The sequence below is a fragment of the Lissotriton helveticus genome, chromosome 3_2, assembly GCF_964261635.1.
Source record: "Lissotriton helveticus chromosome 3_2, aLisHel1.1, whole genome shotgun sequence".
NCBI classification, from domain to species: Eukaryota; Metazoa; Chordata; class Amphibia; order Caudata; family Salamandridae; genus Lissotriton; species Lissotriton helveticus.
Genome location: NC_136062.1, coordinates 188,790,695 through 188,934,873, shown reverse-complemented (window position 1 = coordinate 188,934,873; position 144,179 = coordinate 188,790,695). Strand labels below are relative to the sequence as shown.

General features: G+C 45.3%; 1 protein-coding gene across 2 annotated transcripts; it reads left to right on the top strand.

The window, feature by feature from the left end:
- Nucleotides 1-29,082: 29,082 nt before the first annotated feature.
- Nucleotides 29,083-96,998, top strand: PKM (pyruvate kinase M1/2). Of its 2 annotated transcripts, none has more exons than XM_078685020.1 (11): nucleotides 29,083-29,280; nucleotides 46,008-46,183; nucleotides 46,302-46,393; nucleotides 49,812-49,943; nucleotides 50,021-50,207; nucleotides 52,131-52,401; nucleotides 60,998-61,148; nucleotides 76,693-76,845; nucleotides 82,976-83,142; nucleotides 94,062-94,243; nucleotides 95,929-96,998. In XM_078685020.1, the coding sequence occupies exons 2-11, from the start codon at nucleotides 46,027-46,029 to the stop codon at nucleotides 96,033-96,035; spliced, it is 1,599 nt and encodes a 532-aa protein (XP_078541146.1). In that variant the 5' UTR covers nucleotides 29,083-29,280; nucleotides 46,008-46,026; the 3' UTR covers nucleotides 96,036-96,998. The 2 variants fall into 2 exon arrangements, with proteins under 2 accessions (XP_078541146.1, XP_078541147.1); XM_078685021.1 differs by lacking the exon at nucleotides 82,976-83,142 and adding an exon at nucleotides 82,343-82,509 and having other exon boundaries at nucleotides 29,148-29,280.
- Nucleotides 96,999-144,179: the final 47,181 nt, after the last annotated feature.

Here is a 144,179-nt window from a genome sequence, read left to right as displayed (position 1 = left end):
CAAACAGACGCTCAAGCATGTAGAAGGTTGAGTTCCAACGTGTTGCCGCCTCCTGGTTGAGTCCTCTGACTGGCACTCTACGGACACGTTGAATGATTCTCAGCTGCTTCCGGGCCTTAAAAGAATGGCTGAAATGTGTGCAGATTCTTCGGCAGGTGGTCAGTAACTTGCTGACTGTGTTTTCCTTTTTCAAGAAATCTTGAACAACAATGTTAATACTGTGCGCCAAACACAGCCCTCTGAAATAGCCACCATCAGTCATGGCCCTAACTATATTACTGCCATTTTCCGTGGAAACATTACCAATCATGCGCTTTCTTGGATGCAGCCATTCAAAGACCTTGCTGTTAAACTCCTCCAAAATGTTTACTGCAGTATGAGATTTCTCCATGGCAAACATGGCTACTGTTGCATGTTTCCGAGTAGCTTGAAAAATTGTGGCACTGTGACCACCTGCAGCTATCTTGTCTCTAACCCCCGCAAACGAGACCCAGTGTGCAGTGATGCACATGTAATCAACGGCTTGGCAACTGTTCCACATGTCTGTTGTCAGGTGGATAGTGTGAACAGCACTCTTCTGCAAAGCTGCCCCAATCACCTCCAGCACATCTTGATGAAGTGCTGGAACCACAACTCTGGCAAAATAGGAACGGCTAGGAACCTTCCATTTAGGGCAGACTGTTGCCACAAATTCTAGAAAACCCACCCCTTCCACGAAAGAAAAAGGGAGAAGGTCCAGCGCTAACATTTTAGCCAGCATTGCTTTATAAAGACGTGTCGTTGGGTGGTTGCGTTCCAATGGCGCCTCTGACCAAAACATGCTTTTAATGGTGGTCTGGACCGTTTACAAAGGTGATGAGGATCCAGACCTCTTCAACCCAGTGAGGCTCATTGATGTACGTTTTCGCATTGGTGTCTCTACCAGACTACTGTGCCTCCTTGATGTTGCTGCGGTAGAGGAGGGTGTGGGCACTACCACTGCAGTGCTGCTGCCAGGGGTACTGTGTGTACCAGAAAAAATGTCTCTCTGTTGTTCACCTCCCCCCTGCACAATCAGCTCCTCCTCGTCATCAGATGCAATATCAACGTCTACATTTGGATTTGTACTTTTGGCTTTCCGGATGTTACTTAGGTGCGCCTCCCACTGGATAATGTGGGGTTTTTCGAGATGACCTCTCAGGCCTTCGGTACCATAGTTGGTACCAAGCTTACCCCGACTAACTACTTGTTTACAAATCGAACAAATGACTAGGTTTTCCGCCTTTTTGCTAATACTAAAGAAGTCTCAAACTGGGGAGTTGAGATTCTGGTGGTGTTGGAGGTGCTACTTTCAATGCCAGATGAAGTGGAGGATGGGCGTGGCTGAATTTAACTCTGTTGTGCACTTACAGCACCACTACTTGAGGTAATGGAGGTCAAGCTAGATGGAGGTCCCTGCCGGCCCTTCTGACGAGAAAATATGGAAGCTGTAGGTCGTGTTGGTGTAGTAGTTATCTGTGTTAGTGGTGGTACCACCAGTGGTACCACGCCACACACATCCTGCGAAGCAGCATTTTTGGATAGGGTAAAAATGTCTGTCTGATGCATGCTCGCTGGGGTTGGAGTGACGACTGTGATGACTGGGTCGTCATCGTCAGACTGTTCATCAGCAGCAGAATACACCACTTCTACTTCTTCTTCGTCATCACCCATAAGTGAAAGCCTTGCGGGAACCTTCCTTTTAGCTAGCTTTGCCGGCTCATGGCATGCCTCCCTCTCAGACTGCATTGGTGGGTGCCAATCAAGATCTAGATCATCAGAAGGAAGGGGGTTTGAAGAAGAACTTGTACTAGCCCTCCTTGACCTTTTTCTTGCTGGGGATCTGGAAGTCACTGGATCATTAGGAGGAGTGGCTTGCTCGGATGATACCTCCGCTTGAATCTCGATTTCCTGATGTGCCCCTACTTCTGGAGGAACAAGCATTGTGGGCAGTTGTGCCTCTCCATGCGCCTCTACTTGCGCCTCTCCTTGCGCCACTCCTTGCGCCACTCCTTGCGCCACTCATTGTGCCACTCCTTGCGCCACTCGTAGTGCCACTCCTTGCGCCTCTCCTAGTGCCAGTCCTTGCGCCTCTACTGGTGCCACTCCTTGCGCCTCTCCTTGCGCCTCTCCTTGCGCCTCTCCTTGCGCCTCTCCTTGTTGCACCTGTGGTTGTCGTTGCGGCTGTGGTTGAACACTCGTCAGATGAGTTACACCCTGTGTTGATTGGATGCTACTTTGCGATGAGTCAACGCCAACATCACTGGTCGATGGTGAAAGAGCAATTAAAGAGGCTGCCTCTGCGGCACTCATGGGCTTGGGCCTAACTTGGCGTGGTGGCACTGAGACCAATGAAGCGGAGTTTTTTTCCCCAAAAAAAGTGTCGGCACATCAGTCTCCTTGGTAAGTGGCGCTCACTTGCTCCTTCTGCTCCTTCTTACAGGCAGTGGCACTGGCAACTTTCTTGGTAGAGGAGCTACGGCCTCCTTTCTTTGGGCCCATCTTCTTCAGATGTCAGAACAGCAGGACGCAGTTGCACGAGTTGCAGAGTTGTCTGTGGCCACCACACGTGGCGTCACGTGACGTTGTGTACACACCGCAGCAGGACTTCTTCCTGGCACTACAACAAGTGATGATGATGAGGATGATTCCTAGTTGTCAGTCTTTGTGCACCTAAAGCAAAGGAAGCCAGAGGAACATCAGTTAAATAAATGTTGCATATGTTGTGCTTCAAATAATATTTGCAACTAGGCATTTATTATTATTAACACAACACACCCAAAAATGGAAAGACCCAAAAATAAAAATTGCAATTCGAATCCAAAATGGATGTTTAAATTAATAGAAGAGAGACCACACAGAGTGAGATGTTTCATGCACCACTGACTACCCCTGGGATGATAATGGATGAAAGCAAGGCAGACTGGGTGCAGGCCTATGGCACAAAGCACACTGCCTGGCTTCAAAATGGCCCCTAGACCCCCACCCACATGGCCAGGCCCTGGACCAGGCCTCAAAATGGCCCCCACCCACATGGCCAGGCCCTGGACCAGGCCCCAACACCAAAAAAATCGAAATACACACAAAAATCACCCCACTCCAATGGCATCCATGCCCTAAATGATGTTTAAAATCAAGAGAACACACCGAAAGACTTGGCCCATACACCACTGACTGCCCCTGGGCATGATAATGGATGAAAGCAAGGCAGACTGGGTGCACGCCTGTGGCACAAAGCACACTGCCTGGCTTCAAAATGGCCCCTAGACCCTCACCCACATGACCAGGCCCGGACCAGGCCTCAAAATGGCCCCCAACCACATGGCCAGGCCCTGGACCAGGCCCCAACACCCAAAAAATCGAAATACACACAAAAATCACCCCAATCCAATGGCATCCATGCCCTAAATGATGTTTAAAATCAAGAGAACACACAGAAAGACTTGGCCCATGCACCACTGACTGTCCCTGGGCATGATAATGGATGAAAGCAAGGCAGACTGGGTGCAGGCCTATGGCACAAAGCACACTGCCTGGCTTCAAAATGGCCCCTAGACCCCCACCCACATGGCCAGGCCCTGGACCAGGCCTCAAAATGGCCCCCACACACATGGCCAGGCCCTGGACCAGGCCCCACCAGCACCCCAAAAATCAAAATACACAGAAAAATCACCCCAATTCAGTGGCATCCATGCCCTCAATGATGTTTAAAATCAAGAGAACACACAGAAAGACTTGGCACATGCACCACTGACTGCCCATAGGGATACTGGATGAAAGCAAGGCAGACTGGGTGCAGGCCTATGGCACAAAGCACACTGCCTGGCTTCAAAATGGCCCCTAGACCCCCACCCACATGGCCAGGCCCTGGACCAGGCCTCCAAATGGCCCCCACCCACATGGCCAGACCCTGGACCAGGCCCCAACAACACCCAAAAAATCGAAATACACACAAAAATCACCCCAATCCAATGGCATCCATGACCTAAATGATGTTTAAAATCAAGAGAACACACAGAAAGACTTGGCCCATGCACCACTGACTGCCCCTGGTCATGAAAATGGATGAAAGCAAGCCAGACTGGGTGCACGCCTATGGCACAAAGCACACTGCCTGGCTTCAAAATGGCCCCTAGACCCCCACCCACATGACCAGTCCCGGACCAGGCCTCAAAATGGCCCCCACCCACATGGCCAGGCCCTGGACCAGGCCCCAACAACACCCAAAAAATCGAAATACACACAAAAATCACCCCAATCCAATGGCATCCATGCCCTAAATGATGTTTAAAATCAATAGAACACACAGAAAGACTTGGCCCATGCACCACTGACTGTCCCAGGGCAGTATAATGGATGAAAGCAAGGCAGACTGGGTGCAGGCCTATGGCACAAAGCACACTGCCTGGCTTCAAAATGGCCCCTAGACCCTCACCCACTTGGCCAGGCCCTGGACCAGGCCTCCAAATGGCCCCCACCCACATGGCCAGACCCTGGACCAGGCCCCAACAACACCCAAAAAATCGAAATACACACAAAAATCACCCCAATCCAATGGCATCCATGACCTAAATGATGTTTAAAATCAAGAGAACACACAGAAAGACTTGGTCCATGCACCACTGACTGCCCCTGGGCATGAAAATGGATGAAAGCAAGCCAGACTGGGTGCAGGCCTATGGCACAAAGCACACTGCCTAGCTTCAAAATGGCCCCTAGACCCCCACCCACATGGCCAGGCCCTGGACAGGGCCTCAAAATGGCCCCCACCCACATGGCCAGGCCCAGGACCAGGCCCCAACAACACCCAAAAAATCGAAATACACACAAAAATCACCCCAATCCAATGGCATCCAAGCCCTAAATGATGTTTAAAATCAAGAGAACACAAAGAAAGACTTGGCACATGCACCACTGACAGCCCCTGGGCATAATGGGTAAAAGCAAGGCAGACTGGGTGCAGGCCTATGGCACAAAGCACACTACCTGGCTTCAAAATGGCCCCTAGACCCCCACCCACATGGCCAGGCCCTGGACCAGGCCTCAAAATGGCCCCCACCCACATGGCCAGGCCCTGGACCAGGCCCCAACAACACCCAAAAAATTGGAATACACACAAAAATCACCCCAATCCAATGGCATCCATGACCTAAATGATGTTTAAAATCAAGAGAACACACAGAAAGACTTGGCCCATGCACCACTGACTGCCCCTGGGCATGATAATGGATGAAAGCAAGGCAGACTGGGTGCAGGCCTATGGCACAAAGCACACTGCCTGGCTTCAAAATGGCCCCTAGACCCCCACCCACATGGCCAGACCCTGGACCAGGCCTCAAAAAGGCCCGCACCCACATGGCCAGGCCCTGGACCAGGCCCCAACAACACCCAAAAAATCTAAATACACACAGAAATCACCCCAATCCAATGCCATCCATGCCCTAAATGATGTTTAAATTCAAGAGACCCCACAGAAAGACATGGCCCATGCACCACTGACCACCCCTGGGCCGACTGGCTTGTGTGGCTTTAACACGCACCCCAAAATTACAAAAACATCCACATAGATATAATAGCAGTGAGCTATTCAATTCAATGCCATAAATGATATTTAAGTTCAACAAAACTCACAGAAACAGTTGTATTGTGCCCCCATGACTAACCCTGGGCCTACTAGATACTATGACTACCCACAATATATTTTTTTTAAAGTTGTGGAAAAGTTTATAAATTGTAGTTGCAGCCACTGCAATGCCCCAAACAAACAACACCAACTTACTTGTGAAATCTCAACTCCAAAAGTGATCCAAACAAAAAGTCCTCAAATACAAATATCCAGCAGCAACCAAAGAGTAATCCTTCAAGCTCCAGATCCAAATGAAAAGTGACCAGGACATGGACAAAGCACTGGGAGGAGCCTGCTGGACAGGAACAGGAAGTTGGAGACTCTGGGGTACTTCTTTCCGCCCAACCCCCCAAAAATGTACTCCTTGCACAAAAAAGTGCAGCCAAATGTCAATCTGAGGAGTTATTCTGATCCAAATCATCAATTTCAGAAGGTTTATGCTGCCAGCGTTAGATTTCTTGTGCAGAATTGCAATTTTTGCTATTTCGGGAAAGCGAGCTGTTCAAATCTCCCGCCGGATGTCAGCTGCGCGGCGCATCTACGTGTTAAAAATTGTTTACTCTCGCGATGCGTGATCGCGGGCCCTTGACATATTCGCGTTCTGAAAGTCTCCCAGTGCAAGATGGCGAGACGCTATGACGTACTCGGGGTCGAAAAGTCTCGCGCGATCAAGCCATGACGTACTCTTGGTCGAAAAGTCTCGCGCGATCACGCAGCAAGATCGAAAATGGCGCAGCATACGCAAACCGGGAGGAAAACACCTCGGCAAACTCAGAATCACAAAAAGTCAACGCCGAGCTCGCAAGATTGTATTTTTGAAGCGCGACCAAGCAAAAAAAATCCACCAACTCGCGAATTGTGAATTCTTTGACAATTTCGCGTGATTTGCGGACTGCAAAATTGCCAAAAATTTGCATATTCCGCGAGCTGAACGGATTTTCAGCCCACACTTAATTATTTATTACATTTTGGGGCTGTTTGCGGTAACTTTTTACCCGGCCTGGTGTTTAACTGCACCATCATAACTCAAAGATCCAATAAATAGCTAAAATAGTAGTGCTCTCTCACTTCCCCAGTTGTAAGGGATTATCTTTGCTGTGTGTGAACAGTTTCAGTTGGACCATAATGGCATTTTTATTTCATGTTTGTCTCTCTTTTGCATATGCAGCAATGGACTTCCCCATTGCATTTACAAGACCATATTTTTTTGCGGGCATCACAGGTCTCATTTCCTGACCTCATTTCCACAACCATAAAGGTATTTTAAATAAATGTTTTTAAAACCCCACACATATACCTTATTAGCACACATAAGTTTACATTTATTTTCACGTATAAAATATTCCCTTAACTAATCATTGTTACTATCTCTACAACATCCATTTGTTGTCTATTTACGTAGCCATCCTTGAGCAATCTACACAACTAACTAGTTTCACAAAAAACTACAATACAAGGTACTTTTCACACCTAGCTGACCTTCGCTTAATTCACGTTTATTTGGACCGTTGGTCCTCAAACATTACATATATTTTTTAACATACATCTAAAATTACACATCCTTAAATACATTAAAACACATCTTAAAACACACATTGTTATAAAACCCTCCATCAGTTATATCAGGGTGCGTTATTATGCTAAAACTCATTAAAAAAAAAGAAGGAAAAAATGCCTCCACTCTTTGCATAAATTTACCAATGGCTATGGCAATATCTAAATGGCTCATTTCAGTCACCAAAATTACTGCCTAGGTCCTATTTTTTGTCTCATATTTCCTAAATATCGGTCTTAAAAACATAATTCGAATATCAAGAGACTTCTGGCAATCCATTAAGAAATGTAACAGGTCACATGAGGGGCCCAAAGTGCAAATACAACTTCCGTCTAATAGATCATTGAGCGTTTTACCACATTATTTACATAACAAGGGTTCACCCCAATTCTTATCCTTAAAACTTTTCTTCGTAAATGACAATTGAGTAACCTGTCAACGTAGGGGAAGCACTATTCATTTTTATATGCAGCAGTCATAAAATTTACTGAGATTTTGTTTGAAAGGTAGTTTTGGTCCTGTACCTGCGATATTTATTTCCCCTGCGTCCTAAGTACCTTCTTATCAATATTAATCATGTAAATAATGGGGCACAATTTAACCTTCATCAGACAACACAGCTTTGTCATGATAGCTCGAGTCTCTCTCGCCCATTTTAATTCGCTACTCTGAATTTTGTTTTTCCACCATTGTGATATTTTGAAGTTCTCACCTGCTCCTAGGTGTTGCCAGGAACAAAGTGGGGCCATACCTGCTAAACTGCTCCATGAGGTCAGTCCCAATTTAAGTCTTACGGCCTGGAACATTGCCGACCGAGGGAGTGCGAATAGTTTTTTTTAATTTTTACCTTCCTCAACAACCCAACCCTCTTTGCCGCTCAGGTATAACAATTCCGCACCATATAGAAATTGCTGGGGGACCATGGCCGAATAAGCTTTTAAAACTGGTCTATCTGACATCACACCATAAGCTTTATTGAACAGTTTCAGTCCTCTAATCGATGCTGATGTTCTTAATTTTTGCGCATCTAGGTGGGTATGTCATTACAAACATCTTTCAAGCCACGTTCCCAGATACCTATATTCTGTAACCGTTTCTACTTCCTCAGCCCCCAAAAACCATGTGATCCCAACTTTCCTCCGGCCAAAGATCAAGGTTTTAGTCTTGTCCATATTAACAACAAGTTTTTTCTTGCAGCAATAATCATTAAATATATTTAGTTTCCTCTGCAGGCCAATTTCGGTTTGATCCATAATCACAAGATCGTCCGCATAGAGCAAGCATGCAATATGCCTACCATCTTGTTATTTACGTTCCCTGTGGTCAACGGGAAATCTGCTAAAAACAGAGAAAACAGCAGGGGGGGCAATACGCATCCCTGCCGCAGCCCGGTCCCAATCTCAATCTTCCCAGATAAACTTCCATCTGTGTCTAAGATTATCTGGGCCCAGTTCTTTGTATGGAGAATTTGTATCAGGCTTAGCAAATCCTTTGGGATACCATATCTAATTAGGGTCTCCCACAACAGCTACCGGTCCACTAAATCGAAGGCTGCGCGGAAGTCCACAAAACAACAGAACAAGCTTCCCCTCTGTTCGATCGACTTCCGCGCTATGGACCAGAGAGCAAAGCAATGATCAATTGTGGAGTGGCCTGCTTTAAAAAAACCCTGTTCCAGGGGTATAATCTGATTTTCCTCCGCCCAGTCTTTAAGTAATCCCAAAATGGCTTTCGCAAAGACTTTTTCCCCTATATCCAGGAGATTTATTAACCTATAGTTCTTTGGTGGTTTTAGTTCACCCTTCTTATGAATTGATCTTATAATTGCACCCCTCCAGCTTTCTGGTACAATCCCTGTCCCCAAGATCACTTGGAACATTTTTGCGAAAAACTCTGCCCACCACTCGGGTCTAGTTTTTATTATCACTGCCAGAAGATTATCTGGGCCTGCGGCACGAGTAAGGTTCAAACTTGCTATCATTTTCTTTACATATCTAGAACTAAAATATTCTTTTATGTCTTCCCTCAGCCGTGACCAAACTAACGTCCTTGCCTCCTCTTGTATTGACCATTTACCATATATTTATCCCAGGTAACCCACCCAGTCATCTTCAGGGACCATGCAGTCTAGGGATCCTACTTTTCTGCCTGCACTTTCTTGGACCAATTTCCAAAATCCTTTGACATTTCTAGTTTCAATTACCTCCAACATGTTTGCCCAGCAGTTATCTTTATAAATTCTTTTTTTATTCTTTATTAACGTTTTATATTTTATCCTTGATGACTGGAGGAACTGAGATAATTCCACATTAAAACTTACCCTTAATCTTCTCTCCTTCTGCCTGATTTGTGCCTTGGCTAACGGCATTCTTCGTCAAACCAGGCATGCACATTTTTATTGACTCTGTGACCTTCAAGCCCTGACTTTCTTGATTTAAATTGTATTTTTAGGGTATCCACCAACTCGCTTGTGGTGGTTTCAAACTAGGTGCTTCCCTTTCCAGATGGGATTTCTTCTAAGGGGATAGCCAGCTGGGTTTGCTTTAGCTTCTCAATATGTACTTCTGTTATACTAGTTGACAGCCATTTAGGGTACTACACATGTACCTGTAGAACCCTTTCTCTATTTTTGCTACTTGATAAATATAATTCTGTCCACAATGGGTAATGATCGCTGCCTTTCATTTTTACCACCTCAAAAATTTTGATTAGCCCAAAATACCAGGCATGGGAAAACACATAATCTATTAGGCAAGGTTGCTAGCCCTTCATAAAAGTGTGTCTCGCTGGCCGATTCGACTGCATTCTCCCATTTACACATTCCATGCTTAATGAGCCCATCAACTGTGTAAAAGTCACATCCTGTGGCGAAGTCTCTCCTCTAGGGAAGTTGGCCACTTCAATATTATAAGATGTTAGTAATTCCTTGTGCCAGCTATCCACCCTTCGGGGGATCCAATCTATGGTTAAAATCACCTAGCACCAATAATGCACCCTTCTGATAATTTACACTTACAGACGCTATATCCTCTTTCAGCTTTCCCAGGTTCTCCTTATATTCATGGTCCTTTCCCTTTTGTATATATACATTTATAATACATATTCCATCATAACAGGGATCCGACTTCTGTAGCAGAACCCTACAGCCTAGTGGCCGTTCACAATGCAGCTTCACATTTTCAACCTTCCTGGCTATCAGTGTGGAGATCAACGTTAGTTGCTCCCTGATGACCTCTCCAAGGTGTTTTTCTTTGCTGCTTTAGAGTGTTGGACAAATCCTTCTGTAACTTGGGTTGCTAGGGTATCGTCACACAGCCTGGTCTCCTGCAGGCACACAATAACGTTACTCCGAATGAATTTATCAAAATTCTCTTGAATCGATATTTTCTTGTAGCCGTTTATATTCCATGATAGGATTGATAGGCTGTGTGGCAACCCATGCTCCTAGTCGATTTCCCTTAGGTACCCCTCCTCTCCGTACTCCACAAATTCTGGGGATGCTAGGACATTAATCTTGTTTCCAGCAAGTATATCTCTTTCGTATCTTGCAGTTTCGTTATCAGTTATGGTTATCGCAAGCTCCTTCTTCTTATTCCAACATGAGTTGATTAATCTTATCTGCCGTAACCCTAGACCAGCATGGTTCATAAGGAAGTACTGCCCCCTGCCTCCCTTCTTACCAATCTAATCCCCTCCTTTTGCAGCTCATTTTTAGCTTTTTCCACTGCGGATTTCACCAAGACAGAGTAGAAAAGAACCTTGGTTACTTCACCCCCTTTACTACTTGTGACAAACCCTACTTCTCTAAGGTCCTCTGTGCCAATGCTGCAGAGGCTTACACATTTTGACAGGGAGAATAGAAATTGTAATCGATTTAGTGGGTTTAATTTCCTAGCTTTTTTCGCGCCTTTACTCTGGCCGGAAGGTTCTAGGAAAACCAATAGGTCAGAGGAACATTCGTGCCTTACACCATGGGAGCCCCCCATTAATCCAGCTACCCTTCTGGAGGAGTGTGGCTCACTGATTAGAGCGGCAGACCCTGATGCAGAGGTCTAGCCCGGAACCAGGGTTCAATTCCCGACGCGGCAGGGTACTGAGCCCAAAATGTCCACTGACTCGACAATTCTTGCCTCGGTGCCTATTCTAATCATGGGGTCCCACGCTGCAACTCTGGGCAATAGCTTGCTTAATCTCCACTACAGCGGCCCACCCCGCTGCGGGATGCCTGGCTTTCACCTTGGGGATGCCCAGTATGGGTTATCCCACAGGGAAAAAGCCAGGACGGGTTCCCAAGGCAAGCGCCTTGATGCCTTCGGGTGATACGTGCGCTATATAAATCGCAAAACATTTACATAACATAACATTCTCTTGGTTGGTATATCCCCTTTATCTTTTTTCATAAGGGCCTTACTACAGCTAGGACTTCTAGGTCCCGGTTGTGCGATTATACTCTTTTCTGTGACTTTCCCCTCCTTCACTCTCTGAGTTATCATCAGATTGCTTTTGCTATTCTTTGATCTATCTAGCTGATTCCAGTATCCTTCTTGTTCAGCTAGGGGCTTTACCTTATTCTCCTTTGACCTTTGCGCCACTTTCCTTACTGGGGCTTCATGTTCATTCCTTACTCCTTTTCCTCTTCTCACCTTCCTTACAGGTTGTCTTATAGGTTGTCTATTTCTAGGGGTGACCTCCTCCCGCCAGACCACGGGAAGCCCTTCATTTAATATCTCCTTTCACCCCAGTTCCTTATAATCATTGGCTGTCGGGATATATAAACACTTGGTTCCTCTTTCTGTGAGTTGGGAGCCCTTAACACAACTTCCTCTTTACTACCTAGCCCGTCCTGATCTTCACTAACCGGTCTAACTAATGCCGGAATTAACCCGTTAATTTGTGTCAACTCTCCTAACATTGCTTTAAACTGCTCCCCTTGTGTTTTTAAGAATTCATTACTCAATACAGATACCTCTAACAGGCCTTGCAAGCTTTTTTGGAGGATCCACATAACCTCAAGCATAGATGCACTCGAGGTTCCTGTGACCTCCAGCCCCTGCAATGGAGAGCACATCAATTCACTCCCTGTACCAAAAGAGCACTCTGTGCCAGCATTCTCATTGGTTTGGGCAGTTGTTCCATTACTGCCTTTTATACTCAGTTCCTTGCTACTTGGCATTTCATCTTCATCCTTCATCCTCAATTTCGTGCTCAAGTGACCGCTGGAACATTCTTGGTGAAGACGACAACTGTGGGTTCAAAGATACCCCAGAGATATTAAAGATGCTCTGATTTGGAGAGACTAAGTCCGACTGGCTTAAGGACTCCAAGGTTGGGTATGCCATGGCGCTTGACTCCTTATCCGTCATGTCCTTCCCCTTGAAATGTCATCCCAAAAAATCTTTCATTCAATTTGACACTGATGAGCAACTTTTTGTTGTCTTTGATTTTGCTAACTGCGGTGTTAGCATCAGGGATTGTGTATTTCTTGTTGCTTGTTTTTTCCTTCCGGTTGGTTCACTTTGCGCCTTTTTTTAAATACAAATTTTGTTCATTCGCCTGCCGCCAGAGCGTTTGTCTCATTTGTTTCCCCATTTTTTAAACCTTTACGGGCTTTTGCTTTGGCAGGTTCCATTTTTTAATCACTTTCTTCGTCACTCGCCCTCAGGTCTCCAGTCCTATATCTTATTAGAATACTTCCTCCTATTTACAATCCTCCACAGGGCTTCCAGAGCCCCTTTTAACAACTCAATGTCTTGTATCTGCAACAGTCGCTTTTAGGTTAGATTTGATGTCCTTAGTTATTTCAAAAACATCCCTTCCACAGTTTAAACTTTATGCAAAGCCAGCTGCTCCTCACTTACCTCTATTCCACGGTTGCCGCTGCACCCTTCGCTCTTCTAGCCCCTAGCTGAAGTCCCGTTGACGAGGTGCTGCCGCCAACTCTGGTTCTGCTGCTGCTAGCCGCACACCTTGGAGCCCGCGTTTTTTGGACTTTCACCGGTGCCAGGCTTCAGGCTTCACAGCTGATCTCCAAATACCGCTACAGCGGCGGCGGCCACCACTCGGACCTCGGCTGCAGTTCGCGGCCTATGCCTCCAGCTGGATACCTCGGGCTTCCGTACGTTCGGCGTTCAGCGGGTGCGGTTTCAGCAGGTGCACGCATGCACGAGTGCGAGTGTACTTGGACGTGAAACGTCAGGCGTCCGACGCGTCTGATGCGTCCGATGCGTCCAATGCGACCTCTGGGGCGAGAACAGATGAGAGCTGTGCGTGCAGTCAGTCAACCGGGAAGAGGTTCTCCCTATTCATTCACCTAGCTGACCTACTTTACACATCTTACCAAATCACCAGACGTCTCCATCCAGTCTGCGCATTACATACGTCTCCATCCTGTCTCCGCATTTAAAAAAAACAAGGATACATTCTTCTTTATTAATTACATTCAGTTTACTTTCTTGCTTAGTCTACCTGCACCTTCCTTCTGTCATCTCTTACTTCAATTTTGCCACTCATTCTTTCTTCATCTACCTTATCTATTAATCACATAATCCTTTTCCACTAGCCAACCTCCCACATAATTTCACTACACAAATACAATACACAACTAACAAATACAAAACACACTTAATTCCACAACACATACATACATGTATAAAACATTACCATTTATAACGCCAACAGCTATAACTCTAAAAAATAAAAAACCTATTGCATTGCAAATGCTTGTTTTTAGTGTGTACACAATGAAGTGCATTTTTAACTGCACCCCTATGTTATTCTGGTATGCATTTTAATTGAGGGCAAGTTATATTTTGCAAACCAATTTAGTCCATGTGTGCTGTTTGTGTGGTCTGGTTCTCTAGTGTGCTTTCAGTGTTCCTGTATGCCCTCCTTATATGAACTTTTAACTATTACATTATTAATTTTAACTCTGCCACTTTTCCCATTTTATCTATCTACCCTAGCAAATCCATATGTCTGTCCATCTCACTTTGCAACTCGGCCTGTCTGTCCATCTACCTTTGCAACACCATCCATTTATCTGACTGCCTGTGCATTCACCTTTGCAACCCTATCTCTCTTTGCATCTCTATCTGGCAATTCTGTCTGTTTATGCAAGTCTCTCTGTCTGTCGTGTGCAACGCTTCTGTCTATGCAAGCCTCTCTCTGTTTGTGCAAGTATCTGTCTGTCTGTGCAAGCCTGTCTGCCTGTGGAAACCTCTATGACTGTTTGTTTGTCTTTCTGTGCAAGCCTCTGTCTGTCTGCTAAGTCTCTCTTTCTGTCTGCCTGTGCAAGCCTCTTTGTCCGCCTGTTCTGCGCAAGCCTGTTGGTACGTGCAAGCATCTGTTTATCTGTCTATGCAAGCTTCTTTGTCAGTCTATAACAAAGTTTCACAAAAATATTGCAAATAAGCATTAGCAAAGGCAAGTGGCTGTTAGCCAATGGCAAACCAATTGGGTTTTTAGCTCTGGGGTTAGCTAAGGCCTTTTGATTTTTCTACAGATATGCGTATAACAAAGGTACTTATAGGAGTTTTCGGCCAGACTTCGTCCATTAGTCTGTTGTTATGTCATTCACTGTTGTTTGTCAGCTACTAAAGTATGCATCATCGGACAATGGCTTAGCACACCTCAAGCACTGGCTGATTTCACTATCACTTACAGCATACTGCCCTTTCTCAAGAAAGCATACAATAAAGTGATGGATGGAATGCTTGAATTAATTGCAGCCACTGGTAATTGTGCAGGGCTTCATCCCAGGTCATCATTATTCTGCACAACAAGCCACTTCAGTTTGGTCCCAACCTTATGCAAACTAGTCTTGAACCTGCGTCATTGAGAACAGCCCTGCCCAAACTGTCAAGTCCTCCCTGAAACGGAACACAAGCAACCCAGGGCCAGTTTCACCTAGTTAGGTTCATCAGCAAGGTAAAGCTTTCACAGGGAGCACATCCACACACAAAGAAGTCCTCTTGTGCTTCAGGGACTTCTACAGTAAAGTGTTCTTTTTTTAAACCCCCCCACCCCCCAATTTTTGGGCTGCAGCTACTATATATATATATTTTCGTCACTCGATGTTGGCCACCCTGTGAAGAAGCAGGGTGAGCTGCGAAACGCATCAGTACTTCTTTATGAACAGCTGCAATGCGTGGCTTTATTTGAATAAAAGATTTGTAATCGACTTCCTCATGGTGTGCCGTCTCTGAAGTATCGGGGCACTTGGAGGGATATATATAAATATATTCACTGAAAAAACCATAGGTTTCATACACGTTATAGTTAGAAATTAGGATTTAAAAAACCTTGCAAATTCATTGAAAAAACCATAGGTTTCACACACGTTATAGTTAGGAATTAGCATTGAAAAAAGCTTTGAAAATCATTGAAAAAACCATAGGTTTCACATGTTATAGTTAGCTAAACATTTCTCTCATACAAAACCTTTGAAATTCCTCCGTTATAGTTAGCTCAGCTAACTATAACTTGCGCGCCCGCAATGCACTGCTGATGACGTCACATATTACATCACTCATGATATGGTCAGTGACATCACTCATGACATCACTGATGACATCTCAAATGACATCCCTGATGACATCACTCATGACATCATCCAGCGAATGTATGTCTTTCTGAAAAAGAAATATTTTTTATATATGTATATCTAAACGTTGATGGAAGAATAAATGGGTAAATAAGTATCTAAATGGATGGTTTTTTTTGTAAAATTGATTGTATAACTGACTTATTAAGTATAATTAAGTGAATAGGTGTATTAGCGAGTAATCTTTAATTATTTAAATATCTGTATCAGTGTCTCACTTTGTATATAAGTGGCTGCATGGGTTGGTGTGTAGCTACATCAGTGTGTATATGGGTTATTAGTTGCTTTTTGAGTACCAAAATGAGTGTCTGTATGGTTCGGTGGGGAGTATTACATAGCGCACAGATGCATGAATGACTGACTCACTGTTTGTATGTGTTTTGAAGACAGCATGTGTGCAGGACTGTATGGGTGGATGAGTGTGTGTATGGTTGTGTTAGTGAGTGAATGACTGTCTCAATAGTATCTTTATGAGTAACTACATATGTTTTAAACTAGTATATGAGTATTGATGTATATAAGTGAGTATATGTCAGAGCGAGAGATTCTAAGACTTCCTGTATAAATAAGTATGAGCTTCTATAAGTGATTGTTTAAGAGAGTAAGTATGTGTACGAATCTGTAGAAGTTAGTGTAGTGGTGGGTGTATAGCTGTATATGCAAGGAAATGGATATTTGATAGTTTATTTGCATGTGTGAGTATGTGTGTGAGTAACTATAGATGAGTGTCGGTGTATAACAGGATGTATAGGTGTATGAGTACATATGATAAGTGAGTACATGTATGAGTGACTATATAGAATTGTTGGTGAATGAGTGGATGTGTATGTAGATTTTGGAATTACTGAATAGGTTATTCTAACTGGAATTGGTATCTCTATTTTTTTGAACATTTTAGTTTCTATTTTTGATCGTGTGTATCAAAGGCTATATTACAGTGAGAGGAGGTCTGCCACATGGATGATTTCATCAGTGATGTCATCAGGGATGTCATTTAAGATGTCATCAGTGATGTCATGAATGATGTCACTGACCATGTCATGAGTGATGTAATATGTGACGTCATCAGCAGTGCATTGCGGGCGCGCAAGTTATAGTTAGCTGAGCTAACTATAACGGAGGAATTTCAAAGGTTTGTATGAGAGAAATGTTTAGCTAACTATAACGTGTGAAACCTATGGTTTTTTCAATGAATTTCTAAGCTTTTTTAAATGCTAATTCCTAACTATAACGTGTGAAACCTAGGTTTTTTTCAATGAATTTGCAAGGTTTTTTAAATGCTAATTTCTAATTATAACGTGTGTGAAACCTATGGTTTTTCCAGTGAATTTCAAAGGTTTTGTAAATGAAAATTTTATAAAGGTATTAATTATTATGTCTTTCTTTTTATACTAATTTCTTATATTTTTAATATAAATATTTATATTTATTTTATTTTTTAGATTATATTTCATATTCTTATAAAATAATAACAAAACTAAATTGCAAAGGAATTTTTGGATTAATAATTGCTTGACGTCGGTTGCAAGTATAACACAGCTCCACCAATGCTCTTGGGGCCCTATGCTCACAATGCTGTATCAATCCTTACACCTGCTTCAAGCATGTGCAAGGTTTTGACACACCATAAGCTCAAAAGTGACTGAATGAAATGTTATACATTTCACGCCCTCACTTTTAGGAGGCGTTGCTGCACCCCCTTCTGCACAAGAAAGCCTCCTCTGGCGCAGCGCTTTACAATGTAATACACCCTCCAGATGCGTCACATTGTTAGTAGCACACACCATGGCACATCTTCTGCACCACCGCTGTGTCATAAAAGTGACGCAACGGCTGTGTAAAAGAGGCACAAGGGGATTGTAAATCCGCCCCTAACACATACAAATTCACCCAGGCAGTTTCACCAGCAGCGCAAATTGAAGCATAGACTTGTAACATATTTATGTACATTTGTTACATTCAAGTGCTTCGGACATACTACAGTATACTATAGATAAACACCTTATAGATTTATGCTGTAGCACTTCCTTATAGTTCTGCACTTTCACATTCTCCATACACTAGTAAGATATTCATTCATTCATTTATGAACTACACATTCATTCTGACAAACTTTTACAAACTAACATAGAAATATAGTTCTTTCTTTGACCAGTGAAGGTAGTTCCAAAAAGAAATGTTTTTTTTTGTTTTTTTGTTTTTTTTGGGTTTTCTCAACAAATTCCAAGCGGAACAAAAGAATGAAAAAAAAACAACTAATGTCGAGGACAGCAATGATCCTGCATCCTGCGTTTCATCAGGTCTATAGACTGTTCCCCATAACACAAAAGTTTATTGCAATAAATGCATAGAATTTTAACTTTAGCAAAGTCAGAATCAATATGTGGGTGTGGACTGCTTGCTGAAAATGCTGTTACCGCAGTTGATGTGCTTGGTGTGGCAGCAGGTGGATTCTCGTGCAACCTCCGTCTTGCAGCTCGAGCAAACTTTTGGGGTGCAAGTTCTTCACGTGTCGCACCATATTTGCTGTGCCAAAGGAGTATTTTTTAGATGGATCACCCCTTGAAAGAGTTGTTTGGCAGATTTCACAGGTTACTTTTGGAGCATTAACCTTTTTTTGTCCTTCTGGAAAAGTAAAAAACTTCCAAATTAAAGCTTCTTTCCTCTTCTTTGGACGTTCTTCAGGAATTAAACCTCCCTCTGAAGAACTGCTGGAAGATGACTCCATTGCTCTTATTATTGTGATCTTCCTTCTATTTGAGAAGATTCTCAGAAGAAATGCTTCTTCTTAGAAACTCAAAGTCGAATAATGATAATGGGACGGAACTTTCAACAGTCGCAATAGGAAAAGTTATGAACCAATCAAATCTCTACTTTTAAAGTCACATGCCCTTGCGTATGCTTATGATGCGCTTACGCAGCTATTTCGATACCAGAACTCATGATGTTCTACCGCGTTTTGTGTAATTGTTTTTAAAAGTAATATATGATTATTACAAGTATTAAAAAAAAATTCATAGGTATCCCAAATGTCTGCCCTTAGTATGTAAATTAAATACATAAATAAATGTTTTAAACCAAGTAGGAACATTGCCCCCTTTTGCGTACATAACGCCATACATGACGTCACACGGAAGCTTTAATGTGACGCGTAACGTCAAAGCATATTCGTACCGTATGCGCGGGTACACGCTGAGTATGATAAGCAGAACAAACTATGGTGCGATCACCCTCTCAGTGACAAATCAGAGCTCAGGGCGCTCTAAGGAGAATGATTAGAAGTGGTCACTCATTGCAGATCCGATTCTGGGCCTGCCTCTGCACACATTATAACACCGCCCCCATCTCTCTCTGTTGTTAATTGTTAGTGCACACACTCATACTTGCACATACGCGGTGCACGCCCGCCCACACTACCCATATGCCACCACCTAACATGCTTGCTATCACTAAGCTTGGAAACCAATACATTACCCAATGGGATGTCCCCCAGGGCCATCATTCTTGCAGACCGCGAAAACGCTACCAATGACGGACCTGGGCTTGGTTTGGTCAGCCCCCGCGGTTCCCATATAATGCGGGGATTGACGTGAGCATGCTCTCTTTTGCCTGCCTGTGCTGCGGTGACAGACAGGCTGTTGAAAACACCCCAGACTCAGCGAAACTGCAGCCTTTGAAGACACGACAAAAGATGACAGAAGCAAAGGTAAGAGAAGACGTCACAACATCAGCCTCCACTGTAAATTGTATATGCATAATGCTATTTTTTTCTCCTTCATATGGCTTTCCTACCCCTCAATGGTTTTAAATTGTGCTTACATAATTGAAATATTTCTTTATAAGTCACAAGGTCCTATACAACTCTAATTTTAAAAATTGTGCGTGCATACATTTCTGTGTCGTATTTCTGTACTACGCCACGTGCTTAGGCCTCTATTATTATTAATTGTGCGTCCATGATAGTATTTTTTTTTTGCGTCACGAGGCCGTCCCAGGCCTGTATTAAGTTATTGATCTTCCTTTGTTTGCTGAAGCTGCAACAGTCTAACTACGGAATATTAAGAACCCACATTAAAATTCACTTTTGATAGTAGTTACGCAACTCAGTTTACAATGACTAATCAAAATATCCTTTTGTTTCCTTCACCAAACATCGTTCATAAGCAACCACGGCCTATCGAGCAACAGCAATGGAATTGTCTCCAACGTATTGAATATACTTTGACGTATAGAAGCAAAGTTCAAGTCGAGTGGTGAACTCCGGTGGCCGCACTGTTTATACAAGGTAAGCACAGCAGCCTAGATCTACAAAGCCTTCATAGCAATGCATTAGAAATAAGTCGGCATAACGGGCGTTAGTAACGCAGTATGTACTTCCATATAGACACCACTTGAACGCCACACTATAACAACTGAAATGTACCAGTTGTACTGCAACTCGTAAAACTGTAGTGTTAGCTTTATTTGTGAAACGAGAGAGGGCCATATTATCAAGCATTGGCGACAAAATTATCGCCACTTTATCTGCAGCAAAGTACCGCTAAAGTGACGATAATGGGTTTGATAAAATGCTCTATGCAATTCCAATCGAAGCTCATGTTAGATGTGAAGGACATCTAACATGAGCTTCGATTGGAATTCCATAGAGCATATTATCAAACCCATTATCGCCACTTTAGCGAAACTTTCCTGCCGATAAAGTGGCGATAATTTTGTCGCCTAGGCTTGATATTATGGACCAGAGTGCATATTGTACAGCAGCTTCTCTGTAAAATCTATAATTACCTCCGAGCAGTGACAACAGATAGGTTACAACAGTCTGACAAACAGATCCACAACCTTATTACGCCACTTTTGAGTCACTTTTAACATGGGTAAAGTGATGCAAGGAGCTAGTAAATCTACGTCTGACATTTCAAGAAAAAATCTCAACTCCAGACCCTACCACACAGTTTTAATGTTGTTTTCTCTCTTTCTCTCTCTCTCACTCTCTGTGACATCATTTCTCTTTCTCTCTTAAACTTATAGACACTGCTGTCTGCTTGGACGTGTAGAAGATTTGTTCAAATCAAGTTGTGAACTCCACTTTCTTATGTGTTTGGCCACAAGGCTTATACAACGGTAAGCACAGAGGCCTAGATCTACAAATCCTTCATAGCAATGCATTAGAAATAAGTCGGCATAACGTGCGTCAGTAACGCAGTAGGCACTTCCATATAGACACCACATGAACGCGGCACTATAACAAGTGAAATGTACCAGGTACACTGCACTCGCAAAACTGTAGTGTAACCTTTATTTGTGAAATGAGAGAGGGCCATATTATCAAGCCTTGGCAACAAAATTATCGCCATTTTATCGGCAGCAAAGTGCCGCTAAAGTGGCGATAATGGGTTTGATAATATGCTCTATTGAATTCCAATCGAAGCACATGTTAGATGTGAAGGACATCTAACATGAGCTTCGATTGGAATTCTATAGAGCATATTATCAAACCCATTAACTCCACTTTAGCGACACTTTCTTTCCGATAAAGTGGCGATAATTTTGTCGCCCAGGCTTGATATTATGGCCGAGAGTGCGTAGTGTACAGCAGCTTCTCTGTAAAATCTATAATTACCTCCGAGCAGTGACAACAGATAGGTTACAACAGTCTGACAAACAGATCCACAACCTTATTACGCCACTTTTGAGTCACTTTTAACATGGGTAAAGTGATGCAAGGAGCTAGTAAATCTACGTCTAACTTTTCAAAAAAAAATCTCAACTCCAGACTCTGCGACACAGTTTTAATGTTGTTTTCTCTCTCTTTTTCTCTCTCACTCTCTGTAACAACATTTCTCTTCCTCTCTTAAACTTATAGACACTGCTGTCTGCTTGGACGTGTAGAAGAATTGTTCAATAGAAGTTGTGAACTCTTCTTTCTTATGTGTTTGGCCGCAAGGTTTATACAATGGTTGGCACAGAGGCCTAGATCCACAAATTCTTCATAGAAATGCATTAGAAATAAGTCGGCATAACGGGTGTCAGTAACGCAGTAGGCACTTCCATAGAGACACCACTTGAACGCGGCACTATACCAAGTGAAATGTACCAGGTACACTGCACTCGTAAAACTGTAGTATAACCTTTATATGTGAAAGGAGAGAGGGCCATATTATCAAGCCTTGGCAACAAAATGATCGCCACTTTATCGGCAGCAAAGTGCCGCTAAAGTGGCAATAATGGGTTTGATAATATGCTCTACGGAATTCCAATCGAAGCTCATGTTAGATGTGAAGGACATCTAACATGAGCTTCGATTGGAATTCCATAGAGCATATTTCAAACCCATTATCGCCACTTTAGCGACACTTTCCTTCCGATAAAGTGGCGATAATTTTGTCGCCCAGGCTTGATATTATGGCCCAGAGTGCGTCGTGTACAGCAGCTTCTCTGTAAAATCTATAATTACCTCTGAGCAGTGACAACAGATAGGTTACAACAGTCTGACAAACAGATCCACAACCTTATTACGGCACTTTTGAGTCATTTTTAACATGGGTAAAGTGATGCAAGGAGCTAGTAAATCTACGTCTGACTTTTCAAGAAAAAATCTCAACTCCAGACTGTGTGACACAGTTTTAATGTTGTTTTCTCTCTCTTTCTCTCTCTCACTCTCTGTGACATCATTTCTCTTTCTCTCTTAAACTTAGACACTGCTGTCTGCTTGGACGTGTATAAGAATTGTTGAAAACAAGTGGTGACATCCACTGCCTGAAATGTTTAGCCGCAAGGTTTATACAACGGTAAGAACTGAGGCCTAGATCTACAAAGCCTTCATAGCAATGCATTAGAAATAAGTCGGCATAACGGGCGTCAGTAACGCAATAGGCACTTCCATATAGACACCACTTGAACGCGGCACTATAACAGAACTGGAATGTACAAGTCACACTGCACACGTAAAACCGTAGAGTTACCAAAACTTGTAGGGGCATATTATCAAGAACGGCGATAAAATTATCGCCGTTTCAGTGGCAGGAAAATGCCGCTAAAGCGGCGATAATTGGCTTGATAATATGCCCTTGTGAATTCCCATAGTAGCCCAGGTTAACACCAGAACCTGGGCTGCTATAGGAATTCACAAGAGCATATTATCAAGCACATTATCGCCGCTTTAGCTGCAGTTTCCTACCGCTAAAACGGCGATCATTTTATCGCCATTCTTGATAATATGCCCCGTAATGCTTTAGCTCATTTACTCACATCTACATAATTCTAAACTCTAATTTTCTTTTTTCTTTTGCAGATTACCAATCGGACACCTTTTGGAATCCATTTCACAATTTGTTTATAACATTGTTTGTTAAAGTTATTTTTCTAGTTCTAATACAGTTATAATTGAGTTTTGTCTATATTTATTGTTTAAGAAAAGTTAATAAAAAAAACTACATACCTCTTTTATTTTGTGTGGGAGGGGTATGACGGTCCACAATAAAAATAATGTTGAAATACTATAGTAAGATATTCAAGACTAGGATTGAAAATTACTGAGTTCTAACTAACAGATATAATAAAAACAACTGTGAAAAACTACTAAAATGGCGGTGGACGGAGTACGTAATCAACGTCTGGCGCCTCGGCACTACCTTTCAACTAAATATAGAAAAAATATGATTATTAATACTGTACAAAAGTACAGCAGCGGATGACACACACGTGCCGGGAAAAGAAAGCGACAGATTTACTACCTGAAATAAAGAAAGGTTTGCTTGTTGAACTTGAAGAAAATTAAAACGTGGGCTTCGAAACGACGCTGCGCATGCGTAGAGAGTACAACTGCTACACAAACAAAAGGAAAGCCTTACATACTATCATAAAAATGAAGGAGCATATTATCAACAAAAGGCGATACATTAACTGCCGAATTTGTATCAATTCATGATATGTGCAAAATACGCAAGTAATGCAATTTACGTGCAAACTACGCATATATCTTTGTACATGTGCAAAATATGCATAAAAATGTAAACATAACAGTATTACACTAGTGCAAAATTGGCATTCTGTCCATTACAAGGATATGGAAAGCAGTTGTTGATATTTAAATTAACCTGGTAGTTGAACCACAGTCAATGTCCTAGTAGCTTCAATGCTGATTGTTTCCTAAAAGCTAAAAGGTATTTCTTATGGCGATATATAAGGAGACTGACCAATTATAGTATGTACCTTGCCTCAAAGAAGCATGTGTAACTGTGTTACCTGATTGAATGTAAATGCTGCAGTAAAATTAGCAAATCACGCTTAAATTAAACTTAAAAAATCCCAAATAAAGACTCTGTAAGAGAAAACGGTGTTGTAAAGACTAAAGTAAAAAAAAAAGGAAAGACAATAAGCGACGCGGCAGGGAAGCTGCCTTATCTTGATTCATCCTGGTCAATTAAATGTTGCTCTCATAATATAAATATTTATAAAAAGTGGTATAAATCTTCTGTAGTGTTAAGCCCATATATATATATATATATATATTTATATGCCCTGGCTGCGTATCCAACAATAAGTTTTTTTTTTTACAAATTATGACAGAACACAAACATTTCTAAAGCCAAGTGGGTGGCAACTGCCAGACCTATTGGCTTTGCCAATGCTTGCTCTCTATGGTTTGCTCCTTAGAATGTTAGAGCAACGAACTTCTAGGGTTGACAGTTTAACGGTATTATCAGTGATAGAAGTGGGCGGGGACGGAAGGGCACGGCGTGCCCCTACTTCTAAAAAATTGTTCAGTCCGTTCCCCTACTTCTTGCTTTCAAAAAAGGGACGGCACGAATAGTCCAACTTTAAAATGATAACTTTTTTCTTTCCGCTTCCAGGGGCTGCTCGCACTTCTCTGTTGAAGTCCAGAGGCTGCAGCAGCCCCCGCCCCCCTGAGCTCGCGCAGGCCGAGGGCAGGCCATTGTCATTCCGATTGAGGAAGATTAGCCCCTTTAGAATGACAATGCGCCCGCCCGCTGCCTTTAACATATCAAGTGCCCCTGAGATCGCAGTTGATTAGTGAGGAGCTTTCCCCAAGCAGAGTACTGTGGGACACTTGACACCTTGGTCAATGTTGTACACGGAGTGAAGTGAACTGGGCAGGAGCAGTGACCACAGTGACCGGACAGAAGAGGCGACAGGAAAGGAGAGGTACTAGGGCAGGAGAGGTGTCAGGGCAGTAGAATTGACAGGGCAGGAGAGGTGACGTGGCACCGGAGGTGACGGGGCAGGGGAGGTGACGGGGCAGGGGAGGTGACGGGGCAGGGGAGGTGACGGGCAGGAGAGGTGACGGGGCAGGGGAGGTGACGGGGCAGGGGAGGTGACGGGGCAGGAGAGGTGACGGGGCAGGGGAGGTGACGGGCACGAGAGGTGACGGGGCAGGAGAGGTGACGGGGCAGGAGAGGTGACGGGGCAGGAGAGGTGACGGGGCAAGAGAGGTGACGGGGCAGGAGAGGTGACGGGGCAGGAGAGGTGACGGGGCAGGAGAGGTGACGGGTCAGGGGAGGTGACGGGCAGGAGAGGTGACGGGCAGGAGAGGTGACGGGCACAAGAGGTGACGGGGCAGGAGAGGTGACGGGGCAGGGGAGGTGACGGGGCAGGAGAGGTGACGGGGCAGGGGAGGTGACGGGGCAGGGGAGGTGACGGGGCAGGGGAGGTGACGGGGCAGGGGAGGTGACGGGGCAGGGGAGGTGACGGGGCAGGAGAGGTGACGGGTCAGGGGAGGTGACCGGGCAGGGGAGGTGACGGGCACGAGAGGTGACGGGCACGAGAGGTGACGGGGCAGGAGAGGTGACGGGGCAGGGGAGGTGACGGGGCAGGGGAGGTGACGGGGCAGGAGAGGTGACGGGGCACGGGAGGTGACGGGGCAGGGGAGGTGACGGGGCAGGGGAGGTGATGGGGCAGGGGAGGTAACAAGGCAGGGGAGGTGACGGGGCATGAGCTAGAGCGGTGAAAGGACAGGAGCGGTGAAAGGACCAGGAGCGTTGAAAGGACCAGGAGCGGTGAAAGGACCAGGAGCGGTGAAAGGACCAGGAGCGGTGAAAGGACCAGGAGCGGTGAACGGGGCAGAAGCAGAGAACAGGACAGGAGCAGAGAACAGGACAGGAGCAGGGAACAGGACAGGAGCAGGGAACAGGACAGGAGCAGGGGACAGGAGCAGGGAACAGGACAGGAGCAGGGAACGGGACAGGAGCAGGGAACGGGACAGGAGCAGGGAACGGGACAGGAGCAGGGAACGGGACAGGAGCAGGGAAGGGACAGGAGCAGGGAACGGGGCAGGAAACGGGGCAGGAGCAGTGAACGGGGCAGGAGCAGTGAACGGGGCAGGAGCAGTGAACGGGGCAGGAGCAGTGAACGGGGCAGGAGCAGTGAACGGGGCAGGAGCAGTGACTGGGCAGGAGCAGTGACTGGGCAGGAGCAGCGACTGGGCAGGAGCAGCGACTGGGCAAGAGAAGCGACTGGGCAGGAGAAGCGACGGGACAGGAGAAGCGACGGGACAGGAGAGGCGACGGGCAGGAGAGGCGACGGGGCAGGAGAGGAGACGGGGCAGGAGAGGTGACGGGGCAGGAGCAGTGAACGGGGCAGGAGCAGTGAACGGGGCAGGAGCAGTGAACGGGGCAGGAGCAGTGAACGGGGCAGGAGCAGTGAACGGGGCAGGAGCAGTGAACGGGGCAGGAGCAGTGACTGGGCAGGAGCAGTGACTGGGCAGGAGCAGTGACTGGGCAGGAGCAGCGACTGGGCAAGAGAAGCGACTGGGCAGGAGAAGCGACGGGACAGGAGAGGCGATGGGGCAGGAGAGGCGACGGGGCAGGAGAGACGACGGGGCAGGAGAGGAGACGGGGCAGGAGAGGTGACGGGGCAGGAGCAGTGAACGGGGCAGGAGCAGTGAACGGGGCAGGAGCAGTGAATGGGGCAGGAGCAGTGAACGGGGCAGGAGCAGTGAACGAGGCAGGAGGAGTGACGGGGCAGGGGAGGTGACGGGGCAGGAGAGGTGACGGGGCAGGGGAGGTGACGGGGCAGAGGAGGTGACGGTGCAGGGGAGGTGATGGGGCAGGGGAGGTGACGGGGCAGGAGAAGGAGAAATGACGGGACAGGAGAAGGAGAAATGACGGGACAGGAGAAGTGACGGGACAGGAGAAGGAGAAGTGACGGGACAGGAGAAGGAGAAATGACAGGACAGGAGAAGGAGAAGTGATGGGACAGGAGAAGTGACGGGACAGGAGAAGTGACGGGACAGGAGAAGGAGAAGTGATGGGGTAGGAGAAGTGACGGGGCAGGAGAAGTGAAGGGACAGGAGAAGTGAAGGGACAGGAGAAGTGAAGGGACAGGAGAAGGAGAAGTGAAGGGATCAGGAGAAGGAGAAGTGAAGGCACCAGCAGAAGGAGAAGTGACGGGACAGTAGAAGGAGAAGTGACGGGACAGGAGAAGGAGAAGTGATGGGACAGGAGAAGTGACGGGACAGGAGAAGTGACGGGACAGGAGAAGAAGTGACGGGACAGGAGAAGGAGAAGTGACGGGGCAGGAGAAGTGACGGGGCAGGAGAAGTGACGGGGCAGGAGAAGTGACGGGGCAGGAGAAGTGGCGGGACAGGAGAAGTGAAGGGACAGGAGAAGTGAAGGGACAGGAGAAGGAGCAGTGAAGGGGACAGGAGAAGTGACGGGGACAGGAGAAGTGATGGGACAGAAGCAGGGCTGGACTGGCTACTGGGCAGTTAGGAATGCTGCTGAGCTGGGGGGTGATTTCGATAATGGGGACCTGCGTGAGCTAAACGAAATTCGTTTTGCTTTCAGGATTTCGCAGCACACGCAGGTCTCCATGGACGAAATCCGCCTCCACTGCAGTAAAATCAGGCAGCAGCTCGGCAGCATTCCTAACTGCCCGGTAGCCAGTCCGGCCCTGGACAGGAGAAGTGAAGGGACAGGAGAAGTGACGGGGGCAGGAGAAGTGACGGGGGCAGGAGAAGTGACGGGGGAGGAGAAGTGACGGGGGCAGGAGCGGTGACGGGGGCAGGACTGTTCCTATTGGGTGCAGAATCTAGACTGATTTGCATATGGCTGGGTCCAAACTGGAATGGCATGGTGAGCAAAGAAACAATGGATTTAGGCCCAGATCTCTGTACTGGGGTGAATGTATGATATTGTTCTGCATTCAGTTCTTTTTGCTATATTATGATTGAGCAGCTAGCTGGCGACATGAATATGAAGGAGCCTTTGTGGGTTTCCGTGAGTATAGATTCTCCTGAAGAGTTCCTTTCTCTTCTGAGCCCTGCATAACACGTGTACAGGAGGAGCCCTGTATTCATGACCTCAATGTTTGAGACAAAAAATAATCATGGATTTCAGAACATTGAGTAAAAGCATTAAGGTAACATGTTGTTCCTGGTTAGTGTTTGCTTTTTCCTGAATTAAACCTCAAACATGTTTATCCATTGTTTTAATTAAATAACGTTATAAGCTGTAACTGGTCAGTGAAATGCTAAACGTACTAAAAATTGGTATGTTTTGCTATTTCTAGCCACGCCCCTGACTCCGCCCACTGATTCAATCTTCGGTTATTCCCGCCCCCTGATTCTCCACCCACAGTTCCCCTACTTTTTTTTCCCCACTTCGACCACTGGGTATTATAGTGTTGTTGCTGCTGTGCTCGCGTCAGAATGCTCTGTATAAAAGAATGTTGGTATTATTACAATCGTCTCTACCTTTTTTTATTTTGGAAACCTTGTCTTCCTACCTGAACTCTGTGAGACACGAAATGCACACAATAACGCCAATAATTCATAGACGCTGTTAACAAATGGTCGCCTGTACTTAGTGATATATCGGTGCCCTGATTTCGACTTGTGGATGGTAGCCAATAATGGTAGACGAGAAATACAGCATTCCAATATGGCCACCTCCTTCAGATATAGGAATTGAAGAAGTTCGTCTTGTTCCTCTTTATCGACCTATGCGTTTGTGACTATCGTTCAGGCGTACTTCAGATGACATCGTAAAGAGATGCTCAAAGACCCATAGTCCGCAATGCAGACCCGCGCATGCGTGAATCCTGAAATGTCACACCGCGGCCATGCGCAAAACACCTCGACAAACCCAGAGGACCGCTAGCCTTAACGGGTTGAAGCTGCATGAGTCTGTCGTGGGCCTTTAATGCCTGCCTCCTGATTGGTTAGTGTATTTTAGCGTCAAGCTCAATTACTGATCCATCCGCTAGGAAATGTAGTCCACCGTGAGGGGGTGGGGAGAGGGGCTCTTTTCGTCTGACGCGCGCAGCCACGCCTTCCACAGGGGACGGAAGAGGTAAGGAAATTCAAGGAGTGCGGACCTTCAGGCTCTTCTGGGCGGGTCCTTGAAGAGCGGGTACTAAAGTGGCGGAGGGATTCGCAGTGCTGCGCCAATAGTTCACCTTGGGGAGGAGAAGCCAGAAGCCGGCAGACGAGCCGACAGAAAGCAGCAGAGTAGGAAGCAGGTGAGTATGTGGGAGGTGCTGTAGAAAAGCCAATGGTTCCCTCGCGGAGCCTTCAGGAGGGAGGATATTAATCATTATATGCATTCTAGACGTGAGACTGTTGATTGAGGCTGAGGGTTGCAATTGATGGACCGGGACATCTCTCCAAATTTAAATAAAGGACAGGGGTAGAGATACCAGATAGAACTAGGTGTGGTTGGTCTGTGGACCGGGGTATTTGATGGGGGCGTCCGGAAGAACTGGTCGCGGGGCAGCATATAAAAAGGTTGGATAACGCCTGGGAGAAAAACTGTAGTGAAGGGAAGCCGCTCCTAATAGAATGTGAGGGCAAATACAGCTTTGGTAGAATGGCGGTTGAGGAGCAGGTTCACTCGTCTTGCGAGCGGGGGTGGCGGATAAGGAGCAGGTGCACTCGTTTTCGGGGCTGAGGGGGACAAGCGAAGATTTGCTGACTGTTCTAGTACGAGAGTGCCTACCCATTCGGGTAATGACGGTTGTGGATGGTCACCCCTCTTACGAATAAATGGAGGCAATGGTACTGACTCCCCCTTCGGGAAACTGGTCTATCTGATGTTAACCCGTTAATGGTTCCAGGGGCGTGTTGATTAATCGTGAGTAACGAGGGCAGGGTGAGTCACCCTATGTAGAGGAGGGTGACCATCGAACTCGCTCTCTTTCAGGAGAGTCGAATGGGACCTGACCAATTCCAAAGACTAAAGGGAGGATGAGGTACGGGAGCATATCATTCTAAGGAGGCGAGGGGAAGGGTGTGTGCAGCTCATCCTGTGGATGAAGGAAATGTGCTGATCCGAAGGAGCGAGGAGGTTTTTTTGCGAGAGGGTTAGACCTTATCCATACTAGAATAATTGGATTCTTTGAACCCCCTTACAAAGAATGTTTGTGTGCTGCTGACACATCCTAACAAAAGCTGGTGCTGGTATTGTAAAAAAAAAAAATGGGAACATGCTGACCTATTGTGAACCGAACTGGCACTGACTCAACCAACCTCGGTTTTGAGCTGGAATGTATTAACCCCATTGGGGCGAAGAGATGGGAGGATTTGAGAAAATTGGGTCAGATAGTGGTGCTGCTCCATGTCTAATCTTGAAGGGATGGGTATAGATTTGAAACTTGGAAAGGTGGTGACTTCTTCCCCTCTACGCAGTGGTGGGAGGAGGTATTCTACAGAATTGAGAACGGGAAAGGTGTTCACTTCCCCTCTACGCAGAGGTGGGAGGGGATATTTTGCAGAATTACCGGGAAAGGTGGGGACTTCTTCCCCTCTACGCAGAGGTGGAAGAGAGTATTCTGCAGAGTTGACAACGAGAAAGGTGGAAACTTCTTCCTCTTTATGCAGAGGTGGAAGGAGACTTGTGTGACCTACCCTGAAGTAGTAACAACGGGGCCTGATCTATTGGTGATAAACCTAAAGAACAAATGAGTTGTCGCTGCTCTAGCTTGTCTAAGATAAACTGATGGTGTGTACATAGCTGAACCATTCTAATGGAGTAGTAAGTGCTAGCAACTCCGTCTTCATGTGTAGGAGGCCAGGTTGGCTTCTGGGTGATCACTGCTTCTACTGAGGGAAAACTGGAGAACACATACCCATGAACAGCAGGTGGTGAGGGACTGAACAATCCCACGTGTAGTATGGTGTCCAGCCTTCATGTTCAGATTTTTTTTTCATTCAACCTGAACGCTTTTTTGTATAGTGTCCACTGCAATTTTTCACTCAACTGTTCTGCCATTCGTTTTCTCCTCTATGGAAGAATGTGTACGCTTCAGAGTGCGGCTACTTGTGTGGGAGCAAGAATTATTACTCACAGGGACATGTGCGTGATGAGTGGCCAGAATTATCCTAAGTAAGGCCTTCATGGGGCTTTGAGAGGTCTGTACTTTACTTTGATGTCAGGGAAGGGTTATGGTTATTTCAGGACTCCTCGCTTTGCCTGTTGAGCTTCAGACTGCAATAGGACAGATGAGGTATGCTAAGTGTAGTGTGGGTTTGTGCTCAGAGTTCAATACTACCACTTAGTCAACGAGCTGTGAGGTCGGTGTTCCAGCTGAAGTGCTCAGAGGCCTGGTCAGTCGTACAGACACCTGGATGAGCAGTAAGTGGTCCAGGTGTGTCTTTGGCTCGTGAATGATCTCTCAAAAATCTGGCATTCATAGGTCCCTGAATGAATGGTCTGAGGTGACCTGTGACCCGCGCCTCTGAATGGGCTGTCTGGGGCTTGTTTCACGGGCCAGTTTGTCTGGTGCAGGTTGGCTTCTGTGTATACGAGACTTTTGGCAGGGTGATGGCTGGTAAAATGTTTTTCCTGATGCCCCCAAACATGTCCTTGCTTCTCTTGGTCAACAAATGACCTGTTCGGGCTTGGCTGGTTGGTTACCAGGGAGGTCACCGATTCTTATGTTCTCCTAACTGCGTTGAACGCGCATCGGCATCATAATGCTGCATAAAAAGTGCACGTTACTGGAAGTGAGCAATCGCCCTCTCGAAGCTGAGTCATGGTCTTCGGCAATAGTGGTGGATTGAAGTGCGCGATTTCTGGTACTCCTGGAAAGCTGCATGACGTTTGGTCTGTGGTTGAATCACGCAGGATCTATTGTAACATCTGCCTTTTTTTTTATAAAAGGTGTCTGCGAGATGTAAATTACGATAACGGGTGGCTCTGGCTCTGTGAAGGTCCCTTGGTCGGTTATCGTAGAGTAGTAGCTCCCAGCCTTCTGCAGTGTCCCTGGATGTCGGGTTTTTACACTACAAACAATACCTATTAATATCTACAGCCAATATGTACGCATACGTAACAATAAAAAAGCCGAGGGCTTCTGCTGCGTAAAATGTGCACGTTACTGAAGGTCACCAATCGCCCTGACTAAGCTGAGTCATGGTCTTCGACAGGAGTGGCTGATATTAAGGGCGCTTTCCTGGGAAGATGCAGGATTTTTTCTCTTGTTGAATCACGCAGGATATATCGTAACGTCTGCATTTTTTTTATCTCGTTCTGCGTATCTGTGCGGTCACTTCGTCACCTAAGAGTGTAGGTCTCATGGGGCCTTCTACAGAGTTTCCAGCATACCTGGATGCCGGGCTTTTAAACTGCAGTATCTTTTATTTGTTACTGCCAGTATGTATGATTGTGTAATCCAAGTTAGTGCTGCATATGCACCAATCCTGTTGGCTTTTTACTGCATCTGTACAGTTACCAACTGCAAGCCTGGTACAGTACTTGTACAGATATAGAAGCCTTTATTCCTCATCCACGTCACGATGCCGCCCTGGGCGGGCTGTCTTTGAGCACCCCTGGATAGTCTATTTTAGAACGTCATTGGGCTACGTTAGCGCGCCTCAGCGCGGTCCTTGCAGAACGACCTCCAAGCTCTCCTGTGACCTTCAAACCCCTTTACCAGTGAACCTCTTTAATACCCGCCCTTCACGCATGGTTGAATGCCGATACGTGCCCTGCACGATGAACAATATCAACCCCCCACCCCCTCGTTCAAATAATGCCTTGTATGTGACGTGTTAACGGAGCGTGCCAGGCTTCGGATCTGTTATTTCTGTGATGCGCCATTGCCAGGGCTCTGAGGAGAGGCCGTGCTGCCGTGACCTTCACACTGATGCTCTGTCCGGACCTTGCCTTTTCAGAGCTGGTCCCTGCTCTGAAACGTTGCCCACTGCTCTGCGTTTTCTTTTATCTTCCTGCTTTGTTGTGCTTTGCCTTTCTTCCCCATCTGGCATATTCTGTCACCCGAGCACTCCCGCCGGTCTCCTGTTGCATGTGCGTTGGTGACTCAGCCCTCCTGTACGAGAGCAGCTGCACGTACAGAGCTTTATGCGGGCCTGCAGAGGAGGAGCCCATGGAGGCTGTGGTGGTGGGGTGGGGGTTGGGGGGGGGGGGGGGATTAGTGGTCTCAGGCTCACACCACTGTTCCTCGGGGTGGCCCGAGGAGAAGCTGCAGTCGTGAATCAGGATCGTTCCTAGATCCTACCATATCCCGACAGAATATTGCACCTACCCATGAATTTTAAAGTGTCTATGGGATGCTGGTTATTTGAAATGCCTTTCCAGCATTCGAGGGTAGCGTACATTTGCAGTGAGACAGATCTGACCCAATTCTTTATTATTCGAATAAAGCACTCACGAAAGGAGATGGGAGGAATGATTGCATTTTCTTTTGCACACCATGCCACCTAATCTTGGTCCCAGCCATATGCTAACCAGTCTTGATCCTGCTTCAATAGAAACAGTCCAGCACAAACTGCCTGGGCAGACCCCCCCCCCCCCCTCCAATCATCTGAACCGGAATACAAGCAACCAAAGTTGGATGTAGCTTGGTTCCAGTAGCGCAGTGACAACAGGGCCCTCAACTGGTGTACAAAAGATCAATGGGTTGGAATTCTACCCTGAGCGAATGCCAATGGTTAGACTTATTGCTTACATTCTCCCATGGCCTTTTATGTGTTTGAACATACTACCAGTACAGTATTTATCCTTGACTCGCGTCGGACTGGCAGTCATTGGTCGGTAGACCTAGAGACCTTTCAGGTTTTGCTTTGAAGTCTTCTTGAGTTCTGCATTACCGCCTTCTTGTAGTCTTCAGTTCATGCAAAACTGTTTTGGGCTAATGGTGTGTAGATTGTACGTTCTCTGAACTGTACCATTTGTTTTATACTTGACCACCTTATGAATTCCATTTTATGGACCGCTTATGGATGATGGCAATTTAGTATGTGGTTTGAAGCTAACTATTGAGACCTGTATAGCTGGTTTACAACATCTGCACATCATTTAATCTGTTCAAGTGTGTATGGTTTCTGGTGCCAAAAGATGCTTGCCACTGAATCCAATTTACTTTCTTTTAAAACCTTTATTTATGATGCAGACCCTACTGTATCTAAGTGTGACCACGGGCTTTTGAATTCAGTTGTCATTTTGTTTTTTGCTTGTGCCATTTATTGCTTCACTCATGGAATTAGTTAACTAATGCCCCCTCCTTAGCTCAAATCGCTGCTGTTGCCTAGTAATATAAAACTCAAGTGTAGGAGATACGAATTTGAGAGCTCTTGTGTGTAAAAAAATAAATAAAAAAAATGTAACTGTTTTGTTTTATTTCTTTTGGACTAAAATATTTCCTCTGGACGACTTTTGTGCCAGGGAGAAGTGCAACTAATGAAGTAAATTTGTCTCCATTCATGAAATGCTTACTTGATAACGCGCTGGAAGGAAAAGATAAAGTAAGATTTCATTGATTGCAGGGGCAACCTATTTGCCCAGTTTAGAACCAATCTAATAACTTGTGCTCCTTTAATGAGCATCAGTTAAGACTATGGCACAAGGCCTACTCCCCTTAAAAGAACTCAGTTAAGCACATTTTGGTATTTGCAGAAGATTGCAAATACACCATGGCTGTATTCATTTGTGGCACCTCAAAATTACTGGCTTGCAGATAAAACAGTTTAGTGAAGGTTAAAATTCTTTCCTTAACCTGGCTGTGTTCGCAAATGAGGAATTTATTATTCGGACAGTTTTTGAAATATTTAACCTGAACGTAGAGTAAACCTTTTATGTTAATAGTAAACTCCGTTATGTATTTGTTAGCTAGAAAGATACCGTTATCACAAGTCCACTTTATGGAGAAAGCTTTAGCAGTCCTCAGGTGATGCAAAGGTGACAGCTCAAACTTGTACATTACACCATCTCAAAAGTTAATGTATTGCATGCTACTTGCCAAGAAATATCATTTAGAGTTAAAGAAGAATGAAAATGAGACTCAAAATATCCACCCCCATTTCTCTTCTCCAATTCATGTGCAATGACAGACAAACATTGGCACATCCAATAGGTCTCGCCTATGCGAGAGCTATATTGGCTTTGCTAATGTCATATGGCCATGTTGTATAGCAATGCAGATTGGTCTTAATATGAAGTGTCACCCAGGTAAGTATTTGTACCTCCAACTATGTAGTAATTTACCACATGAGTATTTTTTCTATAACACCTTTTTATATAAGTTTTTGTTGTGATTTTAGTGTTGGGGATGGGCAAAGGTAAAAGGAGGTAATCAGTGATTTCAGGGATCACTGACAGGTAAGGGTGAAACAAACCCTTTGAAAACAGTTTGATAAAAACATCCTCCTAAATTATTAAGTCATAACCAACAAATAGGTAAATATGATGCAGCGTGAAACGTTATTTCAGTGTATGGTGACAGTCCTAAACAAAGATGGTATATTTACAGCTTCATCAGTTGAAGCGAAAGCTAGCCAAATGTACGCTTTAGATATTGGTCTCATTCAACAGTTTCATTATTGCTTGTTTGTATTAAGCTCTTCGAAATACCGGGAAGTTTAAGCTTAAACTATTGTGGTTTCAACCTGTCTTGCACGCAAAAAAAATGGAAAAAAGTACGATTTGAGCACAAGCAGAGCGAGAACACAAATCCATCTGTATGTGATCCATGCTTCAGGAAACACACAAAGTGAGGGCCACAGCACTCACCGATGAAAAGGAAAAAAATTGGTGGCACCGCCAATCAATGGTAATGGAATGAGCGAGCGGGCAAAACACATTTTTTTTTATTGCTTGGTTGATAAGATTCACAAGTGACACTGAAAATGGAGATTAACCGCCTTAAGAGGTTGGCAGTGCGGGGCTGCATTGCCAAACCAGTTTAGTCCATGCGGATACTGGTGTGCATGCACACTAGGGGTCACCATGTGCATCTACATGGCATGAGGCATAAGGGGGCCCTGTAGGTCCCCTTTTGTTTATTCACTGCCACACATTTTATGCAGTCACACCGCCTTGAAGTATGGCGGTGAGTGTACTCTTAATGTGCTTGGGGCTGCAGCAGCCCCGCCAAGCATATATTGAGGCCTCAGGACTGCAGCACAACCATGCATATGGTGGTCCCAGGGCAGACCGACCTAGTAGTTATAGGGCGGTCAGGAGACTGCCACCGTGAGTCTGTCTGTGGACCGCCAGGCACGTATGATACTTAATTTGCAAAAATTAAGTGAAGGTCCTCTCCAGTTCTGGAAATAGACTCCCAGAGCCTTCTACCAATTATGTTTCTTCATTCAAACTCAACACTTTAGCCTCCTTAAAGTGTATTCAATACTGTTCCAGATATTTCTCAGAGCAATTCAAAATGTAGTCTCCAATATGAGCCTATGTAATTTTTAATACTTCAATAAATGTTAGATGAGCATTAGGTGCTGACGGAAGTATCTCATACGTTAGTCCGGTTCCACATAACTTACTGCTGCCACACCCTTGGTCACCAAGGTCTTGGTTACAGTAACCTAGGTTAGCAGCTCTCCTGAACATTCTGGTTGATGTGAAATAGATCTTCCTCCTCTGGCTTAATGTTGAAATGACCTTATCTGAACGCAAGTGCTTGTTCTGAAGCTCCAACAAAGCTGGCTCGACCAGCTCCCTGAATAAACTTAACCTGCACCAACTTGTGCACATACTACTTGCCAGACCTGCCTGGACTCGTAGACTCGTTCTTTCCACTTTGGAAATGCGCTGTATCCGGAAACAATTAAGAGTACGGTTCTGCACTTCAGTGTGGTGGGTGTGATTTGTTAAAGTTTTGTTAATCGGCCAAGGTTGTACCTACTTTAAATCATGAACGCGTGCATGCCCTGTTGGAGCTTCAGGTCCGACCATGCACTTTACAAGCTGCTTGTTGGTTGTAACCACATGCACTGGGATGAAGTGTCAGAGGGTTGAGCTTGTGCTACATGAGTGCTTGTGATGTTGCTTTTTTCAGATTCAGAAGTTATTGGTCTTTACTTGTAACTGTGTTGTACCTCCTGGCGCATGACAAGCTGTTTCCAACCCACTAATAGCTAAAGTAGGATGAAATCATCAGCCCTTTACTAACTGGTTTAATAACCAAAGGTTAAAACTAGTTTATACTCAACTGTGATTGCTTTAAAAACGCTTTTGAGGTGTACTGGAGCGAATGGCTGTGCTGCACATTGGGCAAAGCAGGGCACACATTGAAATTGGCCTACACATACCTGGGTGACTCATGAAAAAGAATGTGGAAGGCTGGCACTGGGTACTTCATTATTATTTTTTTAATCTCAAATGCATTAAAAGAAATTTGCAGACTGCTTTATTAAAAATAGTTTTATTGCATAGTATTGTATACAAATGCAGAAAAAAGTTAAAAAACCCAACCATTTTATACATTAACGACTGCAGTTTCCATAAATAAGGATGACATTACATGACTAATCGCGGGCAGAGCACAGTGTAAGAACCCAGTGCATAGGGTAACGCAACAGACTTCGATTGTTTTTGCAAGAGTGGGACTGTCAATACACCCCGACCAAATACCAGTGGGAGGGAACGACATGTACGTCCGTCTCAAATATTAGGAAACCAATGTCCTGTGGCCCCTTGGGACACAACGGGATGAGCCACCCGATAATACCAGTCCCAGTGGGCATAATTAGGAGCTCGTTAATCAACCCTGTAGTGATACTCTACCCTGGTACATTTGATACCTTCCCTGCTAAATAGTTTTGATCTAATCCCCAAGTCTTTGGGATGGTTCTGAAGTGAGAGCAAGTCGCTATATAGATCTGTTTGTGTTACAAAAAAGCATGTAATTCGACCATTCTGCAAGACTAGGGGCCGGCCTGCGTGACCAACTCATTGCTGTTCTACTCTTTGCGATCAACAACCCCATATCTATCAAACGACAGATGTCTGTCTTAATCCGTTTTAAGTACCCAAGAAGGGCCAATAAGGAAGCGGGGATATTGATGTCTCTATCCCCAATAATAGGCTATATCCGGGCATAACCAGGCAACATGTAGGAAATCCCCTGGTTAGCCCTGCATCGTTCACAATCCGCTGTTTCCCGCAAGCCATAATGCAGGTGGCCAGGTGTATAGTAGACTCTATTTAGAAATGTAAAATGTATGACTCGATAGGTCATTTAATGATATGCTGCGTTGCTTCGCAGCAGTAGCTCTGTGTCGTCATCAGTGGTCACCTCTAAATCACACTGCCACTCCAGCCAGGGTTTAGTATAGAAATTCTTAAGGTAGCTCTGGACAGTACTATAAATACTGGGGACCACCTTACAGTGAGATTCAGACCACAATAAAAATGAGGGGGTTGCCCCCCGGATTCTCTGCCATGTCTTCTCCAAGAAGCTCCCGAAGAGCATGACACACTATGCAGAAGTGAAATCACACTAGTTAAGCGGTATCTTGTTTCTTGGCTGCAAGCCCAGCCCAATAACGCAGTCTACAAAAAGAAAGAGGTCCCCAATTTTAGTTATGTTGAGTGCCTCTAGTCCCTTGGCCAGCGCTCTTTCCCTACTAAGGGCAGCCAATGACATCACTCAAGCAAAGTTAGTGGGGAGTATAATCTAGTGCTCGCCTGTCTCCGTCATGCAACACATGTACCGTGGCACAGGCCGAATCCAAAATGCTGGAGAGGGTGCAGCTATTATCTTTTCTATCTGCAAATGAGGAGGATCAAAATGCTGATGGATCCAGTGATGTGATACGGATGTAGGATGTTACAACGCATGCTTTTACCACGCATGCTGTTACAACGCAGTTTTTACAACTCATACCATTACAACGCATAGCGCTTTGGGGTGGTGGATAGTGAATAGTTTAATTTACTATTCCAACTCCAGTCCCCGTGGACACTAGGGAAGGTGTTTGATAGTAAATTAAATCTATTCCCTATCCTAGAGCGCCCCCCAGCGCAATGCGTTGTAATGGTTTTCGTTGTAAAACCTGCGTTGTAATAGCACTGCGTGGTAAAATCTGCGTTGTAAAGGATGTTTCCCATGTGATGCCAAAGGGGATGATGGACGGAGCGTTTTAGCAAATTAAACTCACCCCCAGTCAACTGATCTGGGTTTAATCCATCATTCTTTAGCTCACTCCACCACTCCAGTTCAGACATGGCCATATGCAAATCAGTCTGACCCTGTGCCTCATGGGAACAGTCCAGCGCCGAACTGCCAAGCCATGTCTTCCCTTGACTGGAAACAAGCATCCTGGGACCAGTTTCGGGTCCATAACTCAGCCAGGCTATCTTGAATCCAGTGGCAAAGTGAGCAAGGGACCCACGTCTGGGCATACCCTGCCAACTTAAGGCAAACAAATCGATACCAGAGAGGATGATGGATGGAGCTTTTGAGCAAATCAAACACTCCCTCCCCCCCCCCCCAGCCCCCCCCCCCCCAGTTGTGTGCAAGCATTGTGCAACCGTATAGTAAAGTTCCAAGTCTGGGGCTCCCAGACCACCCAGGGCATAGGGGAGAGTTAGGATTTTCCATTGGAGACATAACTGGAGATAAATTTAACTCTGGATTTCTAACGTACTGAACAGTGTAATCGGCGAAGGATGTTACTATTAAGTTATAGTTTGGGAACCGAATACCCCTTTGTCCGTGATACACTCTGACCGCACAGGCCAGGGGTTCTGCTACTATTGCATACAGGAAAGGTGATGGCGGACACCCCTGCCGGCTGCCTCCTGATATCTTAATGGGGGCAGTGACTATATCTTCTAATCTTATTCTGGCGGACGGAGTTATACAGGACAGACTAATTTGAGAAATATCTCGCCCACTCCCATTCCCCTCATGAATGCCCACTCCAGTCAAAGGCTTTTAGGTTTCTAGAAAACATGGAAGCCTTAATCTCTGGATTAGTATGTTGTATTCCCCCGAAGAATGAGTGCAAGTTGTATGTCAGAATACACCCCAGGACAAAAGCCTGCTTGTTCTGGGAATACCAGATTTGGTACTAACTGGGCCAAGCGGTTGTCAAGAACCTTGGCGTATATTTGTGTCTGTTTAACAATAATGGCTGGAATGAGGAGCATTCATTAGGTGGTTGCCTGGTTTCAGTAGCGTGACTATCAGGGCTTCCCTTATAGAGGGGGCATTTCATCAGATTCGCTAATTTCTTCGAAGTTTTACCAAATGTGGGACTAGAAGATCGGTTTTTAAAATGTTTTTTTTAATAAAAAGCAACTGTAAGGCTGTCCTGCCCAGGGGTGCTGCCCAAACGCATATTTTTCAAGGCTTGTATTTCCCAAGGTTCCAGGTGCCTCAGATACTCGCTGTGCTTGTTTGCCAGCCAGGGGGGCTTAATGTACCCTAAAGCTAAGATAGCAGTCTCATCCACTGTCGTCCGAGAGCAGTATAGATCTGTTTAGTACTGGCTAAATCTGTTTGCAATGCACCACGGGTCTCTTACAAACTCACCCGTGGTCACGTGCAATTCAGTTACTGTGGCGGACTCTCTTCTGTTCCGCAACAAGGCAGCCCCTGAGTAGTCACCCTCCCCACACGTTTTAGCCACCACATATTTACCAATGTTTGACCTCGGTCAGCAATTTCATGGTATTCCTCCAATGTCCTTTTCAGTTCCTCTGCGCTGCTAGCCTCACCCCCACAAGACTGCTTGTTCTAATGCGGTCAAATGTTTTTCTAGGCTATCAAGGTGCCTTTTAAGTGAACGGAGTACACCTGTGTGCTTTGAGATGGAAATACCTCGAATGTAAACCTTAAAGGTATCCCAAACTGTGGCGAATCGTGGTACCGAGCCAATATTTAAAAAAAATCTACTATAGTGTCTGTCAGTTTTAAAAACACTGTCTAATAATAAGGGGGGAAGCAGCATGTGAACGGGGATGGCTTTTTCTGTTGGCTTAGCAACCCAGGAAGTATAGGTGAATGATCTGATAATGAGGGTGGATGGGTCGCGCATTCCCTAACTATGGTGTATAAAGTTCTAGCTTTGACCCAATTATTTATTCTTGTGTGCAAATCATGCGGGGCAGAGTAGTGGGTGAAACCTCTTTTTGCAGGGGAACGGGTGTGCCAAAAGTCAGTAATGTCTAGTTGCATAGTATCAGTAATGGTTTTAGCAGGGGCCGAAGGACACGGTACTGGGACCCCAGTGCGGTCCAGTGAAGGTTCCAGAACCCAATTAAAATCTCCACCCCAAAGGTGCCGGAGAGTGGTGTTTATTTGCAGATGTACAAGTAGGTTGTGGTAGAACAGAGGGTTATCAAAACTTGGCCCATATACATTAACCACCAACTTGTCTGGACCCCTTCCCCTACATCTAGAAATAGCATATCTGCCCCCAGAATCTTCCTTGCCTTCTCTAGTGTGAAACCTGATTTCGAGTTGACCCATGTTAGTGTACCCCCTTGCATGTGTCGAAAAACAGGCTGCAGGAGAAGAACCCTGCAATCTTCGGTGTGTGAGCATTTTACTATCTGCAGGCAGACGGTTTCCTGTAACTGACTATATCAATTGTATGTCTCGTGAGGTAGGCAAATAGCTTATGCAATTTCCGCTTCTACCCACGGGGTTCCCCTGCAGTACCAGGTATTCTTAATTATCCTCTTGCCAAATAGGACTAACTTTTTCTCAAAGTTTATGGTCAACTAGTTAAGCAGTATTGATGCAAAGAGGTTAGCAACGTTTGCACGCCTATGCCTGAAAGATTTAATAAAACAAGATTGACTGCATAATAATAGTATGGATATTAATTGTTGGCCTAACTTTGAGAATGGGGCATGTGGAATATAGTTTGGCACTCAAATCTGCAAAGTAAAAATAGTCCGGGCCAACACGCACCCTTGTTTTATAATGATCTGAATTCTAGATGTGAAGCCCTTGTTGCACCCCAGGGTGACCCTGGCCCAGTTGTCTTGGTAAATAAGCTGTATTCATCATAGCTGGTTTGGACTGATGTTCCATTCAACTAGTTTTCTCCAGAGGTGGCTTCTGTTGACTAGATCGAATGCTTTAAAGGTCCCACTAAGCAAATATAGAAGGAAAATTTGTTTTACAGTCCGCATTGTTGGGGTGTCAAGTTGTCGTTGGTGCTCAGTGCTGGGTGAAAGCCTGTTTGGTTAGAGGGTATTAAGTTCAATTTCGTTGCACAGGATTCTAATTCTTCAAGTAGTAGACCTGCAAATATTGTTGTATCCATATCCAAGAGCGCAATCATGTGGTAACTATCTGGTTTCACCTATGGACCTTTCTAATAGATGGGATGTATAATTGGCTGCCCCTTTCCAGGAGTCTGGGCCCCTGTTATCCCTTAGGCAGGTTTGCATATTCTTCCAGGCTGGCTGCTCCAGAACACTAAATTGATTTTAAATAGTGCTGTTGGGGCCTGGAGCCCGCTGCTTCCATGGGCTGTATTCTTAGTTGGATCATTTGGTGAAGTTTAGGCATGGAAATCCACTGGATGTACTCTACCAAATTCGTTCCTGTTTGGGTTCTGACATAATTTGGAGATGTGCTCTAGCCATTTTTCTTCAGGCAAAGAGTTTCCTAATATTCCTGCAGGCTGTCGCTCTAATTAGTAAGTTAATGATGGGTCATAGCACCTTGCTATTTCTGGTCTTGCATGCCTCAACGATTTTCTATTCACTCCTGGACCATATAGGCTTGCTTGGCCTCCCATACTACCATTTTGTACTTTTTTTTTTCATGGAAAGTAGTGGGGGAGGTGCCTGCTGTATAATGAAACTTGAGGTTCCTAGCTTCTTTGTTAATTTGCTGTCTCTGTTGCCTTAAGGCCTAGGCAAACATTTGTATTTTGTTTATTTTTTTTGCATAGTTTCCCCTTTAAAGATTAAATCTTTTTCCACTTGCTTTCCATTTCTCGTGGTTAGTAGCTGCCTGGATCTTGTGAACCAAGATTGTTAATGCGCCAATTGATACTTTCGCATCTAACCTAGATCAAAGATCTGAATGTCATTTAATCTAGAGGAAGATATGAAGTTGCAATCCAAGGTAGACCCAGACTTTCTCAGAAGACTTGTATTGCTGCCATTGGGAAATCTGAGGGGGTTCCATCATAGAGGGCTCAGCACCAGAGCCTCCAGCACACGCAGGAGGATGTGGTTGCTTTTGTCAATGTTCAGAAATTGTGATACCTGCATTGGAATTCCTGACTTCATGTCTTTGACTCTCTAGTGCTTCTCTTGTAGTAGTTTGCCATCCATGGTGTTTCCTTGTGGGTACCTCGTAATTCTAGTAGCTTGTTCCTGTGGCTGTAATTTTGATTTGTTCGAGTACTTAGGATTTATGTAAATAATAACCATTATGAGTGATGTTACCTGCAGTCCTGAGTTCCAGTTAGTAATTATTGGTGCCAGCATGTGGCTGACCTTTAGATCTAATATATTACATTTTTGCTGGTGTTAAGCTGCCTTTCCGGCGCCCTTTGGTCTTTGTGTCTGCTAGATCTGTAAATTCCACATAGCCTGGCAGTGAGTTCTGTGCTTCTTGCCAGGTTTCTTGGAGACAGATGTCAAAGTTGCACAGGAACTGTTCCAAGCTTGGGTCCTGGGCCAGTTTGCTGGCCCCTGTTATATTCCACAAAATTAACCTAGTAGTTGTAAACATAAAATCGGCATTGCTTTATATTGGTTGAGTTTCTTCTTCCTGACTGATGCTTGAAGCTAAGCCCCTTTTCTTCCAGCTGTTTCAGGGCTGTTGGCGATCAACTGGCGGGTTCATCCTCATTGTTGATTGGGGATCCTGCACTGCTGTGTACCTAGATGGTCCGTAACCAAAACTGGGTCTGGGCTCACGGGCAATAAGGACAAGCCTCAATAATAATCACAAAAAACCAAAACGAGCACCACTATTGCCAACTACTTAGACTTGGATCTCTACTGACCACTCGACCTACTGAACTAAACAGTAACTCTCAGGAAACTTATCCAGAATAAATCCAATAATTTTAATTAATTTTTCATCAAAAGGCATACAAATGAGAAATACTTTATATTCATTGAAAAACAATACTTATTTCACTCCACATTTGACGTACAGACAATTCTCTCTACCAAATGCTCACATACAAACATTCATACAATGCAGCACATCAATATATATACACTCTTTACATCGGTTGATATAAGATATTTACAATTTAGTTCTTTACAAAACACACACACTAAGCATTGGAAAAAACAAATTCACAATTTTTGAAATGTTATAAATTTAGCAGAACATTCCTAATGCTGAATAGAGGGGGTCTACGCGTTTCGATAACCCCTGGTTTTGGGGAAATCTCATCAGGACCACGTGCCTCAAAGGTGCTCGACTTCTTTGGGACTGGACGAGGTCTCGCTTTCAAAGCCACTTGCAGTACGTGAGGAGTGAGGATTTGTATTCGGGCGTGTCCTGGTGCTTCTTGATGGAAAGCAAGCCTTCGACTCAGTAAATAAGTCTTATTTGTTGCAGGTGCTTTAGGAAATAGGGCTGGGCCTTGACTTTATCATGTGGGTCCGCTTTCTCGACTGTGCGCCCTATGCGAGGGTGCGATCAGAAGTGGGCTCTGATTCCTTTTTTTTTTGTTTGCACAGGGGCCCCGCCATGGATGCCCCCAGTCACCTCTTGTTTGTGGTTGCCATGGAACTACTAGCTGGGACCTTGCATCGCAGGATGTAACCTTATGGGGGATCTCTGTTGAGCAGTACTTTATTACACGGGAGGAGGCAATGGCCTATTTCTCTAGTAACTGGGCAATATCTTTTAATATATAAAAATATCCAGTACAGCTACGGAGGTATGGTTGTCTTGTCCTGATGAGCTGGCTAGGTCCAATACTCTAATGGTCATGCTGTGGAGAGCATATGGCAGTCTAATATCCTATCTGTATCTGGCTCTTTGAGATGACTTGCTGCGAGTGTAGGTCAGTAAACAAACTAAATGTTACACTTGGAGGAACCCTTGTCAGCCAGGGAGTGGGTGAAAGTCCATGAGTTAGTCCGGAAAGTTGGCTGCAATGTGCGTTTCAAGCCCCTACAATATCATTTTGTACATCTCTTATCTCACTCCACGTACGCTGCATGCTATGTATGATGCCTGCCCGTATGGCTGCGCACGTTGTAGGGCTGTATCGGCTGACTTTCTCCATGTTGTGTTGTCCTGACCTTACTGGCAGATCATTATTATTGCTTGGCTTAATGTGGCTACAGGTTGGAATATCCCATTGGAGATCCAACAAGTAATATTGGGATTGCTTTCGGCCCCGTGTTAAGGTAATTAAGTAGAATGTGTCCTTCTGGGATTAGTTTTGGCCAAAAGAATCATCGCTATAGCATGGCTTAGTCTTCTGCTGCATGGTTGAAGGATATCGGCGAGTTGACGACTCCCTTGGGGGTGCAATGCACCATGTATGGAAGAATAAAAAACATCTGACAGCCTGGTCGGTTATGTTGTCCTGCAGTACAAGAGTAATTGGCCCTATCCGATGTGTACAAGGTGACTGCGTGGTCAGTGTCTTTTCATTTAGATATCCATAACTGTTATATTTCCACATTCATATAACTGTTAGATACAGTGGCCATCGAGGACTGATTGTAGCACCTTGTTTAGGTATTGTACAGGCATCCACAAAAGCAGGTTGTTGGGCATTTGTACTATTTCTACATTGACTTGGGAGATGTGCAGATTGTGATTCTAGTCCTAAAGATTCACATTTTTTCTACATGTGCAAGTTTAGTAAATTTTGAGGATCAGCTTTTCAACTAAGATCTTGTCCGAATTGACTGCAGAGCCTTGGGTGCCTGGTAGCGTTGCTAGTTCTGTTTACGTGTTATTTTTTTTCCCCCTAAAGCTTACCTTGCTAGTCTCCATATTTTTGTGTTGCTCTGTTTTAATTCTGATCTTTTTCTTGCTAGGTGAATCTCCGAGGCAACCATGTCGAAGCACCACTCCATGGAGGCAGGAAGTGCCTTCATCCAAACACAGCAACTTCATGCTGCCAGTGCCGACACCTTCCTAGAACACATGTGCCGCCTGGACATCGACTCTGAGCCAATTGTGGCGAGGAATACTGGAATTATCTGTACTATTGGTACGTAACATTTTCGATATGTTGCTAAGGCCTGCTTCAGTGAGGAAAGAACCTTGGAGGTAGCCCTGGCTTTTTGGTAGTTTTTTTTGCAAGCTGATGCTTTTTTCACTTCTTGCAGGCCCTGCATCCTGTGCTGTAGAGACCCTCAAAGAGATGATAAAATCTGGCATGAACGTGGCTCGTCTCAATTTCTCACACGGAACCCATGAGGTATGAATTTGGACATGATGGTGCTTTATGGTTCCAGGGTTAAATTTTGAATAAACTCTGGCAAACTTGAGGTGATTGCTTTGGCATTCTTTAGACTGTGAGTGGAAAGCAGACTACCAGCTTTGGGTCACGTTTTTGATGTGGAGCTCCTATATGAGATGGTAGTGGAAGTTCTTTAGAGTTTGAAGTGCCAGTAGTAGTAGTAGCTGAGGGAGACTAGGCTTTTGTAATGCTGATTGGATTGCGAAACCAATAAAGTGCTGTAGGAGACGATGGTGATTGTAAGGAGTGCTTTGGGAGAAGAGGCGTTTAAATGGTAGTGCTACTGTAGAGGTCAGTCTTCAGCAGGTGGTCTTCAAAATGAGATATTGGCTTATGGTTAATAGGATATTGAAAAATGAAAAGCTCTTGGAGGCTTGATAATTGTATTCTAGAGATCATAGGGCCAGGAGAGCTGGGGATAGATGTATGATATGAGGCTATGGTGGTGCTCTAATGTTCATGGGGCAAGTGGTGAAGGAGCAGTTGGTTAGGTGAGGCAAGGTCAGTGCTGTGCAGTTTAATGTGAGGAAGGGTGTGGGGGAGATGCAGATTCATTTAGACAATGAGTGAAGCAGACTTCCAGATAAGGACATGGCAGAAGTCTACGGCATCGAAGGCCATGAGTGAAGGCAGTGGTACTCCCCTATGGTTTAATAGGACCAGTAGTGTAGAAGGGACTTGTGTCTCCTCCTTTTGGTTTCAAGGGCAAGTAGTTAAAGGGCTCTAGAGTTAATTAGGCAGTACCATGCTATAAGGTTAGTGTGAGGAGTAGAGATGGGAACATGTGGTAATGGCAGATCTCTAGAGTTCATATGGCCAGTATTGAATGGTCAACAGCCAGGAAATATGGGATAGTGGCAGTATTTTAGGATTTCTAGGGTATTCAGGGAGGGAAATAATGGGTTGGGGCAACATTGGGGGGGGGGGGTGGGGGGAGACTAGCTATTTATAGTGAAGTGGGATAGGGTCTCTCCAGGGTTGCTAAGCAATAATTGTACTATGCACTTTGACTAGCGTGAATAAGAGCAGAGCTTTATAGTGCTTGTCTTAGTAGAGAGTAAATGCCCTGTGGGAAGCGAGGCCATGATGCTGCTCTTCGATACACAGCATTATATATGGCCATTCCCTCCAACACTGCCATTACCTCCGCCTGCTTCTATTTCACAACTAGCTCTACCTCAGTTGGTAACCCTGCTTTCGTCTAATGGCAGGCAGGTGAAGATGGTGACTATAATGTAGTTTCCAGTCATTGCAGTGGGTGTCTAGGTTGAGGTTGCATTATGCTGTTCCGTTCAGGGCCTGTAGTAGGAGGGGAGCAAGGCGAGCTACGGCCAAACAAGTCAAGTGGACCATGGCAGACAAGTAAACTGGCTTTGTAAAGTGATTTCAGTAAGGACTGTGACAAGGGCAGTGGATTGAGAAATATTAAATTCAGTCGTGATGAAGTGGCACTGAAACAAGAGGAGCTAAAAGGCCATCTCGGAGTAAGGTATTGGTGAGGACTGGGCTACTGTAGCTTTGACGCTTGCACTTAATCCTTACTTTGTAACGCTGCTTGCACATGTGCTGTGAATCTGCGTCCTGCCCCTTCTGCGTATTCTGCTGCCCGGTCTCCATCCATTGGAGTTGTCATATTGACTCATTACAGTGAGTGTCTGGCTGGTGCGTTCCCTGGCGTTTGATTTTCCTCTCGACCTTTAGCAAAAGGTCACTGGAAACTGAATCCATAGTGGCTCCGAACTATTAATAGACAGTCTGCTGGGGGAGGTGTCCTTCTCTAACCTTGCGCGAAATTACAGTGGAAGGCTGCTATGGTGTGCAGGAATGAACTTTTCAGAGGGCTCTTGTTGCATATCTGCCAATGGTAAAATGAGTGGGAGGACTGTCAAATAAAACCTCTTGTATTCTTACATGCTAACAAGTTGATCAATGTAAGAGGGAATTTTGAAAACCAAGTCGGGGAATCGACTTTCCCGATTGACTTGCATTAAAACTGAGGAGGTTTTATGCTGAAGACGCTTAAAATTAAGCCATTATGTTCCTCGAACATCGGGAGTCTCTCATGAATCTGGTCTGTCAGCATCTACATGTATTTGCCATACTTCTGAGGGTTATGTCTCTCAATGGTACTGCATAAAATGTAATAGATATGATATCGTGCCTTAAAAATCTTTGCTTGAGTTTTTGGGCAGTATATAGTTAGGAGTTGTTTGGCAACATTAGGTCCACTGTATTTCTGGTTTACAGTCTAATACTTCCGGGTGCGAGTCTGAAGATCTTTCCTGAAGGTTTCTCGGTCAATGTTTTGGAGAGTTACTGCTTAGCAGGGAAAGCACATCCAGTATGAATACATTTGCCATTTGAGCCTAAAGTCAGGTGCCTACTGCAGTAAACTTACAATGCTTTGTGCTGAAATTGTTCACTGCAACAATATCCCTCGTGTCCCAAGCGGGTTCTCATCCAAGCTTTGTAAAAAACTGATTGTGACTGGGGTTTGTTATGCAGGAATCTGGAAATCACAATGCATTTATTTCTCTTTAAATCCTACCTCTCAATCCCAGTGTCCGATTCTGGTATCGTTCACCTGCAAACAACTTCAGCTTTTCCATAGTATTTCCAAAAGCAGGTTTATTATCTTGACAGCGCAAAGATGTCCTCTGTATTCAGGGAAATTAATTGCATGCAGTGGTGGGTGTTCCATTGATACAGGGAAGTTTCTTCAAGGTAACTGTGTGGCTCCCAAGCAACGATATACAGTGAAGCTGCCTACAGGTTAACTGAGTAGTTCGTACCAGCAGTGTTACTAGTCTGATGGTGACCATGTGCCGCTTATGTCCTGCTTCTACACTTTACTTGCACAGAAGTGCAGGCAAAGGTAAGTCCATAGATTTTTGGATGTCATTCATAATCATACCTACAGATGCTCTGTATCTAACTTCATTACGAATCTTTTCTGCTGAAAAATCTATACTGCAAATGATTTAATCCATGTAGCGTAATTTCATGCATTCATTTGGTGACCAGAGGATAGGGGCAAGCTTTAGGTCTGATTCACAAATTGCTCCAAGTTCGCACGCCACAGCTGGTGTGAAGTGAGGCTGCTGACTAGGTCTAATTATTGAGCCAGAGAGGGTTCCCCCTTCTCTTGTCCTTTTTTCTTTCCTAGATTGTTTTATGATGATTTATTTTCAGAATTGGACTCGACACTGCTCCCCTATGCTAGCCTCCCACCCAAACAAATACCAGGAAGTCTCATCTGTGCGGACTGATACTTTATGTGCGGAGTGATGACTGGTTGATTTGCAGTGTCCGAATTTCTCTACTGAATTTCTAACTTCTTCCTACTTGCCCCGCACCTCTTTTTATTTCCTAACAGTACCATGCAGGCACAATTAAGAATGTACGGGAGGCTACAGAAAGCTTTGCTTCAAACCCCATTCTCTACCGCCCAGTGGCCGTCGCACTGGACACTAAAGGTCCAGAGATACGCACTGGGCTTATAAAGGGAGTAAGTATCTATTAAAGTCTGTTCCGTGAGCATTTTTGTAAGTGGATCAGAAACCTTACCTATCCTGTCTTTTTCAGAGTGGCACAGCAGAGGTCGAGTTGAAGAAGGGAGCTCCGCTCAAAATAACTCTAGATGATGCCTACAAGGAAAAATGTGATGACCAAGTTCTTTGGTTGGACTACAGTAATCTACCCAAGGTCGTGCAGCCTGGTAGCAAAATCTACGTAGACGATGGCCTTATCTCCCTGTTGGTGAAGGAAGTTGGTATGTGAGACAATATTACTCTTCTTTAATATTGGGCTGCTGTTCAGTGGGATTCGTAATCGGGTTTGTGTTTTACTATGTTGAGATCAGGTTATTGTCAATCGTGTTGGGAGCTCTTTCACTACGTTACCCAAAGGTTTGTGAGTTACTTTATTCAAGGAGCATTCATGATGCCAGTTTAGAATGTTCAGTCCCTGCAAGGAGTAATTCTGCATCATGACGTAACTAGGCCACTAACTGTGTTTCAAAAAGTGAGTGAAATTAACTGCACAGAAGTAGCTAAATGGAAATGTTTTCATAAATTTCTAGATCGTGGTATTGAAACAAACCAGCCTTTTTTATTGGATGAACTACCTCTCAAACATCACAGAATGTACATAGTGTGGTCGCCAACTATCTGTTAAGCTTCCTCCCCCGTACTCCCTCCCGATCTACTTTCTTTCTTTCTTTTGTTTGGTAAGCTAATAAATGCGGTACAATTTTGGAAATAAAATTTAAAGTAGCATGGGAGGTGACAGCAAGGCTTCAGTTCACCCATGTACAATGTCCAGGCTGTTGGAGCACAGGAATTAAAGTCACAACAATAGACTGTTTTGGCAGTGATTGTACTGAAAGTCAATGTGTAAAAGGTAGGACCGGTCTTTGGAAAATGCAAAAGGAATGTTGGATTGTCTTCACGTAGAGGAAGGTTGCTCTACATCTTTGCACATTGCCCCTGGGGGCTCATCACAGTGCTGTGTTCAGTTCTTGGGCCGCAACTGTAGACAATTTGAATATAATTTACAAATGGGGCATGGTGTAAGCCACAAATCCTGTATTTAAAATAAGTCAGTATGCTTACTGTAATGGTCTTGATGGAGCAGGAGGAGATGACTGACAAAGCGCTCTTTCAGAGGCAATTGGTTGATTTTTAAATTGAATACCAGCTTTTGACTTATTGCTTCTGGCATTTTTGAAATTCTGAGCATTGAAATCTTGAGGCATGACTAGTTTTGTTAAGGTAATATTTAGTTAGTTGAACAGATGACAAATGCTGGCATGCTTATGTGAACACAAGGAGATGATGGACCGTGCGTTGAAACTTTTCAGACACTCACAACCGCCCCCCCCCCCCCCCCCCCCGCCGTCACAGATCTCGGGGAACAGTCCAGACCGAACTGTCAAGCCAGTTCTTTACTGTACCAGAAACAAGCATCCTGGGACCAGTTTTGTGGGTAACACCCCTCATCAGCCAGGCTACCTTGAATCTAGTGGCAAAGTGAGCAAGGGACCACAACACCGGTCCCAGTTCAGGGAAGACCTGGCTTGGCAGTTCAGGCTGGACTGTTCCCATGAGGCACAGGGTCAAGACTGATTTGTATATAGCTGGGTCTGAACTGAGGTGGCGAAGTGAGCGAGCTAAATTCAACTCACATCTGTCACTGGGGGTGAATGTCAAAGTTTCAGCCCTCCATTCATCTCCTAGTTTGCTATGATTATGTTGCCTTGACATAACATCTGTGAAATAGGCGAAAGCTTTATTTACACTAGTGTTTGATTTAGATTTTTTTTTAAAGCCTTGGGATCAGCTTTCATTCTTGGGTGGGTGTCCAGTGTTAGGCCAAGTCCCTTGAAGATTAGTGAAAAAGGTGAATGATGATGGTGGTGTGGATTTGGAGGGCTTGGTGTACTCCAATACAAGGTACCCTGCCTGCATGCTTATGGGTTCCTTATACTGGAGGGACAATATGCATTTGAACCGCTCTATGCTGTCAGAGGGCCAGGTAACTTTGCTACTACTGTTATAACTAAACCATATTTGACTAATTGTGGGGAGGAGGCCAAGAGGTAGTTTTGTTTGCTGAGTGGCCAGCAAATGAGCACCTTCAGCCACAGCTGGGCGGTTGTTGGTAAAGTGTGTGACTTTTTAACCTTTATTTTTAGGTGCTGATTATGTCCTCACTGAGGTGGAGAATGGGGGATCTTTGGGTAGCAAGAAGGGAGTGAACCTACCTGGTGCAGCTGTTGACCTTCCTGCTGTTTCTGAGAAGGACATCCAGGACTTGCAATTTGGTGTTGCACAGGATGTGGACATGGTGTTCGCATCTTTTATTCGCAAAGCTGCAGATGTCCAGGCTGTCAGGAATGTACTTGGGGAGAAAGGAAAGAATATCAAAATCATCAGCAAAATTGAGAACCATGAAGGCGTGCGCAGGTAATCTGCTAATGTCCACTTGTGTGTGTGTTTGCGTTCTGAGGGGGCAGGTAGTCCTTTTCTTTGAGGTCACGGTGCTGTGTGAAGGTTACAAAGGTTATGTGCTCCTGCTTCTGAGGGACCCGAATTAGTGCATGATGGGTTTCCAGAGGTGGCAATTAAGGTGATGATGCTGCTGAGGCAGTGTATGCGGCAAGAGGAATATTACTGACCCACAAAGTTGAGCATAAAGAACGTCCCTAGATGCATTTCAGCCGCTGCCGCCTTGCGGGACCTTCATTGGTTGAGCGTCCCCGAACGGGTTAAATTCAAGGCACTCTGTTACATGTTCAAGGCCAAGCAGGGCAGCATGCCAGCTTATATCCAAGGGTTGGTAAAACCTTACAGACCCTTACGCTCACTAAGGTCATCGGACACTGGCAATTTCACAGTGCCAAGATGGAAGCTGACAAAAATGGGAGGCCGCTCCTTTTCTATTTTGGGCCCTAAATATTGGAACTCCCTCCCACTGGAACTAAAGTTAGAGACCAACCTACTTCGCTTCCGTAGGGCTCTGAAGACTCTACTTTTCACTAAGCGTAGCCAATAGTTGGTTGTGGCTTCAAGTCAGGTGCTGCACTTTCCTTTCTTCTACAGTCTATCCCTGGCGCCGGGAAACCCACTGTGGGTAGCTGTGCGCGATAAAAGCTTAAATAAATAAATAGTTTATTTCGGAGGTGCCAGTTTTAAGAGGCCGTATCTTTGCTGGCATACTCACTCTCACTTTTGAAATATCTAAATTTGGCCTTCGCTTAACTAGAAAATTGTGGGTTTTTTGTTTTACATGTTGTTGCACAAAGCTACATAGATTACAATATGTTTAACAATCTCATTTGTTTAATTATGCTCGCATAGAGATTTTGCAGTTTGCTCATCCAATAGAGCTCCAAATACACACTCAACTTGGGACTTTCAAGGCTGTGAATGATAGTTTGTACTAGAATAGTTGCATCATATACAATGACTATGGCCTAGGCAACTGGTGCCATTGCCTGTTAGAACAAATCTGTAATTAACTGTTGTAGGCCTAAAATCTTGGGGTGTGGGAGGCGGGAAGATAGTAAGGTGGGGAGCTGGACAAGAAAACATTCTTTAATAATGCGGTTCTAGCCTACAATTAGTATTTAGTCTCAAGCTTTTGTAGATTTAAACGCCTAGGTTTGACCTATGTTTTGTAGATGTCAGCAGATGTGGTTGCCGTTTCGATTGGCTAAGATGTTTGTGCTTTGAAGATAATGCAGGAGTACTAATTCTGTAGAGGGGAATCGGTCTAGTTTCACTCTTCCCAGCTTCCTTCTTCGGTTTGCTGCAAGCATATTGAGAGGAATTACATAAACTGTACTGTAAGAGCTTTATCATTAAGTCCTAGATGTTGCCCAGTAGTGTGGCTTCTGCTAACCCAGGATTTCAATAGTTGTCAATCTCCCTTTTGTACAGGAGTGTGGGGGGAGAAAATTCCCAGATTACAAACTTTAAGATGCTTATGCAGTTGGCATATCCAGTTTTGCATACGTATTCCCATCAGTTTGAACTTACTGTACGGAAAAACATCTATGAGCAATCAAGCTTGCTTCCTAACTGCCCTTCTTGCAGTAAACCCATTTTGGAGGATCATTGTTTGAGACTAGTAGCTTTCTGACTTTCTAAGTAGTTGTACCATGTTTGTTCGGAAATCTTAATCACCAGTCTAATCACTTTTGGGTATATGATTTGATTCAAGTCTCTCTACAAGGTAAACTGCTTACGAGGCCATGCATTTGGCTTGACATTCTTCTATATGGTTCCTTAGATCAAGTTTTTGCATGAGTATGGCTTTTACCTGCCAAAAACGACTTCAAATCCATGGAAACCGGTCTCTACCCAGTGCGGCATTTTTGGGCTTTCTGTGACTAATCCATGTCAAAAGTTGTAATTTGTGTTCTATGTATTGCTAGGATATCCTTTCTGTTATTGTAATGTAATCAGTTTTATCCAGTATTAGGATATCTTTCATAGATTCACATGCTTGAATCATTCCCCGTCTAGATGGGAGTCCCCGGTACATTTTATTAAGGTAATGTTACATTAGACCAAGATGTTACTAAATATAAGGCCTTAGGCCTGTTACCTTCCAAGTCGTGACTTAAAAAAAAAAAAACTTAAGAGAACCAATCAGCTGACACCACCCTCTAGAACCTTCCTGGAAGGAGCTCCAGTCCCTCAGATTTTCATAAGCACTGCATATCCAGAGATACAACTGAGTATTAAGTGAGCCCTTCCAAGGGAGGTGGGCGGGTGGCATGTGACTCAATACAGGATAACTGCAGTTACAGGTAAGTAACTCATTTCTTATCCAACATTAGGGTATCTTTTGTAGATTCACATGCTTGAATCCGAATAAAAAGCAGTAATGAGCACATTTTGTCATACATAAGACATACATACAGACTGCTCAGTTTTTTTCTTCCAGTTTTCCTTGTCTACAGAATTTATTTTCTTGTATTAAAGGTATTCATCTTTTAATTCCTTTGTCTGAGGGAAGGTCCCTAATTTCTTCATGTCACACACCTAAAGGCCTTTTTAGGGCCTTTGGTACCTGCGGAAAGGAATGACTAAACATTGTTGACCCTTTATCCTGATCACAAACCACAGGATTGCAAGATAAGTTGCACTTTTTCTTCAAAGACTTTTAAGGACAGTGAGGGGAGGCTATTGATATGACTGCAGAAGCTTAAAGACTGAGGAACCTTCACTGTCCTCAGAAGATACAGGGTCCTCCCAAAGACTCCGGGACGTCTCTCCAGGTCACTCCTCGCAGCAATCTCCAAAGAAGACTCATAAATGTCTTCAGTCTACTGAGAAGCAAGATCTGTCGTCCAGTGCATCTCCTTCCCTTCAGAGTTTGATTTCTGCAAAAAAAAATCCTTTCAGAAATCTGCTTCAGTGAAGGTGAAACATGCTTTTAAAAAGCCTTCCTCAGCCCCTTCGACAGACAGCTCATCGGCGGTACCGATGACCACTCCACTTACTGTCGTCGGAGTGACTATGTCTGACAACCGTCGCCTCAGGCTCATCTGCGTCTGTTTCGTTGATGACGAGTCATGCTCGTTTGTAGTCGACAATAAGGATAAACAATCAGCCATCACCTAAGATGGCAACTACCAGTCCATCTAAGATGAGTGCTTCGACTGTGTTGCCTGCATCGATGTCTACCGTTGTTGACCCTCTTGTCGACTATGTCTCCTATTGCATCGTCGACTGACACGACGAAAGTTCAGTCGACGACTGTATTGTCGTCTACGCCAGTTACGTCTAGGACATCAATGCCCGTTGATGGTTACTCGACGACCGTATGTGTACCGATGACTACTTCGGAGATGACACCAAAATCCAAAGCAACAAAATTCATTTTGCAGCAAAAATATCAGATTGACACCCTCATTAACATCTCCTAGTAAGGTTCAAGCCCTTTTACCAACTCATCTTTTAGATGATGATGGCTGAGGAAGACTGCTTGTTTGGGGCTGCACAAAACCCCTCTGAGTTGAATGTTTTAATACCAAGAAGAGACTGATCAGTTCTATGATTAACATTTGTACTACTCTGACCAACGACAGCAACAGCCAGAGATGGTATGTCTTCCTTCCGCTCTGATAACTGACCTACAATTTATGCTGTGGACTACAAAAGAAGTTCCCTACATCCGCACCGGCTCCTGCACCAGCGCTTTCTCCACCTCCTGTGGTGCAAGTTGAGTCTCCACCCCTTCCTATATCGTGTCAGTGCAGTTCCTTACTTCTACAGATGAAGAGCAACAAGAAGGGGAAATCCACGATACACAATCCCTTCCAGACGAATGGGACTATTACATTATCCCTCTACCAGTGTCCCCTTCTCTGCCTCAAGTAGACTCTCCTCCAGAGGATATTGGAGGATTTCATAATCTCTTGGAAAGAGAAGCCAGATGTTTCGAGCTTCCAATGCCTACTCGCCAACAAGACTTTCCTTTCCGATTCAAGTAAACTTTTTTAAAAATTGGTCAGGTATATGCCCATTATCGACTATTTGAAATCCGGGCATTAAGATGAGACCCCGCCACAGTTCCTCCAGTCTTACCAAGGCTCGACAAAATGCAAAGCACCTGCCTATCTCATAGGTCAACCTTAGACCTGATTCCGTGATTTTCCAGGCGGCTCAACGCAGGTCAAAGAACCAATCAGCTCCGCTATCAGCACCCCAGATAGGGAGGGTAGAAGGCTAGATAACATTGGCAAACTTTTTTCCACTATGTTGGCGTTAGCAGTGAGCATCCAGTTCCTTAGAGCTACTTGGGTGCTAGAACAGACAGATGTGGTCAGACATCGCTCCTGACCTCAGCAATCTCCCGCAAGACCAGTTTTACTGGAGGACGAACGCTCCGCTTCAGAGATTGACTGTGCGATGGACATCGCTTCTCCTGGTTTCTGTCTGCTAGCTGGAGCCGCGGTCAGAAGGCGCCATGGATGGCTAAAGGCTACAACATTCGGGCCTGAGGTCCAGACTAAGATTCTTGATATGCCTTACGATGGGCAAGCACTATTCAGTAAGCATATAGACTAAGCCCTACAGGGAATCTAAAAAGACTGATATGGGCAAAGCCTTGGGCACCCTCCAGTACAAAAGAACCCCTTTTCGTGGTGCATGGGGCAAAAGCCAGCCATCCTACAGGGGAGGGTTACCAGCAGTATAGGTATCCTTCCAATATCAGCACTACAGGACACCGTACGCTCAGACAACAGCTGGCGACTGCCTACAATAAATCTTGCTTTCGAGGGAGGGCTGGATGACAAAGGTTCTGCAAGACGTCCATGACCTCAGTACTTTCGGCTGCAATTTCTTCCTCTTCCTCCATTCCCCCCCCCCCCCCCCCCCCAAAACGTAGGAGACAAAATATCACATTATCTACAAAACTGGAAGCAAATTGCAACAATCGCTGGGTCCTATAACTAGTACAATTTGGCCATTCCATAGAATTTATACAGCCACCCCTGCCAACACCAACTTCTGGCTCACAAGCATTTGTGCCTGTTACAGTTGGTAAGAACATCAATGATCCAAAAAGGAGAAATGGAGTGTGTTCCCTTTCATCAAAGGGGGTAAGGCTTCTATTCCCATTTGTTTTTAGTGCGCAAGAAGAAAAACAAGTGGATGCTAATTTTAGATTTATGAAATCTAAGCAAGTCGGTCATTCCACACGGTCACCATTCATGAAGTCTTGCAGCTTTTCAATGGTAACGACTACATGGTATCCTTGGACCTCAAAGACTCCTATTTTCATATACCTATTCATAAGAAGCACAACAAATTTCTATGGTTTGCTGTAGCCGGCAGGCATTATCAATTCAGTTTTACCTTTTGGGCTCAAGTCGGCCACACATTTTTACAAAATTCCTTGCTCCAATAGCTGCATATCTCCGACCACATCATCCCCAGGTATTCTTATATCTGACAGGCTCGTCAAAGCTCCATTTAACACCGCAAAACTCTTCCAAAGCCCGTTTCCGGCTTTTCAATTAATTTGGTCTCTCTAAACCTAGAGAAATCAGTCCTACAGCCTTCTCGACGTCTACCGTTCCTGGGAGCTATCCTAGAAGTCTTACGGTGTACCTATACAGATGTCTGCTAGGCATGGTGTCCTCTTGTATTCTTCCGATTTCCCCATTGCAGTCTACACATGCGTCCTCTTCAGGAAACCTTGACCGCTCAGTGGGTTGAGGTAAACCGGACCTTCGACCTAATCAAATGGTCTCCTCTCTAACTTGGTGGACTCATCCTCACTATCTGTCTCAAGGCTTATCTTTCCTTCCACAAGCCTCACCTTTGGTGGTGAGGACAAATGCTTCTCTGGAAGGTTGTGGAGCCTTCACTCAGGAGCTTCAGATATGTGGCAAGTGGCCACCTTCTCAGTGGAATCTATACATGAATCTCTTGGAACTAAGTGCAGGCTTTCTCGCCCTTCAGGCTTTCCTTCCCAGGATACAAAATTCTCTATTGCTTGTCAGGACAGACCATACTACGACCATGCACTATTTAAACAAACATGGAGGAACTCTGGCTCTCTCCCAAGAATCTCAACGAATTTGGAATTGGACAACTCAACAATCTTGAGCAGGAAAGGAAAATAGAGCGGATTCATTAAGCAGATTAGACAACCTGCCACGAGTGAGTTGAACCAAGATGCTCGCAACAGAATCTTCTCTGAGGCAAACGGGTCTACTGTTGGTCTGCCCCACTAACAGCAACGCCAAATGGCAACACTTCACAAACTGGCATCCCCAACAGGATCTCCAGGGAATGTGTTTTCAATAGTATGGTCCGGCTTATTTGCCTGCGCTGTTCCACGGATTCCTCTCCTTCTCAGGGTTCTAACAAAGATGAAAGCAGAAACTTGCAAATTAATTCTATTGGCTCCAGCGTGGCTTCGCCAATATTGGTTCACAAACTTAATCTCCTGTCCTTGCAGCCACTGATTCCTCTGAAGCGGTTTCCATCTCTTCTAACGATGAACCTGGGACAAGTTCAGCCCCCGAATCCACACCCACTGAGTGGCTCATGAGGTCCAGGAATTTAGAGACCTGAACATTCCTTGAGCGCAGGGAGATTTTGTCTCGTGCTAGAGCAGACCGTGCCAACAGAACATATTCTTTAAAATGGAAAAGATTCTGCGTCTGGTATGGATGCGCTAAGGTGCATCCCCTCACTTCCTCTCCGGAGGAAGTCTTGCCATATCTCCTCCATCTAGCAAATTCCGGTCTGACACCTACTTCAATCAAAATTACTTGGTTGCAATCTCCCATTTTCAAAGATCTTCTATAGGCTCTTCCTTGTGGTCCAACCGACTGATAACTGTTTCTTAAAGGTCTATTCAGAGCTTTTCCTCCTGTAAAATCTCCACCATCAATATGGCAACTCAACTTGTGAAGTACCCTTTTAAGCCAATACATTGAGCAGAAAATTCCTTTCATGGAAAAATGCTTTTCTAGCTCTGGTGTCCGAAAGAAGTTAGTGAACTTCAAGCTTTCACAATACAAGAACTATTTATTCAATTTAAGAACGATAGTGATCCTTCGTACCAACCTGAAATTTGTACCTAAAGTCCCATCGGACATTCATCTTGAGACCGTTGTTGTAAAATCCTTCTTTCCAAATCCACAAACTGCAGCTGAATGAGCCTTGCATTCTTTGGACTTGAAGCGCTGCCTTAAACTTTATCTAGACAGAACAAAATACTTCTAGTCTAATCCGCTTTATGTAGCTTACAGCTTACCTAGGAAAGCTTTTCCTTTAAAACAGAGCATATCCAAATGGATCTCTAGTGCTATTCTCTTCTGTCACCAGCAAGCTAGTCAACGTCTACAATCAAAGGTTCGTGCCCATTCCACTAGGGCAATATCTACATCTAGGACATGGTTTGCTGGCGTGCCCCTCTCAGACATTTGTAGAGCAGCAACCTGGAAAATGCTACATACATTCACTAAGCATTATTGCTTGGATTCCGAATTGATGAAGGATGCTCTAGTGGGACAGGCGGGCTAAGACCTTTATTTCAATAAAGGTGAGCCTTCCTTCCATTCCACCAACCTTTCTAATGCACATTGCTGTTCTCTTCTATTAGTTATGCCAGTATTGGAAACTATGCATTTACTGTTTCGTAATTATATACATATTTAAATTATCTGTATGCATGCTTATATCCTTTATTCTGAAGTAGTTGACTGTTCGTGTATGTACGGCTTATGTATAAGACAATGTGCTCACTACTGTTTTTTATTATGATTCAAGCATCTATCTTTGAAAGATATCCTAATACTGGAGAAAAATGCAGTTAACTAACTGCAGTTTTCCAGCATTGGTATTTCATAGATTCACATGGGACCTGCCTCCCTCCCTTGGAAGGACTCACATAATACTCAGTTGTATCTCTAGATATGCACAGTATTTATGAAAATCTGAGGGACTGGAGCTCCTTCTAGGAAGGTTCTAGAGGATGGTGCCAGCTAATTGGTTCTCTTAAATGTGGTCCTTTTTTAATTAAGGACTTAGATATGTTACTAAATAGAAGGCCTTAGGTCTGTTACCTTCTATGTCTAATGTAACTTTACCCTTATAAATTTTCCGGGGACTCCCATCTCGACAAGGAATGATTCAAGCATGTGAATATATGAAATATGCCAATACTGGATAACTGCAGTTACAGTTAAGTAACAAATTTTCTTCACTGCAGTCTGCATAAAAGCAGTTGTATCTGCCAGCCAGATATTATTTAAATTTTTCTCAATTCATAGTTGTGCTTTTGAAAGCCATTTTGAACATCTGGAGATTGATGATCCATTGTTGTATACAGTTTTGGTACTAATGAATTCTGCCTTGTTTTGCGATCGGGTTCTAAATAAAATAATTAAAATGCCCAGACTGTGTGAGACTTGTGCAGGAGACTAGTGATCAGTATACTTGGTTGGCTTACACTTTGCTAAGTGTGCGTAACCTACCCTAGACTCCTATAAATGTGTTGTGTGCTGACCACCCTCTTTCTACCTAGGTTTGATGAGATCCTGGAGGCCAGTGATGGGATAATGGTGGCACGAGGAGATCTTGGAATTGAGATTCCGGCAGAGAAAGTCTTCCTTGCCCAAAAGATGATGATTGGGCGTTGCAACCGAGCAGGAAAGCCAGTCATATGTGCCACACAGGTATTTTACATATGCCCTAAAGACCGTATATTGTGTTTATATACACTATACCCGACACTTTTGTCTTGTCAACTGTCTCTTTATTCTTCACTCTAGTACCTCTTGAATTTTTTACTATCCATGCACACCGCACAATGGCATAACCTCTTTAAACATACGACTTTCAGACCATTAGTACACAGCAGCAATCAACAAAATTGGACACTTGTTACACTGTTTGACTGTTGGTTCAGTGCAAAGTAAGGAAACCCTCAGAGAAGTCAGTGTATAGTTAGGTTAGTGGTATATTTGCTTCATCCGCCCCACACTGTCATTCATGCAGTTATCATCGGGTTTTTCCTCTTGGTGTGTACTGCTAGCCTCATCCAGAGGCACCTCTAGTCTCGAGTGCAGTGTCCAGAGACAAAAAGGATTTTTCCCAAAAGGATAGGATAAAAATGAAAAGGATTACCCACGAAAAATTTAATATTTGGGCAAGTTTTCATTAATTAAAAATAGCGAATACTCATAAGTAGGCCAAGTTACGGGACTGTATGGTATTACTCAAGATATATAGTCGACATGTTTCAGCTCTATTGGGCCAGGCGGTCTGTAGAGCTTTCGTCAGGACTTACAAAGGGTAGGTACGAACAAACACATATAAAGCTACTCACACGAATTGTGCGGTATTCCCACAACTCTATACATTGATATGAGTATGGTATTCTTCTCGATCTATGGAAGAATATACATAAAAAGGCTAGAATTAGCTGTGGTGTAGTAGATCCTAGACGGGGGGGAGTGCAGTAACAACATAGTGCTAATAATTACACTAGTGCAAAGCATGAAGAAAATTATTTTCATGGTGAAGAGCGTTAAAAAATTACAAGAAATAATTAATTTCCATTGTAAATCGTTCGTGAACACTGATGCAGGAAAAGTGGCTGTCGTTATTGATGCAAAGACGTTTTTGTGTGCAAGCGCTGATCAAATTGTGGCTCAACTGGAATATCACTAGTAAACAATGTCCTTTTTCCGCCTCGGAAAGTTATCATATTTATAGTGCCGATCAATTCATATTTAACTTGATCAAACTTTCAGGTGTGTTTTTTATTAAGAGGCCAATAGGTGTTATTCTTGTTCGCATAGGGCTGAACTAACGCTGTATCTATTATTTACATTTTTAGGTCATACACAGCGCTCCGGAAAGATTGAAGAAACGAACAAACCGGCTACTGCGGGTTTGTGCGGATTCTTACCTGTTGTAGTTACAACTTCTACTTCCTACAGGGGTACCTGAAGTCGCCACAGAGCTGAAGCGGAGACAGGGACCACTGTCAGTATCGGTTAGGTTGAAATGCTTACCCAGGCAGATAGGACGGAAAAATATTACTTCGCCATTACCCGCATGGAGTCCTTCCTCCTGCCTTGTGCTGACTCTGCCCCCGGAGTGCTGGGAGCCGGGTTGTAGTTTCTTTTTAAAGGAAGTCGGCCCCTCGTAGTTAAGGCAGCCCGACGTCGTCATGGTTACTGGCACATTTTCCGAGGGGATTGCAATTTCTGTTATTTGAAGGGTATTGCGCCTCAAATTTTAGGAATTTTAATGAAAAGCATGATGTGATTACCAAACCCCTATCGGTTACAGGCCGGTTGGGGACCATTGTATTGATATGTACGATATACAGAGTACTATTCAGATCATAGTTTTAATCATGATTAGATAGAAATTGTTTTAAAGGCCAGGGAGAATGTTTTGGAAATTCAGAATTTTACCTTGCAAAGTGATGCCAAGCCACATGGTCATTCAGCCCGGAATCATAAGTACGGAGACGGTCCACCCATCTCTGCTCCTTTTCATACAGGATTTTTTCTGAATTGCCAGCTCTATTGGTCAGCATTTCTATTACTGTCCATTGCATTTCTTCATGCGTGTGGTTACTTTCAGTGAAGTGGGCACATAGCTTGGTGGTATTCTTTTTCAGCTTAATGTTGCTCCTGTGTTCTCCTATCCTGAGTTTAACTTTACGGCAGGTCATCCCGATGTATTTCTTTAGACACGGGCACTGGATCATGTAGATAACATGGGAGGAATTACAGTTTGTAAATTGTTTTTGCGTCCATACGAAGTCCTCTCCCAATTGCAGACTTTTTGTTGCTTTTGTTGTCTTGCAAGCTGTGCATGTTCCACATGGGAAGTGTCCTGAAAGCGGTGTCATATTCACGTTGATGGTTACAGGGGCTGCAACTCGCAGCCTGGGGCGCGTATGTACAAGGGTGTCTTTTAGATTCTTAGTCCTCTTGTTCGCGAATCTCGGTCTTGGCCAGTCGAATTTGCCCGTGTTGACTATGTGCCAGTTCTTCTTGATTAGTTTTTGAACAGCATATGTTGCCGGATTGTAGGTAGTCACACACGTGGTTAAGTCTTTCACTGGTTCTTTTGGGTAAGTTTGCAGGAGACATTCTCGGGGTTGGTTATCAGCCCTCTTCTTGCATTTTTTAATGGTTTTCTCAGTGTAATCCCTCATTTTCAATTTATTACTTAATTGCGCTGCTTGAATTTGATAATCGCAATTTTTGCTGCAGTTCCTTTTTAATCGGAGGAATTGACTGAAAGGCAAATTGTCTCTTAGTGGTTTTGGATGGTGGCTTTTGTGGGACAGCAAGCTATTTTTTGCAGTTGGCTTTGTGAAAGTTTTTGTTTGTAGGATACTGTTGTCATTAAAGATGGTTAAATCCAAAAAATCAAGGTGGCTATTGCTGGACGTGTACGTGAATTTCAACCAGGGGTCCAGAGAGTTAAGCCATATCATGAATTCTGCCAGATCTTGATTGGTATTCCATATTAGGAAAATATCATCGATGTATCTCTTCCAGTATATAATACTGGAAGAGAAAGTGTTGGTTACATTGAATACCAGTTCAGTTTCGAAATGGCTGACATATAGACCCGCCACCGACGGCGCGAAGGCGCTGCCCATGGATGTACCATGGCATTGGAGGTACAGTTGATCGTTGTACCTAAAGAAGTTCTCCTTTAGAGCCAGTTTGCAGCATTCCAGGATGAAGTGCCTGGGTGTGTTGTACTGCCACGTTGTCGAGTATAAAACATCCTCTAGCATCTGTAGAGTGGCATCTTGGGGCAAGCTAGTAAAAAGGGATTCCACATCCAGGCCTACTAGAAGCATTGTGTCTGAGTTGAAAGGCATGTTTTCGATTTGTATCAGTAGATCCTTTGTGTCTCTTAGGTATGAGCTTGTTTTCTGAACCAGAGGTTTCAAAAATTCATCTGCGAATTTGGACAAAGGTTCTAATACAGAACCGATTCCAGACACTATCGGGCGTCCCGGAGGTGGTGTTCTGTTCTTATGGGTCTTGGGGAGCGAATAGAAGTAGGGAGTGACTGGTTCCCTGACCATTAGAAAGTCCGCCTCTTTTTTAGAGACCCATCCTTTGGTTTCAGCCTCATACACCATGATTGCTATTGTATTCTGCAATCTATCGGTGGGATCCATTAGAATTCGCTTGTAGAATCTGGTATCGGAGAGGAGGGCGAGGCATTGTTGGTGGTATCCGGCTTGTGAAAATCACTGTGCCTCCCCCCTTATCCGCAGGTTTTATCACCAGGTTTTCATTTTTGCTGAGGTCTTCCATTGCTAGGCGTTCTGTCTTAGTCCGATTTTGGAAGGCTTTTATGCCTGTAGTGTCCAGATTGTCTATGCCCTTCAGGAGAGCTTGCTCAAAAGCTTGTAGTTCCGGCGGTACGCAGGAAGGAGGAGGGTTGAAAGTAGATTTCTTTCGGAGAGTAGTATCTCCCTCAGGTTGTTTAGTAGTTGAGTTGGAGAAAAAGGCCTTGAGCTTCAAGGTTCTACAAAATTCTGCCAGTTCACTCTTGATTTTAAAAGTGTCTATTTTCGGAGTAGGGACAAATCCCAGTCCCTTGTTTAGGACTGATATCTGATCACTTGTAAGTTCTACCTCCGATAGGTTCACAATTAGTGAGTGTTCTTGCTGGTTGATGGTTGCGCTGCTGCCATGCTCCGGGTTTGGACGTTCCTTTGTTGGTCTTGCCATGTCAGGGACTTTCCTTTCCCTCGGGGCTGGGAGCGGCCTCTGGATAAAAAAGGCTGTTGTTCCTGTGGTGGTTGATTATGTTGGCCCGACATCTGCTGGTCCATTAGTTGGGGCATTTGTTGCATCCCTTGAATTCCTTGATGGAAAGGGTCTACCCACCCTCCATAGTGTGGAACAAATGGTTGGTAATACGGCATATTGTAGGTCGGGTGGTAAGGACGTTGCCACCTGTTGCCTCTTCTCGGCCGTTGGTAACGATAGTTGTTTCGACCCCTATTCGGGTTCGGGTCATCAGCGCTGCTGAAGGAATTGTTTGATGAATTTTTCCCAGTCGATTCGTTATCCGAGTTAGTTTCTGTGTAGACAAAGTCCTCTTTAATATAGGGGTGCATCTTTTCTTGGCTGAATTTCTTGATGTCCTTCGCGAGTTTTTGAAGTTTGTTCTGCATCAGGAACTCCTGAGTTTCCTCCATCTCTTTTGTTATCTCGTCAAGTCTTTTTTTGTAGACTTGTGGGTTGATACCTTTCTTCAGGTCACTTTCACAGGCTTCTATTTCTAGTAATAATGCTTCCGGGAGGCGCCTTGCGGTTTTAATAATTAAGACTAAGTAGTCCAGGGTACATTTCCATGAAATGGAAGACCAGTCCTTGCGAAAGGCCAGGTCGTGTAGGAAAATGCGGGGTGCATTTCCCACCCAGAGGCCTCTGGGCGCTATTTTGGACCTCAGATACTCGGTCATAATAGCGCCCAGAGGTATCAACCCACAAGTCTACAAAAAGGAGTTCCTGATGCAGAACAAACTTCAAAAACTCGCGAAGGACATCAAGAAATTCAGCCAAGAAAAGATGCACCCCTATATTAAAGAGGACTTTGTCTACACAGAAACTAACTCGGATAACGAATCGACTGGGAAAAATTCATCAAACAATTCCTTCAGCAGCGCTGATGACCCGAATAGGGGTCGAAACAACTATCGTTACCAACGGCCGAGAAGAGGCAACAGGTGGCAACGTCCTTACCACCCGACCTACAATATGCCGTATTACCAACCATTTGTTCCACACTATGGAGGGTGGGTAGACCCTTTCCATCAAGGAATGCAAGGGATGCAACAAATGCCCCAACTAATGGACCAGCAGATGTCGGGCCAACATAATCAACCACCACAGGAACAACAGCCTTTTTTATCCAGAGGCCGCTCCCAGCCCCGAGGGAAAAGAAAGTCCCTGACATGGCAAGACCAACAAAGGAACGTCCAAACCCGGAGCATGGCAGCAGCGCAACCATCAACCAGCAAGAACACTCACTAATTGTGAACCTATCGGAGGTAGAACTTACAAGTGATCAGATATCAGTCCTAAACAAGGGACTGGGATTTGTCCCTACTCCGAAAATAGACACTTTTAAAATCAAGAGTGAACTGGCAGAATTTTGTAGAACCTTGAAGCTCAAGGCCTTTTTCTCCAACTCAACTACTAAACAACCTGAGGGAGATACTACTCTCCGAAAGAAATCTACTTTCAACCCTCCTCCTTCCTGCGTACCGCCGGAACTACAAGCTTTTGAGCAAGCTCTCCTGAAGGGCATAGACAATCTGGACACTACAGGCATAAAAGCCTTCCAAAATCTGACTAAGACAGAACGCCTAGCAATGGAAGACCTCAGCAAAAATGAAAACCTGGTGATAAAACCTGCGGATAAGGGGGGAGGCACAGTGATTCTTTCACAAGCCGGATACCACCAACAATGCCTCGTCCTCTCCGATACCAGATTCTACAAGCGAATTCTAATGGATCCCACCGATGGATTGCAGAATACAATAGCAATCATGGTGTATGAGGCTGAAACCAAAGGATGGGTCTCTAAAAAAGAGGCGGACTTTCTAATGGTCAGGGAACCAGTCACTCCCTACTTCTATTCGCTCCCCAAGACCCATAAGAACAGAACACCACCTCCGGGACGCCCGATAGTGTCTGGAATCGGTTCTGTATTAGAACCTTTGTCCAAATTCGCAGATGAATTTTTGAAACCTCTGGTTCAGAAAACAAGCTCATACCTAAGAGACACAAAGGATCTACTGATACAAATCGAAAACATGCCTTTCAACTCAGACACAATGCTTCTAGTAGGCCTGGATGTGGAATCCCTTTTTACTAGCTTGCCCCAAGATGCCACTCTACAGATGCTAGAGGATGTTTTATACTCGACAACGTGGCAGTACAACACACCCAGGCACTTCATCCTGGAATGCTGCAAACTGGCTCTAAAGGAGAACTTCTTTAGGTACAACGATCAACTGTACCTCCAATGCCATGGTACATCCATGGGCAGCGCCTTCGCGCCGTCGGTGGCGGGTCTATATGTCAGCCATTTCGAAACTGAACTGGTATTCAATGTAACCAACACTTTCTCTTCCAGTATTATATACTGGAAGAGATACATCGATGATATTTTCCTAATATGGAATACCAATCAAGATCTGGCAGAATTCATGATATGGCTTAACTCTCTGGACCCCTGGTTGAAATTCACGTACACGTCCAGCAATAGCCACCTTGATTTTTTGGATTTAACCATCTTTAATGACAACAGTATCCTACAAACAAAAACTTTCACAAAGCCAACTGCAAAAAATTGCTTGCTGTCCCACAAAAGCCACCATCCAAAACCACTAAGACAATTTGCCTTTCAGTCAATTCCTCCGATTAAAAAGGAACTGCAGCAAAAATTGCGATTATCAAATTCAAGCAGCGCAATTAAGTAATAAATTGAAAATGAGGGATTACACTGAGAAAACCATTAAAAAATGCAAGAAGAGGGCTGATAACCAACCCCGAGAATGTCTCCTGCAAACTTACCCAAAAGAACCAGTGAAAGACTTAACCACGTGTGTGACTACCTACAATCCGGCAACATATGCTGTTCAAAAACTAATCAAGAAGAACTGGCACATAGTCAACACGGGCAAATTCGACTGGCCAAGACCGAGATTCGCGAACAAGAGGACTAAGAATCTAAAAGACACCCTTGTACATACGCGCCCCAGGCTGCGAGTTGCAGCCCCTGTAACCATCAACGTGAATATGACACCGCTTTCAGGACACTTCCCATGTGGAACATGCACAGCTTGCAAGACAACAAAAGCAACAAAAAGTCTGCAATTGGGAGAGGACTTCGTATGGACGCAAAAACAATTTACAAACTGTAATTCCTCCCATGTTATCTACATGATCCAGTGCCCGTGTCTAAAGAAATACATCGGGATGACCTGCCGTAAAGTTAAACTCAGGATAGGAGAACACAGGAGCAACATTAAGCTGAAAAAGAATACCACCAAGCTATGTGCCCACTTCACTGAAAGTAACCACACGCATGAAGAAATGCAATGGACAGTAATAGAAATGCTGACCAATAGAGCTGGCAATTCAGAAAAAATCCTGTATGAAAAGGAGCAGAGATGGGTGGACCGTCTCCGTACTTATGATTCCGGGCTGAATGACCATGTGGCTTGGCATCACTTTGCAAGGTAAAATTCTGAATTTCCAAAACATTCTCCCTGGCCTTTAAAACAATTTCTATCTAATCATGATTAAAACTATGATCTGAATAGTACTCTGTATATCGTACATATCAATACAATGGTCCCCAACCGGCCTGTAACCGATAGGGGTTTGGTAATCACATCACGCTTTTCATTAAAATTCCTAAAATTTGAGGCGCAATACCCTTCAAATAACAGAAATTGCAATCCCCTCGGAAAATGTGCCAGTAACCATGACGACGTCGGGCTGCCTTAACTACGAGGGGCCGACTTCCTTTAAAAAGAAACTACAACCCGGCTCCCAGCACTCCGGGGGCAGAGTCAGCACAAGGCAGGAGGAAGGACTCCATGCGGGTAATGGCGAAGTAATATTTTTCCGTCCTATCTGCCTGGGTAAGCATTTCAACCTAACCGATACTGACAGTGGTCCCTGTCTCCGCTTCAGCTCTGTGGCGACTTCAGGTACCCCTGTAGGAAGTAGAAGTTGTAACTACAACAGGTAAGAATCCGCACAAACCCGCAGTAGCCGGTTTGTTCGTTTCTTCAATCTTTCCGGAGCGCTGTGTATGACCTAAAAATGTAAATAATAGATACAGCGTTAGTTCAGCCCTATGCGAACAAGAATAACACCTATTGGCCTCTTAATAAAAAACACACCTGAAAGTTTGATCAAGTTAAATATGAATTGATCGGCACTATAAATATGATAACTTTCCGAGGCGGAAAAAGGACATTGTTTACTAGTGATATTCCAGTTGAGCCACAATTTGATCAGCGCTTGCACACAAACGTCTTTGCATCAATAACGACAGCCACTTTTCCTGCATCAGTGTTCACGAGCGATTTACAATGGAAATTAATTATTTCTTGTAATTTTTTAACGCTCTTCACCATGAAAATAATTTTCTTCATGCTTTGCACTAGTGTAATTATTAGCACTTTGTTACTGCACTCCCCCCCCCCCGTCTAGGATCTACTACACCACAGCTAATTCTAGCCTTTTTATGTATATTCTTCCATAGATCGAGAAGAATACCATACTCATATCAATGTATAGAGTTGTGGGAATACTGCACAACTCGTGTGAGTAGCTTTATATGTGTTTGTTCGTACCTACCCTTTGTAAGTCCTGACGAAAGCTCTACAGACCGCCTGGCCCAATAGAGCTGAAACATGTCGACTATATATCTTGAGTAATACCATACAGTCCCGTAACTTGGCCTACTTATGAGTATTCGCTATTTTTAATTAATGAAAACTTGCCCAAATATTAAATTTTTCGTGGGTAATCCTTTTCATTTTTATCCTATCCTTTTGGGAAAAATCCTTTTTGTCTCTGGACACTGCACTCGAGACTAGAGGTGCCTCTGGATGAGGCTAGCAGTACACACCAAGAGGAAAAACCCGATGATAACTGCATGAATGACAGTGTGGGGCGGATGAAGCAAATATACCGCTAACCTAACTATACACTGACTTCTCTGAGGGTTTCCTTACTTTGCACTGAACCAACAGTCAAACAGTGTAACAAGTGTCCAATTTTGTTGATTGCTACTGAATATTTCCGGGGAAAGAAACGGACACTGTTAATTCCTCATCCCTCCCAGTTGATTAATTGCATTAGTACACAGCTTCGAACCCTGACGTTTTCCTTTCCTCTCGTCCGCAATTTTTCAGAACTTCGGCATCACCGACCGTTTTTTCAGAACTTCGGCATCACCGATAGTTTTTTCACCCCGTACACACCATTAACTAAGGACACTTGGTTCTTTTAGCTATTATTTCCCCGAATGTGATATACACCGGGTGATCCTTTCCGGCACATAGCCGTACTCCCTAGATGAAGGTCAGTCTTTTTTCCGTATCCATGATCATGTGACACCTCACATGATCGGAACTTTTTCAAAACATTTTAGCGGGACCGAAATACTTTCATACCGCCACCATTGAAGACGATTAACGGACTTGAGCTAGCCTCACTCCTCAATTTCAGGTCAGTCGACTCCCGACGATAGATTGCTATATCTTACTGACAGCTCGTCTTAATACTTATCGGGCATACGATAACTGAGCCTTTTCCGCATCTTTTTCTCTAGATTGGTATCACCCTATTACGAAAGGCATGTAAGTGATATCATATTCTTTTTACTCTACTTACCTTGTGAACACCCCGTTAAAACATCAGTCTCCCCACATACTGTTTCATATTTCTCGAGTCAACGCTATGTTTCTCATGTTTACGTTTTTCCAACTAACTGACAATGCGAATGAGATTATTTTTGTTATGTACGTTTGTGCACTAGATAGTAATGTTTATTTATCATATTCTTTACAGTGTCGTCTCCCTGATGAAGGGCATGATTTGTAATGCCCGAAATGCATTGGTAATACCATTATGACATTGCCTGAAGATAATAATGTTTGAGAAGCACTTAAGAGGTCAACACAAACTTGTTTGAACGTTTGATACTTTAAACGCCATGAAATAAAGACCAACATTGAGAAATTAACAAGAGTGGAAGTCTTTCTCATATGGAAGACAATGAACTGTGTGCCCGCTAAGGGATGATTCTAGGTTTCAACTAGTCTCACTTCTTATCTCATTCCTCAGGGGAACATCCTGAGAAGGCCCTCAAAAAGACCACTCCTGGGTCTTCTGGGCGCAGTTCTTAAAAATCTCCTCACTCTGTGGATAAGGAGAGTAAAGGACTTGCTTTTGGAGAAAAATCATGTAAAAAAGACGACTTCTGAGCCGTCAAAATCACCACCTCTGGTCATAGGACCCTTCAGGAAGGCGTCTTCTATTCCTCCTGAGATAGACTAAAAAGCCAACATAGTCAACAGGATCGTCGACGAAGAAACCATCATTGCCTATTACAGCCTCTTCGTCTACGATGGCCTCGTCGACGACGGCCTCGTCTATGACGGCCTGTTTACGGCATCTACGATGGCCTAGTCTACGATGGCCTCATCTACGACTGTGTCGTCGGCCTGGTCTATGACTGCTCGTCTACGACGGCCTGTCTATGGCGTCGACGATGGCCTCGTCTATGACTGCTCGTCTACGACGGCCTGTCTATGGCGTCGACGATGGCCTCGTCTATGACTGCTCGTCTACGACGGCCTGTCTATGGCGTCGACGATGGCCTAGTCTATGACTGCTCGTCTACGACGGCCTGTCTATGGCGTCGACAATGGCCTCGTCTATGACTGCTCGTCTACGACGGCCTGTCTATGGCGTCGACGATGGCCTCGTCTAAGAGGGCTCGTCTTCGATGGCTCATCTACGACGTCATCGACTGCCTCGTCTATGACTGCTCGTCTACGACGGCCTGTCTACGGCGTCTACCATGGCCTCGTCTACCATGGCCTCGTCTATGACTGCTCGTCTATGACTGATCGTCTATGACGCCGATCTCAATTCTGACAATTTTGGAATCTGTTATGTGGTAGAGAGGGCTGCTCAACGTTTTAAGATCTCAATGGTCTCTCGAACAGGTCTGCTTCTTGTATGACTTCACAGAACCTCTCAAGAAGGCAGTAAGGTCAATACCGATTATCGATTACCTATAGTCGGAAGGGGTGAAGGTCATGCAGAACCCCTCCTATATCACCAGTGATCCCTCAGTTGGATAAGAAGTATAGGGCGCCAGATACAGCACCCGCGTGTTTTAACAGGGCATCCTAAGCCAGACTCCGTGGTGACACAGGCGGCCCAGAAGACCTCCAGGAATCCTTCGGCCCCTTTGTCGCTTCCTCCTGTTAAGGAGGTAAGAAGAGTGGACAACATTGGGAACAGGTTTCCTCAATATCGGCAATGACGGTAAAGGCCACGAACGCCCTAGCGCTCTTGGGACGCTATAATAGGCAATTGTGGGCACACATAGCCCCATAGCTGTCGGAATTGCCAGATTCATCCAAAGAGGAAGTAAAGAGGATTCTGTTAGATGATGAAGCATCAACGTCAGAATCTATAGACTGCGCGATGGATTTCGCTATGCCAGGGTTCCGCCAGTTGGCTGGAGCAGCAGTCTTGAGCAGCAGTCTTGCAGCTCCAAGGATGGCTAAAGGCAACCTCTTTCTGTCCTGAGGTGCAAACAAAGATTTTGGACATGCCATATGTTAGCCAGTTACTATTTGGCACAAAAAATTGATGAAGTTGACTGCGAAACCTTTGGGCACTCTTCAGTATAAGAATCAGTCCTGTAGTAGAAATAGAGGAAATTATTAATACAGGTCTTCCTGCCCTTCAGGCCAGAGTAGACAGCAATACCAACAGCGCCAACAGCAAAACAAGCAATCTTCTTTTGGGAGGTCGTCCTTTCAAGGTACAGGACAGCGGAAATAACAAAAATCTATGGCTGCTTCTATGAGAGATCGCGATTATGCTGCAGAAAGGAGCAATAGAGAGTACCTCCATCTCAGAAGGGAAAAGGGTTTATTCCTGCTTCTTTTGATCCAGAAAAAAGACAAGAAGTGGAGAACAATCTTGGACCTTAGGGCCCTCAACAAATTCCTAAGTAGTCGTTTCGCATGGTAATGATCCAGGAGGTCTTGCAACTACTGTAACAGCAGGATTTTAGGGCGTCCCTAGACATACAGGACGCTTACTTCCATATCCCAATTCACAGGAATCACAAAAAGGTACTTGCGATTTGCAGTAGCGGGCAGACACTTGCAGTTTCTTCGCGTTCTGCCCTTCGGGATCAAGTCTGCACCGCGCATATTCACGAAATGTCGTACCTCGGTGGCGGCATATCTCAGACAGTGCCATCACCAAGTCTTTCCGTATCTGAATGACTGGCTGGTCAGGACTCCATCCTTAGAAGACGCGTCCAGGTCTTCCAACGCCTGTTTAAAGCTTTTCGATTGCTAGGGTCTCACCCTTAATCAGGAAAAATCGGTACTACAACCTTCTCAGTGCATCAGTTTCCTAGGTGCAACCCTGGACACACGGTCAGCAAAAGCTTTCTCATCCAGAGAGGATGTACAAGCCCCTTGCACTAGCTGCTATAGTAGCCTCGAAAGTCTTGACAGTCCGTCTCTTCAAATCCCTCCTGGGGATGATGTCAGCGTGTATCCTCCTGATTCCTCACTGTCGACTACGAATGAGGAATCTACAGGAGGCGCTCTCGAAGCAGTGGATCCAATGCACAGGGTCATTCGACGACCACATAAAAGTGAATCCTCAGATGGTCGGAGCCCTGCAATGGTGGAAGTCATCTCAAGGCTTTTCATTCCTGCTTCCGGCTGCTCCTCATGTTGTCACAACAGGCGCCTCCGTGGAAGGCTGGGGAGCTTTTCTGCAAGAGCTACTGATAAGCGGGTAGTGGTCTCCTATGGAGAAGAAACTACATATCAATCTGCTTGAACTGCAGGCAGTCTTCCTGGCCCTTCAAGCTTTCCTGCCAAGAATAAAACATTCCCTGGTGCTCATCCGGACAGACCACACCACGACTAAGCACTACCTCAACAAAGAGGGAGGGACACGCTCGCTGACACACTATCGCGTGTTGCAAAAAATAATCTGGAATTGGCTCATACTCCACAATATAACCCTAAGAGCGGAATATGTCCTAGGCACGGACAATGTGCTCACCGACGTGTTGAGCAGGCAGAAAACCTAGTCACACGAGTGGGAGCTAGATCAACAAATTATCGACCAGAACTTCTCCAGATGGGGCACGCCGCAAATCGATCTATTTGCGACGACAATGAACGCCAAATGCCCATACTTCAAGTTGGCATCCCCAGTCAGGGTCTCTAGGAAATGCATCTTCCATCGCATGGTGCAACGTCGTTGCGTACGCCTTTCCGCCATTCCTGATGCTTCCCAGAGTCCTCAGGAAAATTTAGGTGGAGCCTTGTACTCTAATTTTAATAGCCCCAACTTGGCCGAGGCAACATTGATTCACAGAGCTCCACCGTCTATCCCTGGAGCCGCCGGTTCACCTGCGGCAGTATCTATCTCTGCTTACAATGAACAACAATAAAGTTCAACATCCGGATCTGAAGTCCCTCAGGTTAGTCACCTGGCTCCTGAGTTCAGAGTTCCACAATCTGAATATTCCACAAGACTGTAGACATTCTTGCCAGAGCAAGGGCGGATAGCACGACCAAGCGTATTCCCTGAAATGGAAGCGCTTTTGTGTTTGGTGTGCAGATCACGGAATTCGGCCTTGCTCCACATCACCGGAGCAAATATTACCTTATCTATTACATCTGGCACAGTCGGGCCTAGCCCACTCCTCCATTAAACTACACTTAGCAGCAATATCTCGTTATAAAGAACTTCAACGAATCCATCGCTCTGGTAAAGTGGGTTGATTAAGCAATTTCTAAATCTATTATACAGATCTTTCCCGCCAGTAAGGATGTTGCCACCTGCCTGGCATCTCAATGTGGTTCTTAACCAGCTCATGACACATCCGTTCAAACCAGTACACAGAGCTGACCTAAAGTATGCCACGTGGAAATCAGCACTCCTCCTGCCGCTCACATCTGCAAGGGGGTCAGTGAGCTACAGGCGTTTTCAATCCAGGATCTTTTTCTACAGTTTAATAACGACAGAGTAATCCTGAGAAACAATCCTAGGTTTATCTCAAAAGTCCCGTCGGACTTCCACCTAAATGAACCTGTGGTTTGGCGTTCCTTCTTTCCGAACCCAAGCACGGCAGCTGAGAGATCGCTGCTTTCTTTGGATCTCAAGCGATGCTTGAAGTTTACACGGACAAAACTAAAACATTCAGGAAATCTAACCAGCTATTCGTAGCTTACAGCAGACCTAGGAAAGGTCTACTGCTTGCCAAGCAGAGCATCTCCAGATGGATTTCTGCAGCCATTGCTTTCTGTCATGACCAAGATGGACAGCCATTACATTCCAAAGTGAGAGCGCACTCCACGAGAGCCTTGTCCACTTCTTTAGCTCTCTTTGCAGGGGTGTCAGTCATTGACATTTGCAGGGCGGCAACATGGAAGTCGCCGCATACCTTCACTAGGCACTACTGCCTGGATACGGAGCTGATGAATGATGCAGCAGTGGGACAATCAGTGTTACGCCATCTTTTCAGTAAGGTGAGCCTTCCTCCGTCCCTCCATCCTACTCTGGTGTGCACATTTCTTTAGTAATACTTATTCTGGAGGTCTAATGATGGTTCATGCTCTCATGATGTGTCTTATCTAAGGACTTTTATAGGCAGTTCCATCAGAAATGTGCACTCTGCATTGCTTACTACTCTGATTCAGGCATGTGAATCTATGAAAGACACTCTTAATACTGGATAAGAAATGCGTTACTTACCTGTAACGGCAGTTATCCAGTATTGGTGTCTTTCATAGATTCACATGCAACCCTCCCGCCTCCCCTGGAAGGACTCACCTAACTCTGTGTCACGCCGACTTAGCTTAGTGCGTACGAAAATCTGAGGGACTGAGGCACCTTCCAGGAAGGTTCTAGAGGGAGGTGATAGCTGATTGGCTCTTCTCTAGTGTTTGGTCCTTTTTACAAAAGGACATGGATATGTTACTAAGGTGAGGCCTTTAGGCCTACTATTCTCTATGTATGTCTATAAGACATTACTTTTCTATGTACCGGAGACTCCCGTCTCGACGACGGGGAATGATTCAGGCATGTGAATCTATGAAAGACACCAATACTGGATAACTACCGTTACAGGTAAGTAACGCATTTCTTTCTACTCTAGTGGCCAGCAAATTTATTTGAACCCAGGGTTTCCCTTCCTCTCATGAATCCAATACAACATGGGGTAGTGGTTTGTCTTGTGCAGATTTTGTTTCTCCAACTTACTTGCCCATATCAGTTATACATGCTTTACCCAAGACATGCCGAAGTGGTTTCTGGTATTAAGTTGTGTACCACTCTCATATCCAGAGATCCAATCTTAACCATGTGCTTTCTTTGATCTCCTAAACCCACTTGTTTCCTCTTTCAGATGTTAGAAAGTATGATTAAGAAGCCCCGTCCAACACGTGCAGAAGGTAGCGATGTTGCCAATGCTGTCTTGGATGGAGCAGACTGCATCATGCTGTCAGGAGAGACTGCTAAAGGCGATTACCCACTGGAGGCTGTCAGAATGCAACATGCTGTGAGTAGCGCATAGTTCTCTACAGTAGAACTTGTAAATTGTGTGATGCCAGTTGTGCCTACTTGGTGTGTATGCGGCTGGCTGCAGGCACGCTTGTTACACCTAGAGCATTTAACTGTATCTGTGCTCTGAACTGGTGTGCTGCAGGTGCATGCCAGTTGGAAACCTTTGGCTTCTGTGTATCACAGCTTATGGGAATTCTTGCAGTGCAAACTCTCCCTTTCTTGCACTAATGTTGCGATAAGCTTTTGTGCAAATCCGGCTCTGCCACTGCATTTGACTTTGGTACAGATCAGGCACTTTTAAGATTTACATTAATCTCCTAAAATGTTGCATTGTCCTGCGTCTGTATTTCCCATTAGAATGTATGCTCCTGCACCATCTCCCAAATGCAAGCCTGTAATGTACTCGGATTATGGATTTCTGGCAAGATGCCCTTATGGCAGTTTGTTTTCCTTTCAAACTAGCTTCCTCCTTTCTGCTAGTTTGGACTTGCTGGTATAGTCTTGTAGCAAAATGACTAGACAGTTTAGTCGCTACCCTAGATGCCCATGGCAGAACCCAGCAAGAACCCTCTTATTTTTGCTGTAGCTCAGATGTAATGAAACCTGTGTGTGTAAGTCTGTTAAATGCACAGATGTAAGCTTTTGTAGTCTACAGGAATGGCCCTCAAGATCTTTTTACTAAATTTGTTTTATTCTGTAATCTTTTGTGATTGAACCAGACAGGAAGGAAGTGTTAGTGTTCTGTTTGAACTGCCAGGATTCTCTGCTCTTCTGTGACTACTATGCACTCTCTGGCCACTTTCATTCCTCAACTGTAGTGTCTGCATTAGCCTGAAATTATCGTCCCCCCTCCTTACTGCCGACTGTTAATCACCGAATCCCATATTTCCCCTACAAAATAGGACTGTTTAAGACTGAGTGGTTTTTAGATTTATGCTTTCTCAAGAAGTCCTGGATGTTGTACGTAACACCAGACACTTGGAAATTAATAAGTTGGTGTTTCCTGATTTTTGAGGGCTTTGTAGTTTGCTGGTGGAGTTTCATTGTCTTTAACATGGTCATCCTCGTGGTTATGTACTCCATGACATTCACTTGAACCTGATCACGAAATTGGGAAGCCTGAGGGACTGCAGACACAAGGAACAAGTTGGGAGTTTCTGTTGAGCTTGGTATTATACGGTATACAGTAGTAGTCGTGTGGAATAGAATAATCATTTACAATGGGCTCTTGCATTGTTCTGTGCAAGACTTTGATGCTAGCGGCCTTGTGAGAGTGTATGCGTTTGGTCCCTGGTGAAATTGTTTTCTATGCAGGTGAATTAAACGTTCAGAACCATTAAAGTGTTCAGGAGCAACCGTCTGGTTAGGCAGTCTGGTCAGTTGATAGGGACAGAGTATTCTGAAACCAATTGCTCAAGGTGAGATGGCATCTTGCAAAAGTCATTTGATGACTGGAGTTAAGACAAACTTGGAGATATTAGGACACCTGTTGAAAGGAGAAAGTGCCCTTCCTATTATGAAAACTAGTCCCAAAACCACGACTTAACAATCCTAAACAAATAAAGTGGATTCATAAACCCAAATCCAGTCATAGCACCATGTTGCAAATAGGACCAAATGCTTGGTGCTGCGTGCATAGGCTCTACTCTCATTTCACACATAGTATGGTGTTCACTTTCCAGGCTATTCATTGGGGACAACCCAGGAAGCGCTGGACTTGTCCTGGAACCAGACTCCAGACCTTGTACCCTTTGTGTTGAAATTGACGCTGGTAGTGTGGTTCTGTCACATTTTCCTATTTAATAATTGACTCCCATCGCGTGAATTGGAGGAAACATTCTACATGCCACGTGCACATGTTCTCCTAAACTAAATTGAAACTTGAAGGTATGCAAAGAACTATTTCATAGGATTCTCTACCTATGGGCACGGCCTATTCATGCCACTTAGTATGCGAAATCTATCTGGCCAGTTCTTTAGTATGATGGGTGGTACAAGCCTGAAGTGGTGCATAATCTGTATATGGGTGAAAAGGATGAAGAGTGTAATCCTATCCTAAAGGAAATATGGTCTCTGACAAAGGTTTGGTGCTAACTGGTCATACTGTAATCACCTGGAACCATAGTTGCTGAATTTTAGACCAAAAGGTCTTACTGTATGGAAGAGGGTATTGTTCATATGTAGTGTTGGTGTGGTAGAGTGCTGTAGAAATGTTAAAAGTAATGCCTCTTCTGTGTATTGAGCCACGAGGCGTGTCCGTCCTCTTTGTGGGCTGCTGCTTTATTAAGCGTGTCAAACAATGAGGAGTAGACCAGGATGAGGAACTAGCCAGATGGGTAAAAACCTTTTAAGGAAAGGAGAATGCATGTTGCTGTGTGACTCTTCCATACCTTTCTCTTCATTAGCAAGGAACGATGCTCTTCAGATGCTTGGTTGCCTACCTGCTATCCAGAAAACCAAACCCACCCCACACTAAAATCGTGTGTGATAAGCAAAGGCTGGCTGAAGGTTAAAGCCCTCTCCTCCCTTTCACCATGCCCCAGAATTTGCTATTTTTCATTTCTTCCTGTTTAGGAATGGGCCTGCTGCCTTCTAATAACTGAAATGGCCTGCAGTCCATTTTGCCTCTATTAAACTACTCCTCATCACCACTTGACTCCTGCAAGGGTGAATATCCTTTTGATGCTAATTGCAATGCATCCAACAGCGAGACACTGCTGTATGAAAATTACTTCCATCGTACAAGCTTTACATAACACTTCTCCCGCCTTCCTATTTTTTCCCCATATAACTCTGCACCGTACAGCTTGGTTATGGAAGTCTGGCTCATAACCCCAATTCTGCTTGTCTTTGGCAGAAGTTGAAGGCCGCTCTGATGGAGCTTGGGAATGGATCGTGATTGAGAAAATGTTGGAGATGTATGTTCTTCAATTGAAGCAACTTTTGAGCTTTGATCTTTTGGTCTGATGTGAACATAGCCCTCAAACCTTATTGACCAACTGTTTGATTTTGCTACCAACTGGCACATGGTCAAATCTCCCAGTTGAGGAAGAAGCAAAGCCCCTGCAAGTATTCTACTCTATCCTTTCAGCAAGAGCTAGGTTTACATAGCTCAACATCTTGAGCAAATATTATTTCCTCTTTGTCCACTAGTTCTAGATCTTATGAACCTATAGTAGTCTGTACTCGTATATTCTAGTAACCTGTCCCTAACGCAATCTGTTACTTACATATTTCTTAGTAATGTGTTCAAGCACCTCCTTGCTGATCAAATCTCATTCGGATTCCTTGCATGTTACATAGACTGCCTCCTGCCAGTAAGTATATCTGGAAGAGCTGCAAACGATACATAGTCTTACTCTGAGGGAAACTGGAGAAACATTCAAGGTCTTTGGCTGCTACTGTAAAATAAGTCTTGTGCGGCGTTGTGCTTCAAAATGGAGGCTCTCGGTCTTGCCTTTCACTGATTCAAAATTTAAGCTGAGGAATTTTAGCTTTTCTGAAAATCAGTCTTGTATAGACCTTCTACTTCACCACCCAGCCTTTACACCTGCACAATCTGTGCCAGTAAATTATTAAGACTACTGTATTTGTGGTGGCCATAATGGAACATTTGTGCTCAAGGCCGGTTCCTGACTTGCTTTTTCCGTGCAGTAGTAAGTATTTCTATGTAGGTGCACGGATCTTTGCTTCTAGTTGATTTTCAGATAATTGATGCACAGGTTGCAGTGGTTTTCTTGATGTATGTATGCCTATAGAGATTATTTATTCCCAAGTGTGCTATAGTTTAGATTCATTTGAATGAGCAATAGAAAGTATAAACAGATTTGTTCAACTTGGGGTGGCTGTTCTACTAATGATGCCATCTGTGATCTTGTAGCTGGTTAGAAATTTTGGTTTGTTTTGACACAAGATTAAGAAAAGATTTGGTGCACCATTTAAATAATTGTGTACTTCCTCGGAGGCATACATATGTGTTAAAGAACTTGAAAGAGGAGAACAGCTGTGAATTTTGATTTGCAGTAGAATAACTATTACTCCGAATTGACATGATGGGGGTCCTCGGTTTATTTGATACATTGATGCCTCAAAACGTATGGGCACTTCTGTCTTCGGATTGAGTGTTCTTGCTGTAGGTTGTGAGTTTGGAGTAAAGCTCCTTTAGGGATTCTACAAGAATTGCTCCATATTCACTTAGGGTCTTGTTCGTAGATGACTGATTGCGTTACCTCCATTACCATTTAGCATGTTCAAGGTTGTGTACTCATTAGTTTTTCCCTTTGCCTGAGACCATGCTTTTCTTTTGAGATCCATTATTTTGTGTACTTCATGATGTCCCATTGCTTCGAGTGGTGCATTTTGAGTTGCCGATTTTTTTCTAGTTTGTGATTTTAGCTTAAGCTCCTTACTCCATAATAACAACGAGGCTCTCAACCCAAACTGATTGCAAAGCAGATTCTCAGACCACGTTTATGCATTGCTCACATTGCAAGACAGCTACTGCTTTGAGCAGAAAGCCTGCTTGTTAATATGGTCCTAGTAGCCACCTTGTTTCTATACCATTTATAACCACCCCATTCCCAGTTGACTCAGTTCCCTTAAAATATATAGCCGAGTTTCTTCATAACTGAGGCTGTGGCTTCAGCCTGTGTCCCATGGTTATGCTGCTTGCTGCACTCTAGCAACATTTCTGGTTAAAATGTCAGTGGCCGAAAATTATTTAACGAGTTATTGCTTTAGACTACATTAGTGTTATGGAGTGGCTTGAATCTAGGGTCAGCCTTCATTTTATATTCTTCCACTGATTCCTAACCTTTTTCCAAAACGACACTTTTTTTTCTATCTGTCAAATTGTCTTTGCTGATGAATATAGTGGTGTGGCCAAAGGGCAGACTGGACTAATTAAAGTATTGCGTATATAACAGTAATTCACCTAGGGGTTAAACTCATGAATAAGCTGTCAAAGTCCATAACTTTCCACCCAAAAAAGTTTGCAGTTCACTGTGGTAACCCCAAGCAAATGACACTCTGGCCTCTAGTAACATGTTTGGATATGGCAGTGTTTTAATCCCCTAAATTAAACTTCCTCTGACATTTTGGAGAGGGACCCAAATACATTTAAGAAGCTTCTTACTCCCCTCCAAGCTTGCATGTTCAGATAGTGGTGCACTCTACTGAAGGAGTAGCATGGCTTGGTGGTAGAGGTCTTGTTGGCTGAGTGGGACTACCCGATTGCCATTTGCTTGCTTATGGCCAAGTCTAGCAATTATACCACCCTGCCTGAATAGCTTGTGAGCAGCACTTGAATTCCAAAATCTCCCCCTCCCGTGTGGCGTGCATGACTTGCTGTACAGTCTAGCCTCATAACTTATGATCATAACTGTTCTTTTATTTCTTTGGTGTTTCCCCTGTCTGTTCACTCCTTTTCCATGCCTACCCTGTTCTGTTCAAATGTGTTTGCCTACCCTTTCACCTTCCTCTCCGGCCTGCAGATCTCTCGTGAGGCTGAGGCTGCCATTTTTCACCGCCAGCTGTTCGAAGCACTGTCCCGTGTCACTGCTAGCTCCAGAGACCCGGCTGAGGCGGTAGCGATAGGCGCTGTGGAGGCCTCCTTTAAGAGCTTAGCTGCCGCTATGATAGTTCTGACAGAGTCCGGCAGGTAGGGCTTCAAATTAGCAGTTTATTAAAGTGATAGCAGTACAGATGTGAGTCTTTCCTTCCACAGGCATTCACCCGAATTAGTTTTCGAATCTGTCTGATTTGGCAGGTTGCTGCTCAGTTTGGTGCAAGGTAGGTAAGGGGAGCAGAATCTTGGCAGTTCGACAGGAGTGTCAGGGAGGACACTGGAAGGAGGAAGGTCTTTGGATGACTCTGCAGAAAACTTTAGCATGACCATGTGAAACCATTCCATAGGAATGTTATTCATTTAATTGAGTTTTGTGCAAAGTGCACTTTTTACACATTGCAGCAGAGTAAATCGAACCATCCTTTGTAATGGTTTCTACAAGGCATGACACATTTGTTAATTCTGCTGTGGTCTCCTCTCAGGCTGCCTCTATCCTTTGCCCACCATGTGCTGACTGACTTGTTTCCATCCCCTCCCCTGCACACGTGTTGCTTTGTAGATTGCCCGCGAGGCAGAAGCTGCCATCTTTCACCGTCAGCTGTTTGAGGAACTCCGCCGGGTATCACCCCTAACCTGTGACCCAACTGAAGCAACTGCTGTTGGAGCTGTGGAGGCCTCCTTCAAATGCTCTAGTGGAGCCATTATCGTCCTCACCAAGTCTGGAAGGTAGGAGATCGAAGGTCCTATTATTGTGGTCGAGCTGTTGGAGGTCACACATCGGGTATGGGATGGAAAGCAAATGTTAAGGTCAGCTGCCTTTTGATCCTAGGGGGCGGGGAGGGGGGGGAGAGAGACTGGAAAGCTTTTCTTAACATATTGAATGTTTTTTTTTCTTTCTGTGAGATATGGTTCTAAGACACAAGGGCGTGCTCTTGCTTGGACTCCTTGCCTTTCCAACATTGCTGGGTCTGACCGTTGAAATTTTAAGTGGGTATTCTTAGCCTAGTGTAGCTGGCTACTTTCCCACTACTTCAAGTTCCTGACATAGTCTCTAGTTTCTCCTCTGAGCTTTCATACTGATACTTATACTTATGCGGTTTCTGGCATGCCTCTGCCTTAATTTTTTTCTTGCCGAATGTTTTTAGTGCTAAATCTGTTTTGCAGTCATTACGGTGGGATAGATTAATGGACCTTATCTTTACCGAATCATTGGTGTAACCACCCTCCGCCAACATGTCATCTCCCCTTCCTCTGAAATCTTAATTCTATTCAGTCAAAACCTTATTATTCCAAGGTAACTTAACGACCATTTCTGATTAACAGAGGAGAGTGCTCGAGAGGAGCAAGTGAATTTCTGAAATGTCCATTGCAACAAAAATGTTGCATGCCTGTAAGTCCTGTTCTGCAGCACTGGTATCCTTCATAGATTCTCATGCGTCTCCCCTCCTTCGCCTTTGTAGCTGCCAATTACGATCTAGCAAGCTATGAATCTGAGGAGGGTTGAAGCCCCTCCACCTGACTGGCTGGACGTAATCTCCTATATTGGGGGATGAGCTATTTAATAGCTAAAGGTTTCCTTTATTTTCAATACCATTTGCTGTACTGCAATAACGGACTGCTGAGTTCCCAGCCTAGCCTCATGTCCAGCAGGTGAATCTATGAAAGTTGCCAATGCAGATTAGATACTGGTAAGTAGCCTTTTCTTCCCCGAAGTCTTACAACGCTCAAGTCTACAGATGTAGTGAGGTTTGTCTGAAGGTACTTTAACAATAAATTTAGCTATAAAGTTAAATCTCTTTCAAACACAATCTAACCAGAAACTGATCAACCTATTCCCCTCTTGCTGCATTTCTGATTACTACTTTTAAAAATGAAGTGCTTTCCAAGTTGCTGCAATGAATAGTTCTACCTACAAAGACTTCCAGTGGTAAATGTGAGGTCCTGTTTATGATAGCGTGACCAAGGAAATGAGGCCTTTTTCCTCAATGCTCAGTAAACCACCTCCTCCACATGACTGGGGTGACAGGTGATGAGTCTTGTGGGTTCCTGGAATAGAAAAGACATGCAGTTCTAGACCACCACATCGGTTTTAATTTTCAGTCAGCCCCTTTACTTGCACATAGCATAACCGACTTTAAGGTTAAGATTAGTTTTACATTCGATGTGGCTTGTCAACATTTATACATTTTAATGTATATTATGCAGCCTCATGATTCTTGACCTGGTTTAAGTTGTCCTGTCAAATATCCTACATGTCACATTCAACACCAGCTTTTTGGAAGATAACAGATGTTACCAGCATAATTAACCTTTATTTGTGGCCCAAGTTGTGAGACAGTTTGTATGCCCCATTCTATACTCTGTGCTTGGCACACATACATGACCTGTCCCATGTTAATGTAAGATCTGCCATCTGCCCATGGTGTTATTGAGCTCCTTTGGTGTTTAGTTCAGTCACCATGTAAACTTTTCCTTCACTTATAACTTTCTTTCAAGTAATGCTTTACTTGAAAGTGTGAATAATCTGTCCCAATTCTCTGTGCAGTTCAGGTTTGTAATATGCCAATAATTAATCTAAAACGTAGCCCAGGCTTTCTTTAAGAGCTGGTCTTTAAGTGTTCGTGTAGAGTTCTTTACATTGAATTTTTCACCACTTTGGAGCACTTTAATCCATTAAGTCGGTTACCTGGAAATTCTTAATCTTCCTAGTCTGTCGCTCATGTCCTAATGGTTCTCCAATATTAGTTTCTCACTTTCTTGCAACTTAAAGCTGCTCTTAATAGACCCCTGTTAAAGAAACCTTCACCAGACTCTGCTGTTTTAGGCACCTCCTGGCCTATTTTCTACCACATCTAGCCACAATGGTAGAGAAAGCAATTGGTTCTCAACTATCTGAATATATTGCGACCAGTCACACCTGAAAGGCAATATTTCATGTTACCAACATTTTGGAGGTGGAAGAATGAGGCTTTGCCATACTGAATCTCCACTATTTTGAGCCTTTGGCACTCACATTTTATGCTTTCCTCTCTTCTAGGAATTAGTTTGTCCCAAGCACCAAACTGGTGCTCATTCATTCTAACTGAAGTTTATTTTGTTAAATCCCCATTGAGGTTTATTTTAATTTGGTATTCCAGAATTGTCTTCTTGACTCAGCACTGTTCACTACACATGTAGTGTCTCTTTGATCTCGCATTACGTCCTTGGACTCATTAAAATCTTATGCTGGTGACTCAAAGCAACTGTATGGACGTAAATGCCTGTGCTATTTAACAAAACTTTCATAACTGTTTTTCAGCAGTAGCTTCCTGGGTGAACAGGAACTTGTTGAAACTCAGTTCGGCCAAAATTGGGGTTCTTATAGGCTGTAAGCCTTCATTGGCAGCATGCTGATCTCTGCTACTTTCACCCTGTCCGCACTTGCAAGTAGGACTTTAATTTCAATAGTTCCTCCCCTTGTTGCTATAAATGAACAAAATTGCATCGACTTGCTTCTACTTAAATATTTTCTGTTAAATTCTCTCAATTTCTTCTCCAATTTCTATAATTGTATTACTGTAATCGGCTGCACTTTTGCTGGATTATTTTAACTTCCTATATCTGGTCATCTCTGCATATCTCCTCAGCCGGATATAGTTTATTCAGAATATCATAGCTAGACCTTTTTGGCTCTTCCATGCAGAAGTCCTAGTAGGGGCAGCACCCACTCGGAGCTGCCTCAAACCATCCTGCATATTCTTCAAAACCAGGTACTTTATTTACTAAGTTAGTTTTGAACTTTATAAATAAAATGTGTGTCCGTTTACACCTACAGTAGAAATTAAGTATGCACAAAAGTGATATTTTTTTTTCATTAGCTTAATTTTTGACCTGCTTACAGCCTATACCGCAAGGATTTGAATGTTCTACCTGACATGTTTAAACTCTATTTGGCATTTTAGACAGTAAAATGTGATGTAAAACAGCAGACAGTGAACTAGTTTGTCAATGAATTTGGAGCAAATTGTCACATCCTAGAATATACTCCCGTCACCTCAAGGCAGCCCTCATAGTCTTGCATCTCTGCTAAACCAACATGCTGGTAGTGAGCAATTGGCTGGTAATCACATGTCAAGAGCTGTTAGTCTTGGACCACTGCATCTCAGTTTCTAAGTTCTTATGCCAACGTTAGGTCTGTTTGGGACCTGGATACTTTTTTTTGGGCTGCTGACCATCTGACCAGACAACCTGGGGCGAATGCTTTGTAAATTGATTTACAGCTGGGTAAGTTAATAGAATTACAACAATGTGACAGTCCCCATGACCAAGCATCCGGTAAAATGGAGACCTCTGACCCTACATGTGCATTAGTTCACATCTGTGACCTAAGGAAACTATATCTGGGGTTCTCTTGTAAGAACATAGACTCTTCATTGTTGCCATGTGCCGCCTGTCAATGGGGATTTTCCAGTTGTCTTCATCCTACAACTCGTTTCTTTTGTAGTTTAGCGACAAGATGATTCAATCTGAAAGAGTTAGGTTATCTAGTTTCAGCCTAGGCCTTGAGACCTCCCAGCCAAGGAAATAATCATACAATCTAATTTGTTTTTAATGCATACCTTGAGGACCCGACTGTCACCATGAAATACATATAGATGTCTGGGAAGCATTGCCATTTTGGTCAGGGCTGTTCATCCCATCATTGAAAGGGGCAGAGTTCCAAAAGGCAATTTATTTACTTAAACCCTTGCGACGTATGTCTTATGACTTTGGGAAACTCATTACAACAAACGTAATTGCCTTTTTTATGCCCTGGCAGTGAACAGTCCAATCCCCTTTCAGAAAAGGATGTGACTTCTTCCAGAAGTGGATTGAGACAAATGTGAAAAGTAGGGGCAGTTATGCACACGCACCTTGCCACATCCCCAGAAGCAAGCCACGATCGAAGATACTTTTCCATAGTATGGCTTATGCATTGTGCACATTCTTGTTATGCTGTGGTACACTTGCATTACTCACCCTTTAGGTTAAAAATGTCTGAGGTGGAATCTTGTCCTGGTGCTTTGTGGGTTGAGAGGAGTCTCAAAATAGCTCATGGCAGAAGACTTCTAACAAACCACTTACAAACTTCCACACCAAACACTAGATAGCAGGCACATGCAGAGCAAGCAAGTTTACACCATTACAAGCTATAAAACGTATAGTTACAGGATAAGTAATATTTTGTCAGTATGGTCTTACAAGTGTAGTTCTATTTAGAGCATCTGATAAACCACTACACCAATGAGCTCTTTATTTATCGGGTACGATACATGGCACCCATTAAGAGATTGTGGGTAATAACATGCTCATTTTGGGGTTTACGCTATCAAAATCCACATGGTATGGCAATTAACATATGCATGTCCCCTGCATAACAAAGCTTGAGCTATTTAACGACCCTGATATTGGATGTATTAATTACCTCTAATTCATAATTCCGACCCATGCAAAACTGGGTTTACACATGAGTCGGACAAAGCCCTGGACCTGGTTCCTCCAAGGTGGTTGATGTAGCGCACCGCCGCCACATTGTCCATCTTCAGAAGGACACAGCACTGAATCCTGTCTTTCGTCCAACACCTCACCGCAAATGAACCTGCCATCAACTCCAGACAGTTGATGTGAAGGTCCTTCTCTGCGGATGACCATACTCCGCCTGTAGAAACAACGCCGCAACGCGCTCCCAGGCCGCTGGCGTCTGATTGTAACCCCAAATCCGGCTTGGAACTGAAGATCGCCCGACCGTTCCAAGCGTCCATATGCTCGATCCACCATCGAAGCTCCGTCCTCGCCTCTTCCATGAGGGGACGACGACCTGGGAGTAGGTAAGGCCCTTGCGGAGGTGAAAAGCCTTGAGGTGTTGAAGGGCCCGGTAATATCGCCTCAATGGACGACGATAAGAGACCTACAACCCTGGCCAGGTGCCGTAACAGGATCGTCGGACGTGCCAGAGTGTGTCTCAATTCGTGCCTGATCTTGGACAATTTCCGAGAAGGCAGGGACAAGGTGGCTTCCACGGAGTCTCATAAAACCCAGGAACTGCATCCTCCGCGATGGGAGAAGGTCTGATTTGGCCTGGTTGACTATGAACCCAAGGACTCCAGAAGGCTGACCGCCTTTTGAAGGTGGACCAGCAGCTTCCGCAGACATTGATGCAGGAGGAGCATGTCGTCCAGATAAATTATAAGACTGATGGCCTCCGTGCGCAAACGCTACACCACCGGCTTCAGCACCTTGGTAAAACACCACGGAGCGGACGACAGTCTGAAAGGAAGGGGGGCAAACTCGTAAACCTGTTGACCCCACTGGAACTGAAGAAAACTCATGTGGGGAGCGAAGATGGGAATCGTGAGGTAGGCATCTTTCAGGTCCAGGCGGACCATCCAGCCCCCCTCCTGAAGTAGATCCTGCAGGAGGTAAATACCCTCCATCTTGAAATGCCGGTAGATAAGCCAGCCATTGAATTCCTTGAGATTTATCACTGGGCGATAGCCCCCGTCTTGCTTCTCCACAAGAAAAAGATTGCTGAGAACCTCGCGGGTGCAGCTCTGCCTGCACAATAGCCCCTTTCTGTAGGAGATCCGCGATCTGTGTCTATCAGAGCATTGGTCCGGCGTGAAGCCGATAGGCCGGGGGCAAACTGACTGCCTGGGGAGTCCAGAGTACTCTATTTGGAACCCTCAGACGGTCTGTACTCCGTCGGTGAGCGAAGACCATACCTGAAGAAAAAACTGGAGTCTGCCCCCCACTTTCAGGCCCTTCACATTTTGAAGTCTCACCTTTGTGATTATTGTAGCTGCTGTCTCCTCTTCCTCTTCCACGGCGGCTGGGTTAACCTCTGGTCTGGTAGAAGTTTCGGAACTTGTCAGGATCCTGGTATTGACCCCTGTGAGAATCGCCCTGCTTGTAGGAGCCTCTGTTACAGGATCTGCCAGACAAGCGGCCCCTCCCTCGACTGGCTGCACCAAAAACACGGGGTGTGAAGATTCGTTTCACGGACGTCTGGGCCTTGTCCAGGGAATTAAAGGTATTCACAAATTTACCCAGTTCTTTGACAAACTGGTCACCGAAGAGGTTACCCTCCGCCATCGGGCCTGCCTCAGACGTGGCCAGTTCCTCCAACTTCGGGTCAATCTTAATTAGAATAGATCTTCTCCTTTCCGTTGAAATGGCTACATTCGCATTCCCCAGGAAAATAATCGCCCTTTGCGCCCAACCGAAAAGGGTCTCCGGGGAAATCGGGGACCCCGAGGCCTTGGCGTCTTCGGCCATGTCCAAGATTTTCACCAAAGGCCCCGCCGTGTCCAAGAGTTTATCTTGGCAGGCCCTCCCAAGATCGGTCTATGCCCTTCTTGGGGTCCTTCACAAACTTTGTGAGGCAGGTGGACATTTTGGGGTCAATCTCTGAAGTAACCGTAACCTTCCCCTCCAAGGTGGGGCGCGGGCACTCTGCCCGAAGACTACTACGCACCTCCTGGTCCAAAGGCTTACGAAGCCTGGCCGCCATGTAAGCCGCCACCTTGGGAGCGGGAACCCAGTGCGATGAGCGCGGGTGGAGCAACTCATCCGGGTTGAGCATGTCTGAACTGGGGTCAGAGCCTGACGACTGGGTGGGATCGGCTGGAAGCCACGAACGCTCTGGTTCCCCATCTGAGGTTTGGTATGACTTGTCTGGGTCGACGGTGGTCGCATCGTCCTGACCCCCCTCCAAGGCTCCAGTCGGCGCCTCCTTTGAGGTCGAGGGGGGTATCAGCAGTTTTTGCGTCTAAGAACGCCTTTTTCAAGCGCGAGAAGGCGTCTGAATCGACCCCCGCGTCCGGAGAGCGCTTTCTCTTATGATCTGTGGTACTAGTCGATGGGTGGCCTGGAGGTATGGGGTCCATTTGCCCCGAAAGGTCTGCCCCTTGCCCGAGGGGTTGGCGCTGTGCCTGAAGCTGATCTATCTTCTCTAGGGGCGCAACCACCCACGTCACTGCCTTCAAAATGGAGGAATCCATAACTTGCCAGAAATGGTCATCTACCGGCAAGTACATGACCTGCTCCTCCTCCTCCTCATATTCCATAGCGCCTCTGCTCAACAGCAAGGTCAGTCAATCGGGGGTTATAACCGGACACCGCCCTTAAATATATATTTCTTCCCACCGCAGCGGGGTTAATAACAAGGAGACTGGGACCCAACAGCCTCTGCTATGAGGCACTGAGAGGAAGCCTGCCTGGGCCGGTCCCGAAACTGCACGAAATGTCTTACCCGCTTCACGGGTGTTCAGGCTCCAGGCAGGGGCTCTGAAAATAGTATTGTAGCCTTTGTGCTTTGGCAGCGCTATCACACAAGTCCTCCCCCGTGGTGCGCGAGTCAGTTGAGCCGCTTCTCCCGACGCGAGCACAAAGCGGAACTCAACGATTCGTGCCCGACGGGAGGGAGAGCTCCTCAGAGCGGCAGCAAAGGACGCGCGGTACCCTAGCGGCAGGAGGCCGCCCGCGCAAAGAGCCTGAGAGAACGACCGCGAAAGGAGCGGAGAACACCCCCGCACAGTCACCGCCTCACCCCCCCCCCCCCCCCCCCCGGGGGAAAAACATCAGCGCGCTAACCTGTACATCCCAACCATTAAATCGCCAATGATAGTCAGTCAGAAAAGGTAAAGGAAAAACACTCATCTGTATGCTGCTGGAGCAGCGAAGAAAGAGGAGGATAGAGTGCCAGCAGAGGAAGATATGAAGAGCCCTGGCCTGGGATTGGACAGTGACCAGGACATTTTTTGTTTCCATTTTCCCTGATGCTCATGGGAAATGTAGTTTGTTTGAGAATGTTACCTTTTTAATGGCTGCTGGAGTACTATAAAGGGAGAAAGTGACAGCCTAATCAGAAGCCTCCGCTCCTGACATAGAATTGAAGATGTGGTGAAGGTATATTTCGGGAAAGTACCATGAATATGGGAAGCCTACTAGGATCTAGTTGATGAAATCCAACTTGCATTTAATTATTTCAGAATACATTTCAAACTTCATAAATTTGTCTCTTCAGTACTAAAGAATTGAATTAACTCCGTTTTTCTTTGGTTAAATTAAAGTTGGAGGTTCTTGTCCTTACGTTGTGTACAATGAGCAGTGTGCCAATTTTCAGTCAATATTAAGAAGTTGCTTTACAAACTATATTGCCGGACCAATCCCTTTTCCTGTCCCAATACGTTGGGTACAGTTCATTATTCCAGTCTTGGAACATACATAGGCTTCAAAATCCTTATACTAAATCTAAACTACTCTGCCCCGCCCCACTTCTCCCCAGAACCGACACATCCTATAAAGTGACCAAGCTTGTTCTAGAAATAGTACCTGCCTATTCCTCAATATTTTGTCTGTTTTGGTTTAGAACTTAACAGCCAAAGCCTTCATACCTAGTAAAACCTTCTTGCAGACTACCTATAGAGTGACGGTGTAAGAAAACAAACTATAAAATACATTGGGGGGGGTTATTGAGGGATGGATGATCCACTCCCTGGGTTTTGATGTCCTACACCTTGCAAGCAGAATATACAATTTCCTAGCTAGCATGATAAAATATTTCAATTCTATTAAGGACACGGAGTTGAGAATTCTTTCATATATTCTCTGCAGCCTTAGGAAAAACATATTTTATTCAAAGACTACAAATCCCCAGAGTCTTTGCAGCAATTTAACATAACCTAGTCAGTCCTAAATTTACAACTTCAAGGAAAGGCACTTCTCTTCCTCAGTGAGACATCCTGGTCTGATACTAGGAAAATCACAAGATAACCCAAGCTAATTTCCAAAATCTAAATCCTGTAGAAAAACAAACTACAATATTGGTACAGAGTCAGATATTCATAATCTTAAAGCACCAAAATGTGTGCCCCTTACAGTGACCACAAACATACTTGTCCAACTGAAGACTTCTCAGGATGCAGGAGGGTAGCGAATTGTATCCAATGGGGAGGGATAGTCCTTGCCCTGTCCTTATTGAAGCTTTCCTTCATGCTAGCTAGGAAATCTTGTATTCGGTCAGGACCCGCCTGCTCAGATTATGCTAGTTTAAAACTGATTTTTATTTTTAAAGGTCTTGAAAGTAGAATCCGTAGACCAATTGGCTGCCCTGGCAATATCTTCCAGATGGAGAAAGCTTTGGAAACCAAAACACCTGTAGTAGAATGGGCCCGAAGGAGGCTATCTATTCCTGCTTCCTGTAGGACCCAATTCACCTAATGGGTGATAGTTGTTGTGGAGAGTGGCATGACCGGCTTCTCTGGAGGAAATTAATAATTGTGCCACCCCCAATGGCCTATACTCCTCGGTCATTGATTCATGTACGCTCAGGCAGCGGAACCACACAATTTTGTATGTCCAACCGTAGGATAATGAACCCCCCTAGTATAGGACTTCGTACGATGCAAATTAGTAAATGACACTCCTTCCAGAGTAAACCTATGCACCGTAATGTCATGGGCACCGTAATGTCATGGGCACGAACACCCGAAACTAGTTTACAGGAAATCAAACAAGACCTGCTGACTTACCGGTTTGCTCCTTACAAGACCAGTGTTGGTTATCCTGCCACGCATACAGCACTCTGAGTACAACATTAACATCCCAAAGTGAGGAGTATTTTGGTTCCTGTGGGAAGAATAACCGAATACCCCTCAAGAGACAACAGGCTAGAGGATGTTCCTCTACTGGGATTTCATGAATAGGCATATGAACTGCAGAAATTGCCAATCTACATGGGCTGATGGTGTGATAAGTCGTCAATCTCTGACAAATCGACAACATGCAGTAAATCTCCCCCCATGGGATCAAGAACCTTTAGCATACAACCTCCATGCTGAACCATATCTCTGGACAATCTTCCCGAGCTCTTCTGATGAGGGGGAAAAAACTTGTGTCAAAAGGCCCAGGACTTCCCAACGTCTCCTGTAATCTTACAACCCATCAGCAGGAGAGGTCCGTTCTCTGAACCAGTTGGTGCAAGTTGCCATGAGGGTCCGTCAGAAGCGGAGTCTGTAGTTGGATTGGAAAATCCATAGAAAGTTACAGAACTGGATAACATAATTGCGACCCCAGAGCGGTATCACCAGGATCACTTTCCCGTCTGACCACCTCCGTGAGTCTGCCTATCCTTGCAAATGAAGGAAACGCATACCCCCAAAGCTGACTCCAATCTTGGTAAAAAGTCTGCCTCCGCCAGAGAAATGCCAGCTGAAAAAGCATGGGAGCTGGTGGTTGAGTCTCGAGGCAAAGATCTACATGACACAGCTCGTTCAGATCCTCTTCCCATGATCGAGTGATTATCTTGCTTCTCTATTGTGGAACTTTATTCATAAACCATGATCTCCAGAGTGTTGGATCATAGAAAACCCTACAAACATTTGTCTAAAGCAACCAATTTATGCTTGTGTATTTGTATAGTGCAAATTTAGCAGGGAAGCAATGAAATGCTGAACGTTTTGTGTAAGGCAATACAGTACATAGTCATTTGTGATTCATTTTTTTAAAAAGCACTATCACCCATACTAGTGTTACATGCTAAGATTAAGAAGTCTTGGAAACTGCAGAAAAAACAAACTAGAGCAAACATTTTAGAGGCTGCTGTTTATCCCTCTTTTCTCCTTCAGGTCTGCTCACTTGTTGTCCAGATATCGGCCACGTGCTCCCATTATTGCAGTTACACGTAATGGGCAGACAGCTCGACAGGCACATCTGTACCGTGGTATCTTTCCTGTCCTGTACAAGGAGCCTGTTGATGAGTCCTGGGCAGAGGATGTAGATCGTCGGGTGAATTTTGCCTTGGACATTGGTAAGTTATGCATTCTTGGTGACTGTATTTTTACTGTAAAGTGTTGCAATAAAGATAGTCCCTATTTTATGCACTTCTTTATGCGCAGCCTAGTTTCCTTTGACTTTCACTGCATCTAGCATCTGGATGTAGTGGGTAGGACTCAAGCTAATATTGCACGTTTTATGATCCTTTCTATGGAGAAATAGATTTGTTCTGCCACGCATTGCACCTTTTGTCTGCAGTTTCGTTGACTGACTAACCTCTGACCATTTAAGGAACTTTGCACTATTGATTTAGGGTACAGTATTAGTGTTAAACAGTTACACTACATAAACTGCATAGTGCAGGATGTGTAACTATCATGAACACCTCTTAGCTCTGGAGAAGGTACTGCATCTGACATCACTGAACATGGTTTAGTGGTAGGAGTTGTGGTCCATGACTGACAGCTGAAAATATAATGCTGGCATGAATTTGCCAGCCCTCAGAGAAACTCAGTTTATTGGATAGATATTTTGCTAATATGTAGCCTGGGTGGTGTAAGTGGCTTCTACTGCTCCAATTTGCTTGTGGTGGAAAGCTAAAGTTACTTTAAATATACATTTTTGGGGGGGTAAATATTTATTTTTGAGTTTAGCAAACTCATGAATTCTTGACGCATATTGCAATAATATGAAGCCGAAGAATCCGTACAGTTAAGCATGAGTGCACCAGTCAAGGCATCTATGTTGGGTGTTCCTGGGCACATAGATCTTCCCTGTATGAGTACTGACTGCTTATGGTCTGCTGCAGCAGATGCCACTCTGATGTAACAGCAGAGGGTCTGAGTGGGTGAGGTCAGGCAGATTCAGTTTAAGTGGTGGTTTTTGGGCCCGATCGTGCTTGGCTGGGGAATGTTCAGGTGGGTGTCCTGGCATGTCTTAACGTGTAGGAGCGGACTTAGGAGCGCAGAGGGTGGTTGTTGATCCCAGGAGGTGTTCCCTGCCTGCCTGGGTAGTGTTGGGTGCACTCATGGGGGCATGAAGTCATACTCCGCCACCTGGTAGTAGCGTTAGAGTAGAGGTACCCACTGGGGGGAAATGGGTTGCTGGGGCAACTGGCGGGCCTCATGTTGAAAGGCGTCCTCCGCTGCCGCACCTTGCGCATCAACCCTCTCCACGCCTCCACCTAGGGACCTGTTTCGGAATGCCAGTGGAGTGTAAGCGTGTGTTTGGCATGCAGCAGGGCCATGGCTGTGAAACTGCTACGTATCTGGCGGTTGGGAGCTGTGCTGCCAGAAAGTATGCCTTGAAGAATGCCCATACCCTCCCCCCCTCCCCCCACCCAGGCGCCTAGGTCCATTGGCAGCTGGAATTTGGCAAGAGCAGCTCGCGGTGTGGCCCTCACCCAATACTACAGTTACTTTATGGGTTCACACAGGGCTGTGGGTCACCAGAGGGGGTTTCCTGCATGGGGAAAGAGTCCTTGCTATGCACTAGAAATATGACCTCCGCATTGGTATGTTAACTCCACATTAAGTTCTTATGTGGACTATCTTTCTTAAACCACCACCAGCAGAAAATCCTCTAAAAGCGTAACCATTTGTAATTCTTTCCTGATTTTTATTTTTTTTTATTTTTTTTATAAAGACTACCACAATGTGTATCTGGCTGGTCTCTTCTCTTTATATTATGATTGAACTCTTCTGTTTTTGTTCTTTACAGGCAAGGCTCGAGGTTTCTTCAAGTCTGGTGATGTGGTAATCGTGTTGACAGGCTGGCGTCCAGGTTCTGGTTACACAAACACCATGCGTGTGGTACCAGTCCCTTAAAGATCAACAAGCTGCTAAACTCCGCCTGTACCCTCACTTGCATTAGCCTAGACTGCTTGCTGTGTTCTTCTGTCACATTTGTAGAGTGGATGTTGAATTATAGGTATCTTGGGAACAAACACAAAGGAAAAGCCTCCATTAATCTGCTTGGTGTCGGGGAGGGACTCTTCCACATGTTTACCTCTGTGAGAATTAGTTTGCGCTTTCTCCCCAATTCCCTCCCCTTACTCAAGCATTGACTACTGCTGACTGTTACAGCACCATGGTCTGATCTCAAATCCTCAGTGCTATTGGTTGAGTGCTATTGGTTGCGCATTATCTTGGTACCTGTATTCTGACCCCAAGCCATTGATCAGAGCATTCCCTGATCTCTTGTTCCAAAGACTCCAAGCCTACTGTTTAGTTGTATTTATGGTGATGAATGACGGGTGCATTTTAGCACTTGTAGTGTGAATGTGTTGGACATTAATGCACTTATTCAGAACACCTGTCCATGCTTCTGACTCACTCCTCTATGCAAAAATGCATAGTGGCCTGCTTTGTAGTCCTCTCCACTACTGTCGAGGATCCAAGATTGCAGTGGTTAACTACAGAGAATGAATCAATTAAATTAGTCTCTCCTTTCACATGTGCCAGCATTGCTGTTGCCCAGTCTTAAACCTGCATAGATCTCCCCACTGTAGGTGTCCATGGCTTCTTGCCACGTTAGGACTGCCTAGTATATCCTCAGAGTTCATGAGCTTAATCTTGGGTTTCTGTCATGCATCCTCTGTACTACTTGCACTCCCACCATCTTGGCAGCTTCAGAGCTGCATGCACTCCCAGCAGTGTAGGGTTTGTGTGAGATGTTAGTCCACGTGTGCCCTGGTGATCACTCCTGACAAATGTTATGTTTACTGTGGTGGGATTTCCCACTTGTAGAGCGCAATGTTGTACTGCATTAAAGAACTTAAGCACTCTCCACCTAACTTGTGGCTTCTCAATCTAAAGAATATAACTTAAAACATTGTGGTAATGATTAAAACATAGTGGTAATGATTAAAGGTGATTAACAAGCAATCGTTTGGCAAAGAAATGATGGTTCTACATCCTGGGACGTTACACTAAATAGCACTTACTGTATCTTGAAGGATCGTAAGTTGATTACTTCAGCAATTTTAAAGTGAGTGCTCCAAATAATCGCGAGAGGCAATGGTGGGCATACTAATTCTTGGTGCAGGCAAAACTACCGAGAGTAATAGAATACAGCTCGTCTGATGAGGAATCAGACCGCCTGGGACATGGGGAAACCTATCCAGGATTTTGATAGCATGTATACCACTCACTTAAACTTAGGTAACCGATAACGGTACGAATTGTTGTGGCCGAAAGCCTTGGCTAACCATCCCTCTGCTGCTAAACACTTACTCCAGCAAAGTAAAAGCTAAGCCCTTTGTCAAAAATACCAAATATGGAAAACGTCTAATCCATTTGGCTAGGCATTGATAAAACGACGTATGGGGTGCAACTAGAGGAGTCATGCTTCATCCTAGAAACACTAATCTTCACCTCCCATTGCTGCCTAGTGAATTGCAATTGGGGAAAGGTGGCATTTAAAGAGTGCGTCATGCAACCTAGTCACAACTATCCATCCTTGGATTCAGTAGATTCAGCCATGCCATTCTGAGACCAGAATTCCTGTGCCCAAAAACCATGGTACATCACATTTGCATATGCAAATCTGCACTGGAGAATCCAAGCCATACTAAATTGAGTGTTTTACGCCACTTCAAACAGTTTGTTATAACAGGTTTCTGCTCTTCTGATCTACAGCTGAATTGTAGATTAAACTACCTGGTAAGATAAGAGTTGAGCAAAAACTCCTAATCCTACCTGTCAAATTAGCACTGGGCGAAAAAGGAGTCTGGCTCTTTCCAGCATACGAACTGTTAAACACCAACACTTTATTGCATTTATGCACATGAACAGTTTAGCACGGCCACTTTACGCACCTTGACCACAAACCGACATTTCACAATGGCTACCCAGGGGACCTGTCTTGAAGGATTACCTTCTGGTATTTACTGATCAGCAACAGGCCCTTATGTTTCTGCATACCCAGAGCTGAAAACTCCATACTGTGTAGTATCAGTGACCCCTGCTGGTCAGGAGTACTTTGAGCCCCATACCGATAGTGAACGTATTTTTGTCTCCACAGGAATCAAAAACACTTATTCCAACAAATAGTGGCTGCTAGAACTGTATTGCTGCAATTTCCATTATTGAACTGTGTGGTATGTTCAGCGTTTGCTACCTTGCACAAGATGTGATTCCTTTTTTTTTCATTTTAAGCGCCTATTACTTTTAAATGTTGTGTACGTTCTAACCATTGGTGCAATAGTTTTCATTAACTATCCACTTTAAAATAAATTTAACTCTGGCTTCATACCAAAGGTACAAATGTCAAGCAAAGTGAGGTCCGGATTTGTTTGGGAACTATGTCAACAAAGCCTTAGAGAAAATGTAGAAGGCATCAGGCACCACTTTGGAGCCTGGTGATCAATGGAAGTTTCCACAGAGGACCTTGAACTCTCAGAATGGGACACTAGGCTAATAGACTTATCTTCAATAATATGCAATCCGTGTCCAAAACACATCTGTTTGCCCGTCCTACAGTCACCCTCCTTTTGTTTTATTTTTTTGCCATACCCTATTTTTTTTCTGGCTACAAAACTATGTACACTTTACATCTGCTGGTAAAGTGCTTGTGTTCCTCCTTTCAACATGGTAAGATTGGTGTACTCCGAATTTGCATATTTAACTCCTATGAGACCCCAGTGTATATAGTATAAGGTATGTGCATGGCTTGTCAGTTAAATGTCACGTGGACTGAAGCCCCATCCACTAGTGACAATGTAAACTTGTCCGCTGGTTTACCACTAGTAGCTGGACTGTATAGGTTTTTAACTGCAAATGTAACCTGTCAAAATTTCTTTAGACATGACTGAACAGTCGAAGTCTTAATTTCCCCTTGAGGCAGGGTGCACAGTATTTAACCCCTTGCATGCAGTGCAAATTTTCGCGTTGTGCGGGCATTTTAATTAGTGGGAGGGATTCTGCACACGCCCAATGTGACGCGTGACGGCTCCCGGCCGTCACGAGCATTCAAGGGGTTAAAAGTCTGACATATAAACATTTAAGATGTCCTTGCAGTAAACGTGTCCTCAAAGCGATGTCCACTGTAGCAGGGTTGGATGTTCCATAGAACACATGGATGCAATATTAAATGTAATCCTGTATCTCAAATAGGAGTAGCTCAGAATAATTAAACTAGTTTTAAGCTGTAAAAATCCAGTTCAGCGGTAAAATTTTATTTGAGCCAAGTTATGTAATATTAACTTAAATTACTTTCAACTTCCTGAAGTTGCTGCAATTTAAATATGCATTTTGGTGTCCCACTTTGGACAGCTAGTAAATGGCATTTAAATGGGTTCAAAAGTTTGAACTGGATCCCCAGAGCAAAAAAAATAGGTTGCTCTGAATTGGCAGTGATTACATTTCTCAGCACGACAGAATATGCAAGTGGGCTGGGAGGGTCTTTTTTGACATGAAGGTGTCAAGTCCTTTTTGAATATCACAGCCAGTTTGACAGGTCTGCTAGGTTTACATATTGCATTTGTGGCACACTTCAAGGGAGGGAAACAGAATGACAAAAGAATTTGTGTCTTCACTTTACTTTGTTATACCAGACTTTTGTCTTGGAGATTGTTGTGGGTATAGGTGCTGTCTAATTTAGTGTTTCTAGTCGGAGGACACTAGACTTACCATAAGCACACTCCCCATTCACTGAGCATAACAATAGGGTGAGCGAAGACTTCGTCCATCTTGATATGCCCACACTGGGTACGGTTAGTCTTTGTGACCGTTACCCCATTGTTTAGGACATCCTCAGTTCTCTTCCAGGGAATCCTCATCAATAGTCATAAGCACGTGAATATTCCCGCCCATGCGCTGGACACCGGAAACACAATCGTATGTGGTGTGTGTGTGTGTGTGTGATATTTTCATATATTCGAGGCATGTGGGCTGCTGAATTCATAATCTTACCATAGATCGCCACCTAGTGTTGGGTCTGGATGTTTGCAGTCTTGGAAGAGTCTTTGAAGTATCACGATAGGTGACTCCTCCCCCTGGACTACAGTGCGCATGGGCATCTTCTCCATCCTCAGATTGTTTTTCTCCGCCATTGGGTTCGGATGCACTTCGACAATCCTCCAACTTCGGGACCGACGTTTTCCAACTTTCCACCTCTAACAACTTTAAACTTTCGACGGTATTGTTTCTGCTCAGTATCCCTCGACTCTACAACTTCCTTTTCTCTCCAGTCGTCGACGCAGGCCGTTGGGGCCTTTTCGACGCCACGTGGACCTTCTGCTGATGGAAAGGACCCAGTTTAAAAAATGCCCAGAGTGTGTAGCCAAATTTCCACACAGCGACAAGCATAGGGTATGCAACATGTGCCTATCTCTGGAGCACAACGAAGAAAACTGTCCAGCTTGTGTTCTGGTCCGGTCTAAAAAGACTATCCGGTACCGAAGAGCTGCTCGACTAGAAATGCAGCGACCGGCACCAAAAACTGAAAACATTTTCGACTAACGAACTCGCAGAGGGCTCGGAAGATCTCGAAATAGTCACCATAGAGGACCAGTCCGATTCCAATGGACAGGTCCTATCGGGGCAAACCCTGAGTACAAAAGCCCCTACCCAGCCTCCACATAAGGCTCCGGTCAAAGCATCGCACAAAAGCCTTAGCTGCGACTGAAACACAGCTTCTGTAGTAGGGGTTCTCTGTTATAGTCATAATCTAGTGAATAGTCCCGCCCATGTGCGTGGACCCTGGAGCAATCAAATCTCTTAAGTTGTCAAAACATCCAGAAATGCACCGACACTTAAGAGAGGATTTAAAGACTGATAATGCAGCCTATATCCAAAGGCTACACTGTCCAGTACTTCAACTAGAAATTACACCAACAACCACAAACAGCACAGCCTGTCAAGGTTTCTCCACAGAGAAAAACCTTGCCTTTAACAGCAAAACCCTCTGGAATGATAGAGGAAGAAGTGGACAGACAAGCCCCATTGGCTGCCATTATGTGGCTCAGAACAGGATACTGTGCCTTTCAGAGAACTTTCCAGAAGTTCCACAGTATCCCAGAATGCACTGCAGGTCCCTTTTAACTTCAGTTCTTTTTTTTCTGGCTCCTGCTAGCAGGACCCTAGAGCATTGAGCTCTCCCTTTCTAAGGGTTTATTTGGTGATTTTTCACTTTTTCAAGTTTTTCATTTGAAGTACTTGGTGCTCTCTTCCTTGTGTTTCGGAACACCCTTTTATTTGTCAAAATGCTTGCTTTGTTTGACAAATGCCCAGAGTGTTCGAGGAAGAAGGCCAAGTCGGACCCACACGAGGTGTGCATCTGCCTTCCCTCATCTCATGTCCCACAGGAGTGACATTTGCCAGGGCTTCTCCAGCAGGACCCTGAGAGAGAGGATGAAGATCAGGCTCCAAGGCCTAGAAGACAGAAGACTGAAGGCACAAGGTGGGTCTGGGCAGACTTCGTTTGCCCATGCTGAAGACCAGCAAGCGTCCCTATTCTCTGTCGGCGTCAATTGCACCGACGACAGCGTCGAGAGGAATGACTGCAGTCTGTTCCCCGTCTCCCCAGGGCTCTGGGTCGAACCGGCGTCGACGCTCGGCGTTGAGGGAACTGAATAGACCGCCGTCGAGATCTCCGGTGACTATTTCATCGTCGTCGAGTGATCGATGTCGAGAGGTGGCCCGGCGTCGGCGCTCGCCACCGAGGTGACACTGCCGTTTGCCGTCAGCGATTGAGGTCGTCGAGGGGATCCTAGACGTCGGATGACTTCAAAGTCTCGCAGGCGTTCGGCGTCTGAGACGCTCGCCGGTAAGGCGAAGACGCTCGCCGGCGGGGCGACGTTCTTCGACGCCAGAGGCGCAGAAGGAGTTCTGGCGCCAGAAGTCATTCTTGCCAGCGGCGTGTGCCGAAAGGGGACTCAATCGCCTCAACCTAGGAAGAAGGGAAAGTCACCGGGCTCGGTTTACTCTGAGGTGTATATGCCTCCTAAGCCGAGGTCGACCCCACCTCCTCCCTTGCCCAAGGAACCTCTGCCGCGGACTCCTCCCCCGCTTACGCCTCGGCCCGTTCCTCGGGTTCTACCTGGCGGACCGCCTCCGGTTCCTCCGAGGATAGCTTCACTGCCACGGTACCAGACTGCCTAAGGGGACCCCTCAGCCGAGGCCCCCAGTCAGGCCAAGGTCGACTACTCCTGTCCGCGTCCGAAGCCAAGGAAATCGCGCTCTCGCTCCGGTCTGGTCGGAGGGGGCGATCGCGGAGTCGTCACAGGTCGTCAACGAGATCAAGACGCCACAGGAGGCGCAGATCACGGTCCCACACTGACTCTTCTGGGATCAGGGACTACTCACCGACTGTCGGAATCCCCTGGGAGGAGGGTGTCACCCGTAGACTACATCGTCACATTCCAAGATGTTCTGCTGACGGGTGCAGCTAAGTTGGGCATCACGGTGCCTACGCCCACGACGTCCGTGATCTTCGAGACGCTCCACAAAAAGCACCGGTCTCAGCCATTGCTGCCTCTAGTACCAGGATTGGTAGAGCCTGCCGAGGAACTGTTTCTCACTCCTGTGGTTACGAAGGCTGCTCCCTCCAGGCTCCTTAAGTACCGGGCCCCGGATTCTGACCCGGCTTTCCTTCGTATGAATCCGACAACGGATTTGTCATAGTGACGGCGGCTAGTAAGCAGCATGCCACCACTCAGTCATCTACGGTACCTCCTGATAAGGAGAGCCGCTGGATGGACTCTGCAGACCAAGGTCTGTGGGATGGCATTACTGCGATGAAGGTGGCTAGTGCCCCGGCTTTGCTAGGGCAATACGATCGAGCCCTATAAGAGTCCCTCCAGCAATTCGCTGAGCTCCTTCCTCGAGAGAAGAGGACTTTCAGGAGATTCTGAAAGAGGGGATGCTGGTGTCGAACCAACTCATCAGCGCAGCGGCTGATGTCTCTTCTGGCGGCGCATGGATATTGTCATGTTGTCAACCAAAGACACCACGCTTGGCTTCGCCTTAAATTGCTCAAGCCAGAGGCTCAGCAGTGAGTGGCCAATATGCCTTTCTCGGGGGAAACCCTGTTTGGCAAGCATGCGGATGACTAGATGGCCTGCATAAAGGCGGAGGCAGAGACCCTGACGGCTGTCTGGTTGGAGAAGCCCAAGGAGAAGACCTACCGCCCATTCCAGAGACTGTTTGGGGTGCAGGGCAGAGGGCGTGGGCAGTCCTCAGGACAGCAGCAGCAGCAGTTCTGAAGGCCTTTCCAGAAGCGCCAGAAGGGCAGAGGCGGCCAGCAGTCCGCAGGAGCATACAAAGGCCCGGCTGGGTCTCGACCCTGAGCGGTTACTTCCCCTACATCAGTTACCTGCTCGGGGGGTGGGGGGCGTTCAATATTTTCTGGCAGAGTGGAGAAAAATTACTCCGGACAAGTGGGTGCTGAATATTGTTTGCAATGGATACAGTCTTCGGTGCACCAGCCCGCCTCCAGCAATTCCTCTGGTCAGCTTGGGTTTTCAGCTGCGCGAGCTTCGGGCGGAGGCAGACATCCTGTTCAGGAAAAGGGCGATAGAAGACGTACCTCTGTCTCAACGGGGAAGAGGTCTGTACTCCCGGTTCTTTCTGGTTCGCAAGAAGGACAAGAACGAGTTCAGGCCCATTCTGGATTTGCGACAAGCAAACCAGTGGATTAGCAGAGAAATTTCGCATGCTGTTGCATCAGATTTATCCTCCGCTGCAACAGGGAGACTGGGTCTGTGCTATAGACCTACAGGATGCGTACTGCCATGTGCCCATTGCACACAAACACAGGAAGTTCCTGCGATAAGTCGGCGCCAATCATTATCAGTACACAGTACTGCCATTCGGGCTGAAGTCTGCGCCCAGAACGTTCTCAAAGTGCATGGTAGTGGTAGCTGCACACCTGAGGAAGAACAAGGTGTTTGTCTACCCGTACCTGGACGATTGGTTGATCAAGGCCTCCTTCTCTGAAGCTCAAGCGCACTTCCAGAAAACGTGCGTTCTCTTGGACATGTGCAACCCCAGCTTGTTAAGTCTGTTCCGACTCCGGTCCAGTGCATACAGTACTTGGGAGCCTCCAATATGCTGTCAGCAAGCGTGTCTCCGGAGGAGAGACGATTATCACTCCTTCGGAAGGCTCTGGCTCTTATGACCGCTCAATCTACAAGTGAGGACGGTGTCTTCTCTACTGGAGTCGATGGCCTCTTGTATCTTCCTCACGCCACACGCATGGCTGCACATGAGACCATTGCAGGAGTGCTTGGAGGATCAGAGGAAAGGGTCTTGGGACGACAAGATACGACTGTCTCTGAAGTGGTGGTGTTCAGCGGAGAATCTTCTCAGAGGAGTTCCCTTCCACAAGGACATTCCCACAGACTATCGTGACGATGTCTCTCCACGGCTGGGGGGGCGCACTCCGGAGACTTACAGATACAAGGAACGTGGTCCCTGACGGAGTCCAAGTATCACATTTATTTCCTGGAACTCAGAGCTGTTCACTTGGCACTGAAGGCTTTTTATCCGTCCTTCCAGACCAACTCTCTGCTTATACAGACGGACAATACGACCATGATGTATTACCTCAACGGGCGGGGGGGCCTCGAGATCGCGCTCTGTCGCAGGAGGCGCAGGCGATCTGGCGCTGGCTTCTAGCCAGAGGACTGACTATAACGGCTACCCATCTATCCGGTGCGCAGAATGTTCAGGCGGACGCACTGAGCAGACTGATTCAGGAAAACCACGAATGGGTCATAAAAGACTAAGTACTAGAAGTCTTCGCAAGGTGGGGGACTCCAGACGTAGATCTCTTTGCCACCGCCGAACACAGCAAATGCCGAGACTTCTCCTCCAGGTACTACCAGCAGGGGACGCTGGGGCATGTGCTATGGATCAACTGGTTGAACAGCTTTCTGTACGCTTTTCCACCCATTCCCCTGATTCTGGCGGTGCTCATCAAGCTGTCCCAGTCCAGGGTGCGGATGATCCCGATGGCCCAGACAGTGGTGGTTCTCGGACCTGCTTCACCGGTCTCTCCTTCCTCACATACGGCTGCCGTGCTGGCCGGACCTTTTCACGAAGTTCGGGGGGCAGATGGTGCACCCCAGCCTCTTTGAGTTTGGCGGCATGGCTCCTGAGAGTGCAATATGGCCATTTGAATCTACCAGAAGATTGTATGGACATACTGAAGGAGGCTAAGCGACCTTCCACTAGGACTTCCTATGCTTACAAGTGGAAGAGATTCTGCATCTGGTGCAAGTCCAAGAACTATGATCCAACGACGTGTAAGGAAGATGTTATCCTTCCGTATCTTCTACATTTGGCGCAGTCTGGCCTTAATGTCCATTCCATTAAGGTTCATCTCGCTGCGCTGACCGCCTACAGGAAATGCCCTTCACAGACTTCCTTCTTCCAGATCCCTGTGATCAAAGATTTTTTGGAAGGCTTGAAGAAAGTGTTTTCTCCTGTCTGGCTTTCTTCGCCTTCATGGGAATTGAATGTGGTGCTGTCCAGATTGATGAAGTAGCCTTTTGAACCTATTCATAAGGCTTCGTTGCAGCACCTATCCTGGAAGGCGGTGTTCATCGTGGCCATTAAATCGGCCCGCAGGGTGAGTGAAATTCAGGCGTTGTTGCCAAGAACCTTATACTGTATTTCATGCTGCTAAGGTTGTTATGCGTACTCACCCTAAATTTCTTCCAAAGGTTATATCTGATTTCCATGTTAACCAGACCATAACTTTACCTATGTTTTTTCAGAATCCTTCATCTCCAGCGGAAAGGTCTCTGCATTCCCTGGATGTTAGGAGGGTGTTGAAATTTTATCTGGATCAAACCAAGGATATTCGTAGATCAGACCAATTGAGTATCAATTATGGATCAGTCGGGACCCGTCTTGCTACCTCAAAACAGTCCATCTCGAGGTGGATTGTGTCCTGTATACAATTGTGTTACCAAAAGTCTAATAAGACCTTAGGGGGTAATCCTAAGGCTCATTCCACCAGGGGCAAAGCTGCTACGACTGCTTTGCTACGTAATGTTCCAATTGCAGAAATCTGCAAGGCGGCCACTTGGAAGTCGGTCCATACCTTTGCTAAGCATTACTGTCTGGACACTGATGCCAAGGCAGATGCTCAGGTTGGGCAGGCTTCGCTGCAAATTCTGTTTGCGCAGTAGTGGTCTTTTTTTTTCTCCACCGCCGCTTTGGTGTGGGGGATAGGCTTGCCATTCTATTCACTAGATTATGACTATACACAGAGATCCCCCTACTACGGAAGGAGTAGTTTCTGTCCTGTAACTCCAGTTCTGTAGTAGGGGTATCTCTGTTATAGTAATAAGCGCCCGCCCTCCTCCCTGGTGGAGAGAGAGATTCATGTAAGAAATGCTACAGGTCTGGTGTGTTACGCCTTCAAAATGAACTGAAAGTAAAATGGACCTGCAGTGCATTCTGGGATACTGTGAGACTTCTAGAAAGTTCTCTTAAAGGCACAGTATCCTGTTCTGAGCCACATAATGGCAGCCTATGGGGCTTGTCTGTCCACTTCTTCCTCTCTATCATTCCAGAGGGTTTTGCTGTTAAAGGCAAGGTTTTTCTCTGTGGTGAAACCTGGACAGGCTGTGCTGTTTTTTGATTGTTGGTGGAATTTCTAGTTGAAGTACTGGGCAGTGTAGCCTGTGGATATAGGCTGCATTATCTGTCTTTAAATTCTCTTTTGTGTCGGTGCATTTCTGCATGTCTTGACAACTTAAGAGATTATTTTTTATTGCTCTGGGTTCCACGCACATGGGCGGGACTAGTCACTAGATTATGACTATAACAGATACCCCTACTACAGAACTAGAGTTACAGGACAAACTACTCCTTCATAAGCCCCGCCTTCCGGCTCTGCTCCAAATACCACACCCAAGCCTTCCATGACCGGGCAAAGACACTCCACCCAAAAGGGTTGTCGACCCCACTAGAGTCGTTGAGCAAAAGAAGGCTGTCGAGCAGAAGACTCAGCTGGTAGTGTCGCTCAGCAACAGTGACACGAGTGATAAGAATCTTACCTCGTGTGTGACCAAAATAGCCGAGTGGATGGATCTTTCCTTCCTCAAATTGAATGGATCCAAAACGGAAATTATGCTGCTTGGACATGCAGCCCCCCCCTAATCTAGACCCGTGGTGGCCTAGTTGTTTCGGTTTACCCCCTTTGCCCAAAAAACAAATTAAGAGTCTGGGTGTATGGCTGGACTCCAACCTTGGCCTTTCCGTACAATCACACAAAGTGGCTGCTACTTGCTATGGCCTAATCAGACTTATGAGAGATTCTGCCACTCCTTCCTTTTGACGCTAGGCAGCTGCTGGTTCAGGCCCTCATTTTGTCAAGGCTTGATTACGCCAATGCGGTCTACCTGGGTGCTCCTAAGGGGACTAACGCTTTACAAGTGGTTCAGAATTGTGCTGGTCGACTTCTGTTAATTGTACAGAGGCGGCCCTCTGCTAGGTCTGCCCTTTCTCAACTGCACTGGCTTCCAGTGCAACAAAGAATCTGGTTTAAGGCTATGTGCACTGTCCATAAGTCGATCACTGGTAATGGCCCCCCGGTGATCATGCCTATGCTGAAAACCTATCCAGCTCCAAGGATACTGAGATCAAATATCTTCTGACGGTTCCCAGGATTCGTCGGTCACGCATGTGTGGCCGACTTTTCGCCCTTCATGCTGCAAACTTGTGGAATCAACTCCCCGATTCCATCTGCCTGGAACCTAACTATCTCCCTTTTAGGAAACTGCCACTACTCAAGGAAAGAGGTCTTCAGCAATGTTCTCTAGCTCCTAAATGCGCTGGGATGCCCTAGGGTAGCCATGCACTATAGAAATGCATATTCATTCCCCGTTGAGCCAAAAGAAGCTAAATCTTCGGCGCCACGGACAGAGGAAGAACATTTTCACCCAGATCCACAACAAAGACTGTATATAGACCCTGAAACAGGACATAGTCTACAATAAAAACAAAAGACTGGACACTGAAGCCCCTTCTCCTGTTCCTCCATGAAAAAGGACTTTGGCGCATCCCCTTCAAGACCTTACACACCTCCTCCTTTCACTCCCAACATGCCTTACGTTCCATATTCTCCTTCACTTGTAGATTATGATCAGGAAGAAGACATGGGGGGGGAGTTGATCCTCAGGATGATTTTATACCACCTGACGATTCAGGGAACCCAGATGACACATGGAGTGACCATAATGACACCGATTACAAACAGCCCTTACCCGATCCCACTACATACCCCACAAAGCCGTCTCCTACTGACAACACTGTCGCTTTTAACCAACTAGTGGACAGGGCAGCTCAGTATCATGGTGTACACATGCACACTGACCCTATAGAGGAGGATTTCCTGTTTAACACCTTCCCAACATCAGAGAAGAGTGTCCATATACTCCCTATGCTAAAGGGGGTACTAAAGCACGCACCAGACATCTTTAAAGACCCAGCCAGGGCGCGTGTCCTCAATCCAAGGATTGAAAAATATAAACCAGCCCCTGAAGAACCCTCTTATATAAAGTCTCAACTACCACTAGACTCACTAGTTGTGTCTAACGCTAGGAAGAGAGCTAACAGACAAACCGGTGATGCTCCCCCCTCCTGACAAGGAGTCAAAAATTTTAGAAGCATCAGGGAAGAGTGGCCTCTCAGGCAGCAAATACCTGGAGGATTGCCAATACACAATCTCTCAAAGCACGCTATGACGAACTGGAGGGATTACTACAACACCTACCAGAACCATATAAGGCAAAAGCTAATGACCTAATACAGGAAGGGAAAATGCACCCTTAATGAAGCTGATACAGCTGTTAGGTCTATCAACACTAGTGTATTGCTACGCAGGCATGCCTGGCTTCGCATTTCAGGTTTTAAAAATGAAGTGCAGTACACCATACTCAATCAACCAATTAACCAGGATTTCTTATTTTGGACCTGTGGTAGATACCATCTTCGAAAAGATGAAAAAAGACACGGACACGCTAAGTCAGTGGGTGCACTTCAATTTCAACAGTCTAGAACCTCTTTTCGTCGTTCCTCCTTTCGAGGCTCCGGTAGAGGCAACACATCACAAGCCTCTTCATCCTATAAAAGCAATACACAAGGCACCTTTAATAAAGGCTCCAATAGAGGAAGTTATAAGAGGAAACCATAACAAGGGCGGAGGACGTGGTAATAACACCCGAGCCTCCACTGCCGCCAAACAGCGACTTTCCTCATACTCCCTCCAGACCACTTAACACCAGTCGGAGGAAGATCAACACAATTCCTACCAGTCTGGAATACCGTTACTACAGACAGGTGGGTGAGACAAATTATCCTGTATGGTTACTGCCTGGAACTCAAATCTACTCCACCAACACACCGTCCAATGTCCAAAGAACACATCACGCTGTTACAACAGGAGGTAAAATCCATGCTTGAAAAAGGTGCCATAGAGCCAGTCCCAATACAACATCAAGGGACAGGGGTATACTCTATTTCCTCATTCCCAAAAAAGATAGTTCAAAGGTCTGAGGTCCAATATTGGTCTGAGTGAGCCAATACATCCACTCAGATCATTTCCATATGATCACTCTACAACAGGTACTCCAGCAAGGCGACTTCCTCGCAACATTAGACCTCAAAGATGCATACTTTCACATACCATACATCCAGCTCACAGGAAATACCTCAGGTTCACAATAGATGGTCAGCACGATCAATTCAAAGTCCTCCCCTTTGGGGTAACCACAGCACCAAGGGTGTTTACCAAATGCCTAGCAGTAGTGGCAGCACACCTTAGACAACACATCCATGTGTTCCCATACCTCAACGATTGGCTCATAAAAGCCAATTCGTATGTACAGTGTGCCAGCCATACCTCAGACAATCCTCCTACTGCACAATCTAGGATTTTCAATAAATTACCCAAAATCACATCTGCAACCCTCCCACATACAGCAATATCTGGGAGCAACAATAAACACCTCTGTAGCAGAGGCATATCCAAATCCAGCCAGGATTGCCAACATACAATCTCTCATTCAAAAATTTCAGCCAGCTCGACTGTTCATGCACCTTATAGGCATGATGGCCTCCTGCATATTCATCGTCCCTCATACTCTGCTTCAAATGCGCCCCTTACAGGAATGCCTAGCACGCCAGTGGAACCAAGCTCAAGGACAACTAAAAGACCTAGTGTTGGTAGGCAGTCACACTTACCGCTCTCTGCAGTGGTGGAACCCACAAAACCTTTCCAAGAGCTGGTTCCACAGGTAGTACTAACAGCGGACGCATCACTGACAGGTTGGGGGAGCCCATCTCCTTCAATATACAGTCCAAGGTCTCTGGACAGTCAAACATAAGACTCTACGTATAAACCACTTAGTTACTGGCAATATTCCTGGCAAAGAGCTTTTCAGAAATACTTGCGCAACAAGACTGTGTTGATCTGGACGGAAAACAGGACAGCCATGTACTGCATCCAGAAACGGGGGCACCCACCACTCTCTGCAACTATCTCACCTAGCACAGAGCATACGGAAGTGGGCGATTCCTCAAAACATTTATCTCCTGGCAGAACACCTCCCAGGGACAGACAACCAGTTAGCAGACCTACTAAGCCGACAGTCAGCAAATACACAAATGGTTGAGTCATCCTCAAGTTCTCCAACCATTCTTCCAAAAGTTGGGGCATTCAGACAGATCTGTTTGCCACAAACAAACTCAAAATGCCTGTTCTTCGCCGCCAGGTTCCCTCACCCGTTATCACAAGGCAATGCGATATGGATGAACTGGTCAGGCAGATTTGCATACGCTTTTCCACCAACCCCAATGATTCCATTAGTGGCACGCAAGCGAAGGCAACAGTCACTCACAATGATCCTGGTTGCTCCCACATGGGCAAGACAGCCATGGTACCCAACGCTCCTAGAACTCTCAGTAGTTCCTCACCAAAGACACTGCCTCTCACCACAACTGCTAATGCAGAACCATGGAGAAATCAGGCATCCAGATCCCAATCAGATGAACCTAGCGATCTGGCTCCTAAAATCTTAGAATTCGGATATCTTAACTTGCCTCCACACTGTATGAACATTATCAAAGAAGCAACTACCAGAGCATGTTACGCAGCTAAATGGAAAAGATTTGTTATTTACTGTAATAATAATCAAATCAATCCATTGGATGCCTCCATCCAACACTTAATCTGTTACTTGCTACACCTTCAGAGATGTAACCTAGCATACTCATCCTCCTCGCCAAGACTGATTATTTCTCCTCCAATTCTTGCAGCTGAAAACCAACCCAGGGAAATTTTTTGCAACTGTCCAGGAGCTGGCTTCCTCAGACAGGGCTACCCTTAAACCCTCCCCCTCCCTCTGATTCTCTCAACAACTATTTTATTGAGAAGATCGCTGTTATTAAGGCTAATATACCACCGTCCTCCCCTTCCCAATCCCTTACCCCCGCATAATCTATCAAACCTTGATCTAATACCCCCTCTGACCAAGGAAGTTTTTTTATCCCTACTCGCCAGAGTTAAGTCAGGATCTCCCTCGGACATCTGCCCTGCACATGTCCGGAGAGAGATTTTCTCGGCCTGTCCGACGCCCTCCTCTCACTTTCCTCAATGATTCTCTTGAGCAGGGGATCGTCCCAGACCTTAACAAATCAGCGGTCATAGTTCCTATTTTAAAGAAGTCTGGAGCTGATCCTTCCTTCCTTTCCAACTACCGCCCCATCTCCCTCCTTCCCTTTCTGGGCAAAGTCCTGGAGCGTTAAGTCACTAAAGTCTTCAGCACTTTTGTGGAGGATAGCGGCAGCCTGGCCTCGTGCCAGGCCGGCTTTCGTCGGTCGCACTCAACCGAAAAAGTGGTTCTTTCTGTCATGGACAAGCTCAGAGAGGGGGTGGATATCAACTCGCCTCAGGCATTGGTCCTCCTTGATTTGTCCGCCGCCTTTGACACGGTTGATCATTCCATTCTTCTCACCCTTGTCGGGGCGGCTGGCATCAGGGGGCCTGCTCTGGCCTGGCTCGCCTCCTTTCTGAGTGACCGCACGCAGGCTGTCCATCTGGCAGACTTTTTCCTCCCCCTCACGTAAGGTCCAATGTGGGGTCCCTCAGGGCTCCTTGCTTTCCCCTCTTTTGTTCAATTTATACATCTTCCACCTTATTTTCGCTTTACAGCAGAAGGAGGTCACGGTCTTCAACTATGCCGATGACCTCCAGCTTATTTTCAATCTCTCTTCTTCCCCAGGCTCCATCCATAATTTCCAATCTGTTATGATTTTTATCCGGGACTGGATGAATTGCAACCACCTCAAGTTAAACCCTGATAAAACCGAATTGGTACTTGTAGGCGGTTGCCCAAGTCCCTGGACCCCTTTGTTTTGGCCGACTGCCCTAGGAACCCCCCCCATCACCCTCCTCCTCAGTTAAAACACTAGATTAACCATCTCACTTTGCATTCCCAGATCAACTCAGTGGTTTCATCTTCCTTTCTGACTCTTCGCACAATCCGTAAAATTTCCCACTTTTTTTCTTTTTCTGCATTGAAACTTATTCTTATGGCCATGGTTTTGTCTCGCCTAGACTACGGTAACATCTTGTACAATGGTGTTCCAGCTTACGCTTTGGCGCCTCCAATTGGTCCAAAATCAAGCTGCCCGCCTTATCCATGGTCTCCCTAAATCACATCACGTCACACCCTTACTTAAAGCCCTCCACTGGCTCCCTATCAGAGAAAATGCCCTTTTTAAGATGGGCTGTACCACTTTTCAGGCCTGCACCGGCTCTGCTCCAGCTTTCATCAACGCTGAAATTAAAGCTTATATCCCTGGTAGAGCGCTACGGTCCTCTTCCCAGTCCCTTCTCTCTGTGCCCCGTTTCAGGAAAAAAAAGCTGGTGGCACAAAGTTCGCTGTCCCCGCCCCTTCCTTTTGGAACACCCTTCCTTTTTCGATTAGGTCTTCTGCCTCCTACCCTGAGTTTCGCAAAGCTTTGAAGACCTTCCTCTTCTCACAAGCCTTCTCCCTTTAACGTCCGTGCCTCGCTCCCTCCGGGTCTGCATCCCTAGCGCCAAGAAACCGCCTGGTAGCCTTGCGCTTAACAAATATTTTAACTTCAACTTCAAGGCTACACCTCGCTGCTATAGCAGCATATCTTCAAAACAGACAACACGTGTCCCTATTCAGAATCCCACCTATCAAAGCTTTTATGGAAGGACTTAAAAGAATTATCCCTCCAAAGCATCCTCCTTCTCCAGTCTGGAACTTAAACATAGTACTTACCAGACTCATGGGACCTCCCTTCGAACCACTTCATTAATGTGAACTACAGTTCTTAAAATGGAAGGTGGCATACCTCCCTCAGGCGAGTGAGTGAGCTACAGGCACTAACCATTCAGGGACCTTTCATGCAAATTCACCACAAAGTAGTGCTGCGTACAAACCTGAAATTTATGCCAAAAGTTATATCCATTTTCCACATCAGTCCATAGAATTGCCAGTTTTCTTTCAAAACCTGCGATCTGTAGCTGAAAGAGCCCTAAACACACTAGATGTTAGAAGAGCTCTTATATTACGTTGACAGAACAAAATCATTCCGGAAGAAAAAAAACCTTGTTGTCGCTTTTTCACCAACATAAGGGCAATCCCATCTCCAAAGCAGGAATAGCCAGATAGATAGTTACATGCAGCCAAATATTCTACGGAAAAGCAAAGCGCACTTTAACAGTTCCCCCTAAAGCACACAACGCGTAAAATGGGGGCATCCATGGTTTTCCTAGGAAATATTCCCTTAGAAGACATGTAGGGCAGCTACATGGTCTACCATACACACTTTCACTAAACACTACTGTGTTGACGTGCAAGCTAAGCAACAAGCTGCTGTAGGCCAGGCTGTCCTTAAAACTATTTCAAACCACTGCAGCTGATAATGGTGACCAACGCTAGAGGAGAAACTGCTATACAGTCTATGCTAAGATATGAATTCAGCAGCCCACATGCCTCGAACTGAATGCTACTTACCAGTATGCATCTGTTCTTGGCATGTAGGGCTGCTGACATTCATATCGCCCACCCTCCTCCCTGGTGCCCATCACAGCTGCATGGTTATCTTCTTTAAATACATTTACATGGTCATCTCTTACTTTACTATACTCCATCTTTGCCACAATGGCGAAAAACATTCTGAGGATGGAGAAGATGCCCATGCGCACTGTAGTCAAGGGGAGGAGTCTCCTATCTCGTGATACTTCGAAGACTCTTCCAAGACCACAAGGTGCAAACATCCGGACCCAACACTAGGCGGCGATCTATGCTAAGATACGAATGTCATATGTACAATATCCCAACTGGTATTATTTGTAGACCATTATAAAGGATATCTATACAGCATTATCCATCAAAGAGCAAGGAGACTCAGTTTGACTTTCATATGTGCTCAAGGCATCATTTCTATCAGCATTTCAGAAAATGTAGGGCAATTGTAATTACAGTTAATATCAGCACTGCAATAAATGAATAACAAGTAACAGCTCAAATGTGTACAAGGTGCAAAAGTGAATGGCACTACGGTGACACAAGTGACAGTGAGAGCAGCGTGGACGGCGCAAAGTGTGTTTGTGGATAATTAAATACAGTGAGTAAAAACAGTGGTTTCCAAACAATTCAGTTTTCATTTTTCTGAGAACCACTAAGTGAGGGGCGCCTAATGTCTTGCTGGGAAGTCGACGGCATTTCGATCCATAGGAGTTAGGATCATCATCAGGACTGGGGGGCTGGATGTAGTGCTGTATGGGAAAAGAAGGGGGCGAGAATGAGAGGCGGGCGAGGGAGGTGGTCCGTTATTTGAAAGGGGAGTGGGGGAACATGGCTCACCGGTTAGCAACTGATTGATAGCAAGGGTGGGGTTTTGAGGGTCAAAGGTCTGTATCGATGCCTCGAGGTAAGGCCCGGTGCAGGATAACTACAGTGTCCGAATTTGCATCTACGGTACCACAAGTGCCTGAGAGCTGCGAATGAAGATGGAAAACCAATTCAGGCTGGAAAGCTCGAGGGTCGGGTGCGCCAAGAGCCAGGGGTAAGTAGCAGAAGGGAACTTACCGGGGGTTGCAGTGAAGTCAGGGGTTTTCCGGAGCCGTTTGGTCCGTGGGAAGGCGAGAGCTGATCTCTGCGTGATCGGTGGAGCGAGGAGAGTCAATCTGTGGAGAATGGGAGAGGGGTCAGAGATTGGTGTCGATCGGAAGGCTATCAGTTTAAATTAGTAGGTAGGAACCAACGAGAAGCAGTACCTGTCCTCGAGGTATTTTGACGGGCGAGTGAAGCGCTGTCCGGGAGTTGCTATGGTAATCAAGTTCCCGAGACTGAGCTAAATAGAGATAGGCCGTGATGACCGGCCCGATGACGTGGAGCTACCTGGTTCTGGTAGAACTGACCGGATAGGTGGAGGGTGGGGGAAGGGGGCGTGACTCCTGTCACAGGGGCAGCTCGTGGTCGAGGATTACGTGATCGCAGGCATGTAAGTAGGCAGGGAGTGCCAGTGCGAACAATTACCGGCCGGGGGTCAGCAAGATGGTAAGGGGGTCATTGCAAGTGAGATCATAAGTGAAGTACATGAATCGTGGGAGCCTGTACAGTAATGACATCAAGTTAAAACCAAAACAAACCAAAATTACAGTAGAGAACAAGCATTGTATTTACATTATGAATCCAAGAATGAGCAAACATAGGTAGCGTTATACATAATGTCAGTGGAGTGGTAGGAGTAGGGTAGGGCAAGGTCTATCTCAAGGGTGACATGGGCTAGTACAGGGAGGAAAAGGAAGCCCATGATTTCAGAAAGGCAAGAGTGAAATTGGGTAGTCAGATGGTAATAGTGCTGTGCCACTCATCAATGGTATTTAATCCGTTAACGGAGTCACAAAGGGTCATCCACCTGCATTCACTCTTGTTCAAGAGGGATCGGATGTCGCCACCTCTTGTTGGTAATGTCAGCTGTTCAATTACTTGCCATTTCATGTCTGTGTCCTTATGATTTTTCTCAAGGTAGTGATTCACCAGGGGCGCTGTGGTCACTTTGCAGTTAATACGGCTTTTGAGTTGCACAATCCGGTTTTTGATGGTTTGTGAGGTTTGGCCGATGTAGAGAAGTTCGCATGGGCATTCAGTGGCATATATTACATTGGTAGATCTGCAGTTGGTGTGGCTTTTTAGGGTATGAGTTCTGTCTTTGTATTTGAACACTTTTGTGTTGGTGGTAAGTTCACACACTGAACAACTCTGGCATTTAAAGTGGCCCAGAACCGGCGGCATACCCCATGCTGCAGTGATGCTGTGGTGAGCTGGTGTTTTTTCTGGCCAAGTGATTGCCCGTACCAAGTGGGATGACAGATTATCTCCTCTTTGATAAGAGAAGAGAGGTTCATCTTTGAAAGGGACGGAGGATAGACCAGTTTTTTGAATATCTTGGCCACTTTGTTGCTGCTAGGACTGAATTTGGAGACAAATTGAATTCTCTTTAAGGGCTGTTTGGTTTGGCTGGAGAGGAGATGCTCCCTGTGGCAAAACCACGCTCTTTTTCGGGCTCTTGAGACCAGTCGTTTGGGGTATCCTCTGGTGATTGAGTTTTTTGGTCAGAACATCTGCCTCCCTGAAGTAGTCGTGACGCCATTTGCAGTTCCGCCTGATGCGGAGAAATTGTCCAAATGGCAGCCATCTCTTGAGTCCTCGCAGGTGGTAGCTGGCATATTGGAGCATTGTGTTTCTTTCTGTCGGTTTTCGGAACAGGCGGGTTCCCAGTTTGTCCTCGGCATGGATGGTTAGGTCTAGGAAGGGTAGGTCGTTCTGCTTGCATTCGCCTGTGAAGCGGAGATGTTCCTGTGAGCGGTTCAACCAGTCAATAAAGGACATGAGCGCTTCCTTGGTGCATTTCCTAAGTAGCAGGACGTAGTCGCTATATCGACGCCACAAGTTTATATTTTCGTGAAATGGATTGGTGGGTAGAAGGATGAGGGTCTTCTCCAGGTGATGGACATATAGGATTGCAAAGTTGGGAGCAAAGCAAGTGCCCATTGTTACTCCCTTGATCTGTAAATAAAAAGTGTCTTTGTAAAGGAAGTAGTTATTTTGGAGCGCAATGCGTAAAAGGTCCATTATAAATTGAGTAGGTATTTTGGTTGGTTGGTGTCTGGTGTGGAGAAGTTCGATCACTTGTAGACCTTCATGGTGGGGGATATTCGTGTATAACGACTAGATGTCTAGTCCTGCCATGAGATTTTGTTCCACATCGTAGTCCAGGTCTTCAATGGTATTTATAAGGTCTGTTGTGTCCCTGATGAATGTTTCCGTAAGGGGGAAAATTCTTTGAGAATGGCATCGATGTATTTACCTATTAGCTCTAGAATAGAACCACATCCGGACACTATAGGCCTGCCGGGAGGGTTGTTTTGGTCCTTGTGGATCTTTGGCAAGACGTATAAGACAGGTGTACGTGGGTGGGGGTGGTTAAGGAAAAGGCATTCCTTATGGGTTATTACATCCATCAATTTGGCTTGTTCAGTCACGTCCATAATTTTCTTCCTGATCTCTTGTAGTGGGTTTTTGGTAAGTGGACGGTAGTGTTCGGCATTGATGAGTTGGCGTTTAATTTCAGAGTCTTATTTGTCAGCTTGTATAACGACAATTCCTCCGCCCTTGTCCGCAGGCTTGATAATGATGTCTATTATTCTTCAAGGCCGTAAGTGCCTGTTTTTCTGCAAGGGGAATGTTGTATGGGACAAATTGTGGTTGCGACTAGTTCAGCGATGTCGCGGAGCACTAGCCGTTCGAAAGCTAGGATTTCTGGTGGCAGACGGAGGATTGAATGATGAAGGTGGATGGAACCGTTTAGGCATGGGCTCATTCGGTTCAGTTTCATTAATGAAGAACTGTCTTAGGCGTATTATCCGGAAGAATCTGAGGAGGTTCGATTGCAATTCCAGGAACTTTGTTCTTTCGGTCAGGACGAAACTTAGGCCTCGTGACAGGATACATGTTTCCTCATTGGTCAGGATGTGATTCGAGAGGTTAAAGATTGGTAAGACTTCATTGTTAGCGGTCGTAGGTAAAGTTGAGTCTGCCAGAGGGGTCGTTATTGGGGGGGACCCCATTGGTAGTATCGGTTGCGCGTTTGTCTCTCTCCCGGTAGCTGCGGTTTATATTGGCGAGCTCTCGTTTGTCGTGGAGGAGGTTGGCCGTGTCCGCGGTCCCGGTCTAAAAAACCTTGGGGGATTAGGGGCAGCGGTCTGTTGGAGGGTCCGCTGGCGCTGGAGCCTTCTCCAGGGTCTGATTCTTCAGCAGAGGTGTTAGATGAGTCCGAGAAGGTGATTCGTTGGTTGTTCCTGTATCTGCCCCAGTTCTTGGTTCTTGGCGCACCCGACCCTCGAGCTTTCCAGCCTGAATTGGTTTTCCATCTTCATTCGCAGCTCTCAGGCACTTGTGGTACCAAAGATGCGAATTTGGACACTGTAGTTATCCTGCACCGGGACGTGCATCGATACAGACCTTCGACCCTCAAAACTCCACCCTTGCTATCAAATCAAATATAACTTTATTTCGATTCCACATAGAAATCATAAAAGTATACATCAATATTAAAATACAAACTACAATAAAAACCACGGTACATATTTTACATGATACTGATTTCCATAAACGTTTACTACTGGTTTCTCATAACTAGAGCTAATCTAATAAGGGAAGGAGAGTTGATAATTGATAGAATCCCTTCCTAACAGATAATTGCGTGGGGCTATTGATCTTGGTGAGGGGATGGGTGGGGTACTCGGGTAAAAATCATAAAGATCCCAAACGGAAATGGAGCCATCTTTTTCATGGGGCTTGAAGGATCGTAAATAGGGGACTGTGTGTCTGTCCCTAAATTTAACTAGAATTAAGTCCCCGGGAATTTCTTTAGCTGATGACCCCAGCCAGCCCACCCTTCTGATACTCAGGATGCCACCGTTTTTATTGGGTGGGAGGGGTCTATTTTTTGATAGCCAAAACCGGACTTTGTGAAATAGGTCCTGATGGCTTTCAGGTTTCCCGTGGGTAGGTGGAGGTACTCCTGCGAGAACAAGCACATAGGGTGCTGCTTCTGGAGGCAAATTTATACAAGCTACTCTGTTAAGTTCTGCTCTAGTAGCAGAAGAATTAGATAGCACTGGTTTACGAGGAATTTTGGTGGCAATTGGAGATTTTCTCTTAGTTGGTCGTACAGATGTATGGGCGGTTTTGGTAACGGTATTAGTTAAACAGTTGTGAGTGACTTACAGTTGGGACAGTTTTTGTAGTGAGAGGCACTTTGGGGACAGTAGGAAAAGTGGAACAGTTAGGTATACCAATATTAGCAGGTGGAAAAGAATTGGCTTTAATAATAGCCTCTAGGCTTGTCAACCTATCCCCTAAGATGTTGAATTGTTCAAGCAGGGGACATATTACAGATCTTAACATTAATTCGAAGTGGGGCAATAGTTGTAAGTGGGAGGATGCTGCTTCGTCCTCCAACGTTCCAGTGTGCGCCTTGGATAGAATAGGATTAATAGCGAGCGATGAGGGATCAGTACAGTCTGTTTCATCGTGCTTCCTTTTTGCACAATGGCCCTGTGTAAGTCCAATAATTTGGCTGTTATCCTCCTTGGGTGATGGGGGTGACTCACAATGTTTATCTGCTCGAGGGTCGATATTAGCCTTTTACGGGGGAGGGGGCTAAAACTGGAATAAAATTTGTCCCACACAAAGCATTTAATTCCTCCCAATAAGACACTTTTTCAGTCCTGACAGAGGATTGTGGGAGGATTTGAATTGGATCTAGGAGTTGACGACAGTCGTCAGAATCTGTATCACTCATCAGATGGCTCTGAGTGAACGTGACCAATTCCTGGCCCGGGCGACCTTTTTGAAAGAAGATTGGATAGGCCCCCTTGGAAGTCATACTTTGTGTAATGTGGCTATGTTGATAAAACAAGATGTCCGTGCATCCTCTACAAATGAGAATGGGCACTGTACCTTCTTTAGCAGAAATGTCAAGGGGTCTGGCCCGTCCCCGTCCCTCTCGTGCCGCAGAGGGCCGTAGAGGGCCCGCCCTTGTCCCGGGCTTCTCCCGGCGCCGACCCGCGCGTGTCCCGCGACGCGGGGGCTGCGTCCAGAACTTGTAACGCCTCCAGGCGCGTGATTGGCGGCAGGCGGCTGGTGACAGTGCCGCTGGGGAGTCTGGGGGAGGTAGTCCTTCTCCTCCACTCGACGGCCGCTCTGCTTGGATGGCGGCGGCGGGAGGAAAGGTCAGGCGGCAGCAGCTAGGCTGATGGCAAGTGGGAACAGCTTCCACGAATTTCACCCCCCAAGGAATAGGTAATGCAGCCCCCGCTCCACCGGGGCTGCGTCCAGAACTTGTAACGCCTCCAGGCGCGTGATTGGCGGCAGGCGGCTGGTGACAGTGCCGCTGGGGAGTCTGGGGGAGGTAGTCCTTCTCCTCCACTCGACGGCCGCTCTGCTTGGATGGCGGCGGCGGGAGGAAAGGTCAGGCGGCAGCAGCTAGGCTGATGGCAAGTGGGAACCGCTTCCACGAATTTCACCCCCCAAGGAATAGGTAATGCAGCTTAAAGTCAAAATGAAAGATTAAGCTGCAACAGCCGTCTTCTCTAGTTTTTTGATTTCAAGAGATATTGTTCTCCAAATCTACAGGCTTGTCTTTGAGCCTGTTCTGGTACAATCCTATGGAAACTATTGAAATGTTGGAGCACAAGTATTTTAAATTGCGACTGGAGTGGAAGATGATTTTGACATAGTTGGCATCAATAGTCTCCGAAGTGAACTGGCATCCTTAAAATTACAGTTTGATGGATTTTAGGGGGGTGGCCCAGCCCTGCCTTGTCCCGTCCTGTCCTGTCCTTCAGGTACGGCGGCGCAGACGGTCCCGCCCTTGTCCCGGGCTTCTCCCGGGACGCTCCCGCGTAGTGGAGGAAGTAGCTGTTTAAATATTATCAATGTCAATAGGGCGGTGCTCAGTATCGGGAACAGGTGTGTGCGCCCAAAGAGTCCTGGGACTTGTAGCCCCTCCAACGAGCGTCCCTCTGCACGCCCCCGATGTCCTCCTCGATGTCAAGGGATAGGACTCAGCCCACAGTATGCTCCGCAGTGACAGCAACCGGCAACCAAGACAAGATGAAACAAGACGCTGCGACAAAAGAGACACTTGCGGCACTTGCCGTGCACAGGAAATAATCTGCGGCTTCCCACTTGTGGTCAAATCCGGCCGTTGGAGCATAGTAATTAGAAAATGCCCGTGCTACCACACTCCGGTGAAAGCACACATGCAATGCTGGGTGAAATCCCCTCTTCACATGCTGTGGAGTGGAATCAATTACAGGGCAATGAAATAAAATGAAAGCCGCTAGTAAGTTTTCACCAGAACAAATATTGAAGCACAATTTCTGGATTCAGCTCTCTTCTACTTGTGCAGCTAGGTAACACGGAGGCATGGATTACCACTCTCACCAGCCTCCTACGCTCCGCTGTTCACCCGCTGCTCCTGATACTCCCGACGCTCCCGGTGCCTTGGCCCCTGCTGCGACTCACCGGGCCTCCTGTGGCTCTTGTTACTCTTGTTTGCGGCCCCGGCTCGGCTTGGTTGGGTCAACTCGGCTCCCGGTTCGCGGAGCCCAGTTCTTGCCGCACGCCAGTTACCACTGCTCTCCCGCGCTCACACTAGGTCACTTGCAAGACCCGGAGTGGATCCGCTCGTAAGTCGCCGATCTGTAACTCATTACCGCAGTCACCAGTAATCTCCATTCAAAACGCTATGATTTCTCCCAGCAAGGTTCACGTTTCTCCATTTACCGGCAGACCACTCTGCCTTTGCGAATGAGGCACTTGTAGAGATGTGTTGCTTATGTAGTCCGTGATATCTATCAAATGCGCACCCCACACGGCACAGTCGGGAGCGGTAAGGGTGTACACCGCCAGGAAAGACAACTGCTATCAATCAGTTTCTAACTGGTGAGCCATGTTCCCCCACTAACCTTTCAAATAACGGACCACCTCCCTCGCCCGTCTCTCATTCTCGCCACCCTTCTTTTCCCATACAGCACTGCATCCAGCCCCTCAGTCCTGATGATGATCCTAACTCCTACGGATCAAAACGCCGTCTACTTCCCAGCAAGACATTAGGCGCCCCTCACTTAGTGGTTCTCGGAAAAATTAAAATGAAAACTGAATTGTTTGGAAACCACTCTGTTTTTACTCACTGTGTATAATTATCCACAAACACACTTTGCGCCGTCCACGCTGCTCTCACTGTCACTTGTGTCGCCGTAGTGCCACTCACTTTTGCACTCGTGCACCTTGTACAACTTTGGGCTGTTACTTGTTGTTCATTTATTGCAGTGCTGATATTAACCGTAATTACAATTGCCCTACCTTTTATGAAATGCTGATAAAAATGATGCCTTGAGCACATATGAAAATCAAACTGAGTCTCCTTGCTCTTTGATGGATAATGCTGTATAGATATCCTTTATAATTGTCTACAAATAATACCAGTTGGGATATTGTTTATTGTACATATTTCGCCACCCCAATCCCAACAAGGTTGATGGGTTTTCACTCCTGTTCTCTTATACAAGATTGTGAGCAGCTGCTGAGCTGCTAGAATTTGCCCGTTCTGGGCTCTATCTTTGGATTAATTTAGTAAACCCTTTCTCTGTGTGATACTTTCCTGATCACTCAGAATGTCCAAGGAGTCTCTTACTTACTCTGAAGAATATATTCAGATCCTTATGGGCGGCCCCTCCCTTTTGACAGGTCCACCCATTTCTCCCTCCACCACCAACCCACCCAACAACTCCCTTGTTCTCTTAAAGAAACTAGAAAAACTGAAGAAAAAGCAAATTTACATGCCCGCATGCTTACAGACTACCTCTGTTCTGGTGTCATTCCGGTAGGACTCCAGATCCGAAACACCCCTGCCATCTTCACCCAGGACCCTAAATTCTGTACCAGTTTCAGTCACCTCTCAACCACCTGCTCTCGCCATTGGATGGCGTTAGACATTGACACCGCCATCGAACATACCCGAAAAGAACTCCAAGAAATCGAGGAATTTGAACAATTTATCCTGGCTGACTCTGCAATCCCTGACGCCAAAAGTCTGCTAGAGAAAGTTAACACCACCATCTCCACCTTCAGCACATTCGAGCTAAACAAAGCCACCAAAATCCAAAAGGATATCAAATTCTATAAAGTAGGGAATACCTACCCCTATCTTAACGAGGAATTCTAGAACACCCTACATCCCTCCAAGAACCAAAAACTGGGGCAGATACAGGAACAACCAACGTGTCACCTTCTTGAACTCATCTAACGCCTCTGCTGAAGAATCAGACCCTGGAGAAGGCACCAGCGGACCCTCCAACAGACCACCGCCCCTACTCTCCCAAGGTTTTTTAGACTGGGGCCACGGCCAACCTCCCCCACGACAAACGAGAGCTCGCCAATATCAACCGCAGCTACCGGGAGAGAGACAAACACGCAACCGATAATACCAATGGGGTCCCCCCCCCAATAACGACCCCTCTGGCAGACTCAACTTTACCTACCACTGCTAACAATGAAGTCATACCGATTTTTAACCTCTCGAATCACATCCTGACCAATGAGGAAACATGTATCCTGTCTCGAGGCCTAAGTTTTGTCACGACCGAAAGAACAAATTTCCTGGAATTGCAATCGAACCTCCTCAGATTCTTCCGGAGAATACGCCTAAGACAGTTCTTCATTAATGAAACCGAACCGAATGAGCCCATGCCTAAACTGTTCCATCCACCTTCATCATTCAATCCTCCGTCTGCCACGATGCCACCAGAAATCCTAGCTTTCGAACGGCTAGTGCTCCGCGACATCGCTGAACTACAGTCTCAACCACAATTTGTCCCACACAACATTCCCCTCGCAGAAAACCAGGCACTTACGGCCTTGAAGAATAATACAGACATTATCAAGCCTGCGGACACGGGTGGAGGGATTGTCGTTATACAAGCTGACAAATACGACTGGGAAATTAAACGCCAACTCAACCATGCCGAACACTACCGTCCACTTACCAAAGACTCACTACAAGAGATCAGGAAGAAAATTACGGACGTGACTGAACAAGCCAAATTGATGGATGTAATTCCCCTTAAGGAATGCTTTTCCTTAACAACCCCCACCCACGTACACCTGTCTTATGTCTTGTCAAAGATCCACAAGGACCAAAACAACCCACCCGGCAGGCCTATCGTGTCCGGATGTGGTTCTGTTCTAGAGCCAATAGGTAAATAAATCGATGCCATTCTCAAAGAATTTGTCCCCCTAACGGATACATTCATCAGGGACACAACAGACCTTATAAATACCATCGAAGACCTGGACTATGATGTGGAACAAAATCTCATGGCAGGACTAGACATCGAGTCGTTATACACTAATATCCCCCACCATGAAGGTCTTCAAGTGATCGAAAGTCTTCTCCACACCAGACCCCAACCAACCAAAATACCTCCATTTATAATGGACCTTTTACGCATTGCGCTCCAAAATAACTACTTCCTTTAGAAAGACACTTTTTATTTACAGATCAAGGGAGTATCGATGGGTGCTTGCTTTGCTCCCAACTTTGCAATCCTATATGTCATCACCTGGAGAAGACCCTCATCCTTCTACCCACCAATCCATTTCACGAAAATATAAACTTGTGGCGTCGATATATCGACGTCGTCCTGCTACTTTTTGAAGGCACCAAGGAAGCTCTCATGTCCTTTATTGACTGGTTGAACCGCTCGCAGGAACATCTCCGCTTCACAGGTGAATGCAAGCAGAATGACCTACCCTTCCTAGACTTAATCATCCATGCCGAGGAGGGCAAACTGGGAACCCGCCTGTTCCAAAAACCGACGGAAAGAAACTCATCGCTCCAATATGCCAGCTACCACCCGTGAGGGCTCCGAGATGGGCTGCCATTTGGACAATTTCTCCGCATCAGGCGGAACTGCAAATGGCGTCACGACTACTTCAGGGAGGCAGATGTTCTGACCAAAAAACTCAATCACCAGAGGATACCCCAAACGACTAGTCTCAAGAGCCCGAAAAAGAGTGTGGTTTTGCCACAGGGAGCATCTCCTCTCCAGCCAAACCAAACAGCCCTTAAAGAGAATTCAATTTGTCTCCAAATTCAGTCCTAGCAGCAACAAAGTGGGCAAGATAATCAAAAAGAACTGGTCTATCCTCCGTCCCTTCGAACCTTTCAAAGATGAACCTCTCTTCTCTTATCAAAGAGGAGATAATCTGTCATCCCACTTGGTACGGGCAATCACTTGGCCAGAAAAAACACCAGCTCACCACAGCATCACTGCAGCATGGGGTATGCCGCCGGTTCTGGGCCACTTTAAATGCCAGAGTTGTTCAGTGTGTGAACTTACCACCAACACCAAAGTGTTCAAATACAAAGACAGAACTCATACCCTAAAAAGCCACACCAACTGCAGATCTACCAATGTAATATATGCCACTGAATGCCCATGCGAACTTCTCTACATCGGCCAAACCTCACAAACCATCAAAAACAGGATTGTGCAACACAAAAGCCGTATTAACTGCAAAGTGACCACAGCGCCCCTGGTGAATCACTACCTTGAGAAAAATCATAAGGACACGGACATGAAACGGCAAGTAATTGAACAACTGACATTACCAACAAGAGGTGGCGACATCCAATCCCTCTTGAACAAGAGTGAATGCAGGTGGGTGACCCTTTGTGACTCCGTTAACAACGGATTAAATACCATTGATGAGTGGAACAGCACTATTACCATCTGACCACCCACGTTCACTCCTGCCTTTCTGAAATCATGGGCTTCCTTTTCCTCCCTCTACTAGCCCATGTCACCCTTGAGATAGACCTTGCCCTACTCCTACCACTCCACTGACCTTATGTATAACGCTACCCATGTTTGCTCTTTCTTGGATTCATAATGTAAATACAATGCTTATTCTCTACTGTAATTTTGGTTTGTTTTGGTTTTAACTTGATGTCATTACTGTACAGGCTCCCACAATTCATGTACTTCACTTATGATCTCACTTGCAATGACCCCCTTACCATCTTGCTGACCCCCGGCCTGTAATTGTTCGCACTGGCACTCCCTGCCTACTGACATGCCTGCGATCACGTAAGCCTCGACCACGAGCTGCCCCTGTGACAGGAGTCCCGCCCCCTTCCCCCACCCCTCCCCTCTTCTCCCACCCTCTTCCCCCCCCGGGCCCCCCCTGTTTCCCCCCTCCCCCCCTGCACCTATCCTGTCAGTTCTACCAGAACCAGGTAGCTCCACGTCATCGGGCTGGCCATCATGGCCTATCTCTATTTAGCTCAGTCTCGGGAACTTGATTACCATAGCAACTCCCGGACAGCGCTTCACTCGCCCGTCAAAATACCTCGAGGACAGGTAGTGCTTCTCGTTGATTCCTACCTACTAATTTATACGATAGCCTTCCGATTGACACCGATCGCTGACCCCTCTCCCATTCTCCACAGATTGACTCTCCCCGCTCCACCGATCACGCTGAGATCAGCTCTCTCCTTCCCACGGACCAAACGGCTCCGGAAAACCCCTGACTTCACTGCAACCCCCGGTAAGTTCCCTTCTGCTACTTACCCCTGGCTCTTGGCGCACCTGACCCTTGAGCTTACCAGCCTGAATTGGTTTTCCATCTTCATTTGCAGCTGTCAGGCACTTGTGGTACCGAAGATGTGAATTGGGACACTGTAGTTATCCTGCACCGGGACGTACCTCGAGGCATCGATACAGACCTTCGACCCTCGAAACTCCACCATTGCTATCAATCAGTTGCTAACCGGTGAGCCATGTTCCCCCACTCCCCTTTGAAATAACGGACCACCTCCCTCGCCCGCCTCTCATTCTGGCCCCCCCTTCTTTTCCCATACAGCACTACATCCAGCCCCTCAGTCATGATGATGATCCTAACTCCTATGGATCGAAACACCGTCGACTTCCCAGCAAGACTTCCCAGGCGCCCCTCACTTAGTGATTCTCGTGAAAATGAAAACTGAATTGTTTGGAAACCACTCTGTTTTTTACTCACTGTATATAATTATCCACAAACCCGCTTTGCGCCGTCCACGCTGCTCTCACTGTCACTTGTGTCGCCGTAGTGCCACTCACTTTTGCACTTGTGCACCTTGTACATCTTTGGACTGTTACTTGTTATTCATTTATTGCAGTGCTGATATTAACTGTAATTACAATTGCCCTACATTTTCTGAAATGCTGATAAAAATGATGCCTTGAGCACATATGAAAATCAAACTGAGTCTCCTTGCTCTTTGATGGATAATGCTGTATAGATCCTTTATAATTGTCTACAAATAATACCAGTTGGGATATTGCTCATTGTACCTATTTCTCCACCCCAATACCAACAAGGTTGATGGGTTTTCACTCCTGTTCTCTTATACAAGATATTAATGTCAGCAGCCCTACATGCCAAGAACAGATGCATACTGGTAAGTAATATATATACACACACACACACACACACACACACACACACACACACACAAATGCAGCCTTACATACACTAGAGCTGAATAATGCTGTAAGGACTCCCCAGTATATAAAAGAATACATTAGAAACGGGGAAAAACAACAGCAGAGCATGTTTGAAAAACTGCCTAATGCTTAGCACAAACTCTGAGATAGGACTGAAAGCATTGACAGCTCCCAGGCTGCATTGCAGAAAACATAGCTTAAAAAGGCTGAAAAGCTAACTCATGGTATCATAGAAATAAACTGGCACTGTGACTTTAAGGCACTCCAAAATGCCATCTCGTTTTGACCCCTGCCCTTCATGTGGAAGAAAGCATGCTGGGTCTAACCTCATGCAGTCTGTATTTTTTGTTTGTCTAAGGGCCATGTCCCCAAGACAAGCCCTCATTGCTAGTCCTTATCCAAAAGGGCTCTAAAATACAGAGAAAGGATCCGTCTTTATGGGCTGGCAGAAAAAGATAAATCATCTTCCAGAGGCAGGTCACCGGTGAGGAAGGGCTCGAAGATGGGGAAGGGCTCGAAGATGGGGATATCTTCATCCAGAAGCAAAATTCCTCGCTCTTCTGCTTCAGTGTCTGGCTCGGCGCTGAAGAATTTACCACCGGTGGTTCATTTGTCGAAAAGACCATTGACAGCGGGCTCTCCGTCGAACATAGTCATTCAGGTACATCTCTTCGTTCAACGTCAAAGAATCGTGAACCTCTGCTGTTGTCAACTGGGCGTCGATCGGCGTTGAGGAGCAGACGTCCCCTGCTGTCAGCTCGACGTTCGGTGTCTAGGACGGGTACCCCTCCGCTGTAGTCAGCCCAACGGCGTCGAGGGACAGGAGTCCTCTGCAGTCGTCAACCTTGCGACGATCGGTGTCTAGGATCTGAAGCACTCCGCTGTCGTCATCTTGACTAGGATAGGGAGCTCTCTGCCGTCATCTTGACGATGATCGGCGTCGAGGAAGAAGAGCCCTCCGCCTTCATCAGCACGGCGATGTTTGGCGTCGAGGCACGGAAGTACTCCGTTGTCTGCAAGGCACTCTGTCGGAACAGAGTAGACTTCGAGATCAGTTCCAACACAAGGCCAGAAATCTGTCGAAGGGCTCATTCAGAGCGCGTCACGCGCCCGACGTCCAGGCCCACGTCCGTGAGGTCTGGAGAAGGCGCTGTGGTTCTAGTGATGGAATCGGCGTCAAAACACATCTTCTTGCTCCTCAAGACGCCCTTCCCCAGAGAAATCACCATCTGCATCGCCAGAAAAGCATTCAGACAGACCTAGTCATAGATCTCCATCACATAACAGGGAGGCTTCCCCTGCTGTTCATTTATCCCCTACATGGCTCCTTCCCCTCCATCACTGGAGTAAAAATCCTACAGGAGCATCCCAACGGGAGGAAGAATACACTAGTGCTCTTCACAGATCACCTCTGCAAAGATTGGTGCAGGAAGTAGATAGATCACCCTCGCCCAGACTTAGTAAACGTGCGTGCGTGGTCACGGGAGCGCAGGCCTAGTTCCAATCGTTTAAGGAGAAGGTCACCTACATGGTCTTCCTCTTCCACTTGCTCCTCGAAGAGGGACTATTCACTCACTCTATTGGATATCCCTTTGTCAAGAGTATCACAGATGGATGACATTAACACGTACCATGATGTGCTTCAGAGAGGGGCTAAGCAGCTGAACATCGAAATGTCTACTCCTCAGGTGGCAACAAGTTATTTTTGAGACTCTACATCAGAGGGCAGCATCTCGTCCGATTCGTCCTCTGGTTCCTGTTCTTCTAGAACCGGTGATGGACATTTTTCTCACACCAGCTGCGATTAAAGCTGCACTGGCTAGGATTCAAAAGAAATACAAGCCTGTAGCAACAGACCCTGTGTTTTTAAAATCCGACCCGCCTGCGGATTCTGTTATAATTGCGGCAGCGAGAAACTCATGCAGTAGCTGCATCTTCGTCAGTCCCGGTCCCAGGACTCTTGCGGACGGAAGGTTTGCGGTTGGCAGCATAATCGCTAAAGGTCTCGAGCGCGGCAGCCTTATTAGGTCGCTACGACAGAGCCTTATAGGACTCCTTGGACCACTTCAAGGAAACTTCCAAAGGAAGATCAAAGGATTCTGAGGAGGTCAAAAAGGAAGGGTCACTTGTTGCCAACCAAGTGATTAGAACAGCGGTGGATGGTGCTACGCTGTCAGCGCACTAATATGCGCATGGAATTTGCGCTAGGAGGTCCTCCTGGTTGAGACTAACCGCTCTTAAACCAGATGCTCAACAGAGGATCCTAAACCTCCCTTTTTCCGGCTCCTCCCTGTTTGGCACGCATACGGATGAGGAAATGGCTAGGATGAAAACCGAGCTAGATACCCTCAAGGCGGTTGGATTGGAAAAGAAAAAGGATTTAAACGGAGATTCAGACCAACGCAAGGGCAACCAACAGATGGTTCAAACCGCTCAATGGTCCCAAAACAAAACCAAGGCAAATCACAGTTTCAAGGCCGTAAATCCAACAGAGGTAGAGGTCATCAGCAGCAGTCCTCTAACACGGCCAGAACAGCAGGGAAGCAATGAGAAGGAGCTTCCTCTGGCGCCGTTGCCCACTTCAGTGGGAGGAAGTGCTTCACATCATCTGAAAGAGTGGTGCAGCATAACAAAAGATCGTTGGGTGCTCAGTATACTGCACAATGGATACGCGCTACGTTTTCGTGTGCCTCCAAAGAACATTCCTCCGAAAAGATCTCGTCCTCACCAGTTAAAGTTGCTTCGACAGGAAGTGATGACCCTTCTGTGAAAAAAGGCCTTAGAGGTTCCTCCCGCTCAGCGAGGGAAGGGAGTTTATTCCAGGTACTTTCTGGTGCCAAAAAGATCAGGAGCACAAATTCAGACCTATCCTGGACCTTCGTTTTCTGAACAAAGTCCTCGTGAAGGAAAAGTTTTGCATGTTGGCCCTTCAGCAGGTATGTCCACATCTGCAGGCAGGAGATTGGATGTGTTCGGTGGACCTCCAAGATGCGTACTTCCATATACCGATCATTCCACGTCATCGCAAATTCCTTCGATTTCATGGTCTACCGCAAGCATTACCAGTTAAGTCTTACCCTTCGGACTGAAATCTGCTCCACGAGTTTTTACCAAGTGCGTGGCAGTGGCTCTCCACAGAAAAGGTCTGTTTATCTACCCTTACTTGGACGATTGGCTCCTCAAAGGGCCATCTCAGAAAGTAAGGAACAATTTTCAAGTTTGTCTGAATCTGCTCCGCAGACTAGGTCTTCATGTGAACGTGGAAAATTTGGTTCACCGGCCCACCCAGACTATCCCTTATTTGGGCTCCACTCTGGACTCCCAACAAAGGAAGAGCGTTTCCTTCGAAGGAGAGACTTTCTTCGATGTAACAGAAGTGCGAGACTGCATCAGACAGATCGCCCAACGGTCCGGCAAGTGGCATATCTGCTGGGATCAATGGCCTCTTGCATATTTCTCATTCCCAACGCCAGGCTGAGAATGAGACCTTTGCAACAAGATCTAGAGGACAAGTGGACCAAGCAACGAGTCGCTGGGAGGACCGAATTGTGCTCTCTCAAGCAGCAAAGTCGTCCATCCTATGGTGGACTCGGCCGAAGAACCTCTTGGTGGGAGTCCCTTTCCATCAACCAGTTCCAGTGCAGTCCTTGATAACCGATGCATCTCTGCAAGGATGGGAGGGGGGCACACATGGTTTGTCTGCTGGTGCAGGGCCGGTGGTCCAACAAGGAGCAGTCCTAACATATAAACATGTTGGAGCTACGAGCAGTCCACCTTGCTCTGAAAGCTTTTTGGCCATTAATCTCGTCCAACTCTATTCTAATCCAAACAGACAACACAACCCCATGTATTATCTAAACAAACAGGGTGGTACGCACTCTTGCCTGCAATCCCTGGAGGCTCAAGCTATCTGGCACTGGCTTGAAACCTCTCCATTGTGGCAGTGCACCTTCCAGGGGAGTAAAACGTGCGAGCCGATGTGCTCAGTCGGTGCTTTGAAGATCAGCCAGACTGGGTGCTGCACAACGAGGTGGTGGAAGATATTTTCCATCAGTGGGGTCATCAGATTTATTTGCAGACGACCAAAACAAAAAATGCCACGCCTTTGCATCCAGGTTCCACCGTCCAGGGACAAAGGGGAATGTGCTTTTGATGGATTGGTCAGGAACATTTGCATGTGCCTTTCTGCCTCTGCCTCTAATCCCGAAGGTGGTGTCCAAGCTCATCAGATTTAACATGAAGATGATTCTGATAGCTCCAGACTGGCTGCGTCAGTGGTGGTACCCGGACCTGCTGCAGTTGTCGGTACTCTCCCACAAGAGTACCTTGCAGACCGGACCCGGTGACCAAGATGGATGGGAGCATTCTCCATCCGAGTCTTCCCTCACTGAGCTTGGCAGCATGGCTCCTGAGGTCCTGCAATATGGACACTTGAATCTACCGCAGGACTGCATGCACATCCTGAAAGAGGCTTAGAGGCCTTCCACAAGAGCATTGTACGCTTTTAAGTAGAAGATTCTACTTATGGTGTGTTCATAATCATTTTGATCCTACAAAGGGACAGGAGGTCATTCTTCCTTACCTCCTTTATTTAGCTAAAACGGGTTTAAAATATTCCTCGATCAGGGTTCACTTGTCAGCCATTACGGTGTACAGAAAGTCCCCCAACCAGCCTGCTTTTTTCCAATTGCAGGTGGTTAAGGATTTCCTACAGGGGTTGAAGAAAGTGTATCCCCCTGTTTGAACTCCGTCTCCTCCTTGGGCATTGAATCTGGTGCTGTCTAGATTGATGGGTCCTCCTTTTGAACTCATTCATAAAGCCACGTTACAGCACTTGACATGGAAGACCGCTTTCCTAGTGGCAATAACCTCAGCGTGCAGAGTAAGTGAGATCAAAGTGTTGTGTGCTAAAGAGCCATATTCTGTGTTTCACCATAACAGGGTAGTGTTAAGGACTCACTCTGTTTTGTTTTTTTGCCAAAGGTTGTATCTGATTTTCATGTTAACCAGATCTCCCTATCGTCCGTTTTTTTTGTTTGTTTTTTTGTTGTTTTTTTTTGCGACTCCTGCGGAAAGGTCTCTCCACTCCTTAGACCTTAAAAGAGTGCTTGAGTTCTATTTGGAGGGAACGAAGAGCATAAGGAAATCGGATCAATTCTTTTTAAATGATGGTGCCATGAGAACAGGCTTTCCAGCCTCAAATATCCATTTCAAGATGAATAGTGCCGTGTATAAAATTGACCTTCCAGTTGGCAAATAAACCCCTTTTGTTGTCTCCTAAAGCACACTCCACTAGGGGAAAGTGGCTACAATAGCTTTCTTGCATGATGTTCCAATGGCAGATATTTGCAAGGCAGCAACCTGGTGATCGACTCACATTTTCACAAGGCATTATTGTCTAGAATCCAATTCCAGGGCGGATACGCAAGTAGGCCAAGCTTCCTTGAGGAATTTGTTCGAATAATAATTTTTATCTGTCTGAGATTAGTTATCTGAGCTTGTTGGTTAATTGCCATTCTTTTCCTTTGCCTGCAGGGGGATGAGGTGAGGCTTGCTATTCTAGTGCTTATGACTATTGATGAGGATCCCCTGGAAGAGAAGGATTAGTTACTTGTCTGTAATCCTAGTTCTCTTCCAGGGGTTTCCTCATCAGTCATACGCAACCCTCCGGCCTCCCCGGGCAAAGGATCATTGTATTTTTAAAGGTAATGACAACTCTTTGTGCCATGGCTTTAGAGTCACCGCAAAGAACTGACCTAACTATCACCCCTGAGGCATGATGGGAAGCTGGGAGTCATGACTGCCTGAAAAGGCACGGTGCCAGTTTATTTCTATGTTGCTATGAGTTGGCTTTTCAGCCTTTTTAGACTATGCTTTCAGCAATACAACCTGGGAGTGGGCAATTCTTTCAGTCCTATCTGTGAGTTTGTGCTAAGCATTAAAACAGCTTTTCAAACATGCTCTGTTTTTTTTTTGGTTTTTTTACCCGTTTCTAATGTATTCATGATATACTGGGGTCCTTACAGCATTATTCAGCTCTAGTGTATGTAAGGCTGCATTTGCTTTTTGTGTGTGTATATATGTGTATGTATATATATATATATATATATATATATATGGGTCACATATATGATTGTGTTTCTGGGGTCCCGGGCATGGATGGGAATATTCAAGTGCTTGTAACTTTGATGAGGATACTCCTGGAAGAGAGCTAAGATTACAGGTAAGTAACTAATCCATCATTCCCACTAATTAACTTGTGCTAGGCTTAAATGTGACATCAAGGTACCAATTGCAGAACAATGTTAGACCTGTGGAAGATCAGAAGATTATTAAACCTGCTGGGACCTGATGAGCCTTGGAAGATTGAACCTGATCTCTTTTGTGTTGAGGATAAAGACTCGAAGGGTCATAAACCCGACCTCCACACTCCAGTATCTAGATCAGATCATCCTTATTTAGTGACTTCAGTGGCTCACCCTGGAAAGGATTGTGATTATTATTCATGGTGGGTCCTTCACCTGCCTTAACTAATAACCTGATTTATTACAGCGTTCCAAACCACTTCACTATGGCAATGTAGTTTGTCCACACACCAGCTTTTGGGTTAGCATGAGAGGAAGAAGTTAATCCAACAGTTCATCCATGAGAGTAAGTACACCAACTAAGTTACACACATGGGCTTCTAACAAACGTTAAAATTCAGCATTTCTTTAAAGAGTGGAATATACTCAAAACAGAAAATGAATGTTGTGAGAAAGTACCATCTTTCTTGCCTTGGTATGCCCCTACTTTTTTCTGAACTGCTGATGTGCTTGACTGAGTGTGCCCTGGGTCCCTGCCAATCCGGTACTCAGGGCATGTGTTCCTTCCTTAAAGAGAAAGGCTATGCTGAAACAAAACACCCAATTGGCACCTCTGGCCACTTGTCAGTCCCTAGTAAGTCATACCATAGGTACCCAGGGCATGGTGACCAGAGGAGACCCCTGAGGGCTGCAGCACTTATTGTGCCACCCTCGGGGGCCCTGTACCCTGGCACCCACACACTGCCTTTGCAGGCTGAGTGCCTAAGTACAGAACTAAAACAAGAGTCATAATGGCACACAGCCCTGTGTGAAAGTGGGGCGATCACTCACCCCAACCTATTGCACAGCGAAATATTGCCATCATGGCAATCAATTATTTAGCAACTACTTTTATCACCATATTCCTTCTCTTCCATCTTTTACAAGTGTGTTCCACTTTTTTCCAGCAATATTAGCCATCCACACACGGAATGAGAAATGCCAGATTTTCAGGTTTCTTGTACTCAAACTGTGTCCATCCGGACCTTCTGAAAGAACATGACTGTTACAAAATTCAATGGAAGCAGTGTTTATTGAATAAAAAAGCCCAATGCATTTCGGGTGATGTACGCCCTTCGTCAGGGGTCACTGGAAATAAACAATAGAAACAATCACCATCTGTTATAAAATCATGTCATCACTTTGTGTATTCTTATTCAGCTATACTCAGTAACCAAAACGTGTCGCCCACAAGCATTTATGTGTGATAATGCACATTCATTTAACAATGTAATAAATCAAAAGTTTCCCCTATAACGCACCAATGTCTGTTTCAGAAAACTTTGTGCTAAAACATACGTTTCACAATTCACTGTTCTTACCCCGCTCCCTCTTATTACCATTGCATCCCGGGTTGTTTGCAAAACATTATTTCTCTAGAACCCCTATTATCCACCTTTAACTCCTCCACTCCACCTTACCCTCAACAGCAATATGTTACATGCTTCACTGTCTACGTGCTTAATACTGTTGTGAATCTATCTAGGATCCTACTCAAGATATCCCCGATTCATGCCCTTATATGGTTATAACAAAACATATCCTTATAAAGGCATAGGAATCATGTCCATATCTAGTCGTAGCCCATGCAGTCCAAATACAGCACGGCTACTCCCATAGACTCCTAGAAAGTACAACGCGTTCTTTAAACAAACCAAGCCTCCAGCAGCCCGGGAAATCCCCCTGCTTTTGTTTTGATTTGCACAAGAACTCCTGGAGTCCAGAAAGAACTGTTGGTTCTTAGTGACGTCTTATGTCCAACCTTATGTCAAACCCGGCACCTTCCAGGTATAAATATACCAATGTTGCCATAAGCAAGCACACAGTGGTTTGGAGCAGACGCCCAGCTGATGCGAGTGCCGAAGGAAGCAGACTCTCCCCATTTGACGCACTGAGAGAGACGCCGTCTTTTCTCCTGCCGAGAAATTCCAGCTCCGGTGTTTCCAGTCACCCTTGCGGGTTGCTGGGAGATAGAGTCCTGCGAGAAAGATACGAGACCTCCTACATTCTATTACCAAGGTACGGAGCTGACTAAATCCTTAAGAGAATTCTTGATTCAGATTCTTGGCAAAAAACCAACTTAACTTAAACTGCAACTTACTCCTTCCCACGTATTAGGCTTAGGTCAGGTACACTGGGGTAGGTGTATATTAGAAGCACCAGTTGAGTACGTTAGTCAATGTTTTTATGTATGTATATATTTTATCCATTTTAAAGTATCATATGGCTAAGAAACCATATCAATGCTTTAACAGTATTATTTCAAAATACTCCTTTTACTGTACGCACGTTACTTCATGATAAGTATTGCAATTGTGGCAACTCATTTCTCTTGCATGAGAAAGAAGACTGCTCAATAAATAACACCTTTTATTGAAAACGCCTGTCTCTCTATTTCTCTGCACTCTGGAGAAACCAAGTATGCACGAATAACTGTCTATTGTTTTCACACAACTCTAGAGATATACTCTTTATTCTGAGGGAGCAAAGTTGTCCTGGTTATGTGGTTGTCAGAAGCTAATCCCTTGTCTAAATCAGGAAAGTTAACTCCTTGAACATTCAAGAAAGTTTCTAGTGACTTCTGAGCTAGCTGGCAAAACTAATTAAGTCTAATATAGTCAGAGACCTAGATGACCTCAGTCCTACGTCTACACTGCTGTTTATATTATTCCAATACGCAGAGCCTATTGGGAATATAGGAACTACACTACATGGTGCCCAACGTTTGGTAAGGCGATAATCTAACGCAAGACATTAGACTAACTCAGTCGTGCTTTTTCACTCAGACCCCTTTTCCCGTAAAAACTCCAAAAGACGTCTGGAGTGGGTAAAAGGTTAATATCCGCCGGAACTTAATAGGAAGAGATTCCTATGTATTAGTTTTTGGTTTAGTCAACGTTGAAGGATACAGTGTTCCAAAATATTGTGCACCTAATCTTTGTTTCCTTGAAACTTGATCTGCAACAAAAAACTTTGTCAGTAAAATGCCGGTAGGTGACGAAGAAAGAGATGTTTTAGCATCTCAACTGTTGTTAGATGACACAACTCTCCAACAGAATGACCCGAATGTTATAATCATTCCGGTCAATGTAAGACTATAACTCTTAAACTTATAGAAAATGGACTATCACCGAGAGGTGGTACAGTCATATTCGTGGTAGAGGCCCATGAATATCGGCAGACAGAGGTATTCTATTCATGGATACACTTTCCAGCAGCAAACGCTGTAACACAAGACTTCCACTATTACAAAATAGAGGAATCTCCAGAGGAATACGCTCCTTTCGAGGACGTTGAAATCCCACTAACTTACCAAGAGCACCTGCTCTGGTTTAATGGCGCCCTAAAACATCAAAATCATATCACCAGGCTCGGTCCACTAGGTAGACCAGGAGCCACGTTGCCGGTTCTAGCCAGCTACACACCACATCCCGACATAGAAAAAATGTCAGACCAGGAACTTTTAGCCCAGCTAAAACTACTAATTAAAATACATAGACAATTGGTCCAATATGTCATGCGGACTTCCAACAGTCCAACCAGCATTAAAAATTCCACAACAAACCCCTCACCAGGGGAACCCAAATAAAATCGCACCACAGAATATACAATCAGCCATTGGCAAAATACCCGCAAAACAGGAACAAATTCCATTCTGGTTAGCACAGAAAATCACTCAGAGGCAGTATTTCCTGATAGTCAGAATTCTGTGTTTCTCATGAGGTGTACTATCTGTCTTCCAATGGGGATCGCACCACATGTGGAGGACTGTGACACTTGGGGCACAGTCTTTGCTTCTATTTACACAAAAACACATGGTGTTCCTTCCATGGCGGTTATACCAGACGTACTAAGACAGATTCAAAATTAATACGGTCCAGAACCTGCTTTAACTAGGTATGAAATTACTGAAAGACTTTAAGCAAGTCTCGGCTATATTACTAGCCAATATAAAAGGAGAAGCAGCATCTGTGGCGATCCGCCAGAAATTGAAAGAAACAGATATAGCAGAACAACCATTTGAACTTGCTAGAATCATAAAGTCCTATGAAGAACTAGGTAGAGATAGTTTGGGTGGGGAAACCAGTAAAGCCCCAACTAACTGAAAATCCTGAAAAAACATTTATTAAAAATAATCTAAACATTCAAAAAAAGAGTTGGGAGGGTAATGATCAATCCACTCCCAGAGAAAAATGTTTTCAGTCCAGAGGAAGGTCTCCTCAAAGGAGAGATAGATCTCCAGAACGAGGAGGCAAGTCTCCCCAGAGGGAGCCCTCTGAGAAAATATACAACCTTAGAGCTAGGGAAAAATTGAGAAAACCTGACATATCAAGAAATTGATCCTCGTCCCTCGATCTTTTTAGACTTCCTCACAGAAATCGGAAAGAAGAGGACGGTCAGAACACAAGGAAGAGCACGTCAAGTCCAAAGACAAGGAACCTGCTCATCAAAGTAAAAATTACAATTTCCAAGAAAGAAGGTAGCTAGTTGAAAGTTGAAACTTTCAACTTATCTTACAGATGATGACCTGGAGACACACTTGAAAAGAGTGAACACCATAATACTTGGGTTCGCAGCTGAAGGGTATAAATTCAACTTTAAAAAGTCACAAATTGCTCACCTAACTGTCCTGTTTTTAGGATATGAATTATCAAGTGAAGGCAAAAGCCTAGCAGGCAACTTCTTACAGTACTCCAAGCTCCAAAAACGCTGAAACTTACAATCAATTCTAGGTTTCCTGAATTTCGGAAGAACATACATTCTAAATTATGCAGAGAGGGTTAAACCTCTCTATGAATTAATAAAACCTGATTTCAAACCAATAAAACAAAATTGCAAACACGCGCGAATTAACGCAACCTTGTAATCCGAGTCATCCCAGGAAGATGCGGATTCACGTACCTGACCTCTGAGGGAGAAACGGTACCAATAGCTTACAAATCACACTTGTATACACAAGCTGAAATAAAATTCAGTTCTACTGAAAAAAATTCTAACAGCGGTTCAAACTGCTGTAGCAAAAGAAAGAGCCCTAGTCGATGGAAGAAATGTATCTGTTTTAACAGCAGAATCAGCCCTGGAGACAGTAACAAGACCACGCATTCCGAATGCTGTGGCATTAGATCCAAAATGCATACAATGGGAAAATTCTCTTGCCGCAGAAGACGTGAAACGCGCTTTTGACCCAAAAATGAAAAGACTAGAAGATCTAGAATACGAACACGAATATCCTCTGTCAATCGAAATTCTGCCTCTCGAACAATACACCTGTGTAATCTACATGGACAGATTTGCACAACACTACGATGTGGATAAAAAATCCTACAATGCAGCGTGCGCGATTGTTAAAGGTCGCTGGCGCTTTGGTAAATTCAGACCGATAATCACCAAAACTGAATCACTCAAACTGTACAGCTCAGCGAGCTGAAATAAGATCTTTAAAGATGGCGCTTGAAAATGCCGATCGCGAATTCCCCACACTAATAGTGTGTGATTCGCATTACTGCGTCAGGTCTTACAATAGTGACATGCAGACATGGATCAAAAACGGTTACAAAGATGACACAGGTGCCACAATAAAGCATAAAAAGTTTTGGGAGCAAGTAGTTCTTTTACAGAAAGAACTACGAAAGACTCACGTGATACATACACTGAGTCATCAACGTGATGGCGTTCACGTTGCAGGGAATTCATTGGCTAACAGAGCCACAGCGGCAGCGGTTCAACCGGCTTCCGTAGCCACAAAAAAGCGTTCTAAAAAACAAATAGACGGAGAAACCATGCTGGCAGTAAAAGCCTCATTAAAAGGTGACTATGCAGCATTACCTCTCAACTATCCACTCAGTTATACATACATAATTGATGCAAACTCCGTTCCTTTTGCTCAAATCCCTGGAGTGGGGGATAGAGTAATTCCAAACACGAACCGGAGGGCTTACTTAATTCAAGAAGCACACATGGGACAGGGTCTAAGGCACCAAGAGATCGTGAAATCTCCAAAAAAATATTACAATCAGAATACTGGTGGCCGGGGATGAGCCTGCAAAATTACAAATTTGCAAAGGATTGTCCAGACTGCAACAGAGATCGCAGATGTGAACCGGACCAGACTAATGCCAGGACTCCATCATTAGAAAGCATCAGGCTATCTATACGCAGAAATCTAGCCGGAGAAATGCGTTCCCATAAAAATTAAGACTAGATTCACTTAAAATGCAGGCCCCAGCGCTCGGCTGACTCCAGAACTGTTATAAAAGATTTGCGAGTCTTTATCGGCACATACGCAATTGGCATGCTACATTCTGATCAGGGTCCCGCGTTTAGCTCTCGAGCTTACAAAGAGGCCATGACCAGCATGGGCATTACATTGCGGTACTCTTCCCCCTTCCATCCTGAGGGTAATGCGGTAGTGGAAAGAAAAAACCGGGACATAAAGCAATCTATAACGGCGTGGGTATTAGGTTCGGGTGATGGGTGGGTCAAACATTTAACAAGTGTCCAACGTAGTCTTAACAATCTGCCAAGAAATTCTCTAAAAGGTATCACTCCGTACAAACTATTGTTCGGCACTAGAATGCACATCCAGGATCTAGATTGTCAGACTTCAGTGGTAGAAGAAAAAGCCTTTGATATCAAAGATCGTTTGGCTGTTTTACAGGACTTAAATGAAACCAGAAGTCTGCGTAATATAAAGTTAAAGCCAACAGCCACTGAAGAGAAACCACCTGTCCCAGCAAGACCTGTCTGGATTCCAAAGATTGGGGATCTAGTCAGAGAAAAGATCGCGGTGAAGAAGGAATTTGGGCCTTCTTACAGAAAAGCAGTACCTGTCTTAGCTGTCAGCGGAACAAGATCAGTAGTACTACCGCCCCTTGCTGGTAAAAAGGAGAACAGAGTTGTATCCATCGACCTGGTAAAACCACAATCATGTGGCCAATAATAAGTAGTAGGCCCAGTGGACTCCCAAGAAGTAGCAGAAGACCAAACCTTGCTACATTCCAAGAGGTTCAAACTGAGAGACTAATCACTTTTGATAAACTTGCAGTTAACAAAAAAGGACTATGCAACAAAGCCATGGAACTTGTGCCTCTTGAAACCCAAATTGCAACAGTTCGTCAAGAAACACCTGTCTACAATGATGTAGCATCGGACTATACTAATGTCCCAAAGACAGATCCAAAGACTAAAGAAAATCCGGAAGCAATTCCAACAATTGACAGAACTGCATCTGGCTACTTCATCAATCTCGATGACTTTTCTGATGATCCAAGTGAACATGAAGAAACGCCAGCAACAAAAACTTTCAAAGACAAAGTAACTGAACTCTTTCATCAACTCAAAGAAACATATCTGATTTCTCCATGGATTGAATTTTGGATTGTGTTAGGTGTACTTTTCCTCCTGCTTTGGCTCATCATGGTTTTATGTTTGGGTAGATTTATTGATGGAAAATATAGTACAATGGACACAGCAAGTCAGAACATCAACTTGGTCCTAAAGCCTCACAAGTCATCTCACATCGAGAAAAGAGAACTGTCATCAGTGAACATCACAGCCAATCCAATACCCGGTGGGGTAGTATGGGACAAAACGGATTATGAAATTTATGGCCCGATTGAGCTCTTGAAATATCCACACCAGTTCAAGGTTTCCTTAAGTGACTTTGTAAAACCAAGTACTTTCTCTGATGATTGGGACTTTGAAAATATTAATAATATGATGTCAGATTTAGTAATGTCAGCTAAATTCACAGAACATGATTACTTGCAGGACTCATCAAATTATGAAGAAATGTACTGTTATAATCCCTATGGTCATCACTATTTGCATAAAACTGCTCAACCTAGAAATGTTTTTAATTATAACCAATGGGAACATTGTGCAAAACCGCCTAAAGGCAGCTCGAAAACCTTTTATGAGAAATTCCCATACTTCTCAGGGTTTAACACAAGTGATGCAGAAACGTTTTATTTTAAAATGTTAAATAAGACAGGAATGAAAACTGTTGACAAATACTAAATTGATTTATTCTGAAACATTTTATGAAAAAATGACTACATTTGGTTTTGAATTTATGAAAAACATTGATAAAAAAACCATCTGGGGTACTAAAGACTGGCAGGTCCAAGGTTTAGAAGCATTATTTAGAGCCTGCATGATCCCAGAACAATTAATATTCCTGAATGACACCATTCAGCAAACAACCTGTCTTGGTTTAGCCAAGATAAACGACTTAAACCGTCTATTCCGAAACCCATACCTGATGGTAATAGCACTACAGATGTGGAGATAGACGTATCCCATATTTTACACCAAAACAGAACAAATCCTGATTGGAAAAAATTGTTGATCTGGCCCACAGACACAAATAACTGTCGAGATAGATCCCTGAACAAAACACGGATTAAAACTGAACAGGCCAGACCCGAGATATTCCCAGAGACAACATCCAGGGATAGTTACAACATACAGTGTAGGGAAATTATGCCTCGAAGGGCTACAGAAATCCACACTGGCTGAATTAAGCAACACTTGACTTTACTTAAAGAAGGTGCTGACTTGCGTGATTTCATACTGGGACCACGCAAACAGCGTCAAAAACGTTTCATATACGCCAGTATATACGCTGCTTAAAACATAGCTTGGAAAGTGACGCAAATTGAAACTGCAGAAAAAATACGAGAAATTGATCGTATACATTTGGAAAAATCCCTTTCTGTAGTGGACAATGGGTAAACGACTCTGTCCTCCAGAATATATTCACTGGACAGCATTGTATCATCTGCTATTGATTTAATAGAGCAGGACTTGCTAATGTTACAACATGGTCAGTCCCAATTACGTTCTATTGTACAGCTTGGCTGGACGTTGCAAAATCTGCGTTCAGGCTACGTGCCATGGCGTTTAATCAACACAACGTCATTATTCTCTATCTTTAACCTTACTGATAAACAAATCAGTTTGGCACAAAAAGGAGCAGACTATACGATTCTGAGCATTGAAAAACTTGAGAGATTACCATTGACAATGTCAGAGAGACCTGTCATTGAATGGATAATACATGGAACGATTACAATCCCAATAACAACTTTCCAGTTTAAGTATTGCCAAAAATATATACCAGCAGGCCTGTATGAAAGGTTGGGTAAAGGATACATCAAGTCAACATGGAATTTACCTTATACACACAAATGTTATAGTGAAGGGAAAAAAGTGGTATTTCTTAATAGTAACAATTGTAAAAAATCACTAAGCGGTACACTTCTGAGTCAAGGTATTAACTTGCATGGAGCCTGCGAAGGTTCATCAAATAACCTTTCATGTCACCAGTATGGCAGTCCTGCAACACAGATAGAGCCATTTTTTAGACAGCTTTCCAACGGCAGCTAAGTTCTAATAAGTGACCACAGCTGTTGTGGCATGGTGCCAGGAAAAGCCTATCTCGTGAGCGTTACTTCCATGGTCACTTGCTGTATGCAAGTATTTTATCCAAGCAGCAATCCAGACATGGCGGCGGCAATATGGCCTTCTTTGAATATCTCTTCTATTCGAATTGATACTTTAAGCAGAATGAAGTCCATTATTTTACAGACAACTGTGCCTTTAACCTCGTCCAAAGAGACGTATGATCTACAAGTTGCAAGGACAGCGGCAGAGATACATTCCCTATTATCAACAAATTGCCCCGTGCATTTCGTAGAAATGTTAGGTCAAATTTTAAACATGTCTGATACCAGTGGCATCGCACATGTATGTAAGACAATTTTTTCGGGACTGTTAGCACCCTTTGAAACAGTTCTGGGCATTTTCCCGAATTTTGTGCATTCCCTTTTCGGCGGCCTGCCTCTTCTTTTGGGACTCGTAGCAGGAATTTTATTTTTGATCCTTCTGCTCCGATATGGCAAGCCAAGCCACAGACAAAACTCCAGCAACAATGGGAGAGACGATCCTAGCAATACGCTACCGAGACCGAATCACTAAAGTCCTCGGATTAGCCCGGCTAAG

Excerpts from the sequence above, each read along its gene's own strand:
- PKM (XM_078685020.1), top strand. The coding sequence starts at position 46,027 with ATGTCGAAGCACCACTCCATGGAGGCAGGAAGTGCCTTCATCCAAACA. Across the intron at positions 52,402-60,997 it reads AACCATGAAGGCGTGCGCAG|GTTTGATGAGATCCTGGAGG; the intron begins GTAATCTGCTAA and ends CTTTCTACCTAG. Across the intron at positions 76,846-82,975 it reads CTGTCAGAATGCAACATGCT|ATTGCCCGCGAGGCAGAAGC; the intron begins GTGAGTAGCGCA and ends GTTGCTTTGTAG.